The sequence below is a fragment of the Chrysoperla carnea genome, chromosome 2 (assembly GCF_905475395.1).
Source record: "Chrysoperla carnea chromosome 2, inChrCarn1.1, whole genome shotgun sequence".
NCBI lineage: Eukaryota > Metazoa > Arthropoda > Insecta > Neuroptera > Chrysopidae > Chrysoperla > Chrysoperla carnea.
Window position 1 is genome coordinate 26886794 of NC_058338.1, and position 144179 is coordinate 27030972.

The 144179-nt window shown below is 28.4% G+C and overlaps 7 protein-coding genes and 1 long non-coding RNA gene across 11 annotated transcripts in view; 3 read left to right on the plus strand and 5 right to left on the minus strand.

The window, feature by feature from the left end:
* The window catches only part of LOC123292466 (zinc finger protein DPF3-like), a 15194-nt gene extending 3471 nt beyond the window's left edge, over positions 1-11723 (minus strand). Inside the window, exons 1-7 of the mRNA XM_044873144.1 lie at positions 11466-11723; positions 9986-10189; positions 9745-9907; positions 9350-9472; positions 9053-9173; positions 4630-4950; positions 1576-2031 (exon numbers count right to left, since the gene is read on the minus strand). Coding sequence (XP_044729079.1) covers positions 1576-2031; positions 4630-4950; positions 9053-9173; positions 9350-9472; positions 9745-9907; positions 9986-10189; positions 11466-11542 — 1465 coding nt within the window. The 5' untranslated portion in view covers positions 11543-11723. The remainder of the gene's footprint in view (positions 1-1575; positions 2032-4629; positions 4951-9052; positions 9174-9349; positions 9473-9744; positions 9908-9985; positions 10190-11465) is intronic.
* Positions 11724-19292: 7569 nt separating this feature from the next.
* LOC123292028 (serine-rich adhesin for platelets) lies at positions 19293-28298 on the minus strand. Its single transcript, XM_044872529.1, has 3 exons — positions 25532-28298; positions 22356-22566; positions 19293-19550 (listed from the first exon to the last, which is right to left on the minus strand). Exons 1-3 carry the CDS (start codon positions 28290-28292, stop codon positions 19337-19339), a joined length of 3186 nt encoding a protein of 1061 aa, XP_044728464.1. The 5' UTR covers positions 28293-28298; the 3' UTR covers positions 19293-19336.
* Positions 28299-29753: 1455 nt separating this feature from the next.
* On the plus strand, positions 29754-33534 carry LOC123291813 (26S proteasome regulatory subunit 10B). Its single transcript, XM_044872233.1, has 6 exons — positions 29754-29904; positions 30043-30162; positions 31514-31749; positions 31900-32049; positions 32116-32340; positions 33144-33534. Exons 1-6 carry the CDS (start codon positions 29811-29813, stop codon positions 33495-33497), a joined length of 1179 nt encoding a protein of 392 aa, XP_044728168.1. The 5' UTR covers positions 29754-29810; the 3' UTR covers positions 33498-33534.
* Positions 33535-35089: 1555 nt separating this feature from the next.
* LOC123292451 (EH domain-binding protein 1) lies at positions 35090-50263 on the plus strand. 2 transcript variants are annotated; one of them, XM_044873116.1, is made up of 16 exons: positions 35090-35120; positions 35537-35696; positions 36523-36733; positions 39219-39400; positions 39892-40575; positions 41111-41229; positions 41291-41493; positions 41718-41949; positions 42867-43195; positions 44622-44747; positions 46081-46261; positions 46574-46716; positions 46968-47206; positions 47867-48055; positions 48514-48637; positions 49449-50262. In XM_044873116.1, the coding sequence occupies exons 2-15, from the start codon at positions 35593-35595 to the stop codon at positions 48590-48592; spliced, it is 3021 nt and encodes a 1006-aa protein (XP_044729051.1). In that variant the 5' UTR covers positions 35090-35120; positions 35537-35592; the 3' UTR covers positions 48593-48637; positions 49449-50262. The 2 variants fall into 2 exon arrangements, with proteins under 2 accessions (XP_044729051.1, XP_044729052.1); XM_044873117.1 differs by lacking the exon at positions 44622-44747 and having other exon boundaries at positions 49449-50263.
* Positions 50264-56278: 6015 nt separating this feature from the next.
* On the minus strand, positions 56279-57948 carry LOC123293827. The gene is made up of 2 exons (XM_044874763.1): positions 57860-57948; positions 56279-56710 (listed from the first exon to the last, which is right to left on the minus strand). The coding sequence occupies exons 1-2, from the start codon at positions 57930-57932 to the stop codon at positions 56409-56411; spliced, it is 375 nt and encodes a 124-aa protein (XP_044730698.1). The 5' UTR covers positions 57933-57948; the 3' UTR covers positions 56279-56408.
* Positions 57949-62524: 4576 nt separating this feature from the next.
* LOC123291677 (RWD domain-containing protein 2A) lies at positions 62525-84528 on the minus strand. Of its 3 annotated transcripts, none has more exons than XM_044872046.1 (2): positions 84493-84528; positions 62525-63942 (listed from the first exon to the last, which is right to left on the minus strand). In XM_044872046.1, exon 2 carries the CDS (start codon positions 63937-63939, stop codon positions 62989-62991), a length of 951 nt encoding a protein of 316 aa, XP_044727981.1. In that variant the 5' UTR covers positions 63940-63942; positions 84493-84528; the 3' UTR covers positions 62525-62988. The 3 variants fall into 3 exon arrangements, with proteins under 3 accessions (XP_044727981.1, XP_044727980.1, XP_044727979.1); XM_044872045.1 differs by lacking the exon at positions 84493-84528 and adding an exon at positions 78617-78768; XM_044872044.1 differs by lacking the exon at positions 84493-84528 and adding an exon at positions 76807-76836.
* Positions 81576-82091, plus strand: LOC123293603. The gene is made up of 3 exons (XR_006535025.1): positions 81576-81629; positions 81736-81899; positions 81988-82091. It is a non-coding gene; the product is annotated as an uncharacterized LOC123293603 (long non-coding RNA).
* A 1473-nt stretch (positions 84529-86001) lies between the features above and the next one.
* On the minus strand, positions 86002-88098 carry LOC123292219 (60S ribosomal protein L31). The gene is made up of 3 exons (XM_044872787.1): positions 87968-88098; positions 87501-87734; positions 86002-86187 (listed from the first exon to the last, which is right to left on the minus strand). The coding sequence occupies exons 2-3, from the start codon at positions 87722-87724 to the stop codon at positions 86037-86039; spliced, it is 375 nt and encodes a 124-aa protein (XP_044728722.1). The 5' UTR covers positions 87725-87734; positions 87968-88098; the 3' UTR covers positions 86002-86036.
* Positions 88099-144179: the final 56081 nt, after the last annotated feature.

Below are 144179 nucleotides of genomic sequence, written 5' to 3' on the forward strand. Positions count from 1 at the left end.
CTGGAGATAAGGCAATTTGTTGGCAGTGTAATTTTTAATTGCATTATAATTTCTTCTTATTTTTTTTTAAATTTGTACTAAATTCAATTTTTGCGTTGTTAATGATTTCTATAAAATTCATGCTTTATGGTCAAAATGTACATTAATAAATATTTATTTGGCCCCAATATATTAATTATATATTTTTTAACTTATTTTAATAATTAAGGTTAATATGTTAATAATTTTTGTGAGTTCTTATTTCATAGTTATGATATTTTTCTGCATCAACGTTAGAGAGAGTATTCATAAATTTTCGTAAATATATTTTCGAAAAACTAAATAACTCGATTGCTAATTTTAAAGAAATTCAGAATTAAACAATGTTTTAAAAAATTCAACAATTAACTTCAGGCGCTTATACACAGTTTGAATCGAACAACTTCTTTGTACACGGCGGAGCGAATTTAAAGGACGATTCATTAATTACGTAAGCACGATTTTGGCGATTTATGCCCTTTCTTTTCTCGCAGTTTTTCCATACTTGAAGCAATGCATCGTTAACATACATCACAGACAATTCTAAAGAGTAATTTCGCTAAATTAATTTCACTTAAAAAACTCCCATTACAGTATATTCGTTTGTAGCCTGAAAATAAGAGTTCAAACTCTGCGAGAGATTCAGTGTTCGATTCCTACGCGAAATCGTATATGTTCGATACTCTACTTTTTAAAAAAGAGTATTTATTTAATTAAAACTTTCGTAATTTTGATTTAGTTATTATATTATTTACAATTATCTCTCCCTTCTATGAATTTTTATCGCAAATAAATATGATTTACAAATTAATACTTTGAATTTTTATCAAAAATTATGATTATTATGGAAATATATTCCAAGAACTCGAAAAACAAAATTACTTCCATACTTTGTATAAATCGAGTAATAAACTTTAATTCTTACAAATTTTGAGTAAAAACTATTCAATAATTTTTTCTTATTGATTTCAAATAAAATTCCCTACATAAAAATTTGAAAAATGATTATTAACTTAAACTACAGTCTAACTGATTGAGCATTTTGACTAACTTCTTGTCGTTATTTAACGACGATCACTGACTAGCATTAATTCAAACATAATATGACTTTCCCACACTTATTTAACATAGTTTTAATTTTTTATTTATTCACTCCATCAGTCTCTTAATTTTCAAATTTGGATTTGGTTTTTTGTATTTAAGACTGTAGTATTACAATTTTGATTACCATAATAGATCTAGAGCCAGTGTACATTTTTACCAACTCTTTTTTATCAGTCAGAAATTTGAGGAGCTGTAGTCACAATCATATCAACTGTACTACTATTTTCTCGTTTGATAACAAGGAGTAGCCCTGAGAGCGCTTGAGTTGCCGACTCTTATATAACTACTGCAGATAAATAGACAAGAAACTTTCCCCCTAATGACGAGGGAGATGTTAAATGCCTTGTTAATAAAATGACTTAAAATGCAAACTGACCCCAGATATATTTATTCAAAAATTAAAAAAAACAAAATACGCAAATCATTTGAAATTATTATTAGTACTTTTATTACCTGATCGTCCACAATCTGAACAAGAAACCAATTCTTCTGAAGTACCGGTCTTTTTATTCTCTTTAGCGTCACCCAAACAGAAATCGCAATATGGACTTGGTGCTGCTTTTTCTTTGCCAGATGTTGCTGGATCATTAATTATACTACCAGCACTTGTTTGTGCCGAATTACTGTTTGATCCACTATCTGGCGTTTTAATTCGTTCACTAGGCAATCCTGGATTCGAGTTTGATCCAACACTATGGTTGGAATTCGAATCAGATGTGTTCGGTGGTCCAATTTTACGTTCTGGTACTAAAACAGGCATTGGTGGATCATCAGGATTGTTGGATGATGTTGATGCTGTTATTGGTGGATTAGGTGGTAAGGAAGGTGGAGCTTGATTTCCAGATAAAATATGCATTGATGGATTATTAGGTTGACGTCCACGTCCTCGGCCAGTGGTTTGTGGTGTTCCTGAAAATGCTTGTGTTATTAATTTGCCTTTTTTACAAGAATTTCATCAATTTTTATGTTAAAAAAGATGAAGCTCTAAGGTATGGAAAAGTGTTTAAGCATTAAAACTTTATATTTTAATATTTTATGTAGAAAAGATTGTATAAAATTTTTCTTGTGATTAAGCTCATTTAAATCAAAATTACCTTCCCGTAAAACTATTTGAGAAATATTTTTTTATTAAAGAAAAAAACTTAGGAGAAAGTAATTTTTGAAAATAAATTTTGAATAAGCTAAAAACTGAGTGAATTGAAAAATTAAATACCGAAACAAAAAATACATTCATGCTTGAAACTTTCATCAACTAATTATAAAATCGTATCAAAATCAAAAAGCGTTAAAAAAATATAGGTGCCCGAGGCTACATTTTAGTAGCTTGAGAGGATCAGATATTTAGTGCACTCGTTAGATTAAAAGTTAGTATAAAACAATTGCAGATAACAACTAAAAGAATAATTTTAGTATTCTGCATATGTTTATCTATAACATTTTTATTTTCTAAAATTACAAATCAAACAAATCAAAATACGATCTAGTTGTTAAAAAGCGATCTTAAATAAATTAAATAAAAAAATCAAAATACACGACAAAATAACCGATTGAAATCGTGACAACGGGCAATAATTATCAATCAGAATTTTAATCTGAGATGTCATATTTGAGTTTAGAAAATTTGCCAATTATGTGTCATGCGTTTGTTGAAAACTTTACAAAATCAACTTATTACGTTACAAAATTTAAAAGCAGAAAATTATTAATAAAAAAAAAAAAAAAAAAAAAAATTATGATGAAGTACAGCTGTGTTTGATTTTAAATAGTTGATTAAATTTCGAGCACCAATATATTCAAATTAAATACGGGTTGCTAATGCAGATCAAGATAATCAAAAATACATTTTTTTTCGAAATATCTTCTTTGATCTGGATTAGCGCAATATTATTTTAGAGAATCGTAAATTAGTAGCTGAAATTTATTATAGTATCAATATCTAGCTGGAAAATGAATATTTAACTACCATTGGAGCCACACATATAAAATCCACACATATATGAATTTTTTCCGGATCGCAAATTTAATCCGACCGTCATTTGTATTAGAAAGTAGAAACGAAACTGGAAATGGGATACAAACTAGCCCCTTTAGCTTGAAAAAGATTTCCATTTTATCATCTCTAAAAAAATTTATTTATAAAAATTCCATCGTGAATTTTGTTTTTAAGATGAAACGAAACTGTTAAACAAAGTTTTTTATAGATAATATTTAAGACATTTTTACGTGTTTGATAAATTCGCTGTGAATTCAATGTAAGAGATGAAAATTCGTACACCATTGGGTATTTTAAATGAAATTTATTTTTCGAATTTCTTAACAAAACATGAAAAAAAAAACGTGAGCGAGATGACAAAAAGTGAAATTAAAATTAAAATCGGCGAAGAAATACGGATGATATAAGCATTTTAAAATAGGATAATAGAGAGATCCAAGCAGAACAATGACGCCAGTGTCTCTATCAGCCATATGCTATAATATAGCTACATATGGTATACCATAGCTACTCCATGTTAAATTCTGTTTTGCTAGAATGAGATAAAAACAAAACTTTGATGGCTTTTATCTTGGTTGTTTTTATAGTTATTTGAAAAAAAAAAATTTTCTCGGCTGTTTGTTACATGAATAAGTTTTTAATAAAGCAAGAAAAAAATCGTGCAAATACCCAAAGTTTTGTACACTTGATCATTGATATAAGAAAATGACGATCAGATTAAATTTTGGCATCCAAATTGCTATTTCTCGAAATAATCATTTGTGAGAAGTATCAAATTATGTTAAAACTGTTGGTTGAACAAGTCCTACCAATTTGAAATGTGTGCCGTTTAAGTAGTAATTAACAAAAGCTAGATACCAATCTATAATGATTATAAAAATAGTATTTTGTGCAAGCGATTCTATTAAATAAAAAATTATATTTATCTTTAAAAAAAGGTAGATTTCACAGATTGACAGCGTATGTATCTCAAAAAGAAAAACCTGTTAAGTAAGTTACTATAAGAGATATTTTATATAGTGCTCTGCCATTTGGATTTATTCTTTTCCACAAATAAGTAATTTAGTACAAGTCTCTACGACCTAGTTTGAAAGACAGAGTTTAAATATTTGTTAAAATGATAAAATCAAAATTTTATTGTTTCTTAATACCTATTGAGTTATCAAAGATAAATTATTAAACGTAACTTTTTTTATTTGAAATAAAATTTCAAATTTATCCCGATACCTAGTCATCGTCAATCTGACTTGAATTTCATACTGATGATGACTACATTGTAATTGAAATACTTTTAAATAATACAAAAAGATGATTCAGTCTTTGGGGTGGATTAAATTTTAATTCATATTTATATTTAAACATATTAAAATCTCTCTATCTTTGGAACTTTAGAATACTACATAATTTTTTCGTAAAAAATTCAATTTCCAACAAGTTTCATTTATAACCTTTCTTTTTTTAAAGATAATATAAATTTTTTGAATTATGAAACTACAATAATAAAATAAAAATACCAGACGTTGGATGATTTAGAAAAGTAACATAGCTGTCTTGATAAACAGAATTGCTTGAAGTTGAGGAGGTAGAACTAGCATCAGGCCCCTGTAGAGATTGTCCTGGCCCACCCATTGATGCGGCCGTGGCAGATGTTGATGGGAGAACAGATGGGAGTAAAGGAGCATTGCCTGGGGGTTGTGGAGATGGTACTTGATTTGGTGTATGTACCCGTAAACTGGGTGAATCACGGGAATTTTCATCAGAATTTGGTGGATCACGATGGGAATGAGTGTAATGATAAGTGAGACCTGGGCGTGTTTTATAGCGAGCACTGCACACTGGAAATGTAGTATGCAAATGTTACAAAATAATTCCTTTTTTTAACAAATTTTAATTTGTTAAAATATTATTTCTCCTAAGTGTAAATAAGCTCTAATAAAATTTTAATGATTTAAGGTAATTTAACTAAATTGAAATTAACCGAATAAATTTTGATTAAAACTACCTTGAAATTTTAATGGAATAATTTTGCTTAAATTTTACGAGCTTAATTACCTTAAATGATTATAGTTTATATTCTATTGAAATTGTTAATAATTTAATTTTATACAATAGTAGAACATTGATCATAATCGAATGGTCTATAAAGCATATTAAAATTAACAAAAAATAGTTTTCAGCCTCTTAAAAATATGATATAGGACTCATTTGATTCTTGATGCATAGATGGATAATGTAAATTTAAAATATCGCAATGTTTTAAAATATTTTCATAAGAAGTATCTACGAAACCAAACGATTTTAGATACTTTTGTTTAACAATTGCATCTCCTTCCAAATGCATAAATACTGAATTTATGTAAATGTTTAAGTCCGTTCGGAGCAACTTGAACGCGAGTTGTTCTATGAATATATATTAACTGTAATTAAGAGTTATGAAAAAAATGTGTTTCTTTTATTTTTTTGATTTATGAAACTTTTCTTTTTTCAAATCAACAAATTAACATGGTGCGTCTTTGCGTCTTCCTATTTTGTATCTAAAAAGTCTTCCATCAAATTTTTAAAAAAACTTAACTATTTTCCCTTAAAACTGATTATTTTTGAGATGCTTATCAGTTTAAAAATTTTAATAAGAAAATATAAAGTAGAATTAACATAATTTCTACTTAATTAAAGTAAAATAAAGCTCCAATAGATCAATTATTTAACTAAACGAGCACGTTGGTTTTTTACTACAGTAAATCTAGCTAAAAATGTGTTTCTGTCTCCTTTATAAGATTTATGTAATCAAAGCAGAAAAAAGTGAGAATAATTTATCTAGATTTGTCGTATATTAATTGATCAAGCTTTGTAAAATTACTACTACTCGTTAGTTTAATATTAAGTTGAAAATTTTTGAAGTGTAAATCATACCAATTTCAAAACTTGACTACTAATTAATTTTTGCATGTTTACAAAAATCATGCATGTTGATCTTTTTAATTATTCACAAAAACCAAAATAATATTATACAAGCTTAAATAAGCTGGCATTATAAAAGCAACAATTACTTTTTCAAATAAAAAATTATCTTTCTACTAGAGCATGTTATTTGCAACTGCGCTTGTACTATAAAAAATCCGTAGATTAAATATTGAATTGAGTCTTTTTTGCAATAAAATTTTTACAATCAATTTATATTTCTAATATTCTATCTACGAATCTTGACATAACCTTGAATCGAAGTATTGATGGATGCTATACTATAGTTTAATAATCCGAGCGGTTTGCAAGCGAAGGTTGAAAATGTGCTTAGTCAAAGATTATTTTGAATTCATTAAGTTCATATATTCGCCGTGTGTCAATATATGTGAATAAATCAAATTTTTAGTGTAATTTATTTAAATTTACCCATTTCAATTCGTTAAATCCTTTGACTTAAATGCAAAAAATTAAAAGCTACAATTTTTACTACAGAAACCGAATGAGGACAACTAGTTCTATAAATGTGCACAAATAATAAATAAACAAATAATAAATTTATAATGAATATGGATTAGATAAAGCAATTTTTAAAGAAAATATTTATTTTGTACACCTCAATTATAAAACTAAATTTTAGAATCAATCAACAGGGTGAACCAACTTATAACAGCAAGACTTGAAGATTGCCAAAACACTACAAAAATCTGCATTAAGTTATTGTATTTGCAATATTCTGAAAGACGCTTTCTCGGCTATAAATATATTACAAAATTGTTATTATTTTAACGATATCTACCATTTGATGAAATCCTGCTGTTATAACTTGGACCACCCCTTGATTCTAAGCTATAATTACCATAATAAAGCATCTCAATACTTAACTACATCTACTATAATATTTTGAAAAGAAATTTTTATAATTAAATTTAAAGCCTGTAATTATTTTGTTTCTTTTCTGAACATGATGAGTATTAAAACTTTAAGAATGACTAATCACACTCTTCACTTTGGCTTTTACTTAATTTGCATACTTAAAAACCTAAAATATTTCTACAAAATGTGCAAAACGGAACAAAAAAAAAGTATACAGAAAAATAAATTAAGACAAAATAAAACTTTGTAATTACTCTTTATGTTCAAAAACATTATAAAATAAAAATATTTTTGTAACAATTTCGTGATTAATTATTGCCCATATAAAACTGATAATAGGGGAACCCAAGAGGAGATTTGTGCAGTAACTTTAGCGCGTCCTAGATATGAGGGGAAGCGCGTAAAACAGATGGTCAGATTAGAAAAAAAAATGCGATATGTGAATTAACTCGAGCGCGTCAGATTTAGATATGGTGGGTTAAATACATGCACATTTAAATAATGTACATTTCAATAATCTGATGATTTTGGCGTGACGCAAGGAAATAGGAATTTTTTAGCATGTAATGAACCCACCATATCTTTATCTGACGCGCTCGAGTTAATTGCCCTACGCGCGTCCCCTTATATTTAGGGCTAATATTTGGCGGAGGTACTAAGGAAGATCCAAGGAACCCCTCATATGTTAATCCGGCGCGGTCGAGTTACTACTCAAATCCCTTCTTGGGTTCCCCTATTATGAGAAATAAATATTTTACAAATTTATCAACTCTTCTGGTGTTACATAAGATATGTGCCTCTTTTATTTGTTACATTTGCTTTACAACTAACTAATAGTGAATAACTAAAATAAAATTTCGCAATGAATTTGAAGGCAAAAGCGTGCATTTTTCTTATGTTTTATAATCTCAAACGTTTCTTATTTTCCTTCGTATCTATGTTTTATGTGCTGAAATCCATTTTCGAAAGTGCTTGGCTGTAAAGTGCAAAAGATTGTTATAAAGAAACGGAAAAATTGATTTTTTTTTGTTATCAGATACACTTTAGAGCCAAGCACCTTCCGAAATTGGTTTCCGTCTACAAAAATACGTAAGAAAAATTTAGAGCAAGTAATGAACATCCATTGGCTTCGAAAAGTGACTTCGAGTTTACAACATACAGATGACCCATCAAAAATAACAGTTTATTTTTTATAAAAAGGTAGAAACAATTTTTTGAGCAAAACAGATTTTATGTTGAGAGATTGGCAGAATACAAACATACTTATATACCATTAAGATAAATATATAATATATATAACTATTAGTTTAAACAGCTCATTAACACAAATTGACGGTCATGGGAAACTTATGGGAAAACACTTTCAATAGATTCGAATATAGCACCGGTAAATTAAAATAGGTTGTAAGATATGTCCATTGGCTACCATGTCAGAAAAATCAATTACAAATCAGGGGTTCAAAATTCAAAAATAAGCAATAATCCACGTCTTCAAAAGCTCCTTATATCAGCTAAAATATTCCCATTAAGAGAAAAGTCGATCGAAGTTTTATTATTGCACAATAGTGTACGTGGAAATACATTTTCTTCAGTTTTATAGATAGCTCTAATTGGGAATAAAATTGGGGGATGAATCTTCTCTTCGGTTCAATATTTTATCATATATGAGCTCTCATAGACGACTGTAATTGACTTTATGTTATTAACCCTTGGTTTATCACCAAAAACAAATTTTATAATATTTCGAACGGTGAATCAAATGCCAAATTCACCCTAGGTGGGTTAGAATTTGTCGGAATTAAATTAAAATCCGAGCGTATATCTTATAAGAAACCTCATTAGAACTGTGCCACGTTCTCTAAAGGAAATAGAGTCGAACAAAAATTACAACCAACTGCCATTTTTGATAGAACATACTGTATAAGAATTAAAACCATATATTTTGAAATCTTGTAATGGAAAATGGACGAATAGACAATTCAACTGTAACTACGAATTTATAAACGTCACAATTGTTATATTACAAGAAATCGTTTCAAATTATTTAAAAATACGTTCACAAATTATTCCTGAAAGATGTAATAGTTATTAAATATAACTTACGATCACAAGCAAATGGTTTATCCGTATCTCCAGGAGTTGGATCGAAATTATAAAGACTACGTTTTCGTCCACGACCTCCACCTTTACCACGACGAGGTGTACTTGGCGAATCCAAACCTCTCTAAACAAATAAATGTATTGGTTAAGGAAGTATTACGTAAGGTTTCTTTGATATAATGGTTACCAGTTTTTAGATGGTTTGAGTTTTTTTTAAATTATTACTATGGGAAAAATTTTGTTTTAAAAGTTTCACTTAAACGTTTTTTTTTTTTAAATATAAATTAAAAAGAGATTTACCTTATAGCCACGCCCCCTTTTCCTTCGTTTTGTATAGCTCTCTTCGTAATCAAAATCAGAATCAGCATCAGGTTCATCATATCCATCCAATTCTAACATATCTGAGTCATCATAGTACCATTCCTGAAAGTAAAACAAACAAAAATTAACACTAAGCTGAAAAGTTTTTAAACTAAGATTTTGATCTGATTCAAAAACGAAACACAAAATGAATAATCAGGAATCCTAACAGAACAATTAATAATCACACTGAGAGTAGCCTTAGTAACTAATAGTCACTAAAACAGAGCCTAGCATTGTTATGAAAAAGAGAAGTCACATTCGGCACTATAACGGGTGTCATAACGAAAGCCTCAAGCCCCTTTTCATTATTAATTATTATAACGTATAATTACCTTTTCTTCCTTTAATTGGCTATCTTTGCTATCAGTATCTTGTAAGGCAGGATTTTCCATCTGAGAAATACTATGCAAATCTCCTTCACCATCTATAAAATCAGTGGCACGAGAAAGAATTCGTGAATTTATTATTAAATATTGTCGTCGTTTTTTCCTCCACCTAAAATCAAACAAAATTAATGAGAATAAATGATACGTTCAAATTAAAAAAAAAGAAAAAAAACAATAATTGATTTACCTTGCTCTAGGATATGTATAAATTTGACCTGGTGCTAAAGGAGGCATTCTTTGTCTACGTGACATCAACAAGGCTGAATGATTTTGTGCAACACCTGTTTGACTGTCCAACCAAGGGATTCTCATACGACGGTCGGCACATAATCGGTTATTATATGATGAGGTACTTTCAATTATTTCACGATATTCACTTGTATTTAGGAAACTGTAACACACAATTAATACAATAAATTAAGTTTTAAGCCATTCCCTAAGATAATTTTACAAATTATTGAAAATAACTGCTTTTTTACCCGACTGCGCGACGCAAAGGCATGATAATGTGTTATATATAGTGTGTCCTCGGACAGAGGTAACTATACTTGTAGATTTCCTTATTTTGCATTTTAAGAAAAAAATCATTCTTCATAAGAAGTTTTGCTTATTATGAAAAGTATGTAGGTATATTTAAAACTTCTTAATAATGTACAGGGTAGCCAAAAATTTGGAATCACTATTTTTATTTTAGGTAAACTACCCTTCTTTTTTATAAGTTGACGAAATGTTAATAAGAAAAGTTACTTGCAATTAACAATTATGACTCTATACAAAATATCAAGAAGATCCGTGTACTTTAATTATAGCATCATTTTTTATTTGAACAAAAGTTCTAATTATAAAAAACGTAAGAAAGAAAATTATAATAAATCAATTAACATGTACTATCCGAGAGTGTATTTTTTTGTGGACTATTGATCATGTGGCAATAATAAAAATTAAATATAGCGACCACCAGACGCAATATTGTGAAAAAGAAAAATGAAAGTCGACAAACTATGTTAAGTATCATTGAATAGCTATTAAATAGACAAATCGATTGATGTAAGAATCATTAAAATCGGCTCACGCTCTTGATTTTTAGAGCGTCACAAAGGGCTAAACATACATACATAGGCTGAAAATAGATATCGGTGGGATTATTCACCCTAATCATCTACTTCAAATTATCTTAACGTGAGACTCACACTAAACATACGATAGTGTCCGAATAACCTCACCCTAAAATATAAAAGGTTAGAGTGCTATCTAAGTTTTAAATCTACTAATTAGAATTATTACCATAGTATACAAAGTGTCCTGAATTCATTATATAAAATAAATATAGGAATACATCAAATATAAATTATCATTATATTTAATCCTTTAATTTATCTACTTGAGCACTTGACAGTATGTATTAAAATGAAGTTGTGAAATCGATAGGTTATATCCTAGATTTACATAAGTTTTTGTTATGATATTTATGTACAAAACTGCCTAAAATACTCATTTATTTTGTTTTTGATGAATTTACCTTGTTTTTCATCGAACAAATGTGAATTGGCATTTATTTGACAAGCATAAAAGCAATCCATGAAATATATAGAATATGTAAAAATATAAACTCTTTCGTAGAAAAAATAATAAGATTAACTTTTATAAGTCATTGTAATTTCAAATACCTTTCTATTTTTTCCAAATTTGATGCAGATGAAGATTGTATTACTGGTTCAACAACAGGCTCTTGCACAGACGCCATTTTACAACAGTCAAAAAACTTTTCGCGTTTCGCCCATAGAAAAATATTGACTTAAATAAAAGTATGTACTCTATAACGGATTTTCCACAACATTGACCATAAAAACTAATAAAAAATTGTTAAGTTATTACACTTACACATTTATAAGACATACTTTTTATAAGGCCATTCTGTTAACTCAAAATTAATTATAGTCGGTAAACAAACCAACAAACAATAAATTTAAGGTTATGTAAAATTATGCGTTAAAATGGATTACCTCTTTTGTTAAAACAATGTTAAAATAAATTCCGAACATATTCCGAATATCATTAAATGTCTATTGATCATAGATAAAATATGGATGATAGAGGTAAAGATGACAGACTCATAGAATAATATATAACCATAGAATTAGGTAATCTAACGAAGAATTAGGTAATGTTAGTACTACAGTAAAAAATTTGGGATTAAGCTTTGTCTACCCTCTAGATCAAAATTTATATAGTGCATTAGTGCATAATGGTGCTTTAGCCCAGAGGGTGGTAAGCACCTCTCTTGGCTGACTCCTGCGCACGGGCCTGTGAAGTACTATAAAAAAGTCATTTGCACGAATATTAAGGGAGCTACAACGAAAAGAAAGTTTTTCGTACCATTTTTTTAATGTTTTGTCCAGCACAAAAACTAATTAATTTACCACGGGAACTAAAATTAATGCTTGACACTTTCCAATTTACTTTATTTAGGTACTGACAGCATGCTCAAAACAGTTTCGGATATATACAGTTTTCGGTTCTAACAATTCTAACGGTTCTAACAGTTTCGGATATATAGTCTTCGAAATATTGTAATTAAAATGCAAAAAAATTTTTGGAAAAAAAAAAACAAAAAAGTGTCTTTATCGTTAATAACTCGAAAAATAATTAAGCTACAAAATGCTGTCAGTACCGTGGTAAATTCACCAGTTTTTGTACTGAATAGAACATAAGCAAGTGAAAACAAACAATTGACTGAGTTAATTGTTGAAATACCATGCATAAACAGTGTTGATTACTCTATCACATTACACATACATACATTTCACACATACATAACTAATATAACTGTTATTCCCATACTATACAATTTATGCTTAATTTGCGCCCCCACGGGTAAACAGTGATGTTTACGAAAAAATGTACCAAACAAAAGTTGTTTTGTTTTTTATAAGGAACATGCTTTACATTTAAACTTTTGTTCTATCTCTAATGGTTTACAAGGTTGCTCATTTACGAACTCGACCTCACTTTTTACGTCCTGAGTACGCTATAAAAATTTCAGCTTGATATCTCTTTTCGTTTTCGACAACCGGAAATGGACTAATTAGGTGATTCTATGAACACCTATGCCAAAATTTTTTTCATAGCATCAATATTTCTAAGCGTTACAAACTTGGGACGAAACTTAATATACTATGTATATTTCATATATACATGATATAAAAAGGTACGAAAAACTTTCTTTTCATTATAACTCCGTTAATTTTCGTGCAAATGACTGGGTACTAATAAACAATAAAACCAATTTCAAAATGTAACTTACTGACCGAGTACTAAAGGATAAGGAAGTACTAAAGAATAATAAACAACAAATATTAAATTTTTAAACAATATGTAATGACTAAATATTATAAATATATTCGTACATAATGCCAAACTGATATTCTGACATTGCCAATTTATTATTATTAATTACATACATGAAAATAAAATAATACAAAGAAAAAAAATGAGAGAATATATGACAAATATAAAATTTAAATATTATTGATACTGATAAATATATAATTAATTAAATAATTAATTACACTTATAAAACTATACAATGAACATTGTTTTTATTTTATTAAAAAAATAGCGTTGTAAAAAAAATCACAAAATATTGAAAAAATAAAAGGTAAAAAAATAGTGCGAAGAATACTAATAATTTACAATCTAAAAAACTAATACATAAATAAATATTATTATGACTGTGTGCAATTATTTATTTAATTTTTTATAATAAATAAAAATTTGCGCAATTCAATTTGTTAAAAATGCACATTTTTTAAGCTAAGTTTTTGAAATATTTTCATCCCGGAAAATTTTCATTGTGTGGTAACATAATTCTTTTATTTTGGAAATATTAATAATGTGTTAGTTTTTTGCTTTCATACTTCTAAAGAATATTAGAACTGGGATTATTATTAACACACTATGTATATTATATGCCGAACATGTTATTATTATTAAATGTAACAAATATTTCTTGGTTGTTTCACAAAGTTTATTCTTTATCTTAAAATTTATTAGAGGGTGGTTAGAAATTCATGCATTACCTGAAGTTCGGGTGGCTATAAGACTATATTCAATTGGTTTGAAAGGTACGTAAATGTGACTTGACATGCGCCAGATAGTAAAATTGTAAATAATTATTTATTTATTCAAAATTAAATCCAACCAATACTATTTTAAATCTCTACTCCAGCCAACTCCATTTATTAATAAGAGTGTAGAATCTTTCTTCATAGTCAATTAGAACTACGGAAATTAACAGTGTGAATTTGAAGACGGTTGAATTTCGGATATTTCTATTCTTATTGAAATAAGGTAAGGATGAAGCACGTCTTGCATCAGGCTAAATGATTTGAAAACGTTTTTTTAAATTATTATAATAATACTTTTCGAGGTGTTAACAACGAACAAAACTCTCTGGCAATTATAATTTATAAAGCTAAAAGAACATAAAAAATTGTCTTAAAATGATTTTATCATCAACAATTTTACTTAATTTCGAAAAGAAAATAAATATCCAAAATCCAGCCGTCTATCACCCTTTTTTGTAAACTTTGTGTACAAAACCTTGCAGTATAAATTATTTATATTTAAAATTGGCATAGGTCTAGTTTCAACTGAAATAAAGTTATTATACAAATTGATTATTGTTTTAAAATTAATATAATTTTAAAATTGACTTTAATCAACCGAAAGATTTGTTTATTATTTTGGCACCAGCATTCGTTTGAATAGTCAAGACAATAATGACAAAAAAACCGGTGACTTCATATAAAATAAATATTCCCAAAAAAGTTGTAATACTATTGATGTAAATGAGGTTTATTTTAGTATAATATTAAATATATAGGAACGTATTTAGTCAATTCATAGAGGAATATAATATTTATTTTCCATTAATATAACTAGATAACGTTACGATTTAATGTTTATCGAATATTAAGAATGCATTAATACTTTTTAGATTATTAAATTCACTCCTTATTTAACAGCTGAATTCATTTTAAGTTATTAATTCATTTTTAGAGTCTGTAACCTCGCGAGCAGTTAGTGAAGTTGGAGAAAATAAATTTTAATGCATTTTACCATTTAATTTTAGAATAATTTATCATATCAGTGTGTGACCAAAAGGTTTACACTCTTGTGAAGGACTTGTTTTCGTTAATAGTAAGAAATTATAAACTTTTTTTTAGAAAAATTTCAATTTCAATAGTTTTTTAACACAAGTCTCTAAGATCTATACGGAAAATCACTAATAACGGCAAGCAGTCAAAAGCAGGCATAAATTTCATTCATACATGTCAACAGTATTGTTGTAAGGTACTATGGTTTATTAAAATCCATCTATTTATTCGCCTGCCGAAATACAGTTAAAGCATGTTCGTGTAATTATATTAATAGTTATCGGTTGTCACAAAGCAAAATAATTTTTCCAATAGTTCGAGAGAAGTAGAGATGAAAGGGTTGATATGATCTGCAATCAAATTATGTAGTTCGCATACAAAATGTTTATCCGAAAAGAAACTCACAGTATATTAAAATGGTACAAGTTACGGAATCAATTCCCTTTAAGCTCATTCATTATGTTTCTTATTTAGTTGTTTTAGCACTGGGAGCTAAAATTATTTAGCTGTAATACATAAAAAAAAAGTTCAGTATCAACTAGACTTGTTTACAAAATGATTTAAAAATATTTCCAAACCTTTTTGTTTTTTACCATTAAAAAATAGTTATATATTGTTTAAATTAATAGGATCTATTGTAGTTTTGTGCAATTTTTACAAATTATTTACCTATTTCGAATAATATAAGGTGGCGCATATAATTTTCACAGCATTTTTAAATTGAAATAACTTTCTACTTTTAGGAATTTTAATATTTTGAATTCAGATTCTTAAAGCGTAAGTCAGAGATTTTTGATGCTGAATTGGTTTACTTCTGATAATACCCGATTACAGGTTGAATTTTTCGAAGAATTGGTTAGTCACCAAAAAATTTCCTAAGTTTACTTTTTAATAATCTCAAAAATAACATTGAATAGTTCAAAAACAATATTCGTGTTATAATTCCTAAATTAAAATCAAAAATTATTCGCAATGTTATGGATAATGCAATGCGCTGAGTCGCTATTGACTTCATTTGAAAGATCTAATCAAAATACAAACGACATCAATTAGTTTGCAGTCGGGTATAGCCTGAAGTGAGCCAGTTCGTCTCAAAAAATTTTCCAGGCCAAACGCTTTAAGAATCCAAAGTCAAAATATTGAAATTTATAAATTTTAGAGCATTATTCTAATTTAAAAGTGGTATGTGAATATGCGCCACCCTGTACATAAACAGCAACAAAAATGTAATTAATTTATCACTGTCTAATCGTTAATTTTTTTTCTTATATTTGTATTATTAAAGCATTTTTTTTCAATTTTACGCTACAGAATCAAATATGTATATATTTTTTCAATTTGATCAAATTACTTATTAATTTTAATGATAGGTATTTTTTGAAATAAAAATATATTTATTAAAGAATTTTTATGACTTTCTTAGGTCGAAAATCTTTTTTCCATTTTATAATTTAAATTATAAAAAGATTTTAAACAAAGAAACAAGATTATATTTATTGAGAGTATTTTGGGCGGTTTTATATTGTACGATAATTTTTTTTTATATTCGTTAACTTAATTTTTATGATCATAAATATATTCTTAATTCAAAATTACTTTTGACATTGAAAATATTTTTAGAGAGCAGCACCTTTTATAAAATTTTGAATTTAATAATAAAACTTAATAACAAATTATAATAACAATCATTGGAAAACTTCATTTAATTACAAAAATATGTACGGACCTTATTTGTTGCGTGAAAATATTTATAACTTCTATATCTTTTCATTATGTTATTAAAATGAGTTTTCATACCAAGATTTAATCATTTATGTAATAATATTGCCTTTATTTTAAAATAAAAGATATTATTTTATAAAAATATTGGCAATATGATATACAAGTTATAAATATTTACGCGCGCGATGCAATATTCGGTGGACGCAACAAATAAAAACATACAAACAAAAACTGAAAAAAGTGAAGCACTTTAAAACCCTTATTTTATTCTCAACTGTCATCTCAACGTCAAGCTCGAATCAAATCTGGTCTAACCCTATCACAGGTAGAGAGCAGCTTTTTTTAATTTTACAGTACGGAATCGACTTTCAATTGTAAAAAACCTCGCTGCATATAAGCCCCTAGATCAACAACAGACTCATAGAACACCGTTGTACTCGTTTAGAATTGAAGCACCTTATCAGGACTGAAACGTATTGAGTAATATACTATTTTCAGATAAGCTTGTAAGTACGATCTAATGAGGGCGTCACATACTAAGATGATATCAATTCAGAGATGATTTAATTATACTGCAAGTTTCAGACAAAAAAAGATCTTCACATCTTTTTTGAGCTTTCTCTCAATGCTCATTGATAAATGAAGGAAATTGAGAGAAGTTTTTCTTTTTAGTTTTATTTTCTTTATAGTCCAAATCATTTCAAACATTTTTATTTAACTATAAAAAGTAGTTGAAGTTGTAGTAATTAATTAGGAAATAAATATATTATGAAATTTTTCAAAGAACACCACTTCACTTTCTTGTAGAAGAGCAAAGAGCACAATTTCCGTGTAATGACAAATATCTCATTGTCTTTTTTTATGAGCCAACTACCTATTTATCATTTCACGGAAAAGTTTGTTAAAAGAAAATGCCTTTCTCCCATTCAGTAGAAAGACAATTTATATAAATCTACATTAAGTTCGTGAAGATTAATTACAAATAGGTCCGACATAAATTATGTTGGAAATTTTATATATACGATTAAAAAATTAACAAAAAGAAAAAATATATCGCATATCAAAAGCATCGAAAGACATTATTTAATAATATTGTTTATAGATATTATTATTGTTAACAATTGTTTATCGGTACATTAAAATATTATAAAATTTGGCGCTTAAGAATTATTAATATTTAATATTTAAAAAGAAAATTTTTTTAAATAATTTTTTTCAATTATTTATAATTACTAGTTTAATTATGTATAAACAAATAACATAAAAAATTTTAATATATCCATTTCAAATACAAATAAAATTTAAAAACGAAAATTATCTTCTAAAAAATATACAATTCCTAAAATAAAATTTATCACTTTCCTCGATATAATTTCGGGTATTTTACAAATAGCCTTAAGGCATTTAATCAAGCCCAAAATTTGTAAAATGAAAATGCTTTGTTCAAAAACTTTTAAGACAAGATAAAATATTTATAAAATCTGTAGTTCATTACAAATATTTTATAGTAACAGAAAGAATAAAATATTGTAATCTCAGAAAATTACTTTATCTAGTATATCAATTTTTTGTTCACAATTTCTGTTTCATTGAAGCCGAAGTACCTATAACACAGTGTGTTATCATGAAAAATCAACCGTATTTTTTAAATTATCCTATTTTAGAAAAATAATGGGTTCATATTTCGAAACCAAAGATTTAATATTATATCTAGAAAATCTAGCACCAAAATTAAAATTTTTAATTAAACATTTCGTTGTCTAAAAAAATTGCACAGTTAAGAAGCGGATTATATTTTATAAAACATAAAATACAATTAATTGATATGTATATCTAAATACTTTTAGTACTTATATAGAAATTATATAATTTCATTTCATTTGTTTAAACAAAATATACTTTGTAAATGTTTGTCACCACGACTGCCAACATTTATTAAAATGTTGTTTGAAAATAATTAGCATGGGCCATTATACAAATTGTTTTTTAAATCATTTCTCATAGTACTTTAATGAGTGTGAGAGAGTACATATACATTAATTAATGCATATAGGAAAGATATTATTATATGTTTGCTTGTATGTGTTTGTAGCTATGACTGATTAAGGCATTTGTTCTCTACTACTACTGTTCAGAGACCAAATATATTAGTTAATAATAGCTAAGAACAAATACAAGCATACAGATAATAGTATCTTTCTTATACACATTGCTTAATGTATATGCATTCTCTGTCACTCATTGGTGTACTGTGGGAAATGATTTAAAAAATAATTTGCACACAGGAAAACTTAGAATGTCTTAACAGACTCAAATATTTACTTTCAACAGTAAATTAATTAATAATGATAAAATCCTTCCTTGGAAGGATATAAATCCTTCTTACTTGTAATGGAAGAAAATTTTTTCTTAATTCAGCTTCAAAAAAAGACTAACTTAAATAAACTTCATAAACAGTCCGAAATAAAAATTTTAAAAAATAAAATATAAAATAAAACGATGTTTAAAATTTATTATTGCAACCACATTTAAAATTTTCTAATCAAATAGCATTTATTTAAAAAAAAAAATTTTTTATATTTGAAATGGATAAATATTTTTACTCATTTTTTTGTATGATTTTTTTTTTAAATCGTTTTATATAATTTACTTACAAATTAATATCGAGTATTTTTCGCGCACCATGCTTGTTTAACATGTGATTGGCTACCTATTACTTTATCTGGACTTCTTGTATTTGGCGTTGGTGCTGGAGGTGTAATACCTTCACCATCATCAGCCGATAATGTTAAATCTTCATCACTTGATATATAATTATCAAGACCTCCTGTTCCATGAAAACTTTGTGATCGATGCACTGAGCTAGAATGACTAAAATTAAAAAATAAACTTTAGCAAAATACTTTTTATTATTTAATAATTTAATTTTATTATTAATAAAATGAATATTTTATGAAAAAACGTTTGAATAACTCTTAAATAATGTAAGAAATTTTAAGAATTGTTGAGTGAGGATAATAAATTAATAATAATTAAGAATTTATAGTCTAAGAGCCGAAATAGGATCGACCTTCACTCATCTGTTTACCGAATGAAAATTATTTTTTATGAAATGTAAAATATTTATAAAATATCCCTGTAATAGGTTGCCTAAAAAAATGTTGTCAAGAATACTTTTAGTGAAAATACCAAGAGTAAAATTTTTTGAAATTTTTCACTTTTTCCATATCTTTTGACTTTGGATCTACTCGAAAGAAAAAACCATAAGGAATATGAAGCCGCTGAGTTGTCTGCCTCTTTTCGTTCATAATTTACGTTTACAGATGAGTGAAGATCGATCCTAATTCGATTACTATAAATAAAACCATCTATTCATTGGGTGCAGAACAGAGTTAATTATAAATAATAATCGGGAAACATTTTAGGTTCGGTTCGGCACGCAACGAATACTTCTTACATAATCGTAACACTAAAACAAATGAAAACCAACACTTGATTTTGAATTCTTTAGCTCTAGAGACTCGCTTGAAGTCTCTGAAACACAATATTGTAAATTGAAAACAGCGATTGCATCATGACTTGAAAAAAATCAACGATTTCTTTTGACAAATGAAATTATTTCTCTATAAAATCCTTTTTTATTATTTATAACCTGTTTAGGTTATGTTCCGATACATTTACAATATTTTTGTCTATAGATTTAAAAAAATGAAAAATTGTCAAGGTATGGTCAATGTTACCTAGAATGACTGTACCAATATTTACAATCAATATTAGAATGTTTTTAATTATTTGTAAAAATAATAATTACGATGCACAATTACGTCGCCTTTTTTTATCAAAGATCTATTATATCTATATTCACTACTACAACTATTTCTACTTCTACCTTGGACAGGGTTGAAAAGCATTTTAATATTGGTTAAATTGGCTAAAATAGATGTAGCAGTAAATGTAGTCATAGTGTTTTTTGATATTAAGATTCTTTGTTTATTACATTATCCACTCCAATGCTACTGCGAATCGCGATAGCTATTAAGATTTGTTTGGCAGAAAATTGCTCGCACGAAATTTATAAACTTTGATGTACATTCTAATATTACTTCATTTCATTGTTATTATTTTAAAATGTTTTATAAGAACTTATCAACACAACAAAACCAGCATTAAAAAAAGCTGAAACATAACATTAAATCATATTCGGTTCTCATACCATGAAATATTTGAATACTTTTTTTTATATAATTGAAAAAACCGAACATGATCTTTAAACGATAAATCATTTAACCTTTAAGGATATAAATTAATTTACTTTTATCTATTTAACAATATGAAAAGGTACCCAAATACTTTATCAGACCCTTAAAGGTTAACGACGTCTAATAGATCGATATCTAGCCCGAAAACAGGTTAGTAGTGATTACCACTCAGGTGCCACACATTTTGTTAGATTCTGTAAAATTACCATTCTATCAACAATCAGGCGGTTAGAATTTTTACACAAGGAAACATTTCAGCACCTTAACAGAGTCAATTAACCTTTTTCGAGCTATTTATCGGTCCATAAAAGAAATTATGATTGATCGTTTACGGGGCTATAGATAAAGGCTCGGAAAGCAAACGTTTATGTACAAAACAGTGTGGCAATCAAACATAAATAAAAAATTTTAAAGTGTACTACAAAAATTTTTTGTATAGGTATGAAGCGATTGTTTTTAAAATGAACGAATTTTACAACGCAGATTTTGGAGACATTTAACACATACCTAGAAATACTATCGTATTGAAGCCGAATTGTTATTATCACAGTACCTAAGTGTAAAAGTTTATGTAAAAAGAAATTAAACTTAAAAAATTTGTAATAAATTTAGAAAATATGTATTTGTGAGTTAATTTTTTTTTTAATTTCTGCTAAATAATGATCTATTAGCTTCAATTTTGCACGAAGATTTTACAAGATATCTGGGTCGATGAAATTTTGGCAAAAACGCATTGCCGGACAGGACGACAAAAATTCACTTGAAGCACTCGATATTTGCAATGAAGACTGCGTTTCTGGCAGTTTTGCCTGCGACGAATGAACGCATCTTTTCAACTTTGCGTCGTCGCAAAACCTGCCTTAAATTGACAATGTCTGAATATCGGCTAAACGATTTAGCCTCGTTCAATATATACCGACACAGAGTTTCGGGTTTTTATTGACTTTATGACCTAACATAATGGACAAAAATTGAAACTTGAATAATTCCCGCGCACGGGCTTGATTTTAAGGATTGCTTTCATCAGTCTAGCTTTATATAAGATGGCAATATGGATTTGTTTTTATTTAGATTTTTGCATTTAGCTATTTTATGTGTACAACAGCAAGGGAAAAATTTTTGGTCCACTTCCAAGACTTGAGTACAATGAAATATATTTATTATCAAATTTTCGGTTTTACAGGACGCTTTCTAGATATTTCATATTAAAATTACTATTTTCTAAATCATTTTAAATTTTCTTTCAAGAACAAAACTAATAGATCATTAAAAGCTCTTCTTTCTGTGTAAACAATTGTAGATTTGTAGCCAATATGTGCCGCATAATAGAAAGAAAACGAAACAAATACATCACTAATATTTAATAGCATTTTAGCTACACAAAAAAAAATAAAGTAATTTTAAATACATTATTTACCTTGGTGAGCTATCACACTCTTGGCTAGTTTGTGTATAGGATTGTGTCATTATATTATTCGAATTATTTTGGTTCAATTTTTTGTTTAATTCAGCTTTACGTTTTCCTTCAGCGGCCGCTTTCATTGGATCATAACTTTTTCTCCGCTTCCAATTTTGAAATTCTACTTCACGACTTGTTAGTGTTGAATTGCTACGATTACCTTTTTTATCTGAAAAAAAAAAAATTAATTTTGTTTCAGTTAGTAAAATAGTAAGTAGTTGAAATTGTTTATACCTTATTTTCAACTTTGATGATGAATTTTGTTATAACTTCATAAATGAAGACGAAAAATAATAATAAAATTATTCGATATCTTGGTTTTCAAAATATTGAAAGCTAAATATTTAAACAAAATTTTCAATTTTCGATAGTTTGAAAATTACTCCAGATATCGAAAAATTTTATTTTTACTTTTCGTCTTATATTGTCAAGTTATAACATAATACACCATCGAAATTGAAAAAATATATTTTTTAAATTCGTGTCTCCACTACCGTGCTCATACATTAATTAGTCGGGCACAACGAGTTTTTTTTTTAAATTATTTATAATGTTTTTAACTTAAATTTGAATAGCTTTTTAAAATTTCTACGGACTAGTTTTGGAAGAATCTATGAAAGCATATCATCCATCTACCGTTTTCCCATAAGACCAGTGTTAAATATACACCTACTTTTGAAGTCATTTATTTATTTAAACAAACTAAGTACTTATTACGAATTCGATGTCCGATTACACGGATTGTATGATTCGTAAACAGCGAACAAAAATACCTCTTAGAGCATAAACTGGTCGATAAATACTAAGTTTATTGCCATAAAATGGAAATTTTTGGCAAAAAATGGCACGATTATCGGAAGACGTGGCAGAAACAGTAAAGAAAAATTTTTTTTTTAATCCATAAATTAAATTCAGTGAATAAGTACATAAAAAAACTTGATACGGACATCCATCTGCTACGGAAATTGAATAGAGCATAAACTGGTATATTAAGAAAATATTTTAAAATACAAAAATGTAAAAAATCTAAGATCACGTCGATATTTTTATCGAACGAATAATATGTTAATTAAGTTATTTATAAACGTTTAATCCTTAAAAAACAATGTCAATGATACACTTGAATATAGGGCGGCAGGCAGCTCATTAATTTGAATAATTTTACTATCTACATCTACACATCGTATCTACCGAAATAAAAAAATATGTTGACAGTGAGATAATATATTCAATAAACTATGTGACTAATGTTATGATGCCCTAGTTAAATAATATATCAAATTCCTTATAAGATGAACAAGATGCAGGTAACAGGTGTTTCACTTTTGCATACTATTAAGTTACATTATACATAAAGGTGGCTCAAAAGTCATTACACTATTTTATAATATCGGGTGCTTCAAGCACCTGTCCACCCTCTTTAAAACTCAAAAATATGTCGTTGAATACGTAACCTGAAATCTCTTATTAGTAAATTAGCCACGATGAAGTGACTTTAAAGTAAAAGGCCAGCTCATTTAAGGACGCACGGCAGTTCTGTGCTACCTTTGAGATTTATGGCAACAAGTCGACGAGTTGAACAGAAAAAACTATAGTAAAGTATTCTAAAACACAATAGTATTATGTGTGTGAACTCTGAAGCTCCGTAGGTACAGTATTAGACAAAAATTATAGCTCATTTCACTGCAAGCTCATCTCCTCTTACCGCTCATATAATCCAAAATATTTTGACATTATTGTAGCAAGACAACTACCTTAAATTTTTATTAAATTTTATGAAAATTATTATTATTCAATATTTGTCAGATTGATAAGTAATACTGAATGTCTCATTGTCAGAAAATAATGTCACCTGCACACAAATAACTTAAGTACATAAATGTAATACCAATTAATTTAAATAATTTACGAATGATGTATGATTCTAAATTTTTTTTTAATTAAGTAATAAAATAAGTTGAAATAACCAACTTATTATTTTATTACAAAACCGCAAAATTATTACAAAATTTTTGTAGCAGATGAAAATGTCTTATATTACGAAAAATAATCAGATAGATAGTTTAAATTTTCAGGATTTTGTAATTACTTAAGTATACAATTTTTTTAAAGCATGTTCTAAATTAAACCATTAAAAAAAACGTAATGTACAGAATGTCCGGAAAATACGAAAAGCAAAGTTGTATTTTTTTAAATGAAACACCTCTTACATTATTTTTTACTTTCAGGTTCTACGGTCAAAATAAAAGTGAAAATGTAGTGCAATTTTAAACGTATAAATTCTCAAAGCTGATATCCGTTTTTCAAACTAAATTTCACTTGAAGTATACTAATCGATTCGGTTTTTTGTGGCAATAGTGAATAATTGAATTACGTATACAGGTTGTCCCAAAATTATGGCTAAAGAATTACAAGTTTTAAACGGTCATGCCAATTACGTGTAAATTTTTACAAAAAATGGGGCATGAATTACAATTTGCTTTTTGCTTATCTCGTTTACAGACTTTTCTCTTAAATTTAAATCAATTATATAAAATAAAAAATCCAGATTTCCACGGATATATCCATTTCGAGTATACCTGAATTTATTTCGACTAGTTTACGCTGTACGTACAATTCGACTCTAAGTAACAATTCTTATAGGTATGGCAAATTTAAGTGTTTTTTTTACAAAGTGTTATTATACCATTTTGAAATACCGTGTATATAATTTTATAAGGAAATACAATATTCAGTCACAAAAGCCAAGTTTTTATACGTGTATATTACTTAATAAAAAAAATACTTTTACTTTAAAATAAAATAATTTCTTTAATATATATCAATAAATTTCTTTTAAAAGAATTATTCAAATATTTTCTTTGTTCTATCCGTTCGAATTTGTAGAAATATTTCACAAAGTTTTATTACTTTTCGAGAAGCTAAGAATTTCGGCCTAATTTCGGCCTTGTATATGGATTGTCATTGAGTGATGAAAATATAAATCTTTTAGTTTTATTTTCGTTTAATAGGAAATGTTCAAAGACCTGAAGATAAGGATTTCTTTTTCTAGTATTCCTGCCTACAAACTTGGAATCTTGGAGCGAAGAGGACGACTAACAACTAGTTAATTATGAATTAAAAAATAGTCTTACTGCTAGTTTTTGGTGTAGTAACGGTTTGTTTAGGTTTTACAGCACGCATACTAAATCTTCCTGAGTCCGTTCTAGCAATTGCAGTATTTTTCGGAGGAACACTTAACGACGATGATTTAACAACACCACTAGATGAAACCGTTGACGATGACGATGAACTTCGATTATTTGGAACACTTTTCGATAATACATTATTCACTGACGATGCATTCGATATCGTTGTTGTTGCAACTGGTTTTGTATTTTTTGTGATATTCGATAAATATCGACTTTTCACTTCAGGTTTCCGTGAATCAATCGATGCACTACGTACCGTACCAGTTTTTTTCTGTAACTCAGGTGTTGTAATTGCCATAGATGATGGTGTATTTGATACAAATTTTCGTCGCATCTCTGGTGTATTCGGGCATTTCGATGTATTGACTGGTTCTAAATCTAAACGTGCTCGACGTAAACTAAATGCGCGATTATGTCGTGTATTTGTGATATTATTGACTTCTTTATTTCGAATAAATATGTTATTACCAAAATCATCGTCGCTACTTGATTCTGATGTAACTAAAATTTGATTCTTATTCTCGTGACGTGTTGTTTTCTGTTGATTTAACGATTCATTACTTGACACATAACGATTTTCTGGTGAATTTGCACTATGTCGTCGATTATGATATGGATTTAAATGTTTTTTAATACTAGCCGTAGACGATGATCGATGCACTTTTGAATTATCATTTAAATTTGGTGACATACGTAATAAATTTGTTTCTTTTGGTACCCGTGGAGATGATATCGGTGAATTAATATAACCAAATTCTGTACTTGTTTGTAAATGTTTCACCGAAAAACTACTCGAACGTTTTATTGGACTATTATTGGGTGAATTATATAGTTTGTGTGTTGGACTTCGTGTTGCTATGTTCGGTGTTTGATCAATATTTGTTGTAAATAATTTCGCTTGAAAATTTTCTAACTTATTATTCGTATTTTTTGAATCATACGAGTTATGTCGTATATGTTTCGTTTGATTTTTTAATATATTTTGTGCAATTTTATTCCGTTGTTGATCATATTTTGTATCAGAAGTTAAACGTGCTTGTAAATTCGAGATTACATTTTGGGTATGTTTTAAATAACAATCAGTTTCTACACTACTATCAGATAAATCCGCACTAGCTCGACTACGTGGTCGTGATAAACTATGAATCGGTGAAGGTATTTTCGTGGGACTTATCGGTGGTTTTTTAACGGTTTGATCGATTTGCTTAATATTATCGAAATAAACATCCGATCGTGTTAAGCTATTTCGTCGAGATGGTGATTTTTTCTCGGGTGATAATTCAACAGTTTGTGATTGAGTACGATTTTTTTCTTGATTAAATACCCCACAGGTTGTTATTGATGTAAAACGACCTGTATCAATTTCCTGTTCTAATCCACAACCATTTTTCGCTTTTGAACTAGCAAATAATATTTTATTAGTATTCTTATTTTTACGTATTGAATCGATATTATTTAAAATAACATTCTTTTTGACTAGATTTAACGAATTATTGCCATCAATTGAGATTTCTGTTGTAGTTTTTCGTAGATTAATATTTTTCACACCTTCTCCAACTGAATTTGTTGTTGTTTCACTTTCAAAATTATTTGATACATATTGTAGAGTACTTTCCACAAAATGTTGTGTCCTTTGGGCAGCCGACAATTCTGGTATATTTGTTATTTCACGATCAATACTCATCCGTGCTTTTTGTTCTTCTGTATAATTATCCGCATCTAAAGTGTAAGTACCAGCCTCACTAACGGAATCAGAATCTTCGAACTCTTGAATTTCATAACTATCATCGATATTGTTTGTAGTACTTTCTTCTGTCGTACTTTCACTAGTTGTTGTTATACTAATACTGTTTGTTAGATTATTTACAATTGTATTTTCAGCTATTTTATGATTTGTATTTGTATTTTCAGCTACTTTATGATTTTTTATGTTATTTATTGGACTTGGAGCTATATGATTATTATTATTAATCGGATGAAATGGTATAAACATACTTTGTGATGATTCTTTTTGTATAACTTGTGGACTATGTACGACGGATTGTATTGTATTCGTATTAAATTCTGGCATTGATTTCACCATACACGGTGTAGGATCTGACGGTGTTAAAATATCAAATTCTGGACTAGATATGTCTTTTAAATCCATTTCTGGACTCACAATATTATTTATATCAAAATTTGATTCACCTAAACGTTGAGTCGTTGTATTTTGTAATGGTAATGTTAAATCATTCTTCGTTTGACCATGCACAGCATTCATCACATTCGATTTTAATCCTAACATTTTTAATTGTCGTATAAATGATGCATCACTTTTTTCCTCTTGATCAGATGAAAAATATCCTTCGGAATGATAATCTGTTTTACGGGGGAATACACTTGATGGTGGCTTTTGTACAGGGTTGGTCGTTTTTTGTACGGGTGATTGAATTTTTGATAATGATTGTCCCCGACGATGACGATTTTGATATTTTTCAAACATGTTTTTAAAACGATTTGTATCGACGGATTTTCGTTCACCAAAGTCGATTACAAACGCTAATGGCTTTGGAGATTCGGGTACGATTGATGATGGGTTTGAGTTGCTACTTTCTTCACTGGTTGAAGGTTCTGATTGAGATTGTACCTTTGAGTCATCACCTTCTTGTGTTGATGACGATATTGCACCTGGCTCATTGTTAATGTTAATTAATTCAGCCATACCTGATGAATTTTTTTTTTTATAAATTAATTTTATTTACATAAAAAAACGTAAAAAATGAATATTGCAATACACTTATTTTTAATTGTCGTTCTTTTAAAAGAACAGACAAATTTTGTAATTTATTAGTTATTATTTACATTTTCACTTTAAACACTTATTGTTTAATTATTATTTAGTAATCTTCACTTTGTGAATGACATTCTCTTCACTAGATTAGTAATAATAATATATGTCATTAATATTTCTACATGGTCACACGACCGATTAGGAATTCCACCGTTCCGTTATATGGAAGTGTTTAGAATTAATATTCATTTTGCATTTTATGTGTCGTGTTCACAAAAGCGACATTTTCAGTTATAATTCCACTGAACTGTATTTTCAATTTTACATTATTTCAAATTCCAAAATAAATCTGTCGAATTGAGATAAAGAACTCATCTTTTTCGCCAAATTTTAAAAACTCGATAAATTTGCAGGTTAAAACCCATTGTTCAGTTGTATACTTATTTTTACATCAAGTTATGTGTGAAAAATGATTTAGCTCTTTTCGTTTGATTGCAATTTGATACACGTACTGCAGTTCCGTCAGACTGTAAACTTGATTGTAAAAAAACTACTACAACCAGCGCTAAACTTAACACTAATTAACGAAAATTAACTCATTGCATTATGTTTAGTTGGCCTGGGTCGACAAGTTAGTACGGGTTGGGGTGGTTTTTGGAAATCGAATTCACAATTTTATTAGTTAGTTTTACAATCTGGCGGAAATTACAATATTACGGTGACATATACAAATCAGGTCAATACTTGTATATGGAAGTGAAAGTATTACACAGTAAGTGAGTCACATCATAAGAGACGCGGGTTCAATTCCCGATCACTGTTCAATTCAACATAAAATGGAATATATGGGATAAAAATCAATTTAGTTTTACAACGATTTCACCATATTTTTGTTTCTTTTGTCATAATATGTCATATATTGCTATCGGATTTACACAGCTCCCTTAATTTAGCTCTATCTCACTGGGAAGTACCATAATTTTCTACAAATATACGATTCTACCGAACAGGATAAAAGAGGAGAAAGTGAATTAATCAAAAGATTTAAAAAAATTAAAATTAGACAGCCATATTTTATTTGTGTCTCTTTATCGACCTAATCTTTGAAAGGCGAGTAAACTTAAGTAAATATTATTTTATTTTTTATGGCTGTTATGAACAAACCAGCACTATGTACGCGCATCTTAAACGTCATAAACCTACTTGTTTATTTTAAAATGAAAATTAATATTATTAAAATAATTATTTAAAATTTTTACAATTTAACAAAAGATAATTTGCTATAAATTTTTTTTTTTTAAATTTCATTCTTTCAGTTATTCTACTTTATTATTTCACGAATTATACCTCCTTCGTAATACATCATCACCGGGATTGATACAATAATGAAAAGTATTTTTGAAGTGACTGTTTAAAATTGAAGAATCAAGAAACAAATAGTTGTAAATCATGGCGACAATTGATTCTGAACGTGAAAAATGTCTTCAAGATTACAGAAAAAAATTGTTAGAACACAAAGAAGTGGAATCAAGATTAAAAGAAAGTAAGTTTCATTTTCCAAAGATAAATTTAGATATTAAATATCACATACGGCTTGTTCCAATCTTCACAAATCCATAACCCATGTCATCAAAATACTATTAATTATGCTATTTCAAAAAAAAAAATGTTTTGTTTTCAGTGCGAGAGCAATTAAAAGATTTGACTAAACAATATGATAAATCAGAAAATGATTTGAAAGCTTTACAAAGTGTTGGTCAAATTGTTGGTGAAGTTTTGAAACAATTAACTGAAGAAAAATGTAAGTAAATTAACCTTTTAATTGGAATACAATTAAGGAATCAAATTTTAGCATAAATAGTTTTTTAAAGGCAAGCTTTTATTAATACTAGAAACTATCATTCAAATTAAGATGACTATATCTGTGGGCTATACATTAGGCATTTTGTTAAAATATACCTTTCAGTTTAGCTAAACTTATTAAAAAAATTAATTGTCTAAATTCGATTGCTTTGACAATTATCTTCAGTAGCATTAAACACTTGTGAGTGTTTAAAATTTAGCTTAATATTTGTATTATGCTTCATGAAGGGAATATATTTTTAACAAAATAGACTGAAAACATAATTTCCAATAAACTAATAAGTAGAAAATACAGGGCGTTCTGTTATTGACTGCAGATCATCATCCTGCAGAATAAGCTCATAATGACGAAGGAAAAAGTTATTTTCCACTTTTGGATCTGAAGCCTACTTTGCGAGATAATTAACAAAATAAATTAATATATCTTTATCGAATCACAGTTCAATAAAATTTTGAATGAAACCAATAAAACAGTACTTAAATAGAGAATGTGTTTTATCATAGTGGAAGGCGTCTCTAAATGCAAAAATTTTACACAAAAACTATTTGGCTACTTATGTTATTATAAAAACCAACCCATTAAAACCTACACTGCTTTTATTTGTAAATTAAGTGTTGTACGCAGCCAATCGTGCGATATTACATACCGTAAGCATTAATTTAGCAAAACGGACCAGTTATGCTTAGATACATATACTTCGAGACAAACCAAAGTATGTATGTTGTGTGTTGACGTTGTAAAGTGAGACAATGTTTAAAAATAATAACAACAAAATGTTTATTTTAGTATTCACTACCCAATGCAATCAATTTACAATAAATTATTGTTTTATGATAGTCCCCTCTATATTCTAAATTGACACCTACTAATTTAATTAATTTGATAGGTCTGTGAATTCATAAATCTTCTATTTTCCCATAGTCACATCTACCGCATCAGTCCTCAAATGGAAATTTGGTATAGAGCTTCTCCATTTGTCTTGACAAGCTTAATTTAGTGGTACAATTTTCTGCTATCAATAACAGAACACCCTGTATATTTTTCTACTTATTACTCGACACGAAGTTATTTGGAAGTGCGACAACATTGAGCAAGGGCAATGTTGAAAGGCCTACACTACTTTAGATTTTTATTTGCCTCGTCATTTTTAAATTGCAGATTATTTGGTTTTTTCCTACTTTAACAGGAAGATAATCGGATCTCCGGCGTAAAAATTTCGTATAAAAAATTGACCGATTGTCCCCTGAAATATTCTTGAGAAAATGTTAAATTAAAATTTTATTTATAGTTATCGTAAAAGCTACAAATGGTCCACGTTATGTGGTAGGATGCAGACGTCAACTTGATAAAAATAAGTTAAAAGCTGGTACTCGTGTAGCCTTAGATATGACCACCTTAACGATTATGCGATATCTACCTCGTGAAGTTGATCCACTTGTATACAACATGAGTCATGAAGATCCTGGTGAAGTCACATATTCTGCTATTGGTGGTTTAAGCGAACAAATTCGTGAATTACGTGAGGTAATACACAAAAACTTAAAAAATTGATTTTGTTTACGCATAGTATTCCACTAGATTATATATACAATGTCCGCCAACTTCTTGTGAAACACAAAACTGACTATCAAAAAAAACTCAATTTTCAAATAAATAATTTTTTTTATATTTTAGGTCATTGAACTGCCTTTATTAAATCCTGAATTATTCATGCGAGTAGGAATTACACCACCCAAAGGTTGCCTGCTATATGGACCACCTGGAACTGGAAAAACTTTATTAGCCAGAGCTGTAGCTTCACAATTAGATGCTAATTTCTTAAAGGTAAAATAGCTGTATACAAAAAATCCGTTATTTTAATTTTATTTAATTCTCTATAAATTTGTTTAGGTGGTTTCAAGCGCTATTGTAGATAAATATATTGGTGAAAGTGCACGACTTATTCGTGAAATGTTCAACTATGCAAAAGATCATCAACCATGTATCATATTTATGGATGAAATTGATGCTATTGGTGGCCGTAGATTTTCAGAAGGTACATCAGCTGATCGTGAAATTCAACGTACTTTAATGGAATTGTTAAATCAAATGGATGGGTTCGATTCATTAGGACAGGTAATGAACGATGTTTATTTTTATACAGTAGAGAGCCTTCTTAAATTAAGTCGATATGTAATATATATTTTTGTTCTTTTACAATTAGCCCGGCTTCGTACGAGTAAAAACAAAATTTTAATTAAGATCTATTAAACAAAAATTTTTGCGTAGTTTAGAAGGAGTTAGGGAGTTAGCGGGTAAACGAATAGACGCGAAGTTCGATTTCACAATATTCCTTTTTTGAAAGCAATCAGTTATTTGGAGGAAGTAGTGATCCTTCCATGAGAGCTAACACAATATAATTTAATTTTTGAAAGACTTTTGATATGGCTAAATAGAGAGTCTATGATTGTCTATAGTTCTTAATATTAATTTATACTACCAGCAATATAAATATAAAATATTGGCTTTATCTTTGTATCTTTTCGCAGTGAAAATTTGGGCATGTCAAAGCAGTGCAGAAAGTTTGTCTGCTTTTTTCTAGATTGCTATATTAATATATGAAACTTGAATCATAGGTTTATAGACAAGAGGGAGCAAAAAGTAGGCAAATTTAAGTACATCTTGTACTAATTTCACAAGTAGTTCTCTTCCATGCTGCTATTGATACTCTTTTAATTCGTGTTTATCTTGCCATTGCCCGAGAATCCTGAATCAAAAGGTCGTGTTCTCTTGTATTCACTTCAATCATTATTTGAATTGGGAGCGTTCCAAGCTCCTTGATTTCATTGAAGTTCATTGATACTTGAATGCAACACTTTTTCGCAACACAGTTGTAAATTTTTATAATATTATACTAATTAATGTTTTATTTTTTAAAGGTGAAAATGATAATGGCCACAAACCGGCCTGACACATTAGATCCAGCATTATTACGTCCAGGTCGTTTAGATCGTAAAATTGAAATTCCTTTACCAAATGAACAAGCACGTTTAGAAATATTGAAAATTCATGCAGGACCTATTGCTAAACACGGAGAAATCGATTATGAGGCTGTTGTTAAGCTATCAGATACATTTAATGGTGCTGATTTACGAAATGTGTGTACAGAAGCGGGTCTATTTGCAATTCGTTCTGAACGTGAATACGTCATACAAGAAGATTTTATGAAAGCTGTAAGAAAAGTTGCTGATAACAAGAAACTTGAGAGTAAACTTGATTATAAGCCCGTATAAAAACCGCCATGTGGTTATACTAAATATTATATTTATAATCAATTATATGTAATTTTTAAAAACAAATATTAATAAATTTTTCTTATTTGTATATGTTTTTCAATTTTATTTTCAAAATTCCCACCATGAAGTGATTTAACGATATTATTAAGACATTTAATTTACAGACAGCTGAATATCAGCCTTTTCTGAGTCGCTTCTTTTTGACTGTTATCAAGTGGTCATAGTTTCCGACAAATTCCCTACTGGGGTTTTCATACCGATATCTTAAATATACCGTTTTCGTGCTAATTTGAAAACGCGATATTTTCGAAAATGTCGTAGAAAGTTCAGTACACTCGCCAAAAAGAAGCCACTTACGAAATTTCAAGTATGTATTAATCATTTAACAAAAAGGGAATTCTCTGAAAAGGGAGCTGTCCCGCGGACTATTATATAAAATAAAAAACAGAATTTTGAGTTTTAAAAGACTAATTTCGCCCAAGAGCGATATTACTGTCACAATAGTTATAAATGAAGATAATTTTGTTGTTTTTTGAGTACATGAATATTAATAAATTGCTTACGCTATTATTGTTCTTTACTCTTTGTGTCTTACACTGTGAAAAATGTATCAGGCTAATTCAACTATTATGATTAATAAAATACTTTTGGAATTTAGAAAATTTGTTATAACTGACGAAAAATTCTTTTATAATACAACGTCTACTTTCCAGGGAAATGAATTTCATTATTTAAATTTAAAAAGTGTAGCTTAATCGCTTCATCATCAAAAATTTATCTCTCTTGACATCTAGATTCTAAAGCCGTGATTCTGCAGCTTATGGGAAATTTATTATACAATTTTATAAAAATTTATAAAACAATTATTCGAACGATCTTTAACATAATATAGACAAAAATTCATCATGAAGTTCAAATAAGTGAATATCTTTATTATTATTCGTGTCTAGTTTTCATTTCGCGTTAAAAAAATTATTGAATTGTTATTAGTGTTATCGAGACAAGATACGGTCTGAGTGTGAATTCGAATAACATTCTAGAAAAGCCTGATATTTATGTCATTCGGGGAATAGCATTTAAAACTAAAATAATCCAAATACACCCACCCAAAAGAAGTATTACTAGACAACAATAGAATATTATTATTCTACGTTGCTAATAATCTATTTATGGATATTATATAATGGTCATGATTTCATAAATACTCATTATTGCATTTGATCATTTGTATATCATTTTTTTTATTTATCAAATAACATTTACTTAGTACCCAAATAAATATCGGATATATAATACAAAATTAAGATATAATTATATTATAAAATTTAAAAACAAATTAAATAAAATGCAGTAATTTTTATAGAATTTTTCCCTTTGATTAGGTATCTGTCAAAAAAAACCCAATGGCATTGAACACTAAAACGCATGTGTAAAAAATCTGACATGACAATTGAGAACAAATTCTTGTATTGAAAGAATAATGAAATCATTATTTTAGACGTTTTGACCATTTGTAGAATTAATTTAATTTAAATAATTAAAATTGTTAATTTGAACAGTGTGTATGTGTTTTAATTATAATCATAATAAACAATAATTAACATTTTTAATTTGAGTCAGGTATGTTTCAATATTAAATTTTATGTTTAATAATAAAAAGTGCTTAGAGTGGATTGTACTTTGAAATTTTCCTTAAAAGTAGAAAAAATTATGATTAATTTTTTTCTTCAATTATACAATTGATTCTTCATTTGAATCATTTTGAAATCATGCTAAATAAATTTTTATTATTGCAACTAATTTATGTTAGTAATTATTTAATTACGTTTAATTTATTTTTAAATTAGTATATACATATATATTTGTATTAATAAACTAACACTTTTTGGGGTAAAGTGTTAATCGTATTAAGTTTGGAAAATTTATGCAAATCACTTGAAAATGTCAAGTACATTTGACCTGTCAAAGAGTGGTTTGCTGTTTCTTTTTATTTTGATTATTTCTTTGTTTTGTTTAGATAATTTTTTTTATTGTAGAATGCATAAATAAAAAACTTCAGACACATAAAAAAGAAATTTATCGATAAATAGAAATGGGTTCGGTTTGGAAACGACTTCAGCGTGTGAATAAAAGGGCTGCCAAATTTCAGTTTACTGCATCATATCATCAATTAGATTTGGAAACTACTCCTAAATGGTAAATAGCTTAATTTTTTTCAATTCTTTCATTTCATTTAAGTATAAATCTACTTTGATCCTACGATTCATAAATTATCTTAATCCAAAGTACCATAGTATCATAGCATATTAACTGGAAAAAGCTGACAACCAAATTTTTTGATTATAAATTGGTTGATTTAGACCAAATTGGTTGATTATAATTTCTGTAATTCCACGATCTGGTAATTCTCTCAAATGAAAACATTCAAGAAAATAACTAAAGTAAGGTCAAAGATAACGCCCGTTCAGGCGTAATGACTACCAGATACAGGCATAAGTAACAGATAAATGTATTAAATAACATGCCTAATGCATAGTTATACATGGAAATTTGTTTGAAAAAAACCAGAACAACCTTTTATGCTTGCTATTCATTTGAAAAAAAGGAAAGACTGTCCCATGCCCTAAAAATTGATTGGCAATCGTTTTTATTTATTGGCAAACGCACATACAGAGAGACAGACACACATAGCAGGAAAACTTATAACACCCCTCTTTTTACTCATAAAAAATTAAAATTCTTTTTTCATAGATTCATCTTTGAGATATTATTTTTTGTCGATACTAATACTTTATCTAGCGATAGAAAAAAGAACTATAGTTTGCAACTCCCATAGATACATAATATTTAACATAGAAAAAAGTACAGCACATTAAAATGCATTATAAGGTATCTTTTGCCTTTTAATTAAATGAAAAAATCAGCTAAACTTGATGATATTAGGTTGATTTAAAATAAATTCTAGTGATTGTGCTGTTCTAGACATGTATTTTACAGTACCATAACGGAATTTTTATTACAGGCAACCAACAAAATTAAGCGTAGTAATGAGTCGAAGGTCACGTCGTATTGCCAGTGAACCAATGTTATGGGAACCAGGTAGTTTACAAAAACCACTTGCAGGTTCCGTTGAATGGGCTGTGCCAGACAATCATACAGTATGCGTTACACTCTTTAAGGATCCACGAACAAATGAACTGGAAGATAAAGATTGGACAATAAGTATAGAGGATGTAAGTTTAACTAATTTATAGTTTTTATTTTAAGTTTATTTTTAAAATGATGAAGCATTCAAATTCGATAAGATAAATTTTTTTGAAATATTGGATAATAAGTTTACAAGATGTAAATACAAGTAGTTGAATTATTTTCAAATTAATGGAGTTCAAATTCGATCAGTCCATTTTTTTAGAGAGATCAAATCATCTCTAAAAGTACAATTCCATCAAGACTTAATTTTTTTTTTAAATTCAAACATTTTTGTCGTGTCATTTTCGAAAAAAATAAAGCTTATTTATCTCTCGACAACTCCGTATATGGTAAAATGTTTGTAATAATTATATTTTCTTACTTAAAAATAGTGCTCGACCGAAACAGGAATTTCTACCGACACCGAATCTTCGGTATCTGTCTCAGTTTCGGTCGAAACCCAAACTTTTTGAGACATGTTAAAGTTGTTGTCTACTGAAATTTGACCCTTTTTTTTACACTTATACAGACAGTTAAACGTGTTAACTGAAATAAAAAACAATAATTGAAGTATGTGAAAAAATAATAATTATTTTTTGTTTATATTTTCGGTCGTGCACTACACAAAAACCGATTAGATTACGAATATTTTCCACTTAGCGAAGCCTACGTGTAAAAAATTGGTTGTGTATCAAATTAAACTTATTTTATTTTGATTAATAAAGTCTTATAGTTTAATAAATAAAGATAAAGTCTTTGTAGTTTTCCCAACAGATTTAAATTATTTGAAATCATGATTGAAATTTTCATTGTTTTAATCAATTTTTCTTATTTCTGTAAGCTGTAAGTAAAAAAAATTGATTGTATATTAACGTTTACTTATTCTTTTCTTATTCAAAAGCATTTAATATATAATAAATGAATATTTTCCCAATGAAGTTTTAAAAATTTGCTCGCCAGAGTTATTTTCTATTTTTATAAAATTCCAATGAATCATTAATTTTAACCAAACCAACAAAATTCATTTATCTGCATCCTGTATGTTTGCGTATCATATATTCAATAGAAAATTTATCAAACAAGTAACCTTGTATGCAAAGAGGATTTTTCAAGTAGAACAGTCTTGATCAGAATTTATTTAATAATTCTGTAAGGCAATGCCCTGGAAAGGGATGAAAACTGCTTTTTAAAAATTTCTCGCTAATATATAGCACTTTTTTCAAGCGTCATTCGTCTTTTAAGACCCTCATTTTGGTATTTACTATACAAGAAATTTTCCCTTTGAAAGAATCGAGAAGAACGCAAACAAATTTTTATTTTGGAGTTTGATGAAACTCAGTGGGTGGGGTAATTTTGATCCATAAGTATAAAAATTAGGTTAATTTAATGATTGGATGCAGAGTTTCTGAGATATCGCAATATTTGGATCGATTTTAGTCCGTATCTCAAAAACTATTCGGCCAGTCAAAAAATATACCCGATTTTTGTACTTTTTGGGTCAAAATTAACTTATATACTGAGTTTTATCGAAATTGGAGATAAAAAAAATTTTCGAATTTTTGCGATTTTTTGCAATTTTTTTAAGGGGTACCCCTATGAAAAAATCGACAAAAACGCAAAAAAAAATTTTGTTTTGGAATTTGATGAAACTCGGTGGATGGGGTAATTTTGATCCAAAAAGAATAAAAATTAGGTTCATTTAATGATTGGATGCAGAGTTTCTGAGATATCGCAATATTTGAATCGATTTTAGTCCGTATCTCAAAAACTATTCGGCCAGTCAAGAAATACACCCGATTTTTGTACTTTTTGGGTCAAAATTACCTTATATACTGAGTTTTATCGAAATTGGAGGAAAAAAAAATTTTTCGAATTTTTGCAATTTTTTGCAATTTTTCGACTTTTAAATAATTTGCACTTGTTCGGTAACTAAATAGAAGTATAATGTACCAATAAAGTTCATCACGTCATATGAGCTACTTGAAACGAGATACAGTGCAACCTCGATATAACAAATCTGAAGGGAACCAGTAAATATTCGTTATATCAAGTAATTCATTAAACTGAGGTTCGTAATATTGAGGTTAAGTTGGTCTAAAATTCGTTATAAAGAGGAAAAAAGTGTCGGAACCTCTCGCGACATGAATTACATACTATGGAGCATACTAACTGTCATATATTGGTGGGACTTTATACGTTATATAAAGGTTTTGAATTGACGAATTTCGTTATTTAGAGGTATTTAAATTTTTTATTATAGTTGAAAATTCGTTATAAAGAGACTGTTCGCAAAAAATATTCGAAATGTAGAGGTATATTTTATATTGACTCTTATGGACAATTCAAGGGGATTGCGAAAAATTTGTTAAATCGAGGAATTCGTTATATTGAGGTTCGTTATATTAAGGTTGCACTGTATTTGTTCCTCAATTAAGCGGTACTAAAAAGTATCGTCAGCTATAATCATATAAGGAATTAAGTATTAACATTTAATTTCTGTGCAATTAATATGAATATTTTCTTATGCAGGTGGCAACCAATGGGAAACGAAGACAATTAGCTGTAAGTTTGATAAATATGCGAAAATATGCAAGTATTGGTTCATCACAACACGAAGTACATCTGAATTTTAAAACAACAACCAAGAAAATTGTATCGGCATCATTAGATTTAACATTATCATGTGTATTTTTGCGAGAGGGTAAAGCTACGTAAGTAATATTGTATTTATTTTTATGTATTGATACTGCATTTTCAGAAAATACAGAATATTTCGAAAACCGTAAAATTTAAGTGAGGTAAACCTTAATGATACTCACTATAATTTGAATCGTAGCGGTGTTCTATTTAAAAAAAATTCAACTTTAATTTTTACCGTCTTTTTTGGACATCATGTACATTACGAAAATAATTTTATTATTTAGCGGTTTGGCATTAACTTGCGTGTCGAATAACGTGAATAACTCGTATGGTATATTTTTTAACTTCGCTCATATTTATTATAAGTACACTCAATTGCATTACAAATTAGCCAATTGGACACAATCTAACTGATTGTGATTTACTAGTTCATATTCATTAAATTCGATCGTGTCATGTCATTTTTATAAGATTGGTGCCATATAATATCCTGCATGAATCAACCTACTGTTTGTTATAAACTAATGTTATATTATAGTTTTTGTATGTCCTAATGTTCTAGTGACGAGGATATGCAATCTGTGGCATCATTAATGTCTGTAAATAATAATACAGATATTGCACCACTAGATGATTTCGAAGATGATGATCTATCAACAAGTGATAGTAATTCACAATCAATGAAACAAATGCACGATTTAACTGAACAAATGAATTTAATGACAAACAGTTTATCAGGTTCAGCGTTTGCAAGTACACCAATAAGTATAACAAGTATACCATCATCATTTCAACAAAATGATGATATTGATATAACACCTACTGATAATGAGAATCATCATAGTGCCATATTATCATCATCATCACCAGACAATACGACTACACCGGAATCACAACAGTCTCAACCACAAATACAAAATCAAACGGACGCCGAGAAAATTTCTACATCAACGCCAATTAAAACTACTGATATTATAACAAATGATAAACGTGATACAATTAATCGTAATATACGATTAAATTTAGAGCCATTAGATTTTAATAAAATACAACAACAGAGTCATGTGAATAATAAAATGTTTAAAAGTAATATACAAAAGGAGACAACACCTGGACAAGATTTATTGGAATGGTGTAAGGATGTTACAAAAGATTATAATGGAGTGAAATTGACCAATTTAACGACTAGTTGGCGTAATGGTTTGGCGTTTTGTGCAATTATACATCATTTTCGTCCAGATTTGTTGTAAGTTATTATTCGGTTTTGATATTTGTGAAATCTCTACAAGATAAACAGCTGACTGCCATCTTCTATGTTACTTATTACTTTGAAATTATGAAATTTATTATTTTACTAGCTGTTGCCCATCTGCTTCGTTGGATATCTTAAAATAACGGAATTCCATACAATTTGAATACCTTATTTTACTTCCTTAAACAACGAATTTTCATAAAAAAGTAATACAGTAAACTTTTATCTCAGTAACCAGGAGCACATATATAAATTTTTACATTTCTAACTTCAAAATTGACCAAGTTTCATATAAACTTTCAACCCTCATTTTAATCCATTGTGGGATGAATTTCCAGAAATCCCGTTTTAATACACACTTCATTTAAGTTGATTGATCAGTGAGTCAGTCAATTTCTTATTTTATACATATTGATAGAAAAGCTCTTTCATTCGGCTTTGTGATAGTCAGCTTAGAACGCGATCGTTCTTAAATTCGTGGATGATTTTAAATCAGTAAATTTAATTGAAATTATTAAATAAATTTCAGAGACTACGATACATTAGTAGCACATGATGTTAAAGGTAATTGCAAAAAAGCCTTTGATGCTGGAGAAGGTCTTGGAATTCCACGTGTTATTGAACCAGCTGATATGGATCTTTTAGCAGGTAATTATGAAAAAAAATTACTAATTATACAGAAAAATTAAACATAAATATAATTATTTAGTGCCAGATAAATTAGCTGTAATGACATATTTGTATCAACTACGTGCACATTTTACTGGACATGAACTAGAAGTTCATCAAATAGGTAAAACGACAGATGAATCGAGTTACATGATTGGTAGATTTAACACAGATACTGATACCGATGTTAGTGTACAATTATTTGGTCAAGAAATTGTTGACTTACGAAATAATAAAAAGAAGGTAATTTTTTTATTTTTAAAATGTGAGCTGCTAAATTTGGTCTATTAACTTTATACATTGGGTCTAAAGAGACGGTTCTAGTCTCATATAGAAGCAAATTTAGTCTTCTTCCAAACATCTTGAGATAGCACTTCAAAAACGTCAGGGGGATAACTATAACGTATGGTTGTCCTCGAGAGTTTTGTCATCCAATAAATTAATTCATTGCCAATGTAAATTTTTAGATAACAAATAATACTCAAGAAAACGATCAGTTATCGAATAGTTTAGATACAGCTGATAATAATTCATCAAAAATACATAATTTAACATCAAAATTCCGTTTACCATTAACGAATATAACCAGTACAACGGCACCAGTGGTATCAACAAATGAAAATGAAAATACTCAACCAAAGTCGCCAACAGTGAAAGATGTTAAGGATATAATTGTACAAAGTTCAAAGAATATACTAGGTAAGTGTAATTTTTAGTGAATATTTTTTAAAGGAATATAATTTAAAAATGTGCTAAAAATCGTGGTTAATGCCGTGGTATTGACTTTACTTGATTTCTCGACTCATACAAATAAAGCTGAATCTGGAAATCCAATTTATTTTCTTTAATTTTATTGAGTAGTGATCGTATATCAATAAAAAATGAGTGTAAGGGTTTTTTTTTTTATTAAAAGTACAATGCATTCCATTATTAAAATGATGATTTTGAACGACGGTCTTCTGATATTAAATAATATGTGAAGTTAACTTTACGTTCTCTGATTAATAATGGAAAATTTTCATTGTATTGAACTTAACTTATGAAACCACCCTTTTCAAACTTGTCTTGTTGTTCCATTTTCTTGAAACGAAAGCATCTACTTGTGCCATCTTAATACTCATTAATGCCATTAAGTTGGAAAATTAATAGGTCAATAATCATGAATTGATAACGCAATTCAATTATATTATTCTAATCGATATTATTTTTGATGAAATGTGAGCCAATAGTTCCATTAACTCATAAAGCACGTACTCTATTTCAATGATTTTGTGAATTCAAAGGTTAGAAAATTGAATTGTTAACTTCTTCTGCATTGCACTTTTTTCCAGTGGCGCCTGTGGCTCGAATTGAAGTTTCGTTTAGCGTAAGTTAAAATAAAAAACTGACAGTTTTTGCGGAACAGTTTATGTTCCAAGCAGAAATTCAAATAGTCCGCGGGGCAACATCCTTTTGTTAAATGATTAATACTTGAAACTAAATGAGTGGCTTCTTTTTAGCAAGTCTACCAAACTTTCTCTCTATGACTTTTCGAAAGTTCTGCGTTTTCAAATGAGCATGAAAACGTCTTATTTAAGCTATTACGTATAATTATAATTTTAATATTTTTTATTCAGGGAAAGTATTATCACCAACCAAAGATAAATTATTACAAAAACGTGATTCAATTCCAAAAGTTGATAATAAAAATCGTCCAATTTTAATGACACGACGTCAATTAACTGATCCATTTGGTTCGGACGAAGAAGAAGATGAATGTTTAGAAATACAAAGTTATGGTGATCAAAAAATTATAACAACTACCACAACCACCACCAAAGTTCCTAATTATAATAATGAAAATAATAAAGTGATAACAAGTGATGTGGATAATCGAACTGCTCCGATAAATAATATTACAGAAAATAATAGTAGTAGTTCACCAGTGTCCAATTTGCCAAAGAATGTAAGTAAAATTTATTTCGGTAAATTTTATTATGATTTTATTTTTGAAGTTTATTTGATTTAAAAAATTTGTCTTGAATCCAAAAATATACTTTTTTATATTGTACAAATTACCTTTTTTTGTTTAGTATTAATTTTCCAATTTCATTGATTTAATTTTTCGATAGTGTTTTGAAGAAAAATAATTATGATTTTTAATTCGAAATAATCATTATCAAAAAGGTAATTTCTATAATATCGAAAGTGTATTCGTTGAAATTAATTAACGTTTGAAAAACAGTTTTAATTATGGCAATAATAAGAGTAAATTTTATGTATATTCTTTTATTTGATTACCAATTAGTTTTTATAGAATTGCATCGAAATTATACAACTTTTAAGATTATAAATTTTAAGAAAAATGTGATGATTTAAAAAATTAAATATTTAAATTATTAATTGCTATTGTTCACAAATACTTTTATTAGAATTTAGATTTTCAATAGTAATTTTAAACGTTTTTATAATTTATTTGCGAGTGCTCGCGACTAGACGGAAGTTGTAACACCATAAATTTAATAATTTCATCTTTTAAAGGCATCAACCCATAAAGCTGGAAAACAGTTTAGAAGTGCATTACATCACTTAGAGACAGTTGATTAATTTGCGATAACAAACTAATTTAAAAAAATTTTTAATTTCTACAAAAGTTTTGTGTTAATGAAAATGTTAGGTTTTTAGACTACGCAGGTTTCTAATCTGCTTATCGCTGTTTTCAAACATTACGAGTCCAATTGAGATGAAAGTTAAACTTACCAGCTTAATATTACTATCTAGTGATTCTAATTTCAAGGTGACCCGATCAAATATTCGAAGATTTTTACCCAACTGGACTTCACAATTTCCAAATCCATGAAAAATATTATTAAACAATATTTTCTGATATTTTAACTATAAAAAAATATTTCGTTTCAAATATTTAGCTATTAATATTAAGTAACGCAATTGGTTCTAAATGTATAGGTGGCGCAATTATAATTGAATTATTGTTGTTCTTTATTTCATGTTACCAATCGTGATATAAAGGTTTGGGGTTGTTTATTTCTCACCAAATCATCTCCAGATATGGGAAAAAAAACTTACAGAATTCTTAAATTAAATTTTTTCTCATTTTTTTCGTAGTCGAATATTATGACCATGACTTTGAAATACAAATGACATAAAAACGTTTAAAATAAACTAATTAGTGAATATTTTGAAAACAATGTAAAGACATTTCATCTTTCATTAAAATGCTTCAATTTTATAATATTGTTTTTATTATACAAAATTATTGTTTTTGCGTTTTGTTTTTATTTAGTCAATTTGCTTATTTTGCCGATCATTGCTTTTCTTTGTTGATTTGTTTTATTTTAACATTTGAGTGTGGTTGATTTGTTTATAATTAGCACATATTAACTCGACATGATGAACTACGGGAAAGAGCCCGTCAATTATTGGAACAAGCAAGACGGGAAGCTGCTGCAAGGGGAAATAACGGCATTATACAGTCAAACATTTCTCCTGATGCAAAGGTGATTTCATCATATATGTTTTTAACTTTTTTTTGTCAATAATTCAGTTTTTTATAATTAATAATTTTTTAAAAGACAAATTTCAAATAGACTCGAATATAAAGAATGGAATGTCGTTTGGTATAATTTGTCATAAAAATTCCTTATTCTCAATAAATTTTAAAATAAATTTACTTTATTTAGAATTAGCAGACCTACAATTTTCCATAACTTAACCAATTAGACTTGTCAGAATAATTGAATTTAAATATTTTGGGAGCTCACTAAGTTGATTTATTTTGTTAATAAACCATTTATTTTTATTTGTTTATAACTTGGTGTTTACAAATTATTTATAAGCTTAATGAAATGTTTTAAGCTTTTAACTGATTTTTAAGTTACAATATTAATATATTTGATGAAAAATAGAAAATTTTACAAAAAAAATAACTAAGACAGAAATTTCTAAAATAAACAAAACACATTTTTGCAAGCTTTTTATCAAGTTTACTGCAGTCTTTTGATCCTTTTTAAATTGTCCCCACTAAAAAAGTTCTGAACTCAAGTAATTTATACGGAATAGGAGGTTAATTTCCCGTCCTACAATTTGCTAAGCTCCTCCTACATGTTATTTATGGGTTTTTAATCCTGGTTATGGACTAGCCATTACAATTCCTTTTAGGAGAGTTGGTTTTTTTTTGAATATAACCTTTCGGAAACTGCTATCAAGACCATACACGATTGAAGGTCAATTTCGTGATTTTTCTTCTAACCCCTAATGTATCTATAGAAGTAAGGTTTTGGTTATGGAAATAAGGATAAAGTATGCTATTTTTGAGGATTTTTTTAGCTAACGTCTTTAAAGTTGTATTTTTTACACCAATCTAATTGTAATAAATTTTCCTACGCGTTTTTTTTTTTTTTAATAATACTAAAATTTAGTTCAAACGAAATAAGTTTTACTATAGAATTTCTTTTCCTTATTTTATTATTTATTTTACAATTATATTAAGAATTTGAGGCTGATTAATATTCCGTTTTAGGGCAAAATGCAGAATCCCATGTATGGTATATTATTATTATTATTTTGCTTTAAGAATAAATGCTTTTGCCTATCATAAAATCATGCCTTTTATTTTTATAAATTTTCATTAATTTTTTTAAATTTCATATAAATAGATTATTATTAATTAAAAGTAAGTTTGGTCTGAAATTAAAAAGTTCTAAAATTCATTAAACATATATTTTATATGATTTAAAATCAAACTTGCTCTTGAAATAGAAATATTTATAAGTATTATTGACAAATTATTGTAATAGATAAAAAAATGAAAAAATTATAATCATTCTTTAGACTGAAGAAGAGAGACAGCAACAACTTCGAGAACGAGCTCGAAAATTAATTGCTGAAGCACGTATGAGTAATGGTGGCGTTACAACAGTCATTGGACCTGATGAACTAACAAAAATTAATATTGAACGATCGTCGAGAGCATCGTTAAGTCCTAAACGTAGCACGCCATCACCGACAATAGGTAATACATAAAAAGTTAGGCAAAAAATTGTTAATCAAACATATACAGTATTACTCATAGACTGTCGTCTATGAGTAATACGATCTACAAAGTAATTAGAACCACAAAGTGTACTTTAATGTTTACCTTTATTTTGATGTATTAAACAAAAAATTCTTGAAAGTAACCTTGATTTGAGTCAAGGATTTTTATTTTTAGTGAACGAATTAAGTTTGGTACAACATCATTTCTCTTCCACTTGTCCACAGATTTTATCCTGCCTTGAAGTATGAATTTGGATAAACATATATAAAATAATTTTCTGTTTTATAGAAACAAATGGTAATATATTTACCAAAAGTATACCATCACCAGGTGAAAATGAAATTAAGAAGAATTCACCACTCCATTCGTTTACATCTTTAATGGAAAAAATTAGTCCGGAAAAATCTCCTGACGGAATCAGTTCAAAAGGAGTAAGTAATAGTTCTTTAAATACAGAATAGCTGAAAGTTTTTCATATAGGCATTTATTAGTATAATTATATGTTATATAATTTTTCTACAAAAAGAGTAAAAAAACGACTTTATATTTGCTGCACTTAACTAAACAAATGAGGCATAAAAGATTTAAAGGAGATGGGCGTGGGGGTGATTGGTGGTTTATACCATGCGAATGATTTTCTGTTAACAAAATCGAATTTTCATAGAGATTTTAATTTTTCTAGAGTGTGCGAAGAGATGTTACTAACTACATTCAAAATGAATTAGAAGCTTTAGAACGTGAACAGTCAGCAATTGATGAACAAGCGGCTGTTTTAGAGAAACAATTACGTGCTGTGATGGAAAATCCTGGTTCTGATAGTATAGAACAACATGAATCGGAAGATTCTCTAATGGCTAAATGGTTTACATTAGTCAATAAGAAAAATGCATTACTTAGAAGACAAATGCAGTTAAATATATTGTAAGTATTTTTTGATAATTTTCTATAAAAATCTTGCTAAAAAACTTGAAAAATTAAATCAGAGTGTCCACTTTATGAAAATCAGTTTTTTCTAATTTTAAAATATCCAAAATACATACTTTTCCTAAAATATTAAAATTAATAGCTCTATTTTCTGTAGAATTTATCGTGATAAAAAATTTTCTCAACTTTTCATAGCATAAGGAATCTCTTACAATCTTTTCTTCGCATAATTTTCGTGCCACGATCTCTTGTTTCCAAAAGGTTCATTAAATGTAATTTTATCAAAAATCAACCACAAAACAATTTTCTGTAGAAAACCTGAAGCTGCGTCGATAATAGAGAAATATTCTCGATGGTGGAGTATTCAAATATAACTTGAATATAAAAGATGATTGGAATCTAAGATTGTATTTTCTCATAAACAGTGGACCTTCTGAATATAGCATTTTCGAAAAGAATAATATTAGATCTATTTAAGGATATAAATATAAAATTATTGTTTATTATTTTTTAAAAGCAGCACAAGTTTCGAAAATGCAAATATATTTATGAAATTGATAATATCCTATTCCTTTTACAGTCCAAGTTCCTCATCCTTTGTGTACTATATTTTTGTAATGAAATTAGGTTGACAAAAATATTGTTTACATTATACAGAGAAAAAGAAGATGATCTAGAAAGTCGATTTAAATTATTAAATCGTGAGCTACGTTCAATATTGGCAATCGAAGATTGGCGTAAGACTGATGAACAACGAACACGGGAAACTTTATTATTAGAAGAATTGGTCCAAATAGTTAATAAACGTGATGAATTGGTGCACCACCTGGATTCACAAGAAAAGGCGTAAGTATAAAAATAACAAACTATTCCTTGAAATTAAAAGTATTCTATTAAAATGGAATGGCTTCAGTTTTAGATTGGGTTCTCTATTACTCCTAGTCCATATATAAAAATAATTATCATATAATTCTACATAAAAAGTTTGTTTGGGATTCTTGGGGTTTGGGGTTCTTTAGGATTCCGTTGTCAAATGGCATCATAATTTTATTATGTTATATAAAAAGTGGTAAACATCTTCTTTGTACAAAGCGATTACTTCACTATCAAATGTAAAAAAAAATCGAGCATTCGCGTTAGGTATTCCCTAACTGCGACACCGTGCTTTAATTAAATTGGAGGGACGCTACTTTTATATTGAAAGCTACTTTTTCCCACTTCGTATCCCATAAGAGGAAATTTTCTGGAATCATTTGTCCTATTTTTGCCAATTTAAATTTAATTTTAAAATTAATAATTTTCAGTTTAGAAGATGATAACTTAATTGAACATGATTTATCAAAAGTTGAAATTCAACGTAAAAATAATTGTTCGATCCAATAAAAAAGAAAAGGAGGGTAATTCTCAACAATTCAAAAAAGTATTAAGGTAAAGAAAATTCTAAAATTTAACTAATAATTTTATAGTATGATTTATAAGCCTGCTCAATTTAACTGTCGTATTCCTGTCTACCTTGACATAAAGTGTTTATTAACCTCGTGCGTTTTATGAAAACCTAGTGTTTAATAGGTTATTGTTTAATCGCAACAAAAGCTCAATTAAGTTGTGATATTCACATTGATTTAATTAAATTTAACCTGATAATTTCAACACAACATGAGTCTGTATTTGTCAGTGGTTTTCGATACAGTCAAGCTTCTTAAACAACCTAAAATAATCTGAAAGATTAAGGTGTTTTAAATATTGGTTTATTTGTTGCTTAGGCTAGCATCACATAGTCAATATTATTCAGCCAATATGGATATTGAACAATATATTGATCGTCTGACGAGTATAATGAAATAATATTATCGATAGAAAAAATATTGAAGACAAAACGATCAATTTTACCTCACACGGTCAATATTATTGAGTTAATATCGACATTGATCAGCATATTTATCATCTGAGGAGTTGAACTGAAACTATAATATGTCTTTATTCAAATGACGATTATAATTGATCAATGATATTGACTGTGTGAAATTAGTCTAATTAGTACTCTTTCAGCAACTAAACTTAACATAACTAAAAAAAAATTTAGATAGCTTTGAGGCTATTCACTTTTTCTTGTCTTCGGCAAAGCTTATTATCGCAATAAGTTTTATTTCGCGAGGTAAGCTTCGCGATAAAATTTCCAGTAGGGAAAAGATTATTAGCTAAGATTAGTTTTACAGCTAAATTTATTATTTTATTCTAGGTTATTTGTATTAAAGACGTCAACAGTGGTAACAGAAGTGTAATTATGGTCGTCAAATATGTACTGACAAACAAATAAAGAATGTTTTTATTTATTTTTGATGTTCATTAGACAATTAAAGCATAGTAATATTTTAAAAAAACAATTCATTTTTAAATCTTTACAAGTACCTTGAATGGTATTCTACGATATATCAAACTAATTATAGAACTATATGTAATACCATCATCATTTTTACTACATTTTCACAATACCCTTAAATGATTCAAGGGTCTATCCATAAAAATTGTTGTTGTTTTCATTCGATAAATATATTTGATCTCTTAAGTTTAAGTTCAACGATGTCTTTAAATTGAAAGTCACTTTAATTCTTTTGCAAATTATATCAAATTAACAAAGAATTTTAAAGAAAATGGAAAAAAATTTGACACTTTATCTTTGCTGAAGACGACAACCAAACACAAAAGACAACCATGCATAAGGCATCTTCTTCAGACATTTAGCATCTCATATATCTACAATTTATTTTTTCATAAACTCGATATGCGGAGTGCCAAATGTCTGGAGAAAGGGAATTAATTATATAATAAAAATAAACAATTTATTGAAAAGTTAATAAGCACATTTTTATAGGTAGACCTGTGGCATTTTGGTAAACATTGATCGCAAATCATTTCACCATGGAATATGTATCTCTATGGAATATGTATTTATAAATAAATACTTAATAACCATAAACATTGTTTATCCCTTCTTAGAGAATAAAAACATTATTATTCAAATGGTCCAATAGATAAGAATCATTAAACATAATTGAATAAATTCTCGGAACATCTAATTGTTCACTAATTTATCGATAGTTTATAAAAATATGGATTAACTTTTTTTTAATGATAAATGTGATCGATAAAATAATCTTTTTAAGATTTTAATTTATTCAAAAGAATCAAAATTTTAATTTATGTTTTATTTATGAAGAATCAAATGAAGTGTGTTTTATTCTTACAATTAGTTCTAGAATTTGATAAAACTGCACGCCTGGCTTCTTTTTATTTATTTTCTATTTTCCAGTAAAAAATGATTTACTGGAACTTCGTCTGAATTTTTTTTTTAATTGCATCAAACTATGATTTTTTAAATAACTATTAAAACAAAGGAGGGTTAATTTTCAGAGCTTTGGATGCCAAACTACCTTAAATGATATTGGTTTTATACTAAATTAATTTCTATATTTCATCCGCCAGTTATTCAAATCCAATACATAATTTAACGTTTTTCTTCGCTCTAGATGATACTGTACGGTAATCACAGACTTGTATTAAATATAAATTGAAAATATATTATAAGAAATAGCATGTTTTTCGCTGACATATTTAACGTTGACTATTTAAAATGTACATGAACAACAAGGGGGGGGGTTATAAACCACTTTTCAGTTAAAGGACAGGCATTGGTAATATGTATTTAATGTAAGTCTATGGCGATAATATGTCTTTTTACCAAGTCTGCCCAGCTGTAACGTGTGATTCTAGAATTATATATGGAACAAATTTAAGACTTTGAATACGATCAATGCAATTTTATTGAATAACGCATTAGCTAAGTTAATAAAAGCTAAATGAAAGTTATATTTTTACTTATTATTTAAATCTAAACTAAATAATTATTGTGCCTGTCTATGTTGTTATATGTTAGATAAATAATCAAAATATGGATTCTGTTTGGAAAGAAAAAAATTCATATTTTAAAATCAGCTAAATCAAAATGTATAATTTTAATTTGCTTACTTGATATTATCTTATCAAGAATTTGTGGTATCAAATTGCATGGTTTAGAATCCGTTTTGGTTCTCATTTCATACATAAAATTTATTTGTCATCCACCCGATATATTTTGATTTAATGAATGTTTCAACTTAGGTATATTTTAACTTTTTAACACTACAAAAATATGTTCAAACGGATTCTAATTAAATCATTGTTTTGTGTATAATTCTTGCCTATGTGTATAATTCTTGGACACTATTGAATTAGAATCGTTAATTTTTTTAGTCATTGAATAAACATATGAAATCACGTTATCACGTACTATGTAATCATATATATGTTAGAGTGTTTTAAAAAATATTTTCATCATTATATTTCGAAAGCGGAATGGAATATCACTCAACTTCATCAAGAGAGAAGCTCAGGCAGTCTTCTTTTGTTATTTCTCTTCTTTGCACCTATAGTGCCTGTTCTCATATTACTTAAGTACGCAATTGCTGCTAAAATGGATCTAAATCCAAATATTTACGATTTAATTGAGTGATTTCTGGGATAATCATATTTTTATTCTAGATATTCTAATGCGTGTCTTAACTAATTACTAAACTGAACAATATGCAGAATTCAATCGGAATACTTACTAAAATTTGATTTCTTAACTAATTACTAAACTGTACAATATGCAGAATTCAATCGGAATACTTACTTCTGATTAAGGGTGCTCTAACGGTGCTTGAATAGAATTACATTTAAAATAAAATGTAATTGGCTTTTAGGTTTGGCTTAAAAATTATAAAACGTATTTTTATAAGTCTCCAGAGTTACTTAACAAATATCTAAAATGTTTCAAAAGCGCACAATATTTCGTGCACCACGATAGCTGACGATGTGGAGGATTTGATATTTTCCAGCATAATATTATTTATCTTTCAACCTACAATTTCTGAAAAAAACAATTTATATCAAATGATTCGGTATATGTCGGTTATTTGTATTTATATTAATTCCTTCCAGTCAAGTAGCTATTTGATTGCGCCATATTGAGCTCAGCGCACATGAATTCTATTCTTTTGAGACTGTAGTTGCATATTGCAAAGTGTTTTTACTTTAAAGCCGGTATGAAACTTCTAATAATTTCATAGGTATTCGCAAATAAACGATTTGAAACTGCCATCATCATATTTCGACTGACTAATTTGATTTTAACCAAGTGCGTTGAGTTGTAATGATAAATAGTATATTCTGCCTGTACCAGTTTCTCATATCTCTCTAATGCAGTTTAAAACATCCATAAAGTAATAGGGATTTCTTATTAAAGATTATAATTCTAAAATGTCCACAGCCAAATTTAATTTGTTTTTAGTAATTAAAAAGCTTAAGTTTATTTTGTCGTTAGGCCTAGTAGGCATTAAGAATGTAAATAAACAAAGATCAATCGGTTGTATTTATGTTATTTTCCTAATATAAATTTAATTAGGAAATCGACTCGAAAATTTATTAAATTATTTAGATTCAAAAATCGTTAGACTGATACAATTAAAATCGATTATATTCTGATAATAAACATATACAATTATATTGAAATATTTCGTAAATTTAATGATTTTGAAAATTAATGATTTTTCTTGAATTAATTATTAATTTAAAAAATAATTTTTTAAATTACTTACGATTGATTTTTTAAGAGAATGTTACAGAAGTATTTCAATTTAATAATATTTATCACAATACTAAAATTTTTAACAAAACCGTTATATATGTTAACACAATAAGTGTCATGCAAATTTAAATTTAATTTTTGTACATTTCACATTAAAATTTCGTTAAATTTCTAAACGAACCCGTCCAAAATTAAAATAAAACTTAATATTTTAAAATTTAATGAAAATATTAAAACACGCTTTGCATATGATCACTGTATTCATGCATTTGATTCGCCATTATCAGGGCTGAAATTATTAGAAACGGTTTGCTTTGAGTAATCCGTAACCTGCTCTTTAAATACACACGTTCCTGTTTGTACGAACGTTATTCGAATAGTTTACGTCCTTTAGCATCTTCCTGTTCAGTAAAGCTTACAATCTCGCTTAGTGTTTGAGTTGTCAGTCCAAATATTTCTAATGTAATTTTATCGAAAAATCTACTTCTTTTGTGACAATGAGTACAACTAAAAATAAAATAATCTGCATGACACTTACAAATAAGAGTCCCAGATAACTATAGACAAAAGAATACTAGAAATTCTACATCGAATTTCAAATTTTTTAAATTCAATGTACATATTCCATGGACGAGATTTAGCTACGATAATTGTCTATCGTATGTAATTTAAAAAATTTTTCGATTTAATATTAAGTGGTGGGAAATAAAATTTACTATAATCACGAAATTAATCAAGAAATTCTCAAAAATTACAAATAATAATTAATGAAGCTTTATCTCGTTCCTTAATTTCACATGGGATACAAATACTGCAAAAGAACTTTTAGGGTGGAAATTCAATGCAGAATTGCTGATGTATTTTGGTGAAGTTATCTACACACTCTGTATAAGCAAACTTATAGGTAGTTTATGAAAGTTATGTGAGTAAATTGTAACAATTATTATATAAAAAAGGCTATCATTGTCTTATTATCCTTAACAAAAATTTAGTGCCATTATTATTTTTAAACGCAATACATGTATCTAACTATAATATATTTATCTATATATTTTTTAAAATGCTAATTATTATTAATTATCATTAATAGTGTTTTTAATTCATAATGTATTTTAACTGCATTCTTTGTATATAAATTATAATTATTATTATTTAAAAAATATCATCATCGTCTCATCGTAATAATGCAAACAAATTGTTATTTAATTCTTTTTCTAATAAACTATTAAAATTTAAATATTTGCTCAAAGGCTTTATTTACTGGATTGTGTCATCTGTGTTATAGTAAAGTGAAATTATTGGTTCTACAACGTGAGAAAGGCAAAACGTGATAGCGGTTTCCTGGATCTTCCAATTTATATTGTGAAAAGAACATTGATAAACATATTTTTATCACGGACGTATAGTCTAGTAATTAAGACCTTTGTTTGTTATTTAATTGATTTAGTCAACCAGTGGAAATCTCATTTATTGAAGATTTGAAAACTTGGGAAATTTTAATTTGGTGCAACTTTTTAATTTAAAAAAATAGCATTAAATTTGACGTCAATATAATTTACAAATTATTTCAAAATCGACATATCCAGCACAAATTTTAAAAGCAAAATAATCCTGTTTTTGAATCTACCTTTGTAAATATTTTAATCAGAATCTAAGACAAATAATTTTTTCTGTCGACTGATTTGATCACGGCTTTGGGATCATTTAACAGTAAACTCAAATTCCTAGTCTATAAGCGACAGAAGGAAACTTAAATATATATAATATTAGCAAGTCGTTCGTCGTAAAAAAACAAAAAATTTCTTTCTTGATAAAAAACCAAAAATTCTTTACTTGATAAATGAAGAAATGCAACATCATGAATACAATCTTGTTAAATAAGAGATTCTGAGGTTCGACTCTGGAAATATTATTTTTATCGATCGTTTCGTGACTTTTAAGGTATATTCAAATAAAAACTCTTCATACTGTAATCAAAAATCTATATTTTTATTTATAAATTACATCATAATTTTGTATAATAAGTAGTTGTTAATTGGCTAATTTAGAAAATGAGAATCTTTAGAATAATGAATATAATTGGAAAAATTTGATTAGAATATATTTTTCCTAAGATTGTTTATATTAAATATTATATATATAATAAGAGATTATTCATAAAATACGGCACGCAAACAACGAAAAAGGGATTGCTCCGGGGAACGTGGCCTTCAAAGAAACATTACGTTCGAAGTTCATTTCCAATAATTTAAATTCACGTTAGTTTATTTGTAAATTTTTTAATATTATTAAGAGATGGGGGCTCTAGAAATTGTAAAGTTGTACAAGCAGGGAGTTACAGAAAATATGAAGCAGTGTGAAGAGGGAAGGAAGGGTTCAAAAAGACGAAATTTTTGCTTGACGTATTTTATGGATAACCCCTATGGAAGTATTGTTAAATATTCGAACTTATTTTAAATAAATGTGACAATTGTCCAATTTGTTTCAAATAGAGGTAAATTAACGGCAGTCATTACACACTGCTAGAGTATATTTTATTATTTGTACTCTTTGGAGTGGTAAACGTGACAAAATTATAATGCCATTTTATATTGAATTATTTTCTAGATCCCAAATCAGTTTGATTTTATGATTATTTTGTTTTTAATGGAGTTCTTACATGAGAGATCTACCTAAAGGAATTGAATAAAATTTTGGCACAATGATGCTAATAGGATTTTTGTAATTCAGTTACAGTTTTGACGTGCGTGAAAGGCTGCCGTTTTATAACCCACAGCTACTGAGCCACCTGACTTTCATGGTGTTTCATAACAACATCATAAGAAGTATACTATATAATATCAGCCATAGTGAAATGACTGACTAACATCTATCGGTGACTCCCGGACTATAACAATTCATAATGGCTTCAATCCCTTTTCAGTTTAATGCGCTCTATCAAACTGTAACCCATTGAGGAAGTTGTACACTTAATTAATGTGTGCAATAAATAGTCATTGGAGAGCTGTAAACCACTCATTATCAAAATTAAAGACCGATAAACTGTTGTTATTTAATAATAGCCTTTAATATTTCTTTAAAAAAATGAAAAAAATAATTATAAAATCAACTCCGTTTCAGTAAAATTGCTGGATCTACAACGTTAAAAAGGCAAAGCGGTGAATCTTAATTTCAAGCGAAACGGACAAAAACGAACATTACAGTAATTAAAGTCGATTTTTATTTTTATTAAATTAATTTTTATAACCAACAGAAAATTTATTAATTTGAAATTTCAAGATTCTGTAAAAGTTATAAAATAAAATTTAAGCCTGTCAGAGAAAAAAAATTTTTTGAAGCTAAATGTTTTTAAAATTATTATTTGACTATCATTTTGAAAATGTTTTAGTTTTTTAATCCAGGGTCATTAATATAAAAGGTAAGACATTATTTCAATTTCAACTATCTACAACTTATGGAATCATGTTTCCAATTCAGCAGTGTGAAATAAACGAGGTAGTAATTTTTGTCACATTTACCTTTAGAATAAACTACTTACAGTTCATCGTGTCTAGGCGTAAACTTTTTAACAATTGCTGTATATAAATTATAAAATGCATAAGAACTAACTGTTATTATAATACATAAAACAAACATAAATATAACACTTAAAAATTTATCATCAATTACACTACCATTACGTGAAGACTGCGAGTCACCATTCAATATATGAGCGGCTGAATTGTTGCGTTCGTTCATCAATTGTTTCATTGAATTTAAACGACGTCGTAAGTCTTCAACCGATTCCGAGGAACAATCTTCTTCGTAGGGAAGTTGTGTTGCTGATGTGTATGAAACTAGAATCAAGTATTTCTTTTTAAACAATTTATTGACAGAGAGCATAGTAGCTGGAGGGTACAGGTAAGTCGATCGCAGCTCTGCTATCTTATAAAATTTGCAATAAATCATGCGTTTTATTTAAAATATGAGTAATTTTCTACAACTAATTAAACTTGTATAGGAATTTGAAAATAAGAGACGAAATTGTATAAATAATATTTTTAAAATGTAAATTAATAACAATTACTTATTTAAATTTGTAAATAGAAAATAGCATTAAATTTTCAATGAAAATATATATTCAATCCATGGACTTATATGTCTACCCAGACAATTATATTAATAAAGTGGTGCGTTTTTACTATGGTAACGACTCTCTGAAATAAAAATCATGCATGGGGAAAAAAACAACTAAAGTGTTTATATTCTACCAATGTTTTGAGTTTTCCACTAACCCTTCAATTCTCATGTCCAATCTAATGCAATTTTTCATTTACAAATCCAATTAATAGTCGCTTGCTGAACTCGTAAAAAATGAAAAATGTAAAACGTTCCCCCTTCCCGTTTTAGAAGAGGTTGACACTGGCATTAGATCAAACAAAAAGTTAGATTTTTTTCTTTTTTCCTTAAACGTAAAATAACCAGACATGTATGGGCTACAACATCATAAACTTTTAGAATCACTTAATTAGTCCATTTCCGCTTGTTCGGCCGTCTGTTCGCCGACACGATTAGGTACTCAAAAACGAGAAGAGAAATCAAGCTGAAATTTTTATAGCATGCTCAGGGCGTAAGAAGTGAGTTTGAGTTCGTTAATGAGCAACATTTGTTTATTTTCAACTCAACTGAATATAAAAATCTTTAAAAAAATGTTTGAATTTCAAACAATGAACGAGCATCTAAAAAATTCTTAAGTGCTTCTTTGTTTGCAGAATTTTTTTGTTTCTAATTAGGTCACTATTTATGCTCGATTACCCTAAATATATGTAGCATATTTATCTCTGATTGATTTTTCTATAATTAAAGATTAATTCGACTCAAACACCCTATACATTTTAACAACATGCAAAAAATCAAGGTATAAATATTTACTACAGCAAAGAAAGGTAAAAGCTTGGTAAAAAGTCTACCTACAATTGAAATATAAACATATTCACAAAAATTACCATCTTCGAATTTATTTTTTTGCTGATGCCTATTATCACTATAATGTCTTAAATTATTTTCATCGTGCGACATATTTTATACGCTTAAATATTATTTATTATTGCTTTTATGAATATTTATTTTATAAAAAAAAATGTAAAAACAGTTTCACTTATCGTCTATCAGCTGTTACTTGGACGCTGTTGTGTATGAGATGCTATCATAAATTATCGATTTTACTATACATGCATGCTTAAGTTTTGTTTACAATTAGATATTATTAAAAAATTCGTTCAAATTTGTATTAGTTTTTACAAAATTTTAACAGGATATTTTTGAACAAATTTTTTAATTATATATCTCTTAAAAAATGTATCATTTTTCATCTAGTATCACGTCTATGTCTATAAAATTTATAGAGAATTATTACAATTCCAAAACAAATAAGTTTTTTTTTTTAAATATATTTGGGGTCAAATAAAGTAAAATAAAAAGCCATTGGACGATAATTATATTTCCTAAAGAGATACCACTTTTAGTTAAAGAGTTTTTTACTAAAACTCGAATCAAATTAGCTATTTTTAAAAAAAATTATCTATCTATTATGTATTATAACAATGCAACAAAATACATTTTTTATTCTTTGATTAGATATGTTATTTTTACATCATATTTGTACTAATATTGCCTATATCAAATTATAAAAAATATTTATATATTATGTATTATTATAGACAAATATTATATGAAATTTGTTTATAATAATTTATTTATAAAATTTATTGAAAATAAATTTCATATTTCAATTTAAAGGTAAAAAAAATACATTAAAAAACTTGCATTATATGCAACTAGGTTTGGAATATTATAAGACTGAAATGAAATACTCATGGTTTTCTGGTTTAATTATTATTATTCAATATATTATACCTACCTTTATCTTTTGTCCTTTACATCGATTTCAGGAATATCAAACAGAACCTATATTTTTAACAAAATATTACTAAAATTATTCATTTATAGCTAGATTTATTGAAAAAAAGGTAAGTAACAGGTATGTACATTACATTATTGAATAATATAATATGTCAAAGGTGGAGTAGTGGCTAACGCAATCGCCTCCGATTACAGAGTACATCGGTTCGTATCTAGCATTGCCCCGATTAAGTTTAATTAAATTATTATGCCGAGATAGAGTCGTTTTTTTAGATTATTACTATGAGAACCAAAAGCGACAAATAAATAAGAGAGGCGGGAATTTTTTATATTATTTTAATTCCCACCCTCTCTCTCTCTCTCTGACAGAAGAGTGATTTATGACATTAGTAGGAAAGTGGGACTAACATGATTAATTTTTTGTTTGTGAAATAACATGTTCTCCTATTACAAAATCTTATAAAATTTCATTTTTTAGCATGTACAACAAAAAAGCTAGCAAAATAAGCATTTTTTTAATTTTTTGTAATAGGAGAATATGAGTGAGATAAACTATATGACATGTTCTCCTATTAAAAAGTTTCAAATTTTAGCAAAATCAAGCCATTTTGTACATATTTTTAATATTTTGTAACAGGAGAATATGATTTTCAAGAGTGAGATATATTTATGATTATTTAAATTCCCACCCCCTGACATAATGTGATTTATGACATATGTATAATTGACATTATTTATGGCAAGAGGGCGGGTTATATAGATAATTTAAAATACAAAAAGAGTGGAAAATTTTTAATATCAGAAAAAATTCATTTAATTTAAAAGTAAAAATTTTAGCCGCACCAGGATACGATCCAGTGTACCTTGGTTTCACAGGCAAGTGCTAAATCCACACAACCACCTATAACTTGGGTAAATAACATAATTAATTTAATATGTTTGCTAAATAATTAATTAATTGATAATTTTGTTCTGAAAAAAAAAATAGGATAGAAAATTTAAAATATATAACGTTTTTTATTTATTTATAACAAAAAAAGAGATTTTTATTTTCTTTATTATTGTTTTTATACAAAATAAGTAAAATTCTATCACTTTTAAATAATAATAATAATAATAAAGTGGGTCCCAAGATTCATGTCTGATTCGAGCTTCTGGCGTTTAAAAAAGATTTATAATTAATCAACTCAAAAAATTTTGCGGGGGCCAAATTACTTTAGCTGTAAAGAAATTAGTTTTAAAATAGTCGGGGTAAAAAAAATTTATTATTTTTTATGAATACAAATAATGCTTATTTACTCTTTGGTTATGTTATTAACATATCATATTTGTATCAATTTTGCCTATACCAAACACACACACGAATATAATATTAAACTTTATTGGTTTTAATACCTATTTTTAGGAAAATATTTTAGAAAATTCATTATTTTTCATTAAAATAGAAAACAACTATTATATTTCAATTTATTAATAGTGACATAACAAATTATTCAAAAATCGCGCGACAGTTGCATTTGAGTTTGGCATTTAAGCTTGAAATGAAATGGTCCAGCATAACATCATTTATCTCAACTTTTATAATTGTTTATATTAAGCGATTAATAAACCAGATTAATAATTGTGCAAAAGCTCATTTAAGATCTAGAGAACAGTGAACATTATTCAAATATTAAAAATTTATATGGATTATCAAGCTGGAACATCAAATTTACGTCACCGATTTGTTCAAGAAAATGTACCAAGAACGACATCAACAACTCCAAACACATGCACAATACAACAATCATCGAATCCAAATCCTACAGATCCATATAATGATTCAAAAGTTGATGAAGATAAGGATTATATTTTAAGTGGAGTCTTATTTGGGACATTAGCGGCAATTATTTTAGTTTGTGGATACGCAATATGGTCAATATATAGTACTTTAATTAAATATAAATTTTCTATTTAAAATTTTTTGTAATTTTTTTATAAAAGTTAATAAAATATAATATTTTTAATAATATTGTTTATATTTTCCTAGCGCTAATATATTGCTTCGATTTCCTTAGTAGTAAAGAAAAAAATGATGATCAAATAAAAATCTTAGATAAAATGGAGTATTTTTGTGAAATAGACGGTTCAACATCAGGTATTGTTTCTTGAACATCTTGTCTGTCGCAAAGGAAGTCTTATCGCATTCTCTAGTTCAAATAAAATTATAATCGGATCTCAATATTTCGACCCTCTTCTAATTTCCTTCGTTTAATCCTTATTGGTATTGTCTTGCTTGGTTCGAGATTAGACGACGTTACTTTTGGTTTCAGAAATCTTGAAAAACCTCTATTAGCTTATTTTTATTATCCAACCTTTGAGCTCAAACTTCGTGAATGTCAACCTGGGGGCTTCTGTGTGGAAAACCTGCATAAGGTTGCTAACAATAATGTTTGGAAGTTTGTGGAATTCTGAAATAGCATTTATTTTGATCTATCGAAATTTAGATAATTTGAATTTTTATATTTCTTCCTGATGTTCGAGCTATCTCTATTATTTCATGAATACTACCGATTCTGAATATTTAAAAAACCATTTTTCATCATTTTCCAGAGCTTAAGCTCATTTAAATATTTCTTCTTTTCTATAGTATTCTTATTAACAGTGAGTTCTTTGAAGAATTACTGGAAGTTAATTTAAATTAAAAATGTGCAGTTTTGCAAAACAAAATTACGCAATTATATAAAGAAACAAAACAATAACATTTATACAAAAAAACATACCTTTTTGTATGATTTTTAATTAGTACCATTTGAAAATATGTTGGACTTAAAACTTATTTTTTTATTGTTTTTATTTAAAAATAATTTATCTGTTGAGTATAATGGAAATGGAAAAAGCATATTTTCATTTTCAAATGTGTTTGCTCTTACAGCGAATTTTTTTACTGAAAATTTTAATGATACAAGTAAGTAGTTAATTTTTTATTTTTGCATACCTAAATTTTATCCACCATAGCGAATGAATAGATCAATTTATTACAAAGTGTTGAAGCTAAATTGTACTCAAGCTTTCGATATTTTCATAAGCCAAGTAGATTTTGCAAAAATCGAATATAAAAACAATCACCATCGAAAAAATGTTTTGAACAAAAAATAATGTTTTCGCTATCTCTTATCGGTTATTAACAATAACTGAATTTTAACAGACTCTGAAAGACTCAAAGTTAAATTCAAGGTCACATTTGATGTACCGTCCGAACAAAACAAAGTTTACTTATAAACCTATTTTCCTCAACTAAATTTTGAGAATCGAGAACTGATTCAATCTTAATTTAAAAATTGATTCAGATATAAAAATCTTTAGAAAAATGGTAGAGAATGGTACTACACGGTTTTTGCTAGTCAGCAGCGACTAAGACCACTTTTTCACGGCTTAGCCCACAAATGTTTCATTGGTGAAGAAATATTCAACTCCGTCGTTTGAATTGACATGAAATTTTGAATTATTTTAAAATATATATAGCGAAATATATTTTATTTTTTATTAGGTTTTTCTGGGCATAATAAAATGTTAAATAAAACGGAAAAACATTTAGTGGACGAATGGATAGATAATTATTTAAAACGAATCCAAAAATCAGTTCACGAAACTGCGCCTATTCCAAATCATATGATAAATAAGAGGGAAATTGCAATGAATATTCCAGGTAATTAATTTTTTACAAAACAGTTTTATTTATACAAAACTTTTCAAGGAAAATACAGGATTGCAACATATACTGACATCAGTATGAAGTAAAATATAAATAAGTGGTAACATCTTACTGAATAACTCTGTATTATGTATGTACAATTTATACAAATTTATTTTATAATTTTTAAATAATTATTGAGTTTATTCAAACTTAGAAAGCGCTTAGTAATCGCCGATTTGCACTGCCGTATATAAATCGTTTAGATTGCACGTTCCTAACATGATTGATGCATAAGAAAGCATACTGAAGAAAACTCTGCGACCATTCATAGAATGCTTTTCCGTCATATAATTACAAATTTTTTCCTCTATTACCAACTTCATTCATTGGCACAATTTGTATTATATTTTCGCCTCATCAATGGTTTTGTATAGTATTATCAATATAAAAATTTTATTTACAGTCCAACAGTATTAAATATTTTACAAAAGTAGAAAAGGAACAGAAAATATTTGTACAAAAAAAATTTAATTTCTATTAAGCACTTTTTCCATCTAGCCCAAAATATTCTTTAAACGCATATGCACAATCGTGTTCTTCCAAATATTTGTACAACTCTCCCATATCCATATGTTTGGATGTTAAATTTTGTGATTGAAATGCAATTTCCTTAAAACTATCAAATTTTCTAAGTTTATTAAAATCTTCACCTTCCTTAACAGGAATCTTTTCACACTTTCTACAAATAATTTTTTTCCATGCCATAGATTTAATTTTTAACCACCAATCGCTGGCATCTTGTGAGGTGCCTTCAATACATATTATTCCAGGTCGGCCAGGTAGTACGAAACCTGTTATCGAATAATCACCAGCTAACGCTAACATTTCACGTCGTTTTATTTTACTATAAATATGATGAGAATAAATCCAATAACGACAAAATTCATTTGTTGAGGTATTTTTAGTTGATTTTTCTGTCACTAGTGACGCTGTTTGTGTTATATAATTCGATGCATTTTCTTGTAACCAAAAGATGGCACTTCCAACACATATTTCACCACGATCTAATGAATCAATATAATATGCTAAATCTGTATTTAATTTTGATTGTTGATCACGTGTGAATTTATCGTTTCGAACATAAATATCAGGTTCACAAGCTGGATATTCATGTGGAAAATTTACATGGATTTGATATTTTAAATTATCAATTGATAAATTTATTTGAAAATCAATTTGTGGTGGTGTTTCTGAAGATTTACCTTCAGAGAAATCATACATATCAGCTAATATTCCATAATTATCAATACAAAATTCACCAGGATTTGAATACATTGATTGCAGCATTTCAATTTCACTTAATTGTAAACTAATCATTTCTTTTAATTCACCTTTATCGCATATTTGATTGATTTCATTTTCTAGTTCGGTGAAATCTAATATTGAATCAAAATTATCATCCTCTTCATTCCATTCATACGGATCCATAATCTGTAACAAAATAAATTTTATAATAAATAGGATGTCTGACATTGTGAAAGATGAAAATACATTTGTTTTGGGAATAATTTTGAAAAAAAAAACCCAACCAAATTCCAGCTTATTTGAAATAAAGGGAGTTGTTGGGAACATGCCAAAATTAGCGTGAAAGGGAATCATGAAACGTATTTATAACACACCTCATTATTCCCCATTCACCTTCGAATGCATAAGTCTACATTTTCGGCGGAAATATGATTAAAAAAAAGGATATTCAAAAAAAAAAAATAATCGAATATCGTTTATTTTAGGCGTTTATATTTTTAATAGAATGGAAGAAATTGGACAAATAAAAACTCATTTCCCATTGGATATATTAATGATTAAATTGAAACAAGGGTTTACGGTGTTGACATATATTGTTACGATTGAATCGGAATATTCGCTGGACGAAGCAGAAAAGTATTTGAATATATATCGATATGAAACTGTACGTTTTATTAATTAATTAATTAAAATTTCCTAATTCGCTAATCATCATGCCACTTACTAGAACTTAATATGATTTTGGATATTATATGCCAATACTTAAATCAATGACTGATGAAAAAACTTTATGATAATTGTTTAATGAAAATATTTTTTAGGATGACTTTACACTAATACATAAAGAAAATATTAAAGGCGCCATTAAATTAGAGACATTTGTGTATGCAGATGAAAGTTATTTAATTGTTGCAAGAAAGCAAACTTTGAAATCAAATTTATATGAAAATGGTTCAATCATTTATAAAATTAATCCCGATGGATCACTAATATTTTTCCAAACTATACTTTCACCATATGCAAATGATATAATCGTATGGTAAGATGATTCTTTTGTTTGCTCTTAACTCAAAAATTATAAAAATACACATTTTGTACACATTCTTATATTTACAATATAAAATCACAGTTTCCTCATCAATATTTTACTTAACACAGACTAATTTGAGGATCTATTTTCCAACTTAGCCAACGTTTAGTTAAGTTATTTTGATTCTTTTACATCTTTTTGAATATAATCTAGTGAACTGAAGTTTGTCTAAAATTCTAAATGATCGGATTAGTTTCAAGATGAGACAGACCTCTACCAGTAAAGATAGGTCCTATAGATGTTCTTTTTGAAAGATACTAGTCTTTTGAAGACAAAGATGATTCTTCGTGATATATTCTAGCTGCAGGATTCCTTACAGGTCATCAAAGGGTACATAGAACGCTATTTCTACCGACACGTATGATTCCGTATTTATATTCGAATCCCTACCTGTAGATAAGTCGCAAACCCTCAAATTGTGGAGATGGCAGTTCAATTGTCAATTTTCAACCTAAAGACACACTATCCTACTCAATTGACTGCTCTGCTTGACCTTGATCCCATCAAGAAGATCAGGATTATTGTATTCACTCTTCGATTTAAAAAAGGAATCAAAGATTTCAGCAAGTTTTACCCTTCAGAGCTAAAATGAATCGACTCATCGACCCAGCCAATTCTTGATCGGAATCTTAAAGACCTATAGGACTTGCGAAGATGTCCACTTGGAAAATACTTTATTCTAGGTCCTATATGTTCGATTGCCAATAATAAATAGTATGATCTGTGTATATAATATAATAAGATCAACACCGGAAATAATGCACAATTAAAGGTTAACAAAAAAGTTAAATAATTCTCATGATTTTTACTATCTAAATAGGTCTAGCATGAATGAAATATTTTTAATAATATTAGAAAATTACAAATTGGATCAAAATAATTTAGCAAATTATGAAATTGAATTGCCAATTTATCGTTGGGCTGGTAAACATTTCGATATATTACATACAATTGATGTAAATAACCCAAAACGCATTACGGCATTTACCATTGAAGGTTTTAATTATATAGCTGTTGCTAATTATCAAAATAATTATGGTAAGTTGTCTAGAAGAAAGAGAAATATAAAAATATTATCAAATTCAAGTAGAGTAGAATTAATTTTGAAAAAAAAATTATTTTTCTAGATGAAACCGATATATTTTCGGAAATATTTCGTTATGATGTACAGCAAGATAAATTTATATCACACCAGAAAATAATGACACACGCTGCAATCGATGTCAATTATTTCAATTTCCAATCAAACAATCAAATTGCGTCTTATTTAATATTCGGCAATTCGTATGAAATAGGTAAGTTTAAGTGAATAAAGAAAAGAAAAACAGTTTCCAAAATTAAAACGGTAGAATCGGTTAGAATTAATAGTAAATCTTTATACAGCCTTGGTGCTGCAACAAATTGGATCTCTTGTACCTTTTTTCCTTCAAAAGTGTCCTAGAAGTCCTACTATTGGTGGCGCTTTATCAATTTCATCTTTTTAAAAATGTATCCGCCAGATAAGAAAATGTCTTTTGCGAAATTTTCGCACTTTATTGTGTTGATGTGACTAGTTTACAAGCTAGCAAGTATCTTCAACCGGTTTCTGCCAGGCTACAAATGATCGATAACTTTTTCCATGAGAAGATACTTTTAAACGATTGGCATAACCTCTCGAATCACATTCTTCCATGATGTAACGACAATAAAACGGCTACCTCTTAATCGGGCATTTCGAGCACCGAGAAAAAATATTCCATTTTCGATTCCTATTCCGTTTTACTAAATTGATTTGGCTTAATGACAGTTGGTGGGTTGTATAAAAGTATAAGCTAATATAAAAATTGTAATTATTTATTTTAATTAGGATTCGATGGAACGAAAATTACGAATACAAACTCAGTTATATACAAATTTGTGGATGATTATTTTATACCATTTCAAAGTTTACTGCTAAATGATGTCACAAATTTATATTCAATGCAGGTAAAAAAAAACTAAAATTATTTGAATTTTTCGAAATAATTTACAATTTTTATCAATCTGACTTTTTAGGGAAGTAATAATGAATTTTTATTACTTACATTTTGTAAAACAGATTTAGCACGAATATTTCAATATGATGGTTGGCAATTTGTTGAACTGGAATTTAGAAATATCCCAGAAATTTTACAACGAGGAGTAACGTCTTTAAGATATTACAATATAGAAAATAATATAATTACATGTAAGTAATTTTAATCAAAATCAGCTAAAGTAAAATAGTAGGACCTGCTTTATTTTCTTTATATTCTGCATATTCTTGAACAACCCAGCTGAAAATTTTTTTAACGAAAGGATTTTGAAAAAAATAACCGGCTCAGTAGCTAGTAAGGGCATCTTTACTTGCTATGACTACTGGTTGGGAGGTGGCGGATTCGAATCCAGGCAGCGGCAGTGTGAACAAATATAGATAATGGGGCGGTAAATTGATCACATACTTGTCGCTTGGATAAGAACGAAGTAACCGACTCAACCCACATCATAAAATTAATTGAATAATCGGATGTAGTTTAACAAATAAATAACGATTAAATCTAATGATGTGGGTGGCCTCTGTTATAAATGTGGTCTAAGAAACGGAGGTTAAACCCAAATTATTATTATTAACTAGCGAATTTTAATTGTATTGAAAAAAATTTGCTACTTTGCAGTTGTAACAAATGAATTTGATGAAAGTAATTTAATAAATATATTAACACCAAAATTTGTTTATCAAAACATGGTACACAATTATTATGACGATATGGAAAACTGGAGTATGGAAATGACAACATTAATCAATGAACAGAACAGTTACATTGAAAATTTAATGGGTCAAATGAATGTTGATTTCGAAAATTTTGGATTTTTAAATATCCATGATGAAACTGATCATATACCATATTTTATGCGAATTAAAAATCAAATTGAAGAGGTAAATAAATTATTCGTAGCCAATAAGAGTTATAAAACCCGGTATACTTAATAATAATAACTAAAAATTGAATTAAATTTGATCCTTGATTAACCCTTGAACTTTCCTCAATTTTGGGATATACATTTTTTAGAGCATAGTTGGTAATGCTTCCATTTAACTCCAACTCTAAAATAATTCAATGATTTTAGGTAATTCATCCAACCGCACAACAATTAAATGATATCGACACTGAGTTGGATCAAATCAATATAATTCTGGATCAATTAGAAAACCAATTCGATAATTCAATCGAAGTAGATAATAATGATGATATCATACTTTCATCAGACGTTCATTTCGATGAAATCATATTAAATTGCCACGATGAAACATGCAATTTCGATAATATCAATATAAAAACATTAAATGACAATTTAAACATAGATGAATTTTTCCAAAACATTTATCCGATCGACAGCGATGGAAATTGTTTTATCGATATAATAGATCCAATTGAATTTGAAGATCTGTTAATTGATACAAAAATCGAACCAAAATCAATAAACAATCACAATATCGAAGATTTAATTTACACGGATCGAAATAATTTTATAAGCGAAAATTTTATACTCAATGGTGAAATCATTTTCGATAATGAATTCAATGTAAATGGATTTATTGATGACGTAAAAATCGATACGAATCATGTAATAATCAATAATTTAGAGCAAATATTTACCGGCGACCTACAAGTTGATGAAATTATGATAAAAAATTTAAATAGTCCAACAATAAATAAATTAAATTTTTCGAAAGAAAGTCAACAATATCAAAATACTACACTGTTACAACCAAAACAAATTTTTGCAGTACAAACAGAAAATTTAATAATTGGTGATTTGTTAAATGATATCGATTTGGATGTAATCGATAAATATGGATTACGTAAAATAAAAAATAATCAAATAATAACTGGTGATTTTCGTTTTAGCGAATTAAATGTTAACGAATTAATTACAGATAGTTTTATATCAAATAAAAAAATACCAGATGATTTAATACCAATTAATATTCAAGATGATAGCCAATATTTTATTGATCAAGATATTGATTTTATTGATGATTTAGATGTGAATGATTTACAAATATTAGAGCAAATTAATCAAGTTAAAGTGATTGATAATAAATTAGATATTTTGTTAAGGAATATCAGTGATAAACAATTTATTAGTGGACGTAAAATATTTCATAATGTGAATTTATCTGGTCCATTACAATTACAGGGACATATACGTAGTGGAGTTATGGAACAAATGAATCCTGTGTCCATGATTAATGACCAAGTCCTTGTGGAGGGTGATTTTGTAATAAGTGGAAATGTTACGATCGAGAATATTGTTGAGTGTTTGGATATGAAAGATGATTTGAATATTTATTCATTTGGACGTTTACATCAAAATGGGTTAGTTTTGGGTGAAGTTGTTCCTATTCCATTAACTTTTCAACAACAAATGCATGTAAGTAACCATTTAGTTTGCTAAAGATGAAATCACTTATGCTCATTGGTCAATCCTAGAAGTAGGCAGAGAAGGTGTTAGGGTTCCACCTAGTCGAAAAAAATAGAGTGTCAAAAAATGATTAAGGAAAAAGTTTATCAATATCGAATGTGAAAGGCTAAGTGTGATTCAGAAAGCAAGAAGAGTAATTTTAGCAGATACAAACTTTATTAAGCTCAGATAGTCAGGCGATTTTTACGGAAAGCCGTTCTTATAAAATATGGCTTTCGATCAAATTTTTCGAAATTAAATTTGTAAACTGTTAGTTCTTGAAGATTAGAACAAAAGTTTCAACGGTGATAAAGCACAAAGGTTCTTATTTTTCTTAAGTTACACGATATAAAATTAGACTCCATCTCCCGCTGGGGTTACAGATGGTGCACATTTTTTTTTCAAACTTTGTGAATTACTTTCCTGGTTCTCTCTAAAGACTGTTTTGCATTGGCATACTCCTCAAGATAATTTTTGGCAATCATTTAATTTCTCAGCCGACGTAACTTCATCTCCCTAAGTCTTAGAGAATCTTTAACAGTCCTTTAACGTTCCCTTCAAGTGTTGAAATATCTATGATTGTCTGGGATATGTTTTCTAATCTAAAGCCTAAGAAATAAATTTTAGAATTTCTCCCTAAACAATATGTTATTTTTATAGGTAAATGAATTAATTGTTCAGTCAATAAATCATGAAAATCCAAGTGATTGGTTAGTTATGGGAACAGATAAATCTCAAGTTATTTTAGGAGAAAAAATTATACCAAATAATTTAATGATATCAAGTGGTTCAATTGTTGAAAATATCAATGATATTAATTTGTCAAATTTAAATGAAAATATGTTGAAAACAGATGGCTTACAGATTATTGATGGTAAAATGGTGTTTGAAAATGTCATTGCAACAAGGTATGTAAGAAGTTACTTATACTTTTAGTCACTTTTTCCCATTCTTCAATTACAAAAGACTTTTGACTTCAACACAAGTCAGAGAGGCCGTCACGATTGACTGATCCACATTGGAGAGTCTTCTCATAGCAAGAGCTGACCACTCAGAAACAAAGTGAATATTCTTCTCTTATTCCTCATAGTTATTGAGGATGTAGTGGTAGGTTAAAATAATGCGAGAAGGAAGAAGGCTAAAATAATTGGGAAGGAACCACAAATACGTTCCCCCCTCAATTACATTGGCCTTCAACAGCTGTTAAAATTGCTCATGAGGGAACATATTACAGTTCATAAAGGATTACATTGTTGGGAAATGTTACTAAGGCCTGACAATACTCATAACCGATTTACATAGACAATCGTTAACCATTCATTTAGAAAAGCATGGCAACTTTGTATAGAACTCGTTAAATTTGTTTTTGGTAATCTTCAAGGCTTACCCACCGTGGAATAATAAAATCAGATCTCGGTGAGAAATTGCTTTTTAAAATGTAAACTAAAATGCGCTCATGCTTGAATCAGAGACACTTAATAATTCTATACGAGAACGATATTTCATTAACACGTTTTAAAAAATATATTTTCAGAATAAAGACGAACAGCACATTTTTTAAAGACATCAATTTAGATCAAATAAAAATGTTGGAAAATTTACAAATAAATGGATCAATCAGTGTAACCGATCATATTAACGCAAACCGATTAAGAATAAATAATCAAATAATTGACTCAAATTTAGAAAGTATCGATGGTGAAAATGCAATTATAATTGAGAGTTCAGACCAATTTACTGATGAGATGATAGAAATTGAAAACTTAAATCAAGTTGAAACAATCAATAATTATAGTATATCAGAAATATTACCAATATTTCAAATATGGGAAAAAGAAATTCATTTGAATGAAAGTATGGAATTTGAGAATATGAATGTGGATCAATTGTATTTTACTGATTCATTCGATCAAATTGATAATGTAGATTTTGGAGAATGGTTTTTACAAGATTTTGATCAATATATTGATACAAAACAAATATTAAAGAATGTAACTGTTAATGGAAATTTGAATTTAGCTAATGGGATTGTGAATAATGTTAATATTATTCAATTCTTTGAAAATTTAATATTTCTGGATGAAGATGAATTTTTGGATAATGTTGTTTTTGGTAAATCTTATATATATAGGAGACTTTCTATATAGATATAGATAGATAGTCACTCATCACGATATCTCTGGAACTATAAGACCTAGAGACTTGAAATTTGGCAGGAATATTCCTTTTGCCAAGTAGAGGTCAGCTAAGAACGGATTTTACGAAATTCTACCCACAAGGGGGGTTGCGGGGGTGTTCATGACTAAAAAATTCATATTTTTAAATTATGGCTTTTAATAGTTCAAAACTTGGTCAGAATGTTTTAAATTACATTTAGAAATTTTTTTTACCTTCGGTGGGTAGAAAGTTGTAGCGAGAAAGTGGGAAGGAAATATCGAATATTTACAAATATACCTAAGTGGGGTATCAAATAAAAGAGCATGACGTGTACATTACAAAACTGTTATCCAACGCAAGGAAATGTGGAGGGAGGGGTGCAAGTGGGGATGTTGCCCAGCAAAGCGGGTATATTTTACGCCACGCAAAGCGGGCGGGTAACAGCTAGTACTAATATAAAATTTTGTAGGTATTTAAGTTATTTTCATAAGTTTACAAAATGCATAAAAATTTTAGAAAGTGAATTAATTTCAAATAACGAAATAACAATTGATGGAAATGTAACTGGAATAAAGTTTTCTGAAAATGTACTAGTATCAAATATTGATAACGATGATGTTCATTATTTAAATGAGACACATTTCATATTTAATAATGATTTAATTATTGATGGAAATTTAATTGTTAATAATCGAATATCTGGTGTTAATTGGAATAATTTACATAAATTTAGGAGCAATGAGAATTTAGAAAGAGTTACGATCAATGGTAAGTATTTCTTTTATCGCGCCTTCATTCGGGGTTATTTACGAAACATATGATCTCCCATACGGACATGTCGTCCCCCATTGAGGCATTTCGCAACTTATGATCGCTGCCGCCTTTTTTTTTCCTAAAATCACCTCGTAAAGAGGAAGTTCAGCGGCAAGAGGACTTCGCACTTGATACATGAACACTCTCCACTAAATTTCCTTTATGAATTGAACCGAATTTGAAGATCATCGCCAATTTTTTAGTTTTTTTCGAGTACGAAACCCTAAATTCGCGCTTGAAATATGGCTAAGAACACTCTCCATTATATTACCTATCAAACGAAACAAAAAAATCAAAATCGGTTCATCCGTTTAGGCGCTACGATGCCACAGGCAGACGTAGCGGTTTAAGGGATTGATTTGAGAGAGTTACATTGCGCAAAGACGTCTGTCAGTTATTATGAGATTTTTTAGCATCTTGAGAAGTGTAAGTGCCCACAACAGTTCTTTAAACACATTAATAATCCTTGAACTCCTAAGTAGGTCGTAGCAGCCACGAATATTCAACATCGAATACGGTCCATGGTTCTTTTAATTTGAATTCAACTGTTTCCCCCTACGTCCATTGACTTGAGCCATATTCATTTGTTTACTCGTGGGCGATGTTCTATTACATAGAAGAAATATTTTTCAGGTAATATAAAATTAAACGCAGAACCGAATATCGAAAATTTAAATTCACGTAATGTAAATGAAATGTATGATAATATTTGGTATCAAAGTAATGATGAGAACGATGTCATTGATTTATACGGCATATTCGATTTTAATGAAATTATATGTGAAAACGATATCGAACTGAGTGGAAATTTAAATGGTTACAATTTACAATGGTTACAAGAAAATTATTTCAGTTTAACAAATACAGAACAACAATCAAATGGCACGTTACACTTTGAAGATGGAGTTATATTTCAACAAAATTTATATGGCAATCAATCAATAATCAATGGTTTTATATGTGAAGATATTCGATTGGATGAATTTGCAGAAAATGTATTGCAATATGATGTTGATCAAGTCATTTTTAATGAAATGAATTTTGATAATCTTATTATTACAGGTTTGTTGTTGTTTTTTAAATATTTTAGAGTAACATTTACCCGCGTTCAATATTATTTTTAGAAAATTTTAATGTAGCCGGTAAAGTGAATGATTTAAATTTAAACGAAGATGTTTTGAGACATGATATTCCAGAAAATTTGATAACAGGTCCTAAAATTGTTAAAGATATTATTACATATAATATTAACAGTCCAGAAGAATTGGTTATTCAAAATTTGGATATTAATAATTGGATGAACGAATCAATTTTATTAACACACCCCAATCAATTTTATGGTTCCGTTGAATTCAAATTTGCAAAATTTTTGCAAAATATTAAGTACGTAAAATTTGAAATGTAAACAGAAAGATTGTCCTATGCTTTTTCGCATATAAGTGTCGAAGTTTGCGAAGTTGGCCTCACTTTTTTCGAGAAAACGATTTTTCTTATTTCTATGCTTCAAACAACAAATGTTTTATTTTATTATTGGATATTCAAACAATCTGAAACAATTTAAAAAAATTGTTTTCTCGAAAAATGTGAAGCCTACTTTACACACCTGAATATACGTATTCGAATCTTGTTTCGTTAATTTTTTATTTGAATACATTTAAGTTTTACTCTTGATTGCAGCTTAAATGGACTCGTCAATGGTGAATTTCTATTTGACGATGATCATGTACTTTTAAAAAATACACCACAAATTATAACTGGCCAGAAAAAATTTGTAACTAACGAAACGATTGACAATTTATACAATGTACACTTTAAAAATTTGCAAATGAAGAAAAGCTTAAATGGATACAATGTAACTCATTTACTTCAAAATCAAGTAAGAGATTTAATCCTTAAATTAATTTAAGCAACGGACTCGAGGTTAGCCACAAGTAACGCACAGCGGAATTCCTCGCAAAAGTCTATCCATACAAAAAAATTCTTACGAAATGCTCGTTTGAATGCAAAAAATTTTTCTAAAACCTATCCAAAACCCAAAATTGGAGCAAAATTTAATAGTTTTAGTTTATTTTTACATTCTATACCAGTTGACCTATTCATATTTCGAAAAAATTTTTGTATTTTAAAATGGGAACTACTTTTTAATTGAAAGAGGTTCTTTTACCTCTTACTTGTTACGAAAACAAATTTAACTTTAGTTGATCTTAAAGAACTAGATCAAAAAAGGTGCCTATGAGATATCCTCCTTTGATAAGACAACTTTTGTTTGAAACATTTTCTGTATCTTACTTATCTTAAAAGAAATATCTACTTAAATAGTGGCAAAATCTGAATAGGTTATTCGTTCTAAAAATTATTTTGGGCGAAGGCATGAGGATCAAAATTTGTTTTATTTTTTAAGGCATTCAACAATGAGAATAATATATTCACCGGATCCCATCAAATAAATAATTTAATTACAGCACAAAATATAAATATCGATAACGATATTTTTGGTATTAATAAAACTGATATATTTAATATAATTAATCTACCACAAATGAATTATTTAGAACAACAATATTCAAATTTATCAGAAAATTCAAAAAAATTCATTACAAATTTAGAAGGTAATTCATTTCGATAAAAAATGTAAATTAATTTGCTAATGAGTTTCTAATTTTTTTAACTGCAGGTCAAGCATTTTATTTAGATGGATATGAAGTAGTGGATACAAATGATTATAATATTTTATCGTTTGAGATTGAAAATCAAAATTATTTCTTACAAATACTAAATGAAAATCACCAAATGAAAATTGATATGTATTTTCCAATTAGTCACGCGATACTTGGTAAATTTTCTAAAATTTTAATTATTACTGACCGTGGGACAGAAAGGGGGCTTGGTTAAATGATTAATACATACTTGAAACTTTGTGAGTGGCTTCCTTTTTGGCGAGTCTACCAAATTTCTCTCTAACAGTTTTTTTCGAAATTGCTGCGTTTTCAAATGAGCATGATAACATCATATTTAAGCTAGCGATCTGAAAAAACACATCAGGGAATTTGTCGGACGCTATGACCACTTGCTGAATTGTTTAATAATAATTATAATGTTATCAAGTGGTCATAGTGTCCGACAAATTCCATGCCGCGTTATCATGCTCATTTGAAAACGTAGCACTTTCGAAAAAAGTCGTAGAGAGAACTTTGGTAGACTCGCCAAAAGGAAGCCACTCACGAAGTTTCAAGTATGTAATAACCATTTAACAAAGCACCCTTTTCATCCAAAGGTCTACTTTTTTTACTTATTTTTTTTGTACTAGCTGCCTACATTTTGATCAATAGAACCGGAAAACTTCTTTTCTGCATTCGCCTGTTTGATTTATTTCTTCCTACAGAAACCGTTTGAAAGTAATTTCCAGAAAAATCAATATTTGTTATCATTAAACAAAAATTTTTTTCAGGAACTTTGAATTTCACTTCAGATAGCGTTTCATTAATTCGTTTATTGAATTTTAACAATTTAAAATATTTATGTATTGAAACTGAAGTAAATGATTTATCAGGTAATTTAATAATCTTTGAAAAGTCATTAAAATTTTCTTATTTTTAGAAATATACCTAATTTTATGATTTCAGACAATTTTTCATCTCATTTTGCTAAATTTTACCAATTAAACAAAAATGGTATTTCTTTAAATTATGGAATTCCGACAAATGGAACAAAAGATATTGTATCATTTTCTGTACCCGATACTTCACAAAGCTGTTTACTTTTACTATCAGAAAAAAATGATTTTTCGCAAATTTATTGTCAAGATGATAATACAGAACAACCTCAAGCAATGATTCAAATTCCAAGCAATTCACCTAAAGATGTAAGTGTTTTTTAATTATCGATTTGTATAGATGTGTGTGCGTGTGTGTGTGTATGGGGATGTTAGTAAAGTGATTCCAAACGAAAATACCAAAGTTAAAAAGAACAAATGACATGAAAAAATGGACTTACAACTTTGATTTAATAATTTTTTTAAATAATTGTTACCAAACTCTACCTTTTAGTTATTTGGATATTTAAAGAGTGGGGGTATAATCACCCTCTCAAAAAATTCTTGGAATTAATAGCCAGAAGTTTTTTGGGTTCCTGAATCCAAATTTAATATCAATTTTCAAGTGTTTGCGTATTTAAGGGGAAATACCGGGGGATGCTTCTATTTTAAGAAGAACGTCCTATTTTACCCTTGACAACTTTTGGCTAAAGCAATTTTCCGTAGCTACCGAGTTTTCATTCGATTAAATGCAATAATGACATATTTCGCAGACGAAAAAATTTGACGGAATTGTCTATGCATAACAACACTCGGGTATGAACTAGACGTTTGCCTGTTGAAATTTTCGTAGCAGACTTGCAACCTCAGTTAAAACTGCCCCATCGTTTACATTTGATCACAGACTTAAAGTTATTTAAACTTCCTAAATGCATAAAAAGCATTAGATTTAATTCAAAACAAAAAGCGTTATAAATAAATAAACAATTCTAACCTTGTAATGAAACATTGTTAAATAATTCAATCAACTTGTAACTTTTCAGGTTGAAACACTAATTATAAATAAAATATTGTATATATTTATAATAAACACTGATTTGAATCAACAATTAACTAATACAGTAAATGTTTGGCGTTTAAGTGGCGTTGATGATAACCAAAATGCGCAATTAATTCAAATTATTCATAATGTAGCGCAACCAAATTCTTTAACAGCAATCAACTATATTAATAACAATAATAACAAGGAATTACAATTATTGGCGATTGCATCAGGACATTTACAAGACACCATACATACAGGTTTAATTGATATCAAACGGTAAGTCTATTTTAATTCCCATATATCAGCAATTGTGGTTCTGTAGTTAAAAATCACTTTAAGTTCCTACTTTGTACCGTTAATCATATTTTTTGATAGACCAGAAAACCAAACAGCTTCCTACATTCTGAGACTTTTTGCTTACTTTAGTTTATTGGCAGTTATCTGTCTGTTGTTGCCTCCTGATCTTAAATCTTTAATTCTTTATTCCATTCTTGCTATGGCTAACTATCAGACTGTCTTATGAGACTGGGCAGGACAAAGTAGCCAGATTGTGTTACTTCTCCCAAATCAGGCTATTATTATATGCTTCAGCAGCTTTAAAAAAATGTTAGTGCTTCAAAAATTTGCGCACCGCTGTAATATATTATTATAAGTTGAAAATAAGAAGGTGCTTTGAATACTACATTAAGTTCTTTTTCATCGTCAACTTAATAGAAATCTTTCTGGCAACTCTGAGACTTGATATTAGAAATCTCCAGTTTATTAGAGGAAGTTTGACGGCTGGTTGAATTCAACAAAAATGAAATAGGTAATTCCATTTCGAAAATTTTTACTCAAAACATCTAATGTATTGTCTTTCATCGATCTGAATCACCTTTGATTTTCTGCTAAAAATCGATTAACGTTCGCTTATCAATTCATTATTAACGCACAAATACATTAATCTCACTTAGAATGAGATTTGGGGTGTGTTCCGAAATATACACCAGTATACTGACCAGTGCTACACATAACCTATAAAATATATTATGGCATTTTTAATTTTTTTAGTTTATATTAATTCATATCTCAAACGAAGTTTTTACTGTACTACTATTTATTTTGTTATATTGACCTAAAAATATTAGGGTGGAGTTTTTATTAATATTATAAAGATCAATTGCAGAAATTTTATACGTATATAATATTTTATATAACCAGTTTTTTTGAAATAGAATTTTTATTTTAATTAGACGGCAAAGGCAGTAGTAAATAAGTAATCTGACGCAATTAATATTGTAAATAACTCATAGTAAATGCATATATGTAACATATTATTTAAGGTGTTATTTAACCTTCGTAAAAATTTTTTTTATTTTGCATTAATATTTTTCACCCAATAAATGAATAAGTTATTAGGTGAATGGATTGTATTTTCTGACCATGAAAATTAAATCAAAATTCATTGAAATTGTATTGTATACGAGAACCAACAACCAATCAAATAGTTTTAACCGGAAGTTTTAACTACTTTCTTGCGATAATATGTTGGTTCGTCTTGACATCACCCCGCATTTAACTAAGTTGTAGACCCTTTGTCATCTATTTGGTCGAAAAACAATAACACATTTTCTGCCGAAATGTAACAAAAAGGTCTAAGGGATCACATTCAAAAATTCCTGACTCTCTGCAGGCTTCCACAACACAAATAATATGAGATAAAGTTACATCTCTTACATACATAATCTACAAGTCAGATCATCAAAGATAAAAAACTTACAGCGGTAGTAGTGAGAATTACGTTTCCAGCTGGTAATGCTTCGTGAAAAACTTTACATTTTTAACCAAACATCTGTTGCAACGGGCCTTGTTGAGGTACCGACAAGAGGAGCATTTAACACGTTTTCTTTCCTATGCCAGTAAGCCTGCCAGTCTTTTCTCCTAGAATGAGCGTTATTGGTCTAGATAAGAAGTCTTCATCAGAGGAAGAAACTCGAATCCTAAACTGCTTCATCAAAAGTCAGCACTTATCAGATAAGGCGCTGATACGATGAAATTTGAAAAAACTTGGTTACAAATTAGCCACTTCGACAGCTCGTCTAAAGAAAATAAAAGAAAAATTTAAACTGGTAAACCAATAAATGCTAGACATATATTATAATATGCACATATATTATAATTAATTTACTTTCAATACTTTATCAATGACTTCCTGCAAGACATTACGCAGGAGTATATGATGTGTGTAAGGACTTTCTATTCAATAAATTTTTTACGTAAAATAATTTTTAAAACGTTTACATTTCTAAATTTCTAGAGAGAAATTTCTTTGTACCGCTCTCACGTGCAAGCCGCATTTCATCCCTACTTAATTATAATAAGAAACAAAAATCCAAAAAAATCAATCAGATTTTTTTATTAGGGCCAATAATTTAAATTTATTATTTTCAGGTTTGATGAAACAACAAATCAATTCGAAACTATACAAAAGCTATATTTAAAATCACCAATTTATATACAATTCGCTACATTACCAACAAATGAATTGATATTATATGCATTAACGGAAAATCCAACGGAATCATTAATTGTATATTTATATCAAGGTTTATATAACTTTGTACCAAAAACAGTGGCACCAACCATCATTAATGGTCTAAATTTACAAGTCATCACAAATTTTGACTTAAATCATTATGTTGTTGTTAATTCAAATAATAGTTCCAAAATAATGAAGGCTGTAATTCAAGGACATTGAATGAAAAGTATATTATTATTTTTAAAAATTATTTATGAAAAAAGTATTAATAAATTCATAAAGACTGTTGTTTCAATTTTAATTTACTTTTTTAATCCATCCCTAACGATTAAAGTACCATTTATGATAGGCAATATAAAACGTAACGCTATCTAAGACTGAGATGAAGAGGTGGCGAATCCTGCATACTGAATTCGTAGTTTTTATAATAAATAAAAGGCTACAGCAAGAACATATAGATATATATATATATAAGGACGTTAAACTCGATTGGAGAGGGTAGCAGAGAAAAGGGGGCCAATCTGGGCGAGTTCTAGTCTTCGGTCGTTGCGTACTTTGTACTGCAAATCTTTATTGTCTTTTGTTTTCAATCACTTATTCTGATGCGCAGTAAAAAGTACGCAACGACCGATGACGGCGCAGTAAATTCAGCCACGGGCTTCTATAGCAGGTTTCACGTATTTATATCTATCGTTCTTGGGCTACCGATTTTTAAAACCTAAGATTGAATTATTGGAAATGAATAAAAACCATGCGATTAGTATGGTACTCATTCAGGACTTAAAACCTTCGGATGAGCAACTTTTTTTGGACTCTTTTACCAATAACCTACCAATATATCTACCAACTACAACACAATAAGAAAATTGTGTCAGCTTCATTCCAAAGAGCATAGGATAGAGGAGAAGCAGCCCATATGAGCTAATGTAAAATCGTAGTATACGAGTTTCAGCGCCTCTACCGAGTCAGGCTTTCAAACTTAATAGTTAATAGTCACCCCCGCAAAGTAGTTAAACTTAATAGCCATACCCACCACAATATAGTTAGCGTGGAATATTAATAAAATTTATTAAAATATATATCAAAAAATTGCTCTCTAAATGCTCCATCAGATTCCAAAATTGCTCCAGTTATTAAATTATCAATTAATTAAATATTTGCAATTAAAAATACAAAATTTTATTTTCCAATATCTCAGTAAATTGATAGTTTTTCCTAACGTTTTTGCTATCAATAAATTGCTCCCGTTTATTTCTTTCGGGATATAATAATAACGATTTATAAATATCTATTATTTTTGCATAATTAATTAAAATTAATAATTGCAATTCAAACAGGTATGTGATGACGTCATTCACAAGGGGAATGTCATAAACTGGGGGGAGCGGGAAGAGAAAGAAAAACAAAAAAGAAATAATAATAGAAAGTAAATAATTAGATGTATCAGTGAAAAATATCAAAAAATTGCTCCGTAAATACTCTTTCAGATTCCAAACTTGCTCCAGTCATATAATTAATATGTAATTAAATATTTTCAATTAAAAATACAAAATTTTACATACTCAAAGGGGATGGGGGGGAAGCATGAAAATATATAACAATACATTGTAGTTATTATCTATGGTAATGGTATTTGTTTTATTTAATTAAATATTAAAAGAAAATAAACAATCCTATGTATCAGCGGAAAGTATCAAAAAATTGCTCCGTAAATACTCTTTCAGATTCCAAAGTTGCTCCAGTTATATAATTAATATGTAATTAAATATTTTTAATTAAAAATACAAAATTTTACATACACAAGGGGAATGGGGGGAAACATGAACATATATTACGATAGATTGTAGTTATTATCTATGGTTATGATATTTGTTTTATTTAATTAAATATTAAAAGAAAATAAACAATCATATGTATCAGCGGAAAGTATCAAAAAATTGCTCCGTAAATACTCTTTCAGATTCCAAAGTTGCTCCAGTTATATAATTAATATGTAATTAAATATTTTCAATTAAAAATACAAAATTTTACATACACAAGGGGAATGCGGGGAAACATGAAAATATATAACGATGAATTGTAGTTATTATCTATGGCTGTGATATTTGTTTATTTTATTTTTTATTTTTTTTTTTGAGGTTAATTATATCATTTTTATTCGCCGTTGTATTTTAATTAAAACATTTTTAATTTAAATAATGTTTCAATAAGTTACTTGAAGAATAATTATTTATTGTAAAGATGGTTGTAAAAGGTGAGTCGACAAACCTTTATTTGTTTACATAAATTATCGACGTCTTAGGTTATTTGTTTATAAACTTTTATTTTATTTATATATAATAATATTGTTGAATTTTCAGTTTTCAGATACAAATATTGGCAAGCAGTTGGACTAAAATTATATTTCTAAAAAGAGATCAATCATCGAGATGATATTAAATCCGGACAATTCCTATAACACGCCGATGTACCTATTAACCCGAATGTTGAATGAAAACCTATGGAAATATCTGACCAAGGCATTGTAATTACTAATTTCTCATGTTTTCTATCATTAGTATGTTTTATTGCGTAGAATTAGTTTTAATTTTTATTATTATTACTTTTTTCAGTTATGAAAATACTGATTCGTCAAAACACTTACGGAATAGCTGACAGAGCACTTTTTATGCATTTTCAATGTTTTATCAAATAAATTAAAGGTGGAAATAATATTATATAAATCTCTTGAAAATAAATTATTTTTATTTTAGAAGTAAATTATTTATGTACATATTAAGTGAAAACAAATAAACATATTATTAATAAAATAAACAAACATATTGCACATATTAATTACATTTTATATTTTTTTACATTTTGCTCCGCTCAAAATAATAATAATGCTTTTGCGAGAACTTATTCAAAGTCTCGGAAGTGCCAAAGTTGAAATAATTAACGCTATATATACATAAAAAACGATTTTTGGCCAATATTTCAACAACCAACTGGATGAAAAAAAGGTTCCAACAAAAATTGTCGAAAATTTTTTTTCCTAAGAAAAATGTAGAATAAAAAATTGTGATATCTCAAGTCATTTTAATATTTAATTAAATAAAACAAATACCATAACCATAGATCATAGCTACAATCTATTGTTATATATTTTCATGTTTCCCCCCATTCCCCTTGTGTATGTAAAATTTTGTATTTTTAATTGAAAATATATAATTACATATTAATTATATAACTGGAGCAACTTTGGAATCTGAAAGAGTATTTACGGAGCAATTTTTTGATACTTTCCGCTGATACATATGATTGTTTATTTTCTTTTAATATTTAATTAAATAAAACAAATATCATAACCATAGATAATAACTACAATCTATCGTAATATATGTTCATGTTTCCCCCCATTCCCCTTGTGTATGTAAAATTTTGTATTTTTAATTAAAAATATTTAATTACATATTAATTATATAACTGGAGCAACTTTGGAATCTGAAAGAGTATTTACGGAGCAATTTTTTGATACTTTCCGCTGATACATAGGATTGTTTATTTTCTTTTAATATTTAATTAAATAAAACAAATACCATTACCATAGATAATAACTACAATGTATTGTTATATATTTTCATGCTTCCCCCCCATCCCCTTTGAGTATGTAAAATTTTGTATTTTTAATTGAAAATATTTAATTACATATTAATTATATGACTGGAGCAAGTTTGGAATCTGAAAGAGTATTTACGGAGCAATTTTTTGATATTTTTCACTGATACATCTAATTATTTACTTTCTATTATTATTTCTTTTTTGTTTTTCTTTCCCTTCCTGCTCCCCCCAGTTTATGACATTCCCCTTGTGAATGACGTCATCACATACCTGTTTGAATTGCAATTATTAATTTTAATTAATTATGCAAAAATAATAGATATTTATAAATCGTTATTGTTATATCCCGAAAGAAATAAACGGGAGCAATTTATTGATAGCAAAAACGTTAGGAAAAACTATCAATTTACTGAGATATTGGAAAATAAAATTTTGTATTTTTAATTGCAAATATTTAATTATTTGATAATTTAATAATTGGAGCAATTTTGGAATATGATGGAGCATTTAGAGAGCAATTTTTTGATATATGATTTAATAAATTTTATTAATATTCCACGCTAACTATATTGTGGTGCCATACCCGCAAAGGCCGACAAACTTAATAGTTGATCGCCTCAGACTCCAGATGTCACTTATAATTATACTTCTGCTTCTTGTCTATCCTATAGTCTTTGCTTCATTCGTTAAGCGACGTATAACCTGACGTTAGATGCTATTAACCAATCACAAGACAGTATTTATTACGTCGCGCTAAACATATGTTCTGATTGGTTAAAGCCATCCAACGCTAGCGTTTCACATGTTTGACATCGCAATGGATCTAATTGCCCTAACAAATGAGAATTTTTTAGGGCTCATCATCTCTCTACGATACGATCTTAATAACTCTATCCTGAGGCAACCATGAACCAATGATAAAAAAAGCATGGAAAGAGTCCCATAGAAAATGCCTTTGCTAATTTATCCAGCAGATGGGACAAAAATTAGGCAACTATATTTAAGCTACTGGCTATTGTTATTATTATTATTTATATCTAAAGACAAGAATTCAAATTTTTTTGGATGTTTATATATTAAAATTCATATCGGTTTTTGAAAAAAGACTATGTACGTAATTATCGCAAAATACGTAAACTAATTATGATTAATTATGTTTCATAACTTTGAAGTAAATTATTTTGAGGTTATCTTCCATTTTCGAATATTTAACTTCGAAAGGAAGATATTTATTTAAAAAAACCTTAGTTATTAGCGCTGATGGCAAAGTACCAATTGCTGTTTACACGTGTTAATACTTAATAACAAGAAAACAACTGTTTATTAAATTAATATAAATAGACTATTTTCAAACATAAAATATAAGAGTAGATTCAAAAAAGTTTAACCAAGTTATTAAAGGAAATTTCCATACATTTTTACGAAAATTAGTTATCACATTGTTATAGTTTAAAGTTTTTAAATAATTTAAAAACTTTACAAAATGTTAGGTAGATTACTATATTATCAATACTTACAGTATATGTACAATATTTTAACAAATTAACACAAAAACTTAGTTAAAATTTAATAAATTATAAAGATTATGTACTTTTCTTCAACTAATTACCAAAGTTTAATAAAATGTTATGAATTAAATACGATTTTATTAGTTTGTTATTGTATTTTTGTACATGACTTTTTTTTGTGAATGACATTTTTAATGAACTTATTTAACTTAAAAAACTTTATAAAGATGACAGCAGTTGCGTGACCTTTAAATAATTTTTCTTGAAAATTATTTAAAAATTTGTCTCTAAATTACAAAATATTAATTATCACAATGACTTTTAATTTTTAATAAGTATTGGCGATATGAGAAGAAAATATTTGTACAAAAGGACTAATAATAAATAGTGAATACGAAAACGTTTTTAGCCCTTTTGTAGGTTCGCAAATTTTTGAGACTTAAGAGATCTAATAATTAACATACGATTACTCTTATCAAATTATTTATGTATTGTACATAAATATTAAAAATGAAACTAATACTATTAGGAACCTAATAGTGTATGGTTATCCTAGTAAAAGTAAGCAAATGTCCTATTTTCTCGATTTTTTCAAATCCCTTAAAAAAATGGCAAAAAATCGACACAAATTTTTCTCTCTATTTTTGATATATTTCAGTATATAAGGTAGTTTCGACACAAAAAGGTATATAAGGTAATTTGAACCCAAAAAGTACAAAAATCGAGTGCATTTGTTGACTGGTCGAATAGTTTTTGAGATACGGACTAAAACCGATCCAAATATTGCGATGTCTCAGAAACTCTGCTTCCAATCATTAAATTAACCTGATTTTTATACTTTTTGGATCAAAAATACCCTATAGACCGAGTTTCATCAAACTCCAAAAAAACAATTTTTTTTTGCGTTTTTCTCGATTTTTTCAAAGGAGTACGTACGCCTTAAAAAATTTCAAAAAATTGAAAAATTTTTTTTATCTTCAATTTCGATAAAACTCAGTATATAAGGTAATTTGAACCTAAACAGTACAAAATTCGGGTGCATTTATTGACTGGTCGAATTAATTTTTTTTTAAATAAACAGAAATTTTTAGAAAATTGACCTATTAGGGCTTTTTTCTATCAATTTGACAAAATTTGCAGCAATCAAAGCCCAGCATAATTCGCAAACTTTTGAAAAGATTTAAGGATCACATATGTGACAAATATAAAATTTTATAATTCAAACTCTTTCAGTTCCGTAGATTTATTAGCAGGGGACTCAAGTCAAATATGCGTATATACTTACTAGTCCTGTATATGCGGCGTTTCGTATGATGTATCTAATTTTAAGATAGTTCTAAACCTCGTAAAACTCTATGTAGATTACTAAGATTCATTAGTCAGCTGCCTGAATTCATTTATATCATTGGTTGATTCTAAAGCACTAGGTCTCGCTTTTCTTCATGTTAGAACTGTGAAGTTATTTTTAGGGATTCCAGGAAATTTTTGCACTTATCAAAATATTTAACAAAATTTTTTATATTATTTTTTATTAATAATTAAAAATACAATTTTTATTCTTGACTCGCGTCAACATTCTCAGTTTGTAAACTTTTGAATGTGGCCACTGGTACATAAGTTACTAAAGTGTATAGTTTATGAATGGAATCTTCGTCGTCGTTACGTCTGCGTGATAATCGTACTCGTACACGGAATGGAACATTTCTGTAAAAACAAAAACATTTTAAATTCTCAAATCATTTAATTCTATAAGTTTAGTCAATAATTAAATATTTTTTATAAAAAATTCTTTTTAAAGTACATTCGTTTTCTGCACTGACTAGTAAAAAAATGTTGAAGACACCTTTCTATACAGAAGAAGCAAGAGTAAAAATTAAATTTAAAGACAATCGGTAGCAGATTTATTATCGGCTGTCTATTTCGTTAAAATAAGAGTAAATTATGAATTGACAACAGGGTTGTTGACTCAATAAAAATAATATTTTATAAATGTGTGTCGTATTCGTTTTATTGAGGGAAAACAATAGAGAAAGAAATCACAATATATTTCGAAGGAGGATAAGAGAACAGTTTTTCCAGATTTCGTTATCTGTGGTGTTATTACCAGGGCTGCCAGATTGTACAATCGGATACAAAAAGTGTATATGGTTATTTTATGTATGGCAGTTTATGTATCCAGTTTGTATAGCAGATTGCCTCGTATAATTGGATACAAAAATAAAAATTCAAACGTGAAGTAAATTTTGTAACAGTTAAAATACCGATTATTAGAGATAACGAGAGACCATTTCTTAATCGTTGATGGCGTGATGCCCTTGTCGTTCTATCGAAATTGGCGCTCTCTGAGTTATATTCGTTAGCATTACAAGTAAACGTAACAGAGACTTTTTAACTCAGCGCCACTTGCTACTGGACTTACTACAGCACCACTTACAGACTATTTTTAACAAATTCGTCGCTTTGTATAATGAGATTTGTTTCTGTATAATTTCAGTGACCGAGCGGTATCAAATAAGTTGGCTCTACTGGCAACCCTGGTTATTACACAATTGCGAACACAGCGACTAAAATTGATTACTTCCGTTTTTAATATAAAATTCTTAAACTTAAGACAATATAGCAACTCTGTACAATGCAAAAACTAGATATTTCGTACTAAAAAACAAGTTTCATTGTAAAATTTACTGATTGAATTGTCTTTAAAATATAAAGAAATATATTATTTAGACAGCATTAATCACAATCATTCTATTTTATTTATAAAACCCCAACGTAATAACGTAATCAATTATCAACATTCTAAATCAACAAAAATCGGCGTTGATAACCCCTTAATTATTATTTCAATCATTTATAAAAATTTAAAACAATTTTGTACAGAATTGCGACAACTTATTTAATAATTTATAAACTACTGGAAATAACGTAGGTAAATGAAAACGTTGACAAACTAACCGGTTTATAACAATTTTCACTTTCCTAGCTATCTAATTTAACTATTTTCAAAAATGACTTACCTGATTCCCTTAGTCCATAATTGTTTATTTAAACGTGTGTCTATTCTGACATCAGGTGTTCCCATTTGTTTTTCTGCGAACTTTCTGATTTCTTTGATGGCTCTAGGGGCACGCTTTTTGAATCCAACACCATGTAAACGTTTGTGTAAGTTTACAGTATATTCTCGTGTAACAACTTCGTTGATGGCTGATTTGCCTTTTTTCTCACCTTTAGGTTTACCCATTTTGTAAATCCTAGAAAACAATTAACACGATATTAATACACCAATATGGAGGTTAGGTATTCCATGTGTCAGCTAGATATAAATCGTAAATGAAGACAATTTACTAAGACAAAAAACAATAAAATATCAATTAAATTAGACAAATGATTTTATTATTAATTAATTGGAATAGTTTTTATTACGTTTTATTGAATTTTATTATGGATGTTTAAGGATTTATTTTACAAAAACTTGATTCCTCACCTTACTTCTTTTCCGATATTTTATTAAAAGAAACAAACTGTATTTGATTCGACTCCACCTAGCATCTGCTTACTGAAGTTCATGAAACTTTGTAGCATTACTCTACTGATAATACCTACTTAGTGTCAACCATAGATGGCATTATATATCCCAAAATCATTTAGAAATTAAGTAATTTTTTTATTTTATATGATTGAGATTAAGCCCCGAAAAATCGCTCGCCCATAATTCCTCGACCAAGAGGAAAGTTTTTACGAAAGATGCCCTTTTCGCAAAAATGCGATATTTTGAAAAACTTTCAAAATTCTTTACTAAAAACAAAAAAAAATTCAAAATTCATATCAAAGTAACAAGTGAAAACAAACAATTGACTGAGTTAATTGTTGAAATACCATGTATAGTCAGTGTTGATTTCTTTATCACATTACATATACCAACATGTGACACATACATAACTGATAATCAAGTATAGTACATATTATAAAATTTCCGCCCTAATTGTCGCCCTCACGGGTAAACAGTGATGTTTACGAAAAAATGTTTCAAACTAAAGTTGTTTAATTTTTGATAAGGAACATTTTTTACATTTAAACTTTTGTTCTATCTCTAACGGTTTACAAGATGGGTCCTACGGACCCAAGTCCCAATTGACCTATGATGCTCTGTAAAAATTTTAGCTTGATATCTTTTTTCGTTTTTGAGTTATCGTGCCCACAGACGGGCGGACGGACAACCGGGAATGGACTAATTAGGTGATTCTATGAACACTTATACCAAAATTTTATGCGTAGCATCAATATTTTTAAGCGTTACAAACTTGGGACTAAACTTAGTATACCTTGCATATTACATATATGCATGGTATAAAAACTTGGAACTAAACTTAGTATACCTTGCATATTACATATATGCATGGTATACAAGTTATAAGCAAATGTATCTACGCATCCAAATCGGATTTACCATACGTCAATCGATAGATTTTTTGAAATCTAGAATAGGTTTTTGATAGGTTTTTTTGAAATCTTTCCCATTTAATTTTTTTGCATTGGACGTAAACTTTTAATCGCAAGAAAATCGTTTTTTTGATTTTTATGAATTTGTTCGATTAACAACTTAGTCATTGATTAGCCGTAAACAAAAACGCTATGTTTCTTGGCATATTTTCTTCCATTACAACGTATTTTTTTGTTTTCTAATAGCAATTTTGGTATCCGTTTCGCAGATTAATGGGATTATTATAAGTTGCTGATGTTTTCAGTGTAGTAATATAAATTAATTATTTGTATGAATCATCTAGCATTCATTCTAGTTAGTATATTTTAAGTAACAATAACATCTGTTTTTTTTCGACTTCATTGATTCAAACAAACTCCCTCATATTTATTAACAGTTTGTTTATTTTAATTCGCTTGCATTTTATGTAACTAACACTAACATATCGCGTCGCGACACATCTGTTGATAAGAATTTGTTATGTTATATCAAAATTGATCAAATAAAAGTTTGAATGAAATATTTTATAATATCTCTTGGTATATTTTATTTAAATTATAAAAATATAAACATTAAAATCAAGCACGCCATTTCCATTTGAAAATTGGATTTGAGTGGAATTAGATATAGGTACCTAAAAATTCGAACATACATGTAGAAAATTTTAGTTTGAGGAAAACATCGAAAAAAATGTTTGGCAAACGTTTACATTAATGATCGGGTTGTTCATTGATTTATATTTTACGAGTATCGTATGTCAAACAAACGCTGAGCAAATCGCAAACGGTGTTGAGTCATTCTGAAAAAAAGTTCCCATGGTCACAAGTCATGAAGACAGGATTTCAAGTTATCAGTCATGAAGACAGGATTTCAAGTTCATTTATATAAAAAAATTATTGTAATTTAATAAAATTTAATTGTTAAAAATCATGTACGTATATATGTAGCTGAAAATATTGATCTTAACAATTCATATTATTGATCCACTGAACATTGCTTCTTTGAATTTCGTAACATATTCTTCAAAAGAAACAAGAATTAAAAAACAGCACAGTTACATTAAAAAACACACGTATGCATGTTGTTATACACATCTGTATATGTATTTGCCTATAGACACATCGGCAATTAGGCATTATACAAATAAGTACATTTTCAAACTTTAATTTAGCTATAACTTGAAATCCTATCATTTTCATGACTTGTGACCATGGGAACTTTTCTTTAGAATTGTTAAACTATCATTTGCCAAAATTTGAAACAGTTTGACCGAAATGCAGATTACATCTAATTTGTGCGAGGTCCTTTAGTCTCTAAAATAATATTTCATTAAGTTTTTCTTTTTACTCCGGTCAATAGGGCCTCGATAGTTCAAAGCCCTGCTAATCCGAACGTCGCTACAGGATACCTTAAAAGGTCTTTCCATCCCTCTACCACATATGGCTTAGGTTAAAATAAGTTGATTGAGCTAATCATGTCCTAGTAAAAGTTTCTCCGTTTTGGTGTTATATGCTCTTGAAGTTGCGATTTTGAAATAGTTTTTCTTCCATAACTTTAGAACGGATAGCGCCGATTCTGATACAATTTGGTGTGGTGACACTGTTTTCATACAAAACAAATCATATCAACCTTATGAGTAATACCAGTTCATGGGCGTAAAATGTGGGGTTTTGATGGCTAAAACCCCCCAGATTTGTACGTCCATGGAGTTAAAGGATTTTAACCTGTCTTATGGATATGCTGTAATATCTTGAATTTACGCGGTAGGTGAAATCGCTGTGTAAGGACATTTTTATAAGCAGGAGAAGATGTAAAACTAGCCTAATTCAGAATTTGTGGAAGACGGGCAGGTTGGCGTTTTTTGAGGAATTTTAATACATGCTAATGCTCTTGGTATATAAACATTGTCATTAAAGTTACTTATAAACAAAATATTTATAAAATTGCTGTGGTTACAAAATCCGCCCCTGAAATAATAATGATTGCGTTATTATAAGTTTTGATGAAAGACATAGACACATACCACGTTGTTTTCAGTTGATTACTTTGCTGGCGGGAAAGATATTTTTATGTGTGTGTGTGTGTGTGTATGTGCGTGCGTATCCGTGTGTAAGTTTTATATTTGTGTGCATCGGCAATGCTGCAAAGAGTGGCAAGCACAACGCACAAGCAACAATAAGCAGCGTGGCGGACATCACCACTACAAATAATAACAACGAACGCAACACACAAACAAATTGAACGGATTCTATACGCAATGCATGTCCTCTACAAGTCCTCTAACAGCATTAGGTCAATGAATTTAGACGTTGTTGGCCTTGACTAGTAAAAAATATTAGATAGGGTTCCGTTTATATCACATATATACGCATACACACATACATAAACATAACCTAAACAACTATTATAGCTTAGCTAAACTGAATAATGCCAACCAGTGCCTTGTTCCTCATTCGTTCGTTGTATCTTCATTGAGTGCATATAATATGTACACGCAGACATACATGCATATAAAAATCATTAGAAGAATATTATTTTTTGTTTTTCTTTATTTTATTTTTTATTTTTTGGTTGTTTATTTGGGGATCCGTACCTTGATGTGAATAATTTCCTTATTTTGTGGCATCTAATCCATTCATATTTGTGACCCTACGCCCCCCTCGGGATCATAGGACATAGATATAGATATAATCCATTCAGTTGCAGCTCTCTCTAACTGAAATTCTTTGGTGCCAAATTAGTTCAATATTTCCACTGAATGCAGAAATAACGATTGCATATTGGCAGTCTGTATTGTTGAATGCTTCTAGAAAATTAGCCATTAAACACTAAATAACCACCTGACTCTGGTGTATAAGCGAATGGAGCAGAGAACTCGTTGGCACAGGAAGTTACACCACAATGATCGCTGAAAATGTGATTTCCACAGCGAGATGTCCTGTGTTAGCATGAATCAGGGTATATCCATGATAAATCCACTTTGATTTTTGTGATTTCAAGGAAGGAGTGAATGCAACCATAGGTCACTTTTCTGTGCTCAGTTGAAACTAATCAGGATACTGGCAAGAAGAATAGTCAGTTGAATTACCAACTTTATATCTTTATAATTGTAGAGTGTTTGGATATACAAAATTTGGGGTCTTGAGTTGCCTAAGTTGAATTACCATGTTTATAATTAGAGAATCTTAGAATAATCCTTTTGTAGGGTATGTAGGGAACTATTGTTTGAATCTACGGAAACCTATGTGGAGATATGTGAAAAGTGTTTTGAATCAAAATTTGGGGTCCTGAGTTGACTATGGGTTTCTGAGTTGATCCTAGCCATGACAAAATCTTGTAATTTAATTTGCTTATATCAGCATCTTTCATCCAGAGTCATCTCTGCCTCCAGGTGAGGTCTGATCTCTGCCTGACTGCAGATGAATTATAAAAACATGTATTTTGAAACTAAAAATATCAGAAAGAAAAACTATTTAAAAGATTTATAGAAGCATAGTGGCATAGAAGCATCTCGAAAATTCGTTATTTCTTCTTTGTCAACTTTGTGGATTGTCGTTCTTTATTGATGTTTAAAATTAAAAATTATAAAATTATAGGAATATGAAGCCCTTAACGTAGTAGACATGATTCGAACTTAACCATTTACATTTTTTTTGTCGTTACAATGGTACTTCTTTGGTCATCTTTTATTCAAATTCTGAGAATTAAACAGGTGTTAAATTATTATATTTATCTATTTTCTTTAGTCTCATCATAATTAACGATATTATATACACAAATATTAGAAGATTTCGAATAAAAAAAATATAAATATACCCTTAATATACCTTGAGTTAATAATTTTATAATATCTTGATTTGAAATGTATTACGTTTCAAATATTTTTGGAATATTTTAGTTTTAGTAGTGCTCATAGAGGCATACACTTTTTTATTCCATTAAAGTAGAGCTTATCCTAAAAACTTACTAATTTCGTATAAGTATTGTGTGATTTCCTATACTATCTAAGCTAAAACACTGCTTTAAAAATGGTCAAAATAATAAAGAAGTATATTTATATTATTCTTATTTAGAATAAACCCTTGTTTAAAAAAAATGAATTAATGGGGTTGATTTTAAACACTCAAAGCATAAAATTGTTTTAAAATTTAATAAATCGATATTTTGTCTTATAAATGTGCTCTAGTAGTTTTTTCGGGTCGTTGATTACGAATCCGCAAATGAGGCAAATACGTATGGTTTAATCCCCCACTCAACCAAAGCACGCCAAAAAGTAGCTGTTGTTCTAAAATTTAATAAATCGATTTTTTGGAAAATTTTTATCATTTATATTACCCCAAATTACATTATCATTGGTGTTTTACTGTATTTTAATATCAATGATAGTAATATTTCTATACAACATAAACGATTAAATTTCCAGACATGAGGGTGAATTAGAAGGTATTTTTATTGTATTATCCTGAGGGAATGAATCAATGAATAAATAGTATATCTATCTGTCTGGCTGGTAGCATATTGTGTTGGTAAGTGTGTCGATTGAGTGTATTTATTGGTGTGAATGTTTCAATAGCTATTTCAAAAATAAGTAGGTTTGCCCAAAAAATTGCAAAATTAACTATAAATAAAAATTAAATTGGGTATTTTATTGATTATATACAAAATAATTCACAGATTACAAATGTTATTTAGGTACAGTGTGCTATGTTTTTGACGTAATAAATGTTAAAATACAAAAGCCAATGATGTGTTATGTAAAACGACCTTTTACGAAAATTGTTTCTTCGGGTATTTTTGCTTTTCTTTTGAAAAGTTTTTAAAAACTGTATGTAACTTTCAAATTATTATGAAAATTATTTCAACAACTCATACATGTATTAAGCTGCGCCTAGCCACGGGACAAGCATCAAATTTATGAAATCACGTGTATGGTATTAGGTAGTAATAGATCCTATTTTTTTTATATAGCCCTTATCTAATAATTTTAAAAAAATTACAAAAATATGTCTATAGCAAAGTTAAAAAACTTAATTCGAAATATTCATTATAGAAATGAATAGCATTTTACCATTGCAAAAACACACAATGAAGTGTTCTCTAAGTTCAGGCCACCCTAATTTCATGATGAGAAAAGAGGTGTAATCAACAAGTTGTTGTTCTCATTTTTATTATACGGGTGATGTTAATAAATGGACCATAATATCGATGAATTTAAGTGAAGTATTCACTTGAATGGATTAAATATCTGTAATAGTATATTTATTTGATATTGTATTATTATATAGAATAAATTATATTAATTTATTGATTAATCCTTCATTAATTTTTCAAATCAAATTTGAATGTAAAAATCAAATTAAATAAATCTTCAATTATTATAACATTCAAAATAGTTAGAGCATTTTTCTAGACATTTTGGTTTATTATAAAAATTCTCGAAATCATAATAAAAGTAACAGACTCTGTAGATGTAAAATCAGCAGAAAATAAACGATATACTACTGTACCCAAAAAATATGGTGGCATTGTATTTATTTTGAAAATTCTATATTTATTCTTCCAAATCAATTTCATCCCCTTCAAAGAAATCCCTTCCCGATGCAATGCACTTATGCCAACGGATTTTCCAATGTTCGAAACACTGGTCACTTTCCGGGTTTGCCTTCAGTTCCGTCGTCGCTGCGGCTTGAATCTCCTGTATCGTATCAAAACAGTGTCCCCGGAGCGGTCTTTTGAGCTTGTTGAACAGCCAGAAGTCGCACGGCGTCATATCAGGTAAATACGGTGGTTGCGGAACGATATGAGTTGAGTTTTTGACGAAATGATCACGAATATTTTGATAAATATTTTAACATTAGAAATGGCCAAGTCAATTATCTGCCTTGTTCGTTCAATTTGAAGTTTCTGCATTTTTGATGAGGGCTGCATTTCATGAGAGATATACGTCAAAAAATTTGTCTAATATTGAACGCGAAAAGACTTTTAAATAGGGTCGAAATTATGCGAAGTTAGAAAATCGACAATTTCTCGTAAATCGTCTTAATTTGAATAAAAATATTAAGTGAATATGGTGTGAATTTTCAATTTTAATGATTAGGGTAAAGAAACAGAAAAATATTTGTTTTTTGGGAATTATTTATTTTCAATGATAGTTAAATGTTTAATTGTATATTTTGTAGACAGGCCTCTGATTATGTAAACGTTTCACTCTGCTGTATGAAGTATAATTTTGTTAATATTATATTTTTTAAGGTAAAATAATTGTTTAATAGCAACATTAAAAATATTATAATAGTTATATTTAAAAAGTATCCATTATTATACTATAGTCAAAACTCGTTGAAAAATCTACGTTTAGTGTACTCTATGTAGAAGTCTATAATATTGATAATACACCGTAACATTATAAGGTGTATCTTGTAATGATCCGGCTTTCTCTCAGAATTTGAGGACTATACGGTTTAAAAAAGTAGCAGGAAAAAAGACATCGCAGAAATTATATGTAATCTGCATTTCGGTCAAACTTTTTCATATTTTGGGGAATGATAGTATAAGTCATTTCTTCTTTGAATTTCATAACATATTCTTAAAAAAAAAAAAAAAAAGAATTAAACAACACCCTTACATTAAAAAACACACGTATGCATGTAGTTATACATATCTGTATATGTATTTGCCTATACACACACATTGGCATATAATATACAGATAAGTACATTTTCCAACTTTATATTAGCTATAACTTGAAACCCAGTCATTTTCATGACTTGTGACCATGGGAACTTTTCTTTAGAATCACTTAAACTATCATTTGCTAACATTTTGAAAAATTTTGACCGAAATACTGTTTGAATTAAAATGATTTCCAGCTTACTAGGAATTAATTTTTCAAAACTTTATGGATTTTATTTGATTAGCCTACTATAAAAAATTGTTTTAAACAATATTATGCTGCGACTTTTAAATAGTAGTGGTTCAAAATTGTAAAAAAAAGCTTAGGTGGAAAAAGGCACAACGGATATGGAGCGAGTTAACGTTTTTAGGTTTAGGTGTACTTTGGACAGACAATAATTTATCCGCTAACTAATAGGTATGTATTTAGATATCCAATTTTAAATGTTTGAGGATAGGTTATGTACGTGTAATAGAAGGTACCTATAATACATATACAGAATACAGTATACAGGTATTACGGTTTGTAAACACAGGAGGAATAATATTCGGCGATGCGATTCAAAATAATTCTGCTGAATTATTATTACTGTCTGTCTGTATAAACTTGTAGTTTTTATTATCTATGTCTATGCATTTCTAAGTATTTCAACCATGACGGTTTGAGATGATTTTGTTTTTAATAAATATTTACTATTAAGTTAGTTACCTCTATGTACGACGCATATAATAAAATATGCAGTTTAAAAAAACCATGTTAATTTTACAACAGTTCTTAATTTTTGATGTATACTATAAGGGAGTACACAGAGCCTAAATAGCCGAGCGGTCTAAGGCGTTTGCCTTCGCCTGTTAGTTAATTTAGACTTAGGTTGCGGGTTCGAATCCAGGCAGCGGCAGTATGAACAATTTATAATTAATAGGAGTGCAGAATTGATCACATTTTTTTTAAAAAAGCGCTGTCGTAGCGCCTAAACGGATGAACCGACTTTAATTTTTTTGGTTTAATTTGTAAGGTAATTTAACGGAAAGCCTTCTTAGCTATGTTTCAAGTGCGAGCTTAGGGTTACATATCCGAAAAAACTAAAAAATTGGCGATGATCTTCAAAAATCAATTCAGTTTGGAACAATGGTAAAATAATTAGGTAATTCAAAACAATAATTCAAAAGAACAAAGTCAAATCAAATATTTCAATTTTAATTAAAATATTTCCAAAAATGGGTCCCAAAAAATGATAGCTCTCTAAGTATCCTTTTTATTTCATCTGATGTTCTTGACCATAACTTTGATATTGATTTAAGATGGAGGGTTATAAGTTTAAAGTGTTTATCTGTGCGTCTATCTGTTTGTCAGTGGCATCGTAGCCCCTAAACGGTCGAACTGACTTAATTAAGAACATTTTATAGCTAAGTTTCCAAAAATCGGTTTACAAGAATTAAATCGCATTTGTCAAGATTGGAAAACAGAATTTGGGTGCAATATTCGAAAACAAAATGTTGCTTTGTAAACTGCTGTGCCTGAGATTCATTCTTTTAGACGTATACCCTCTGCCATTAAAAGCACACCATTTAAAACATTCTAAGTGTAATCATAATAAGCAATATTGTAGTTATTGCGATTTTAATGACATAGAGGTCGTGTGGCGCTCATATAAGATTTATTTTACTTATTTGTGATAATGTTTTTATTGTCTAGTTTATGTAGCCTTGGTTTTGGGACAATGACTTTTACACCAATTTTATTGTTTTGTTAAAAATGTATCAAAATAATTCCCAGTAGCTTAAACTGTTTAAATAGAACAAACACACTGACCATTAAAAGTTAGGTACACAATTTTTGAAGGGTCTTGTAAATTATAATATACTATGTACTATTATTTATAGCAGATTTAAGTCGAAAAGACTAGAAAAAATAAAAAGTGTAATAGTGTATTAAGCAACAAGTGTAGAAATTGTCAATTCCTTACGAAAGCAAAGCGCAGATGCTTATGTTACAAATACGAGTCTAGATCTCTTTTTATACTTGATTTTTCATGAACGGAAAATATTGCTAAAGGGAAATATTACTACTAAAGATAGCAGGGTAAAACCTGAAAAACGATACCTACAAAATTTCATTAATGATCACAACTTCAAATTGTTGGGTTCGTTATTAGGCGAAGGACTTGCAGAGACTGGCAGATCAAAAGGAGTCAATTTTCTTATTCCATACGAATAATATCTTTAACAGCAGACACTAAGCGGAATTGCTATAACACTAAGCTTTAAAAAAATTGGGAACCCCATATCATTGATACGGCTGATACGGAAGTAGCAACGCCCCCAACTTTCGATATTTTGAAAACCAAAGCAGATATGGAAAACTTTTATTCTTATTTTTCGTCTTCATTCATAAACTTATACCCTAAATCTAAAATTGTCTTGGTGCTCGAACTACCTTAATAAAGTTCAAAATAAAGTTTATAAGGTTCAAAATGGTATTATGATATTGTTTTTATACCATGCATATATGTAATATGCAAGGTATACTAAGTTTAGTCCCAAGTTTGTAACGCTTAAAAATATTGATGCTATGAACAAAATTTTGGTATAGGTGTTTATAAAATCACCTAATTAGTCCATTTCCGGTTGTCCGTCCGTCTGTGGACACGATAACTCAAAAACGAAAAAAGATATCAAGTTGAAATTTTTACAGCGTACTCAGGACGTAAAAAGTGAGGTCGAGTTCGTAAATGAGCAACATAAGTCAATTGGGTCTTGACCTATGGGTCCGTACGACCCATATTGTAAACCGTTAGAGATAGAACAAAAGTTGAAATGTAAAAAATGTTCCTTATTAAAAAATAAGCAACTTTTGTTTGAAACATTTTTTTGTAAACATCACTGTTTACCCGTGACGGTGCAAATTAGGCGTAAATTGTATAGTATGTATTATATAAATTGTAAATGTATGTGTAACGTGATAGAGTAATCAAAACTATTTATGCATTGTATTTCAACAGGTAACTCAGTCAATTCTTTGTTTTCACTTGTTTTTAAATGGGATTTAGAAAAAAATAGACCGGAAAACATTTCTGTAATAGTGTCCCATTTTTAAACGCAAGGGCTTAAAACTTCAAAAATTTAACCAACTCTTCTATAGTCGACAAACTCTCCGGGTCTATTTTTTCCGATTAACTTTAAGTGAATAAGCATGTACAGGTGAAAAAAGTGTATATGCAAATGCTTTGGTCGTATCGATATGTCATTATATGTGATTACGTAGGGATTCAGTCGGAACCTTTCCACATCATCGATATTTAAACGATATCGCTATAATCGGTTTTGACTGTAATTATCAAATATTCTAAAACAATACGTCATCATATTCAAATAAGCTAGGTAAGTCAAATATGTTTTTATACCATGCATATATGCAATATGCAAGGTATACTAAGTTTAGTCCCAAGTTTGTAACGCTTAAAAATATTGATGCCACGCACAAAATTTTGCTATTCGTTGTGTGCGTAGTCATGGTAGGGATAATAAAATCGATGCCAGCGCTTTAAGTGAAAAATTTTGGAGATAAAGTGGGCTGTTATGACTAATTTGCAATTATTTACATGTTAATGATATAGAAACTGTCAAATTAAAATGATTGAAAAACACTAATTAATTAAACTTAATGCATTAAAAATTGTGAAAATAAGAAATCAAATTGTACAAATATTATTTTTCAAATGTTAATTATCGTAATTATTTATTTAAATTTGTGAAACAAGAATATTAAATTTTAAATGTAAGTTTTCAATGCAATCCACACAATTATATATGCATCCATTAATTCTATAATTAAAGTAGTGTATCGTTGTCATGGAAACGAAATTCACGCTCGGAGCGAATAGGTGTTCATAGAATCACCTAATTAGTCCATTTCCGGTTGTCCGTTCGTCCGTTCGTCCGTCCGTCTGTGGACACGATAACTCAAAAACGAAAAAAGATATCGAGCTGAAATTTTTACAGCGTACTCAGGACGTAAAAAGTGAGGTTCGTAAATGAGCATCATAGGTCAATTGGGTATTGGGTCCGTAGGATCCATCTTGTAAACCGTTAGAGATAGAACAAAAGTTTAAATGTAAAAAATGTTCCTTATCAAAAAATAAACAACTTTTGATCGAAACATTTTTTCGTGAACATCACTGTTTACACGTGAGGGCGCCAATTAGACGGAAATTTTATAGTATGTGCCATACTTGAATATCAGTTATGTATGTGTAAGAAATCAGCAATGACTATGCATGGTATTTCAACAATTAATTCAGTCAATTGTTTGTTTTCACTTGTTTAGTAAATAAGAAGGGGAGGGTTTTTATGCTGTTCAGTTGTATTTGTGTTGTTGATATACTTTTGTCAACTATTTTACATAAACATACAGATTTTATGTAACGTGATCATTTTGTGTTTCGCGTTCCGTTTCTATGTATTATGTATGTATGTATATGTATATATGTATATTACATGTAAATATACGTATTATTAAGGTCGATAACCTTGGGTTTAAAAAAAATACTTAGATATAATATGTTATGTGTTTAGTATTTATTAAATCAACAAATTTTGGTTTATTATTTTATTTATTCATTTAACAATAAAAAATTTTACTATAATTATTTTAAATTCTAGACTGAAGGCACATCCAAATTTTGATAAAATTTTTTTAAACCAAGTATATAATTCTACTAAACTTGGGTCATACTTTTCAAACTTGTGATCAAAATTAACCTAACTGTAATAGGTTTCAAGTATGTGGAGGGCTGGTCCCGGAATTAAGGATATAAGTGATAGCTAGCGAAAAACTGAAATCACAGTTGAAAAGAATGACCCAAAATTAGTGGGTTTCAAAAAAAATTCCAATAAGATCGGATCAAATTTGACTGTGTTATCAAAAAAATCGAAATTGTTAACTTTGTGACGTCATTAGAATCCAAAAAAATTTGATTTTGCTCTATCACAACCAAATTTTATCCAATTTTGTTAAACCAAGTATGTAATCCTACTAAATTTGGGTCATACTTTTCAAATTTGTGATCAAAATTAATCTAGCTCTAATAGGTTTCAAGAATGTGGAGTGCTGGTCCCGGAATTAAGCATATTAGTGATAGCTACCAAAAAACTGACATCACAGCTGAAAAGAATTTGATAAGTTTTTTCAGGGATAATATAGTTTTTAATATTTAATAACCGATATTTAAAAAGGTTTTGTTATTTTATTGGAATAAGTAAATTTTCAAACCTAGTCAAAAAAAGTATTTTTTTTAAACCTAATCCAAAATTACATTTTGGGTTAAACGAATTCAGAACTTTTGCTATTTCTGGCTCTTTTTTTCTTTTATTCTTCATCAAGTAGCTATACAATCAGGAAGATATTTATTGAAAGATCTGAATTAAATCAGCCTTTCGATTAAAAAAGTTGAACTTACGTATTGAATCCATGTGGGACAGATAGTAATAGAATGTCTGTTTTATTTCGATATAGAGTTTATTTATCTGATAACAAAAAAAAAGAATGTTCTCTTTATAAAAATGTTCTGTAAATATTGTTAAAAAGAATGTTGTTAATAATCTTTCTTTCAAGGAAGTTCATTTTATACCAAGTTTTGCTATGTGCGTTCTTAGGAAAATAGTATGTAAATTGAAATTGTTTTAAATCCTATAAAAGTTTAAATAATTATTAACCGGTAAAAGCTCCAAGTATAGGTATCGATATTCTCCTGAGAAATATCGGTTTATATTTTTCATTTATTTCCATGTCACTAATCTTTTTAAACATCAAATTTAACGAAATTAATTCGATACCACATTTGGTGAAGATAAATCAATCAAATTTATCACCATTTTTTCAAAAGTTGATACTAACGAAGCCGTTGCTCAGATAAAAACTCCAATTTTCCAAAAAAGTTTTTTGATTGTGAAATTTGAATCAACAAATTAGTTTAAAAAGTATTTTATTGGTTTTGGATATATCATTCATTGATTCAAACCATTTTTTTGATTCAAAGTGTTATATATACGTGTACTTTTATGCAAACGCATAATATATTGATTGAATAATGTGTTAAACATGTTTAAAATGTATGACAGAGTGTTAATGATGCACACCTTCGTAAACATACATACAAATAATTAATGTGAAGAATTTGTTAAAAAGATTTACTTCTAATACAGATTGCTCTTGAATAGGCTTCAAGAATGTGGAGTCCTACTCCCGGAATGAAGCAAATTACTGATAGCTACCGAAAAATTGATACTACAGCTGAAAAAAATGACCCAAGATTAGTGGGTTTCAAAAAAAGATCCGATAAAATTTGCCTGTGTTATCAAAAAAATCGAATTTTTTAACTTGATGACGTCATCAGAATCCAAAAAATTTAATTTTGCTCTATCAAATCCAAATTTTATCCAATTTTGATGAACCAAGTATATAAATCTACTAAATTTGGGTCATACTTTTCAAATTTGTGATCAAAATTAACCTAGCTATAATAGGTTTCAAGATCGTGGAATGCTGGTCCCGGAATTAAGCACATTAGCGATAGCTAGCGAAAAACTGACATCACAGCTGAAAAGAATGACCCAAAATTAGTGGGTTTCAAAAAAAATTCCAATAAGATCGGAAAAAATTTGCCAGTGTTATCAAAAAAATTTAATTTTTTAACTTGATGACGTCATCAGAATCCAAAAAATTTAATTTTGCTCTATCAGATCCAAATTTTATCCAATTTTGATAAACCAAGTATGTAATCCTACTAAATTTGGGTCATACTTTTCAAATTTGTGATCAAAATTAACCTAGCTATAATAGGTTTCAAGATCGTGGAGTGCTGGTCCCGGAATTAAGCACAATAGCGATAGCTAGCGAAAAACTGACATCACAGCTGAAAAGAATGACCCAAAATTAGTGGGTTTCAAAAAAAATTCCAATAAGATCGGAAAAAATTTGCCAGTGTTATCAAAAAAATGGAATTTTTTAACTTGATGACGTCATCAGAATCCAAAAAATTTAATTTTGCTCTATCAGATCCAAATTTTATCCAATTTTGATGAACCAAGCATGTAATCCTACTAAATTTGGGTTATACTTTTCAAATTTGTGATCAAAATTAATCTAGCTATAATAGATTTCAAGAATGTGGAGTGCTGGCATCAGAATTAAACACATTAGCGATAGCTAGCGAAAAACTGACATCACAGCTGAAAAGAATGACCCAAAATTAGTGGGTTTCAAAAAAAATTCCAATAAGATCGGAAAAAATTTGCCAGTGTTATCAAAAAAATGGAATTTTTTAACTTGATGACGTCATCAGAATCCAAAAAATGTAATTTTGCTCTATCAGATCCAAATTTTATCCAATTTTGATGAACCAAGTATGTAATCCTACTAAATTTGGGTCATACTTTTCAAATTTGTGATCAAAATTAACCTATCTATAATAGGTTTCAAGATCGTGGAGTGCTGGTCCCGGAATTAAGCACAATAGCGATAGCTAGCGAAAAACTGACATCACAGCTGAAAAGAATGACCCAAAATTAGTGGGTTTCAAAAAAAATTCCAATAAGATCGGAAAAAATTTGCCAGTGTTATCAAAAAAATGGAATTTTTTAACTTGATGACGTCATCAGAATCCAAAAAATTTAATTTTGCTCTATCAGATCCAAATTTTATCCAATTTTGATAAACCAAGTATGTAATCCTACTAAATTTGGGTCATACTTTTCAAATTTGTGATCAAAATTAACCTAGCTATAATAGGATTCAAGAATGTGGAGTGCTGGTACCAGAATTAAGCACATTAGCGATAGCTAGCGAAAAACTGACATCACAGCTGAAAAGAATGACCCAAAATTAGTGGGTTTCAAAAAAAATTCCAATAAGATCGGAAAAAATTTGCCAGTGTTATCAAAAAAATGGAATTTTTTTACTTGATGACGTCATCAGAATCCAAAAAAGTTAATTTTGCTCTATCAGATCCAAATTTTATCCAATTTTGATGAACCAAGTATGAAATCCTACTAAATTTGGGTCTTACTTTTCAAATTTGTGATCAAAATTAACCTAGCTATAATAGGATTCAAGAATGTGGAGTGCTGGTACCAGAATTAAGCACATTAGCGATAGCTAGCGAAAAACTGACATCACAGCTGAAAAGAATGACCCAAAATTAGTGGGTTTCAAAAAAAATTCCAATGAGATCGGAAAAAAATTGCCAGTGTTATCATAAAAATGGAATTTTTTAACTTGATGAGGTCATCAGAATCCAAAAAATTTAATTTTGCTCTATCAGATCCAAATTTTATCCAATTTTGATGAACCAAGCATGTAATCCTACTTAATTTGGGTCATACTTTTCAAATTTGTGATCAAAATTAACCTAGGTCTAATAGGTTTCAAGAATTTGGAGTCCTGGTCTTGGAATAAAGCACATTAGTGATATCTAGCGAAAAATTGAGAGTTTGCCTGAAGTTTACCACATTAACTCATCATCAACAGTTAAAGCAAGGTAACGGATTGAACTGGGTTGAATATGATTTTTTAGAATTATATTTATTTTCAAGGAAATGTTTCAAAAAAGGTCTTTTCGATCTCTCAAATTCTAATTCTTAATTTTGAAAAATCGAAGATATTTTGATTGCACGCCATTACTGAATATGAAGGTGACGTGATCCATTCGTACCATTTACTTTTGTGTTATTCTTTAAAAGTTGCATTGATATATTCCAGAAGTGATGTATAAATAAATATATGGAGAATTATTTGCGTACTATTTTAAAAGTCTAACAACACAAAATCTATTTTTGTAAAGTAAAATAATAACGTAATACTGTGAATGTTATGTATTAAGAGGATGATAGTAAAACACAGGCCTTCTGTTCAAATAATAATTATAATAATAATAACAAAAAAAAAGAAATATACAAAACACTTTTAGTTCATTCACCCTCAGCTTAGATGGGAAACATAAAATATGGAGGAAGTCACATAAGAAGCTGACTTGCATGTTGTAAATAGAAGGATTCTTAAGGAAAACGTACAAGTGAATCCAAATAGTGTTTCGAAAAGGTTAAAGCAAAAGCAAATTTTCTGATTATTGGGCAATGCGTCTTTAAATTATTTGCATTAATTGAGTAAACAAATAAAAAGTACGCAATGTAGAAAATTTACAAAGCCAACGGCTTCAAATTAGAAAATTCATTTTGAAACATTTATATATTTGGGGTAATGCGAAGATAATTCATCACATAAGTACTTTGATTGCTATTACTTAGTAAAATTTGACTGCTGTTATTCATGATTTTAAAATGAATAACAAGTTACTAGTGCAGTTGTCAAATTGGTATTCGAAAACCCGCGGGATAGAATAAACAACTTTTTATTGAAAAAGAATCAACAGAAAAAACTAACCAAACCGGTGTTTTGGGCACAATTTTTTTTTCAAATAAGTTTATAGGTATCTATTTTTGTGTCCATTTGACAGAAAGAAGTAATGGATATAGTGTGTTGCACCTTTAATTTTTTTGTTATGATATATAAAAATGTAAGGTGATTTTTGAATACGATTTAATTAAATTTTTTTGTCGTAATTATCTGATTATAATAATATTATGGACGTTTTTACTTTCTGTCCTAATGTATTAACTATATTAAATTGTCGATCAACTGTTTTATTTTTATATCGAATCAACTAATGAGTTTTTAAATTTTACACAATTATTTCAAAATTATTTGTAGAGGTAGGTTTTAAAATATTATTATACATTTTTAATTTGAAATAAAAGCAAAACGGTATGAGATATCAATATGATTTATTTTTAAGTGTAAATATGTAAATTATTTTCTCTTCGTGGTAACAGTAAAGCAATGGTAACAAAAAATATAGTCCATTAATATTTGCATACCACAAACCACAACAAATTTAATTTTTGTGCACGTAAACATGATTAATGAATAATATTCCTAACTCTAATATGCGGCAATTTTCTTTTCGATCACAGAAATCACAGAAGTGAAGAGTTCTGCAGTCAATTATAGAACACCTTGTATACAGAGCATAATAATCCACGATAAATCAGTATTTTGATCATTATTGCTCCATTATGTGTAGTGCTCATACCCACAAAAAGGGCTACCAAGTCCAAAGAGTCTGATAATGGTAACGTCACCGACAGATCCAACAATAGCAAACAACTTTTTTAATAAAATATCCAGAAGTTACTTCTACAGAGAACAAATAATTATTACTTCTTTGCTAATTTCAACGCTAACTCTGACAATATTCATAGCAGACGGTATCAATTACGAGCCTTCTCAGTGCTATTTCGCAATAATTCCTTTCCCAATTCAGACCCGGTAGACAAGTCACGTGCCTTTTATTATATCCTGGATAATTCTATGCACGGCATTAAAATTTTTCTAAATATTATATTGTAGCTATAGTAGACTCATGCTCATCAAGTCGACTTGGTCTATTACTTCAGACCACCGTTTTTGGAGCAAAAATTTGTTAATTTCAAAACTTCAATTGCTTATAACTAGAGAACGGATAAAGATACAAGGAAAATCAATAGTTTTACCAAAAAACCACCTTTTCTTCAAAATTTTTCAAAAAACTCTTCATCAGGAACCCATCTCCCATGGTCGCAAAGTGTGTACCTCAAAAAAGTTGGTCTCCAAATAGGGGTATTGCCCTATTTTCAAGGCAATGGGTCAAAAGATGAACAAAGTAAATATAACATTCAATTTTCAAAATCTTAATGGAGTGAAGGGTAGCTTATCCTAATTTTCATTAATGATATCCGATTGGTTTTCGTGGAATAATACAATAAATTAGTTTTCTTGGAATTGGCCATCCTCAATATAAAAAAAAAAACACAACAACTTTCGTATTTTTTACAAAAATATTAGTTATTAGTACTAACAAATTTATTTTTAGTAATTTATTGTAAATATTACAGATGTGTCCTACTCACTAACAAAAAAAGAAATTTTTGCTTGCAGAAAAGGGTTAATAAAATTTTTATAGCTCCCTGTCATATAATTATAAAAAAAAATTTTACATTATTGCAAAGGGTTAAAGAAAATAAAATTTATTTTTAAGGAACAAAAATTTCAATGCAATAAAAATAAAAACTTTTTTATGATCACAAAATTGTCTGAATATGAGAAACCTCAAGTGTAGTTAAGGTTATTATAGTTATTTTATGATATTTTATTAAGGTCCTTTTTTGTGACCACAATTTGCCATACCTATTTTAAATAGATACGTGTAATAAACTTTTTTTTTTTAAATAAAAATAAAATACGGAAGACTGCAATTCAATATATTTGCCGACAAAGTTCTTTTTCGAAATTAAAGGGTTGCAGATTTTTTTGTATGGTCAAATTATCTGTTAAAATTTTAATTTAAAAAAACATATTTTTAGATATAAGTATCTATAAATGAAATTAGCCGTCGTAGATAAAAAGAAAACCCTCAGATGTCAGACCAATAATGTCCTGGTTAAGTAAATTATTGTATTCAGTGATAAATTATAGTAAAATTTATATTGTACATTTTATAGCTATTTTATAGATAGGTAGGCGCTATCTACACAGGCAGCAAGAGCTAACATTAATCTTTAATGCCATATATTGTTCTTCTTGGAAGGATTTATTGCTTAAAATTTCATAGTTAAAAACAACATTGAATTTTAGTCTCTCTCTAACCAGTTATTTTTATTTTTGGTGGGAGCGCAAGTAAATCCATGTGCGAGAAACAAAATCGAGAAATTGTTAAGAACTGTAACTGTTTGAATAGGTAATGGATACGCACGAGCTGGTAGAAATGAAAGAACAAAATTATTAGTATGAATGTGGCATAAATTTTCCTTGAATAAGGTCCTGCGTAAAAATATACAAACACATAAACACGGCGGGCCTTTTGTATGGACTGGATCAGCAGATAATTCTTAATTATCGAATAAAATCATTTGTGATATCTAAAAAAATAAATTAAATATCGATCTTTTTCGTAAGATACAGCAATAAAACCAAACTTAATATCCGGCATCGAAACCAATAATTCGACTATTATATATGGCAGTAAAATTGGTCGTCCATAAACATAACATTAAAATTTAAAAACACGTTTGCAAATAAAAACAATTTACAACCAAACCCTTTTATTTTTTATTTATAAAAAAAAAATCCCGTTAATATTTTGATTGTTCTGCTAAAAGTGTTTTACGAAAAAAAAAAAAAAAACTCAACGCATTAATTAAAATATATACCTGTTCCTTTTGTTATTGAAAAAATCTTAAAAAAATCATTATTATATCAGATTTTAAAAGCATGATTTTGTGATGTGTTATTTATATGATGTCAAAATTAAAAAGAAATAATTTATCAGCAAATGATTTTACAAAAGATATATCTTCCATCAATGCTAAGCATTTTTGTGTAATTATATATAATCAATAAGATCAATCAATTGGTTAAAGTTTTTTAACTTATAATGAAAATTAAATTTATTTAGAATTTATATTTAAAGTAGCTGTGCCCTTAAATTTTTGCGAATACATTGCATGGTTCTTAAATTAGATGCTACCACGTAAATGAGACATATTTTGCCTTAAAAGATGCAACCAGGACCGTGCGCAGGAGTTATTCAAGGGAGGGGTCCAAACTTTTACTCGCCATGTTAGGTCATAGAGTCAATATCAACAAGAAATTCTTTTTTCTAGTATAAGAGAACATTTAACTAGGCTAAAATGTAGTATTCAGTCACTATTGAAGTAATTCTGTGAGGTAAAGAAAAAAAATTTCACCGATCAAAGGTATGTTTTGACAGGCAAAACTGCCTTGCAGTTGTCACAGGCAAAACTGCCAGAACGCGAAGCATTTAATATACATTTGGAAACGCATCTTTATTGCAAATATCGAGTGCTTCGAGTGTCACGGGAATGTCGAATCGAAAATTGAATATTCTAGTTCAAAAACTCGAGCTAGAGTTTTCATCAAAATATTTCATTTTATTGAGAAAGAGACAAGCTAAATTTGATAAAATATTGTGATGATTCAAAATTCGATCTATAATCTTCAACTGAATCAGTCTGTATATTCGAGCGTTGAGTCTATTATGATACAAACCTTAGCTTACGCACTTCTATGTCGTATTCATTGCAGATATTGCTCATGATATTTCAATCAAAATTTGTTTCGCAGCATCAGCTAGCTCAACATCCTTGTCAAGATCAGAAAACCCGGCTGTTTGAAGTACTTGATTCAAAGACAAAGTCAAATAATGTACCGAGTTCAAAAAATGCATGGATATCTGATTCGTCAGTGGAAATACGTCTCATAAATGGGTGCATTAACAGAACTATTTTGTTAATTTCAAAATTTATGTGAGTAGATTCTAAATGGGAGGGGTTTTGACCCCTAAAACCCCCTCCCTTGTTCACGGGCCTGGATGTAACCATTTAAATAGAAGAGATACATTGTTCAAAAAGAGATTATCTCTTAAACGGGTGAGATAAGTATTTTAAGAACGTAATATAAGAGTTATTTAATATAAATTAACTTATGAGGAACTAACATCTTTTTGGACAATGTGTCTTCTTTTGAAAATACTTTAAAGATACATTAATTTTAATGAGCAAAAAGGCTTATTGTATATTCCACGCGATTCATTTTTTATAAATCGAAAAGATTACTTATAATTTCATGTTATTTCAGTGCTTTACTTAGATAACTATTTAATGAATGCTATAAGTTAATTAAAAATTTAAATCATACAAAACTTGAAAAGTTTAATATTTTGTATGAATATAAAATTTTGGTATATTAATAATAATAGTTTTATTTTACAAGGGTATACTTGCGTTTATATGTGCGTATAAGTAAAATGGGGTGGTATTTTTTTGGTAGTTTTGATCACATGCATATATTTATAATAGAAGGGATGAAAAAGTAAAATTTTCGTCCACGCAATATTCTGTTGCATAGCGACGTATTGAAAAACACACGCGGATATAACATATACACAATAAGTATTAAAGGTATATAGTAAACGCATGATAGTCAATTACTTTGTGTCCGAAACTAAACCACCCCTAAAATTTGTTATTATAGTTTTTATAATATGTGCGTAAAAATAAGGGATGAAATTTTTGATAATGGTAATAGTTTGTGTGGTGGGAGAGTTTTTATAGATTGATATAATAATAAATTCATTGTACTATATTTTCTTAATGAAAAACTAACTTATGCTCCGAAGTTCATTTTTTTTATCTTTTTTTTTTTCATTTTGAGGCACTCTACTTCGCGGCTATTCATTATACTTCATTGTATGAATTGTCAAATGTACAGGGTGGGTCATCTTAATCTATACACCTAAATCTCTCGTTTTATAGTTAACTAGGGAATTGCAAGGCTGTATGAGTCCTAAGGGAATATAATGCCGCTTTTCCACTAAACGGACAGTTGAATTTTTGTTGAAAAACAAAAAACTGTTATGGCCATTATATTGTCAGTCCTTAAAGAGTTTGAAAAAAGTTGCAGCCTTGTTTTTTTTCGACACGAGTTTCTGTTTTGTTTTTGTTTGCTCGCTTAGTGGAAAACCGGCTGAAATACCAAGTTTTGAAATTGTAGTCTTAGTTAGGAAAAATATCGTCAGAATAAAAATACCTATTTTTAAAAGTCTTGACTAAAAATTCGCACAAACAAGACAAGTATTTAATTCTTCCATTGATAAAAAATCACTAAAAATACAAATATCACATGTTACAATGAATACTTGACTAATTTTTACATTAGTTTTACTATTACAGTTCAGTGTATTAAATTACATAAAAATATACATAACGCACCTGTCACGAAATTTAATGTTACGTTTCATTTACGTTACCTTTGAGTTGCGTTCTACTTTTGCAACCAACGTAATTTAGTGAAAATATTATAAAACTATCTCTTTCTATACAAAAACAAACGCAAACAATATGGTCAGTAGTGGTGAATTTTATTTTGGGGGGATGATATATCGTATACAGGGTGGACCAGCCTAATCTATTATGGCTAAAAGCACGTTTTGTAGTTCAATAAAAAAATAACTTAAACAAAAGTTGCAAAGTTTGATGGGAAACACCATGTTCTGATATCAGATCAGTCCTAGTTCTCTATGTTGCTCAAATCAATTTAGATCCTAAAAAGTAAGAGATAGAATAACACTCTAATCGAAAGAAAACACGCTGCTACAGAAAAATGCTTTAGCCAAAAGTTGTCAAAGGCAATAGAGGAAATTATCCTGTATTCATGATTTGGATCTGAAATTAACAGTCTCAAGGTCATTCGACGTTGTTCTTTAAATGATCTTGAAAATTTACCTGGGCTTAAAAGTTATTAACGTAGGCGAATGACCTTTGTTTCCTTGATAACTTTTTTCTAAAAAAATGTTTGTTTTTTACGAGGGCCAACTTTCTAATTTAAAGTGTTATTCTCTTACCTCTTAGAATCTAAATTGACTATTAAAGCAACCCGGAGAACTAGATCCAATTTGACGTCAGAATATCCCGACTAGTAAGACTTATTGGAACCTTATTGGGTTTCTCTTTAGCGACAACACTTAGGGATTTTGACGCAAGGGCCCTAATTAGAAATTCCACTTGAGCCCCCATGAGGAAATCTCAAAAAGGTCCCATTAAGGTATCTCAACTTCGCCCTCAATTGGACAATCCTAGAAATTTTTATGTATGTTATCCCCTATCCCCTATCAAAGTCTGCAATTTTTATAAAGTTACTTTTTGATCAGCTAACTGTAAACGAGCTATTAATTATAATAGATTAAAAGGGTTCACTCTGTATATTTACGTATTTCATAAAACAGTAAAATTTATTATGTAATATTGTAAAAATGTTCTTATTATACAATAATATTATTCAATCCTTAGTACTACCCATGTTTAATTCTAGAAAATCTAACTTAAATGATTAATCCATTTCATTCATGTGTTTTTAATTTGCATGGATTATTTTAATATTTTAAACATAAAAATTATTCATATTTGATAATAATGTGAATCGTATCCATTCACAATAAAGAAAATAATTTTAAAATGGTTGACAAAAAAGTCGTGTATCCCAATTAGAAAATGCAAAGTTTGACAATAGAATCATTTACATTTTGCTATATGTCATACGGCTTTACTTCCTCGATTCTTTCTGTTGCCATAACAGAAAAATAATATCATTAAGAAGATTTGGCTGAGGTTTGAGCAAGGATTGACACCAAGACTTACTTTATTAGCCGCGCCCAAAATTTTCGGGGAAAAAATGGAAAACGAAGGCTTAGTTTATTACATTTGATTAACTTTTGGACAACGGCTGACATGATTTATTAGATTTGGTCGAGGTTTAAGCAAAAACTGGCAGACTCAGGTTTGGTACATTAAAGTGAGTTGATGTTTGAGCAAGAAGTGTCCAAAGGTCAGTGCCCAATGCCTTCCCAACTTCATTTCGATCGCCTTGCTTTGCCTAGGAATGGCAAGCAAGTTTTTCCTAGGTAAAACTACTTGCAGTGATCTTCTTCCACTTTGGTGACATATGAGGTTTAAAGAGGGCTTGAGTTTTTATAATGTCACTTTAGTAGGAGAGAGGTATTCGGTACTGATGTGAAATTTATTGTGATATTTTGGTATGTATAAGTATAAATTCTAATGACCTCGAATCAATCGATTGTAATAACAAATTCTATTTCCCTATAAATAATTCTACCTAAAAAATTAGTAGATAAAATTATTTATATATTATAGATAATGAGTTTTTCCAGAAGCTATATTTTTACATCAAAATGTATTATTTATTAATTTAATTTTATTGATTTCTACATTTTTTTATTGTAATTTGCGTAAATGACTTGGACATATACGAATATTAATGAATATAGAAGACAACCTGCGTAACTTCTCGTTTCTAGAATAATTAGGCATATAAATTTACTGTACGTAAACCGCCCACTTCGTTGAACTATTCAAACTAAAATATCAATAAAAAATATCACCACACTATTAGATTCCCTCTTGTTCCTATGGCCCTCTTTGAATACAAGCTTTTTCTCGTGGCAACGTCCTATTTTACTTCCATCCCTTGGAAATAAGACAGGGGGCCTACGGCTACAGAACTTGGTTGGTGGTTTTGCGGTGAAAAATTTTAAAGTTTTCGAAGTTTAGTATATTTACCATTTTTCTTGTATAAGAGAAAAATGTTAATTTTAAGGATTGGGAAAAACCCTCATACGGTCATGAATAGCTTGAATAGAAGTAAAAGGGGTAGTTTTAGGGGTGTTTTTTCTGTTTCTGTTTTGGGGAGTTAGTCTACAGTACAGAGGTGGGTATGGTTTCGTGAATAATACTCTTACGAAAGTTCGTGAGTGACTTCATTTCAATGTAACCTACAACGCTTATATTTAAAAAACTTAGGAAAATGGGACGTTTTCAATGTGGAAAACGGAAAACATGTCAAAGAAACGACCCATTGAAAAATATGAAGAACCGTTTGCTTTTTTTCTTGAATGGAAGATAAATGAATATTATTCAAAATTTCCAATCAATTTTACACTTTTTACATTTTTTTTGTGGATTTCTTAAGATATTATTTTAACTTGTTAACTTTCTACAATGTTTATTCGATATACCTAATCAAAAATATCCACAAACACTTTTTTAGCAAATTAGAGCACGTTTCTCAATTCAAAATATACCTATTTACAGTTAAATGATCAATGTCAAAATTAGATACACAACCAAAAAAACTTAATCCAAATAAATGGTTGAAAATATAATATTTTTATTATAAATATAATAATATAATCTGTCCCTACGGGCTTTTGTACACAAAAATGTTATGCAAGTCAGTAGGTTAAAATTCACACACACGCGAATCTTATAAAAACATTGGTTATAGGTTTTAAGTTCAGATTTTTTTTTTATATATATATATGTAGAAAAGAAACGAAACACACACTTAGGGATCAAAATAATATCATAACGGTACTCTCCAAGGAATTAATAAATATTAATTTTTTTTTCTTAAAATATATGCAGTCAGTGTGCACATATTGAGATTAGGTCAGTTTTATCTTCATGAACTTTTTGCTTACTTACCTACAAAAAATATGACATTGGCCTAAAAACTAACACTGGTTTCAAGAGACTTTTTCCTTGGCGATAAACGATTTCGTTTTTTTATCGCCGTTAATTTCATCGTCGTTAAGTCGTTCATTGGAGTGTGCCTTAGTTCTATCGATTTGTGAATTTGGATATGACTCTATTGACATTTGGTGCTGATATTAAGCAGGGAAGACAAATACTTAAAAAACAGAAATACACAAAATTTCTGAAAACACCACAAGATAATTAATTATATAAATATTGATCATGAAAATCAATACCTATTGATGGCTGTATCCAGATCACTTACAAATAAAAAATTGTTGTGTGCGCAGGTCTAGAATTTGATCTTGATCTTCAGGTTAAATTGCTTGTTATAAAAAGACTACTATTCGAGACATTTTTTCCGGAATTAAATAGTTATTTCGGGTAGAATTTCGGTCAAAATAATTCAGAGAGGAAGAAACTATCTTAATGTTTAATAAAGATCGCCGCTGTAGGTTGTGAGATATGAAACCAATATTGCTCACAAAGTTGGAATCGTATAATTAACCAGTTAACTAGCTTTCGTTGAATAATCTAGAGAAAATTCTTCATTTTATTTTGTTAAATACTCCAATTCAAGAGGACTGGAAAGAGAAAAGTGTAATTTATGTTTTTATTATTTTACCAATAATCTAAATCAGGCATGGGCGAGTTATTTTAAGTCGAAGTCACCATTGTTATAACTTTATTATGTACCATAAACTTTATTGTGTGCCTCTTTATCCAAGTCCGCATTGCTCATAGAGGTGGAAGCGAGACGGGTACACGACTCTTCTACCTATCTCAGTTTCTCTTATAGTAATGAGATAGGTAGAAAAAAAAATGTTATCTCTCATCTTCTCGTATTTTTGGTTGTCACTGTCTTACTTGTATTTTAGATACAGAAGTATGAGAGACTTCTATAAGCCACGTTTGCCATTTCCTGATCTAAGTAAAAAATGGTACAAGTTAAAACAGTTTTAAAGGTTTTGAAACAGATTTAAATGATCAAACATGTGAAATCTGACTGTGATTCATAGCTTAGTAAAAAAGGTCTGTTTAATCGTATTGCTTTTTTTCTGATTTACAACATAAATTTAGCATATTTTTTCAAAATAACTTTTAATAAGGATACAATTTGATACATAATATATTATATAAACGATTTTTATTTTTTGACCTTTCTGAATATTTTAAGTTTTAACTACGATAAATTACATTGTAAGATATTAATATGTTAAATTTAACTCGAATACTAGAATAATATATACATGAAGATTTTATAAAGCTTTACAAAGATTTTATGATTTCAAATATTTCAAATAGCTGTAATTGATTATAAGCTCATTTAGAGTTCTTAGTGCTTTAAAGACAAGCTTTGAGAAACAAATCTGAAACAAAAAAAGCACTGATTGTATTGGTTCAAAAACGTTTACAGAAAATTTATAATTTAATTAATCTAGTAAATAGAGAAGGAATAATTTGGAATTCACAAAAACGACATTTTTTGGCAAAATTTTTAGCTTCACACAAGTATGAAGTTGACCTCTTACTTAAAATATATCATATCTAATATTACTTAAGTAACGCTAATATTAATTTGGGGAATTTCGACCAGAAAGCTTAGATTCGAAACATATTAGATTTGCCATGCGTTTAAAATCAACTACTAAGACCTTTTCTAAAGTGAGAAATAACAAATTAATAATCACACTGAATATAAAAATGAACCTGCCATTTTTGGGTTTGTTAGTTTTTAATAAAAAAAAAACTAAGTTGATTTTTCTAATCATACCACACTATTAGGATTAAACACAAAAAACTATGAAAAGAATCCAAAAAAGATTATATAATTTTTGACAAAAGAAACAAGAAACACATTAATCATAGCCTTAAATGTCTTCCCTTTTCTTAAAAGAACATTTTTTCTTTTTCTTAAATTCACAAATAAAAAAATATTGAATTTTATCTTTTGATATCAAAGTCTGATCAAATTTATTAGCGATTTTGTTGAATACACTTTACAGTTATGTAAAAAAAAAATATAATAGGCAATTTATACATTTGTACAAAAAAGCTGTGGGAATATGTCATTTCTGAAATTTAATGTACCTGTAAGTGAAGACACTAAGGACCGAGGCTCAAACGTTCAAGAATGTAGGGTTCTATAGAGTTTTGGTTAATGAAGATTATAAGGTAGTACCATCGGCAGTAGTAGCCTGGTAACCGGACGTAGACACACGCTATTAAATTAATACGAGTCAAAGTATTAAGTACATATTTAGATATAAAAGTTTGGCTTGAAGTACAATACTTTAGATTTCATCTTAAAACGCAATATATCCAAAACTCAATTTAAGATATTCTATTTAATTTAACAACACGTAATTTATTTATTTTTGCTTTCAAAATACAGAAATGGAGGATAAATGAAGGAATTCAATAAATAGAAAACTTCGAATTCACAGTAAAACTTAGATAAATAATCTACAAAATGATTTGTATCTTTTGCTGACAAATTTATTGGAATAGGAGAAGAAAATTGGTCCAATGCCCGAATTAAAGAATTATGTATTTCATATACATTGTAAAAATCGTGTTTGATGATGAAATAATGTAGCAAAGAGTGCAAGAAGATTTTAGGCAAATACATAAATCCAAAAAATGGTTTTAATCAACTTAGAAACTTTTGAAAAACAAAAATACTTCAAAAAAAAATCTAGATTAATGCAAAGCCAGTAAAAAAATGTATATCTAAAAACACAGCAAAAATAGAGATAGTATCAAATGAAAGGAATTGGTTTTCGATGATTTTGCCCCATCCAAAAAGGGACAAAAAAATGATTAAGAAACAAGCAGGCTTTGGATTATTGATTATAAAACTCAGGGAAATCGCAAAGTGTGTTCAAAAATACCAGAAGAATGTCATTTAATAAAAAACTGAAAGAAAAAGGAGAGATGCAGAAGTCTTCTCCGAAGATAGGAGAAAGTGGAGGAAATATGTTCCTCACGGGTAGAAAATGTTTTTTTTAAAGGTAGAAAATAATTTTCTTAAATTCAAAAATCATTTTATCTTACAAAAGGGTGAGGTCCTAAATTTCAATTATTGTAAATATTTTATAGACAGTAATTGGTAAAAGTAAAGTCATAAAGGCACCCCACGCTTTTTTACGACAAAATGATTTTTTTTAAATTTAGGGAAATTATATTATATTATTTATTTCCTGTCTTTTAGTTTTTTAGACTATTATTTATTTATAAAAAATTCAGTATAAAAATGGTGGAAGCGCATGTAAATGTATATATTTAGATATGGAAATCGTTAATCATGTAAATCTTGATCAGGAAAATCAAATAAATTTATTATTTAATTATAGTATTGTCATCGGTCCTTGATAATAATGCCGAATTTCGAGTTAATTCGACGTTTTAAAGGCGATCAAAATCATGTTCAAAATTTCCGTTACATGCGTATAAAACTAATAAAAGCGTGTTAAAAATATAATAATTCTGTTGATATTTGCACTTAGACCAGGTTGGTCCATTACGAATACATGTATAAAGCTAAATATTCCTACTTTTTTATATTCCGCATATGTAATACCCGGCTTAAAAAAGCTGGATTTCTTAACTAAACTTAATCTAATGAAAAGAATTAGGTAAATAAACTAATTACATGTCTAATAAATTAATTTTGAAATGGGAGATATGCATAGACATTTAAATCATAATTATAAACATATTTCAGGTCTTTTCAATGTCAATGCATCATTTTTTTGTGTGTGTGCATTATATTATCCGCGCGTAGTTGAATTAACACAACCAACCATACTCACTCGTCTGAGAAAGAATTTTTGTGTATTACCGACACAACACGACCTAAACCCTTACACGCATAATAGTAGTAAAAAAAAAAGATTTTTATTTATAAAAGTCTGGACTGATGGGTACAAAAAATGAAAAAAAATAACAAAAACAAAAACTTGCACAACCACTGCATCATCCTTTCAATACTACTCCTTTTTTTTTGTTAAAAAAAATAGTGTGAAATCAGTGACGAATCTCTAATTTATAAAAATTGTTTACCTATTATATTGTGGGGTTATTTCTTTTATATTGTTCTTCTATTGTCTAAAAGCTGATAGAATTTATTAATAAGCCACAAATATTTTTTTTTTCCATAAAACTTAATTACACTTTATTTACTTTGACTGGAATAGTTTGACCAATTTGATACAAATGCTTCGGGTGTGTAACTTCTAACGAAAATTTTTCTACGCTGGATTAAGAGATTAGCCTTATGGTATAAAATATTGTTAGTTCCGAAGTTTACACTCTGTATATATACTTTTCTGCGAGTATTTTTAATACTCTACTAATAAACCTTGTTAGGAGAAAAAATTCAGTTATAGTTGCTCCTAAAATCACCAATTAATTCATTGCTCATTGAAAACTATTTGTGCTATCTTTGGTTTTTTGGTAGGACTACTGGCGCAAAAGCTTGAGGTCAGGGTCTCGAATTATCGGTTCATTTCCTCATAGCTACGCAATTTTATAGCAATTTGAAAGTGTTGTTATGCGACCTTTTTGGAACAGTTATTTCTTGAAAAACATTTATTTGAAATTTGATGTTTTCAGTTTTTCCAGTGATTTCCGAAATTCGAATTCGAGACAATATGTTCGTCTTATTATGTCAATACATATTTGTCAAGGGTTACGTGAGAAGCGAGCCAGGTATTTATGGCGTTTTTCAAAAATTGTCTATTAAATTTTCATTTGATAACAAATATTTAAATACGATAAATAAAAAATGGTAATCCGATTCATATTTCATTTTGTATTTAAAATTTCGCCACTGGCTAATGCACCTGTACCCTGAACGAGATGCATTTTGACTCTTTTTTTATGTTTATACATAAAATATTCGTTCAATATACTACCCCGTGTTAATACACATTCATGTATACATACATAAACATATTAAATATAAAATAAACCCTTAAAAATCGTCTGGGATTTTAGAAATTGAAAAAAAAAATTTGTTAAGTTGTTATAAACTGTACCATAAAGGTTCTGTAAATCAGAAAATAATTCGCGAAAAATGATAATGTGGAGAAAAAATTGCTTTGAAACTCAATAAACGAATTTAAGCCTGTAATTAATTATCAGTAAACGCTATTTGTCAATTTTTTTCGAAATTCAATGTTTTATTCGACTTGAAACTTGGTGACATTTACAAAAATATACCACAAGAAAATTATGTTTTATCGAGAACAATTTCCGTTTTTAATATTCTGGAGTACAAACGACTGAAATTGTAGAAAATATAATAAAATTAGTACTATATTCTTCGTATCATGGTAAAACTAGAAAATCTGTAATGCAACCATAATAATTTCAAAAGAAGGTAAATATTTATCTATAAAATTATTTTTTATCAACCAATATCAGACCGTCGATGAAAGACATGTTCGAAATCTGAAAAAGATACTTTCGGTAGTAAAAGATTATTTGCACTTTTAAGCAAAATATCTTCGACGACAATACTGGCAGCTTTTCTTTAAAAAATAATTAGTTGATTTTATACTTTTCAACCAAAACTGACACCATGATAAATCTCAAATAAATTTGAGAACAACTTTTTTATGAAATTTTATTTGGATTATAATTTTTTAGCATAATTATTTATTGAAACCGGCTTAATCGGTATGACTTAGTTTCGGTATCGGTACTTAGTTTTGTTTGATATAAATTGAATGAATTTTTACTAATCAAACATCAATTATAATCGAAGAGACCATGATTTAAATAAATATCGTATGCATGATTAAAAGTAAACAACAAAAACAAAAAGTAAAAATAATTAATAAGTGGATAAACAAAGTAAAAAAAAAAAATATTCAATGAGTTGAAAATATTGCATTCGTGTCTAGAACTCGAATAGCCTAATTGGTAAGGCGCTTGATATGAATCCAGGAAGTCCGGGTTTGAGTGCTGGTACGAGTGTATTTTTTTCAATTCTCTTTAATTAATTTTTACTAAGTATTACGATATGATATCATCAATTTACATCTATGCAATTAATGGAATTGTTTTGTGAAGTCATAACTTATCAAACACAGCTAAAATAGTTTTTAACATCAAAAACTTGGGATTTTAAAATATTAGGCATAAGCAAGAATAAAAAATTGATCAAATAATTTCTATCATAGACAATATCATTGCCTGCAATGGGAAATATTTTACTTTTCAAATTCTTAAAGAATGCTTTTCTAAAAACTTAATATACAACTTCCAAAAAGCAGACTTTCAAGGTCCTTGTCTCAGGACATTTAAACCATAATAAACGACAACAAGGAACTAATATACTAAACATATACGCTGTCTTTTTTTATAAAAACATTCTCAAGGTTTTTTTTTTGGACATATAGTGACTTGCGGGAATATTTTGGCCTTTTTTTTAATGTCTGCACTATGCGTAGGTAAATTGATATACTGAACTTTACTCACACACATACAGATTTACACACAGGAGAAGGGTTTAATTGTCTGTAGTGAGTTGGGGTTGTTCTCTGTATATCTGATGTGAAGAGATAATGATTTCTCTAGACTTATTGGTTTGTAATTTACTTTTGGATATAGTAGAAAAAGGATAAATGAAAAAAAAAAAATTGTTTAAATTGGTATCAATTTCATTTTCTTATAAAATTGTATTTTGTTATTTTTATAGGGGTTGGGTATTAAATTTTGTTGAAAATTTTTGAAATAATAGGCGTATTATTTTTTATTTTTTTCAAATATCCTTGTAGGCCGCAAAATGGCTACCATATTAGATTATTCCATTTTCTTGATTCGTAAGGAAATTCTAGAAGCAGAGAATGACAGGTTTAAAAATGACGAAATATGAATATAATTTTGTAAGGAAACACGGTAATTTTCATGGTTTTGGAAGCTCTTGTAACCAATCGAAAGTGAAAAATGTGGAAATGAGCGTGCAATCCCAACTATTCTCTCAATAATACGCCTCGAGTATTAGCTCGAGTAAAACTGTACAGTTTCTTGATCACAGTTTGCAACAAATAAAGTGGATATTAATGAAAACATCAAATTGTTGTTGTTGGTTACTTTTTACGTCATGAGCATGCTAAAAGAATTTCAGCTTGATATGTCTTTTCATTTTTGAGTAATCACTTTTACCAAAATTTTCTACGTATTATCAATATTTTCAAGGTTTGCAAACTTGGTACTAAAATTATTATACCTTGAAATATATTTCCTTGGTATAATAAATTTTATATTTTGTAGAAGCGTTAAATAAAGTGAAACCATATAAAATCATTATGTTGGTAATTTTGAGTTGTTCTCTGTAAAAGATTAGTGATTTGATAGTTTGTCAATATTAAAGCGAAGGGTTCAATCACAGAATATACATAAATTTATATGGTTTCGTCATTATAATATAATTTCCTCATTTTGTAGACGAAAAATATGTAATATACCACATAAAAATACAGTTTTTGGTAAATAGGTGGTTATAAATAAATGTCTTTCCGTTTAATCTATCGAACACTTGTGAAAACTAAGCGATCAATGAAGGAAAAATTTCAATTTTTTCAATCGACGATACAAGTTGCTGAAGTCTAAGTTAGTTTCAAATTGCATTACTTTAATGCCGATTATTTATCCAAGATGGTCATAATTAGCACTGCAAAACGAATAAATTAGATATTCTTATAAATTTATTTTCTTGGGAACAATCTTGCGAAATAATTTTTCATATATCTTACGTTGAAATTTATTGCATTTTACATTTTATCCATGCTCTGAATATCGCAGGACATACTTTATGTTTTCCGATTATCAAATGTAAAAGTAGACTTGATACCATAACAAAATTTGGAAATTAAACTAAAATTGATTTAAAAAAATGAAGAAATTATAAGCATTCAAAGATTGTTGCCCTCTATGACGATCTATGGTGATACCATTCACTGACGTCACTTTTAAAGTATCTTTTTCTTTCTTTAATTAGAACTTTTAAACGTTAATATTTTGCATATTTCTGTAAGAGGTTGCCCTTATATTTGAATTCTCAAATTTGGAGAGAAATGAGAACAAGTTGATTGAAATCTTGAAATTCATTTTCTGAGGGTGATTGGTTGTTAGGGTAACCCAACTAACTTATGCGAGATGGTAAACAGGGATCTCATTGATCTTGCATAATATCTTAAAGAAATATGAATTATCAATCGTTACACTTCTAAAGATTTTCAAAAGCCATCCTCACTTTTGTATTCGTGCTGTAAGAATTCGCCAACTAAAGTGATAATAAAGAATTTAGTCGTAATGTTAATATGGCTGATGCGTGCTCAAATAAAATTAATTTTTTCTTCCTTAATAGATATTGGGTCGCCCTATTAGTTCAGTTGGTTAAGGCGTAACCAATTCCGTCCGCGGTATGCTTAGAGTAGCGGGTTCGATTCTCGCCGTCGCAACAAAATTAATTTAATTAATAGTGGTGATGGGCTGGTGTAGTGCATGGTATATGCATGAAGGAGGTGTACTCAGCCTCTGAAATTGAAGAGCTGATAAATGAAATTATCTGCGGAAAGGTGGGCAAACACATATATGGTATTTCAATGGGCTCTATACCCTAAGTGTGTCCTACGTGGGCAGCCAATATAATCTAACCTAACCTAATGAATTTCGAGCAGCTTTTTATACAATCAATTTTAAATTACATTGAGTTATTTTATAATTTTATACTTTTTTGTCCGATTTAAATGCGTTGTAAATTAACAATTATTTTCCCATTTAAATTTTAATAAAGTAAACAACGTGGTAACGATAATGTGAAGAAGGATTGAAACGCACCTCCCTGGCCTCGCTTTTTTTAAACTGTGCCAAATGTCTTTTCGGAAGTATGTTCAACTTTTGTTTAAATAAAATATAGGTAAAATATATATCTATCCACATAAAGTAAGTACCTAATCTATAAACAAAACAATAACAATGCAATTGATGATGAGCAAATGAGAGGTTCATCCCGGAAACGTAAATATTACTTAAAAAAACAACATATACAAAATAGGGGAGTTATATTTTTTTAAATATAGGGTAAATTAAATATACACATATGAATATATTGCATTGTATTTAATATATAGCAACAGGTGCTTATTTATATAATACCATACAGAATGTTTTAAAAAATGTACCAGGGATAGTTTAAACTGTTTATTATTGACCCGGGGTGGAAGATAGTGCCTGCATTTGGACAATACAGTGACATGGAGTAATAATTTTTTGTATTATTAACCTTAACGAGGTAGAGTTTCTTTAAATTTTGAAAATTTGTGGCAATAGTATAAAGCACAATCTTGAAACTATTTTTATAGTAAGTTTTTTTTTAAATTTGATAGATCATTTTATGAACGTTATAAGGTTTAAATTAAATATTTTTTAATTTGTAAAACCTGAAATTTGTAAATAGTTTAAGCAAATATTGTATTCAGGGCCGTATTTAGAATTCGGAGGCCCTTAAACACCCTTAAGTTGACCATACTTAAGATAAGTTAGTCAGTAACAGTCAGTTGTAGTTGTTACATAATTCGTTCATAAGCAGGCATACACGATAGTCAGCCTTTTACAACTACATTATATACAGCCTTTTCTAACAACTACAGTAAAAAACCTTTCTTACTTCCTCTCGAATTAGGGATCAATTAAAAATCATACCAAAAGTTTTTCTATTTTATCCGAATTTGTGGGGGCCTAAGGGCTCTGGCTGGCCCCATTCTAAATTCGGCCGCAAAATTTGTTCTATGTGAGAAACAACATTATTTTATAAAGTTTTATAAAGTCCAAAGAATTAACTGAGGAATTACTCGCTAACCAACGCCAAATTCTGTGTTTTGGTTGTTGTTTGATTTAGTAATTTAATAGAATGTAAAAACTTCATTATATTTGGCCATTATTTGTCTATTTCTGGTACTATAAAAACCTACTATCGTTTTGTTAGACGGTATTTATAAAAAAATTTTAGAAGGGAAATATTATTGACCGTTATTTCACTTCAGAAAAACGTTTTAAATTGTATACAAGTTTTATTTTCATGTTATATTTCATTTTTAATAATAATAGTACATTTATAGTTGAATCACTCTGTATATGTATAAAGTTAAATATGAGTATAAAACAACCCTTCCTATAATATAATATCCTGGTTCACATTATTGACTTGCGTATAATCTTATATTTGGAAACCAATGCAATATATTATAACAAGCAAATGAATGATTTATATTAATGAAATGTAATTGCTTTTATCAGGGTTTATAGTTTATTAATACTCATTAATATAAATGCATTAGTTTATTTTAAATAATATTTTATTTTAGATTTGTATAATTGATAAAAATATTATTTAATAAACACACAACAGATTATTAAATAAGATAATTTTAAGATTACTAAAGGCCGATATACTAACAATTTTGCTCTACGAAATAAAACTAAAATAAAGCTTCAGGAAAAATTCTGGGTCACAAAAAATATTCATGACATGATCTTTTCTAATAATTTTGGGATGGTTTTTGCTTTTTGGTAGTCATAAACTTTTAATAATTATCTGCGCTTCCACCATATTATGAGTTTGCATATTTTTAAAGTAATATTAATATAGAAATGTAGTGATTTACATAAATGAATACTAGTACTTAGGCTTTTGTTTTCAAAACCAACGTCTCAAATATTTCTAACTGCGCTTTAATCTAAAAATATAGAACGTCTCATTATTCAGAACTTGGCAAACAAAAAGCTTGAGAAAGCGTATGTTTTTGTCGCTCTCAATATACTAAAATATTTATAAAAAAAAAAGACACATGGAATAAGTATTTTGGTTATAATTCTAAAATGACAAAAATACTGATATTTTTTTGAATATATTTATTTTTTGAATTTTTTTCTAATCTAGCAAATTAACAAAAGTCGTTAATTATTCAAAAATTATCACTACTAATGTCGGAGAGACTTTATGGTAAAATTAATTAGTATCGAAAAACAAATTAATGAAGCTTATCTTTTTCTACTGATTATCATAAAACGTACCCAATTTTTATTTAATTTAATCGCTTGCAATGAACCTGATTTGACATTTTTAAGCATTTAAAAAAAAAATCCCTTAAAAGAAGGGTTTAGTATGTCTCAAGAAAAAAATACTTTAGTGTTAAAGAAATACTAAGTTTGTTCTTTTTAAAATATTCTTTAATTACGCGAATGACAAAACAATATAATATGCAAGAAAATGATTGTAAATATTGTGGAAGCAGAGGAAAACTTAATTGTTTATTTATTTGGGACAAATATTTAACTATTAAAAGTTAAAATTAGATTGATGTTTTATTAAAAAAGTATTATTATTAAAAAACGTATACCTAGGCTTTTATTGATTGGAATGTATGTATTTAAGCAAGACTGTACACACAGCAATAAACACGTGTTATTGTGATGCTATTCTTTTTGTTGAATCATATTAGATGTATATACAAACAAACAATATCATTTTTGAGAGATTGGTAGAGAGTAGTTTGGAAATCGCAGGCTGGTAAAGAAATTTTCGATAACTGGATGTTTCCGAGTGCCCCGACTATCGATATTCGTCTGTATCGATATGCAACTGTTCTTATTATGCGAATGTTTTAAGTTCATGTTTATCTTTTTTAAGGATAATAAGTTATATTTATTAAGTTATTATTAGAATAAATATGTTAGATTCTAAAAGAATAGAGAATACATTGAAAAATGGTGGAAGCGTAAGGAAATGAAGTTTTATTAAACCCCCGAACTAATAAAGGGGTATTATAAGTTTGACCTCTATGTGTGTGTGACTGTCTGTCTGTATTTCGTTTGAAAGATAATTTAATGGAGTGTGTTCTTAACTATGATTCAAGTGCGAGCTTAGGATTCCGTATACCCGAAAAAACAAAAAAAAATGGCGAAGACCAATTCAAAATCGGTTCAGTTTGGAAAAGGCTTTAAGGAAAAAGGTAATTAAAGCGAGAGTGTCCTTAGATGTGTCTCAAGTGCAAGTTTAGGGTTCCGTACCCAAAAAATGAATCGGAATTTTTTTATATTTTGTAAATTTCACTTGTTGTCAAATTAAATACTCTTTACTTTTTGAATTATAGCAATAAACAAATCGCAATTAAGTAGATTAACTTAGAAAACTGTAATTTAGGAAAATCGAAGGGATACATAGGTAACTGGAACTTCCACAATTCGTTCTCTGTATTCTCTATTATGTTTTTTGTAGAACATACTTAACCAAATAGTTTAATGCTATTTTTTTGATTTTTGATCCCTCGATTTAATATGTGAAAAAAAAATTACTGTTTGGTTGGACGATAGAAGAAGTTTTTTTTTTCAGTATTATGGAAGGGTGTTATGGCGGTATATAGTAGAATATATTTTTTTATAATAAGCGAACAATGTATCCACTGCACAACCAACACAACAGAATAAAGAAATGCATAACATAGATGTTTATAATATGATGTGAGATGGGGCCGTGGCCTTGGCCACACTCAAATATTTCCAGACAGGGAAGCGGCATGCGGGTGTAAGAGGTTATATAATAATAATATAACAATTTCATGGCAACCATAATATTACGATGCCCTTATACAACAACTACGTGGTTGTTTAGTAATAATGAACAAACAAAAAAAGTTACGTTGTCCGCACAAAAATCAAATCTAATTCTATTCTTCTTCCAAAAAAAAAAAAAAATATTTGGTATCTTTTTTTAATATTTTGATTGAAAAATGCATACATTTTTGGTTTGTTCATGCTCTATCTTTGTTTAATATTCTAAATAATGACTTTGGTTGTAAATTGTATACGTTTATGGTTCGGGGTTTTTTTTGGTGTGTAGATATTATACTTGATTATTATTATTATAAATTCAGTATATTTTTTACATTTATGAATAATTTAAAAAAAATTATTTACATTTTTTAAGTAATTTATTTTTGTTAGCCTGATATTCGTATAAAATTTTAGTTTCCGTATATCCGAAAAAATATTTTTAACATACCATTTTAATTTGAAGAATTTCTCAATTTGTTTATTTGTTGGAAGTTCCGTATAGTTCCAAAACGAAACTATACAATCACATGTTTGTCGAAAATTGAAGATATCTAAAGCACCTTGACCGCTAGGACTCCTGGGATCGCCCTCATATTGTATTATATTAAATTATTTGAATATGTATCTATTTCTGGCAGCTAACATTTGATAGCTTCTTTAATAGCTCTTAAAAATTAAAAATACCTTAAAATTTCACCTTCGATCTTTACGTTGGCGAATGTACTTGTTGTTACATTTGTCAATAATCTAAAGGGTATTGAAATTCGCCCTGTAATAACGTCAAATTTAAGTTATCGATCTGAAAAACGTTGCAGAGAATTCGTCGGGCACTATGAAATACTTCACCGATGAACTTGTCCCACCTCGAACATGCCTTACTTATATATTTTTGATTTTTAATACATACATAGTTCACTTATGCTGAATTGTTTAAGAATTATTGAGTTAATTGTTGAAATACCATGTATACTCAGTGTTGATTACTCTGTCACATTACACATACATACATGTCACACACACACATAACTGATATATATATACCCATATAATACTACAATTTGGGCATAATATGCGCTCTCACGGGTAAAAAGTGATGTTTACAAAAAAATGTTTCAAACAAATTTGTTTATTTTTTTTATAAAGAACATTTCTTACATTTAAAATTTTGTTCTTTCTCTAACGGTTTACAAGATGGGTCCTACGAACTCAAGACCCAATTGACCTATGCTGCTCATTTACGAACTCGATCTCACTTTTTACGTCCTCAGCACGCTTTAAATTTCAGCTTGATATCTCTTTTCGTTTTTGAGATGATCGTGATGATAGACGGACAGATGACAGACAGACAGACAACCGGAAATGAACACCTATACCAATATTTTGTTCATAGCATCAATATTTTTAAACGTTACAAACTTGGGACTAAACTTAATATACCTTGGTATATTTCATATACATGGTATAATGATGTTATTTTGGTATACTCGCTAGACGAAAGTTTGGTAGACTTCCCAAAAGGAAATCACTCACGATGTTTCAAGTATGTATTGATAATTTGACAAAAAGGGTTCTTTCCCGAAAACTAAGTACTGCACAACTTTATTTTTTTTAAAATTTACCTTAATATGTAAATGCCTTTTAAAATTCAATCAAAATAGAAGCTATAGAAATCGTCACATTAATATTCAATAATTAAAAATAGTATTTAAAAAATAATACACAGGTACGTGTTTTGTCCTTGTATTATTAATAATAAAGTTTGAATGCACCTGACGAGTGACGAACGACTATGATAATTATTTTAACGAATAAAAAACATGTACATGTTTATAATCCCTATTATGACACTCCATAATATTATTTAATACCCATTGTAAAACATTACCTTTATAAGTTTATAATACAGCCACGGTGTTGTCTATTTTTTAGTGATTCTTTGTCTTTTTTCTAAATTTTTTCTTTACAGTTACATTAGATTGTACCTACTTATGTTATTTTAAAATTTTACTTTACAAAATCTTTTAACACTTTTACTTTTTTTATTCTAAAAATATTTTTTAAACTGTGTTTTCATATAATCGTAAATGATTTGTGTTGAAATTCGAAAAAACATTGTATTTGAAGCTGACTTTCGATATTTAGCTAAATGAAAAACTTACTTTTCCCAATATCTAGAAATTTTAATAATTCCTGGTTTTATAAATAGTTCAGTCCTTCAGAAATCATAAATAAAGTATGATGTGGGTAGAGTTTCCCAACTTGAAAGTTTTGGGCCAAAGTTTAAAGTTATAAATAGCTTTTTTTTGGCCGTCTGTATGTTTATATATTTCTTTGAAGCTTACCTACATATGACCTTATTTGTGGAATATTTGTACGTCTGATTCTTGGATCATTAATTTCTGTTTAAAAGTCCTGATATTTCTATTATAAATTCAGTATAATTAATTTCAAAATATATTTTACTTGCTAGATATCCACCCGCTACGCTGGGTTTAAAAGTAAGATTGGTAAAGACCACCGTGTTATAGTCTTCACCTACTTTGCTCTCATTTAACCCCTTTCCATAACACTCCAATTATTAAATTTCTTCTATTTACAATTTAATGCCAGTTAATTACTTGCTTTTTTACGCACAATAATATTAGATGCTCTCTATTATTGAAAAAAATGTGTGAAAATGTAGTGTGGAATTTTAGTCTATGGAATTAATGTGTTTGGAACGTTTAAGTAGTACGGATTTTGGTGACGCACATTAGGACCAATATTGCATTCCATTTTGAGGTAAAAAGTTTAGATTCTTATAGATGTCTTTCAAGTATGGAGATTAGATGAGATCTTGCATGTAGGTGTGAAAGGCGGTTACATCTTAAAACTAATGCTTTAACTAAGAATTATTTGTAGCAAACGTGGCTCTTCAGATTGCGAATATCTAGCATAAAATTAACGAAGATCATAAATTTATTCAAAGTGTAAAATTCAAAAGTTCAATCTTTTTTTCGAGTAGAGCTCGAGAAACGCCTATTTCATCGAAAATAAATGTAGTCAGCATTAATAAATTTATCATTATTTGTAAAAGCAATTGTACTTCAGAGCTATAGCTCATTGAATATAATATATGCATTTTGTTTGGTGAAAAGATAATTTGCAGAAGTGTATTAAAACCGAATCAACGGCAAGTTCGATCCCTTTAACATCCATACTAATTGGTATCCTTTTTGGACATCAATAGAATAAAATATCATACACTTAAATATTAATTACAAAACAAATAAAAAGAAGTAATAAAAAAAACAAATACCGCCCATCGCATAGCTACAGATACATTTTAGATATTTTTATTTTGTATTTATTTCACACATGGTTTATTTTTGATGGTTGCCAAACTAATTCTAAACCCACAAAACTTTATGATTTATTTCTAATAATTACTAAACCATATTATTATGTAGAAATATTTACAACTATTTTTATAAAGATTACACACTGAAAAGTTAAATTATTTAAGCTTCTGGATTTTGAAAAATAAATTATTAAGTATCTACCTTTATTTGTATATAAATACTATCCTTATTACATTCAATTAAAAGAGGTTTAATCCTACAGGTAACGAAAATTGTTAAAATTGTTTTTTTTTTTTTTTGTTTTGACACTTTTTTGTAGAATGTTTTTAAATGCTGCTCACGAATTTTTCTTAGAAAATGTTAATTACATCATATTTTTATTATACAATGAAATTTATATTTGTTTCAAATTTTTTGCATATGATATTTTTAAAAGCTTTTGCTATATTAGCACATTATACCGCATAATATATGAGAGCAAGTTTCAATAGATTAAGCACATTACGTATTTTCAATTTTTTAAATCACATGTTATATTCAGGTTCAAATCTAAATTGTCATAATTAAGTTTTTCAAGCGTATATGAAGCCAAAATATAAAATCTTCTAAGTTGAAATAACGTTGGGAATGGGTTCCTACTGGGTCAATCAGGAACAAATAGGTACTCATCCGTCTTTTTTAAACGAAAAATGTTGGCGTGTAAGTGCACATCTTACGCAGACATTAAGCTTCACTTAGGTCTAGCACTAAATGATTTTTTAAGTAAGTAGGGGGCCATCCTTAAATTACGTCACAACGATTGTACGATTTTTAACGCCCCCTGTCCCTTATCACATTTTTGAAAAACACGAAAAAGACTCGACACGACAATATATCGATATGGCCTTTATAAGTGGTATTGTCGAAAAACATTTTTTGGCGTATTATAATTCGCGATCACCTTCGTAAAAATGATTTTCTTGAAAATATTTTTACTGTATATCAACATACACATCTTTATGGTAATTCAATTCAACATTATAATTTTCTTTTTTACATGAATTATATAATTCCTGAAAAAAATAAAAATTTAAATATATATTGCATGACCATCACATCGAACTACCATAGATTCCTACCGTTAAAGTTGATTGAACATATCAAGATAAGCGTATATAGAGGTATAAAGAAAGAAAAAACAAATTAACAATAATATATGTCTAAAAAATATGTTCGTTTTCGGGTGAAAATACCCTTGAATATAAAAAATTCACGAATATATAGCTACATCCCTATATATTATAAATGTGAAAGTAAGGATGTTTGTTTGTTACGCTTTCACGCAAAAACTAATGAATGAATTTGAATGAAACTGAACAATAATGTAGTTCATACAACAGACTAACACATGAGCTATAATTTAAAATATATATTTAAAAAAAATTAAATTTAATTTGACATTTTACTACTCCATTTATGGTTATCATTTTGAACCATAAAATACAGATTTTTGTAAAAATTTAAAATAGTAAATGTCAAACCATTCTTGGCCATCTTTTCTGATATACTCAATGAATTATGACTATTTTACATTTAAAAAAATTGAAAACCGTATATATTTTATTTGTGTAAGACAATCCCTTCGAGTGTTATGGAAGCGAGATAAGTGAGATCAAGAGAGACTATAATGCGGTGGTTTTTATTTTTAAGCCCAGTGAAGCGGGCGAGTATCTAGCTAGTTAATAATATACCAAACAATACCATGTCGATTTTGCATTTACTATTATGTGTTTCCTTGTTTATTTCTAAGAATTTATTTATATTTTGTCTTTAAATGAAATTTTAATTATTTTTATATACGGCGGTGGCTATATTTTATTGTACCATATAGGGTAAAGTATAGTAACCCGGGTTCAATGTACATTGATTCATTCTCTAGTTTCTCGACAGACATAGCTATCTATGAGATAGCAAAAACTATAGTTTATTTACTATAGAAAAAAGTTCATTTACTAGAACTTTATCATTTATCAGTGATTCAAAGCAAAGAATTGATTTTACTGTTTATTCATTCATTAGTTGACTAAGGTTCTGGAATCATGTAAGGCTCATTGTACTTCAAAATGGCAAAAATTCTCAAAATTATATTTTTTCTAAAAAATTGCCATGAGTAAAATGATAACTCATTCACTATTTTATAAACTTGTCATATTTTATACCCTACCTCCTTGCTAGGTAATTTTTCCTTTTTAAAGACAAATTTTTCGGTGAGATAGGTCCAATCATTAAATTAACCTGATTTTTATACTTTTTGGATCAAAATTACCCCATCCACCGAGTTTCATCAAATTCCAAAACAAAATTTTTTTAGCGTTTTATCCGATTGTTTGCCCCTTAAAAAAATTGCAAAAAATCGAAAAAAATTTTTAATCTCCAATTTCGATAAAACTCAGTATATAAGGTAATTTTGACCCAAAAAGTTCAAAAATCGGGTGCATTTATTGACTAGTTGAATAGTTTTTGAGATACGGACTAAAATCGATCAAAATATTGTAATATCTCAGAAACTCTGCATCCAATCATTAAATTAACCTGATTTTTATACTTTTTGGATCAAAATTACCCCATCCATCAAGTTTCATCAAATTCCAAAACAAAATTTTTTTTTGCGTTTTTCTCGATTTTTTCAAAGGGGTACCCCTTAAAAAAATTGCAAAAAAATCGACAAATTTTCTTTATCTCTAATTTCGATAAAACTCAGTATATATGGTAATTTTGACCCAAAAAGTTCAAAAATCGGGTGCATTTGTTGACTGGTCGAATAGTTTTTGAGATACGGGATAAAATCGATTCAAATATTGCGATATTTCTGAAACTCTGCATCCAATCATTAAATATACCTGATATTTGTAATTTTTGTATCAAAATTACCCCATCCACCAAGTTTCATAAACTTTATTGGCTAGTCCTTTATGAGATAGTATTAACAAAAAATTACAAACTCAAGCACGGGAATAACTCAGTCATCACACGCCAAGTTAATCTCAAATCCTCTGACTTAACGAGTACATACTTTTAAAGTAAATTATCAAAGTAAAATTGAATTCCGGAAACCCATAATTGGTTTTGGAGTCGAATTATCCAGTACCAAAATTTGCATATACAGGTATGAATATTTTAGATCGTCCAACTTAACAATACCACTTTGTACTGTTGGATTTAATGGCAAGTGTTATTCTTCTATAAGTATAAATACACATATAACAATATAATAATTAAAGCAGTAGGGTTTTATTGAATGCGTGTACTTTTCATTAAAAAAATGCTTGTGCAATTAATTGACTTTTTTTTGTAATGAAAGGGGACGTTCAAATATTTCTTTGAAAACCATTATTAAATATATCATAATAATGACTAATTACGAAAATTAATTCTTTATTAATTACTAAAAACACGAGGGTGGAATATATGGTGGAGTCAACCACTATTTTGCTTTACTCAAGCACTATTTTATTTAAAATGTTGGTAAACAAAGCTGTAAACTTGAAATGAGCCGTGATGGATAAAGTCTTTGGGGTCAGATAAGTAAGATTTCTATTTATAACAAATGTACTGTGTTCATTGATGAATTATATTAAAATTTATTTACTACAATTTTGCTTAGAATTGAAATCCGGAATAATTTTAAGAATGGTAGCCAGTAAATTTGAGACGTCGTTATAAAATTATCTTCCTTCGGATACCAATTTCGATTGGCTTACAGATCGGTGTTGGTACTTATATTTACTTATCTGTTCATACTTGATGAGGTAACTTCATCAATCTCTTAGTCAATCGAAATTAATATCAGAAGAAAGATAATAGAGATAAATACGAAATAAATGGTATAGGCTTGCCTGAAAAAAACCGTTCATGGAAAAAATTGATTAAAATTAATTAAATTAATAATAGCCATGAAGACTTTTCGATAGAAAAACTGATGATAGGCATGTTTAAAAATCAATAAAAATTCATAAAAAATATGTCTCATCTGGTTATCAGATGGGTGAAGATCGACCTTATGCCCGTCTCTTAGAGTCTTAGACCTAATAAAATTTTGTTGGGTACAATGGATAGATATGTTTATTACACTTATCTGCGCTCCCGCCAACATAAAGGTCTCGATAATAAACTAAAAAAATAATGTTATTTTTAAATGAATTAATGATCTAAGTTCATTCCTGTTTTATTTACTACTTTTGAATTAAAAAAAAAAATGAACATTTCAAAGCTATATTCAAAAATCTTGAAAATTTACCATCACATAACAAAATCTTAAAAAAAGACGACGTTTTAAATTAAAAACATTTTTTTCTGTATGTAAAAAAAAAATTGTTGACTAATGATTTTCGTATTTTAATTAAACAATAAATTTTAAGTTTCTAAGAAAAAAACATACGATTTTTTGTTGGTAGTAATTATCGGACATGACTCGATTCACTATATAAGCAAACAAGCTCATTAAACAGCAGTAGGCCTTTTACAAATAACACACAAAAGAAGAGAATTTGTTATTAGTTTTTTTTTTATGTATCCAGTATAAATATATTCAAGTCCTATCCAAGGCTTACTATTGATCCGCGTGTTGTTTCTCTAGTTAAAATAGAATTTAGAAGTCATCTTCGCGTCTAATCAAAGCAAACAAATCTCATCTAGATTAACAATTTAGTCAATTAATTACATGCATAGATTTAGTTATGTAACATTAGGTTACTTTAATACTGGTCAACAAAGGTGATTTTTTTTTGTCACATTGATGCGATAGAACAGTTCTTATAGTTTTTAAGGTGCTGAATTTGAATCCAACTTCCAAATTTTTCTAATACATAAGATTTTTGAAAAATGTCACCGTCTAATACATCACTCTCTAATACTATACTCATATAAAAATTGAAAGCCTTAAACTTTTTTGCCTCTTTCTTTAAAATTCTTTTTGAATCTTTCCGATATCCCTTTTGCTCTTCGAGAAACAAAAAATTAAACTACTGCACTGGGTTTGAAATTTGTCCTCATGCATTCAAAATTATGACGAGACATAATTCAATAAGAGACAACAAACGTAAGAAATTTTCTTGTACGAAAAAGTTTTACGTACTTGTTTTAGTGACAAGTTTGAGTCCGATACGAAATAATTCATAGTGAAACCCTCTCTGCGCGAATCGAATTCGTACTTGACCTTTTTTTTTTGGGTAACAGAAGGAACGTATATCTAATTAAATATGAATGCTGTATCAAAAAATTATCTTTGTACCACTTTTAAAAAGTGGAAGTTAATTTAAATTTTGAAATTGATTTTTAATATCTGTTACTAGTAAAGTTATTAGTTACCTATCACTATCGATAGTTATCTGAGACAATGGGAATAAGTGTATATTTGAATCAATATTACACAAGGAACTATAGTCAAGTGACTCCTGCATGTTTAAATATAAATATTGCGATAGATTCCAAAAACACTTTTCGAAAATCACTAAAATATTTTAAAATTATGTATTTATTTAAAAGAACTGCACTGAAATTCATGACTTCGAAACTAATATATTCGAAAAAAATACGTTTGTGACCTATAACTGAATAAATTGCAAACAGGTCTTCATAGAGTGTATTTTTTATTTGTTTTGATCCGTAGCATGAAAGAGAACCCTTTTAATAATGGTTTTTATTGAAAATTTTGTTGGACCGTAAATTAATCATGTTGAATTGGACTTCGTATCGGACTGTTTTGTCTTATCATTTTTATTATTATATGTGTGGTACAAAATAATGATTTAACTGCCGAAGTGCTTTCATACAGCGACTTTAAAGTTAAGAAACTTTGGAATAAGATCTATTTATACAAGAGCTTCTCCAGCCAGTATCCCACGAGGGGAATGATGTCTGCCTAAGGTGAAAAATAAAACAAAATCCCGCACTTGTACTAAATTCGGACTTTCAGGCGGGATCCGATATATAATGGGTAATAAATGACTGACATTTGTTTCAATTTGTTCGTGTCTTTGGGTAAGCAGCTGCCCCTCTTTGACCATACTGAGCAACGTCCTGGAGCTTATATGCAAAATTTCATCATCCTAGGTCTAACAACTATTTTTAGTCTTCACACCATAGAACCCTTAACGGCTTGATATTTATAAATGAATTCATCGTATATAACCGATTGTAATTTATACGAATAAAATAAGAGTCCTGAATTTAAAAATTGTCCTGTTATAGAATATATATATGTATAATAAATAAGGATCGAGAATACTTAAATACATTTAATTTACATATGCATGTTTCATGTTAATAAAAAAACATTTCTATCAAATAAATTAAATAATGTACATGTAGTATGTTGTATTCGCGTATATTTTTTAAAATTATTTCCCAGGACCTTTTGAATTAGCAGTGTTAACATCATTTACATAACACGTTTATCATGATATAGGACCATCTGCATTTCTGTTATTATTTATCATGAAACTCTTTCGAATTTTTTATACAATTTTACTTAAGGTGTTTAATAAGAACTTGAATTTGCAAAGGGACTTTATACGGAGGATGTAAGTAGTATTTACTTACTTATTGAACGACATTTGATTTTACCGTTAATTTTAACGGCTGATATAACTGATTTTATTACACAAGCGAAATTTACAAAATTTAAAAAACCCCCGACAAATGCGATTTATTTTTTGTAAACCGATTTTTGGAAAGTTAGCTATAAAATGTCCAATGTTCCAATCAAGTGGGTTCGACTGTTTAGGTATGGGCTACGATATCACTGGGAAACACACGGACGCACAAATAAACACTTTAAACTTATAACACTCCTTCTTTTAATAAATATCACTAAGCCTTTTAATCAATATCAAAGTGATGGTCGAGGACATCAGATGAGATGAAAATGAGACTTAGAGAGCTTTCATTTTTTGGAACAAATTTTTGGAAATATTTTAATTAATATTGAAATATTTGAGTTGACTTTGTTCTTTTGAAGTATTGTTTTGAATTACCTAATTATTTTACCATTTCACTTTTCGAAATGAATTGAGCCATATTTATTTGACCATTCATTTCCTAAATAATTATTTATATGTTAAAATTAGTCGATTTTGAAGATCCTCGCCAATTTTTATATATTTCTATACATTTTTTATTATCTCTATTAATTCTAATGTTTATATTTTTTTATGGCATCACCGTGCCTCCTACATTCGACTGCTTCTTAATTCTGAAAGTGGGTATTTAATTGTCTACTACACATTTTGTTTAAGTTTTTAGCAAAAATATTAAACTTTCATTTAACTAAAAATTAAAATGTAAATTGCAAATTACAAAAAATTTAGAAAGTTTAAAATAAAATAAATACCATACCTTAATATTTAAAAAAATAAATAAAAACAAATAGTGCGAGCTCCATTCAACTTCTGTACACAGAGTAGGGCATATAAAGAGAGGTGGTAGGGCGTCTTAATCCACTTAAGTATCAAATAAAGTAGTAATATCGAAAGGTTGTTTTTCCTTCCCAAACATACTCTTTCAAAGAAATTCATCAAGAGCATTGTACAAACACTGTAATGAAATAAGTAACTTCTTAGCTCTGACTCGTATTTTGCCCAAGACTTTTTAATTTTCCATAATGTATTAGACTAGCCCCACAAGCAACCAGTTACCTCTGATATGTTTTAGTTTGAATTTTTTTATTTTTTTAATGTGACCAAAAATAAATTAAAATATTCTTTAAAGAAATATAAAAATTTTGATGCTAAGTAAGAAAATGATGCTAAGTTTTCGCAAATTTATAATTATTTTGGAATTCAGTGAAATTTGGAAAATAATTTTTATTGCCTTAATTATGGTGGCGTCAAGTGTATTTATATTATGTAGGTAAGTATGTACATGGAAGTTAAAATACTGAATAATAAAAAAGTTTATGAATTAACATAAAGTAACTTTTAAACTGAAATTAACATATTTTGGGCGGGCAATAATTAGCAGTACATAGTAAAATTTTTAAATCAAAACAATACTGTTTAAATTACACGGTATACATTTTTAAATTTCTTTGATGATCTAGAATTCTTAAATATATGACGCAGTCTTGGAAAAATGTCTTGAAGCTATTATGTTGATATTAAAATGCATACGAATTTTAAAAATAGTTTATATTTACCTACTTTAAAGTCGATTTTGAAGAAACGTATATAGAAAACCATTGAAATGCAAAATATCTAAGGGTATGGAAATGTATATATTTGCAAAACAAAATAGATATCAAAAATTAATATGACATTATCCTATTTATTTGAAAACGCAGGGCTGTCGAAAAAAGTCGTAGAGAAAAATTTTGGTAGACTCGCCAAAAGAAAGCCAATCACGAAATTTCAAGTATGTCTTAATCATTTAACAAAAAAGATGCTGTCCCACGGACTAATAATATTCTCCATAGCCTAGTAAATAAATCTATTAGTTCTTGATTTTTTCAATTTAAAGCAATGTTAAAATCTACCCGCGTACTGTTTTATAGCAGGAAAGTTTTCTTAATTTTTTTTTTCTTATAATTTCATTGTAAATGTAAATGCGCGTACTCTTCATTGTATTAATATATTCACCATTTGAATACAGTACAGTCGAATACATAAATTACATCCGCTTTAGTCGCGCCAACATTCTTAAATCTTATTACTTAAATTGCATGCACACTACATATTAAAAATTACATTTGTATGTAAAAATAACGAAAATTTATTTTTAGATTTTACAGAAATTCACGTTTCATATCGAACTTATTTCTAAAAAAAAAAATTAAAAATAATTTTTAAATTTATTTTTTTCCTTTGATGTTTGTATAATTTATGCCAACATTAATGTAACTTTTTTTAAAGTATAGGGTAACATTTAGTACCTAGGTCTAATGTACACAACCATGGCAGATTTTGATAATTATTGGACAGCATTTGTATTGACAAGAAGGTATTTTATTAAAATGTTGGTTTTAAAAGAAAGATTGATTTTTTGTGGTTTTGTTTTTTGGTTAAACTGACTATTTACAAGCTGATCATTGCGTTTCTGGTGTTACAGGTTTGGTCAGGATAAATTACGAAACTAATGAACCGTTTTTGATGAATTTTCGTAGCTAGATGTGATATATAAATACCAACTTAAAATGCCATTAGTTTACGCCTGTATGTAGCATAATTACATCAAAAAATAATCGAATAGACCATGATGTAAAATATCGTATGCATAATTATAAGTAAACAACAACAATAAGTAATAATAATAAATAAGTGGATAAACAAATTTAAAAAATTCATAGAGTTGAAAAAATTGCATTCGTGTCTAGAACTCGAATAGCGTAATTGGTAGGGCGCTTGACATGAATCCAAGAAGTCCGGGTTCGAATCCTGATTCGAGTGAATTTTTTTCAATTCTCTTTAATTAAAATGTCATATTTAACAAATCTTTTTCAAAATTTAAACTGATACAGTCAGCCAAAGCTAAATTCATATTATTTTTATCAATACATTCACAAATACTGTTGCTTGTCAACGGCATGGCCTATTGAGAATTAAACATTATCGTTCTATATCATTTTTCAAGCTGTTTGATTAAATTGGAATATATTCAGGCCGCTAGTTAAACGGCGTCGCTTAGTAATATTCCACTGTACATAAATTTAAGACAATTTTGATTCTAGGTACCACACATTCCCCTATACGAAAATTGTCATTTAATTGTTACACTTATTAATCAAATTTTAATTAACTTGGATGTCTTTTGGCTTTAAAGGTTAATAGAGTTTTTTTTATCTCCTGAAATTGAATTTCAAGCCTCTAGCCTGGAAAAACCGGACAAAGAAAATTTCTCGAGAAATTTTCAAAACCCAAACGATATTTAACGACGCCTTATTTCATTAATGGTACATCGGATTCAAAAACTACAACGGAACTTACTGCTTCGAATTCTATCCTCTGCAGCTGCTGTTTTAATAGGTTAATTTTTGGACACCCTATAGACATTGGCGGCATATTACCGAATGATTATTTTGGTCAGTCATCACACGTTTCTAAGTACAAGCTAATTTTGATTATTATTATTATTATTATTATTATAAGTATTGAAAATTATTATTGTTAAATTATTATCAATAAAAATATAATTAAATAAACAAAAAAGTTTTTTTTTTATAAAATCTATTATATGTAAATAATTATTAAAATAAATAATAAATTTCTATTGTTCATGATATTTATCAAAACATTTAAATTAATAATTTTTTGTTAAATTCATGTGTTTTATTAAATATTCTAGTGTTTACCTTTGTGATAATATTATCAACCTTCCATTGCATTGGTACAGGAAATGTTTAACAGAAATTATAATTATTATGGCAATTATTTTTCTGGATTTTATTTTAATTATTTTTTATTATTTCTAAGTGTTCCTGAGACCTTTTGGAACATTTATTATCACTAATTTCCGTCTCATCCAACATCCGTTTTTTGCCGCTGCTTACGAATCCGAAGTTCAAAGTTTAACAATTCTACTGTAAAATGTAGAATTCGTGGCATTTTTAGCCACAAACTCATCATAATTTTCTAATAAATGCAGTTTTTAGAGGTGGGAAATGTTCCGGAAGGTCTTATGAACACGTTGTAATATAATTTGAATTTTTGAAATCGTCGATGGTTTTGAACAGGTTTTCCAAACTTTCCGGCTTATTTAATCGACTATTGTGGTATTGTGTACAATTGTACATTTCTCTCCATTTTGCACAGCCCCGGGCTTAGCAATTTCTCGAACGGCAGTTGATTTTCGGATGACAGTCATTGATAATGTCATCCCAATCTACATACATCAGAAAATCTGACTCGATAGTTAACAAAGCGAGTGAGTTTAAATATTCTGCATCCAGTTTTGATCTCAAGTAGTTTTTCAGCCGTTACAGTACAGCAAATGATCGAATAAACTATGAATTCTAACGAATAAAACATGCTTTCTAAGTTTTCCACTAAAATTTGCCGCCCTTCAGTTCTTGCCGTGACATGCCTGCACCAAGCCTGGTTTTGCATATACATAGTTATTTATTATATTTGTATTAAATTTTTCACTCAACCCAGGAAGATTTGCTGGTGTAAATATTGAAAAATATATTTAAATACTTTCATCAAGCGTATGCCACTTGAAAGACTACTTTATAGCTTCGAGTGGTAAAATTAACAATAGTTTAGAAACGAGCTAAAATATGCCTCATCCTATACAAGATTTGTTACTTCAAATGATTGCAAATTGTGGAAATTTAGAATAGAATGATTTCTATAAGTTGGATTATTTTGAATCTTGTTGATTGATTAAATATCAATTGTAAGTCGAATATATGTACGTATTATACCTGAATAAAATATAAAAGTGTTTGCATTGTTAATCACAAATTTTTAAGTGATAGAAACACTGTAAAAACAAACTAATTAAACCTATAATTAGATCTATTTAAAAATTAATGACCTAAGACTACATACGTGTCTTTGAGAGAGTGTTTGTGTTCCAATGAGTAATTTTTGTATTTATAAAAAATACATCAACAATTAACTTGCTAAGAGGGTTGAGTTAGTTTTATAAATATTAAGGGTTGGGCAATTGATAATGATATATTTAGCTAAGTTTAACAAAATTTGAGACATTATTCTTGATACGATTGTCTGTGAGTTCAATATTGTCCAACCCTTGCTTGCATAATTTTTTTTCGCTTAACCCGTCTGACTGATAAAAAAAAAACATTATAAAAAATGAATAAAAAAATTTAAACATAAAAAATAACATAATATTCCCACGCCCGCATCTTCAATGAATCAAAATGATTCAGTCGTCTGTATTGAATCCAATTATGGATATAATAAATATATTCTATAAATTATTATAAATAATAATGTATAAAAAAATCACAATAAATTTAATATCAAAGAAGAAATTACATTTACAAAAATCTTTATTATAAAAAGATTTTGAACAAAGATAATACATAATCATCACTGCATAATTCAATCTTTTTGATCAAACAACAAAATTGTACAAAAAAAAAAAAAAAAAAAAAAAAAAAAAACATGAAAAAAAAGGATTGTATAATCCAAAAGACAAACTTGGTATAAGGTTGTTATACTTAAAATATTGTTATATCTGGTTGTTTATTTATGTAGTATTTTATTAAAAAGTGGCTAAAAAAACCTTCTACTTCGCTCATGGATTCTCTAAGAGTTTTCATGAAATTTCTTAAAAAGTTCACATAGTTTCAAAAATTTAAAAATTTAAAATTTGATACAAATGTTTGATGTCTGATTGCAATTGCTTGTAAAACGGCGTTATTAATTATTCTATCATTTATGTGATATTGCAAGCCAATATTTATAAATAATATTATTATTTAAAAATATAGGCAGTATTATTACATAAATGATACGAACATTGTATGAGAGCCCATATTAGTAATATTTTGAAAGGGAAGATACAAAAGTTTTAATTTAAATATTTCCATACGAAGCGCTACATTTGATTCTATTCGAAATCTAATCAATTTTACGAACAACTAATGAAGGTTAAATGATTTGGGTGACATGGGAGATACCGAGGCCAATTTAGGTTTATTGTTCCACCCGCTATAATGAATACATACATAAATTATCAATATACTTTTCAATTCCGGAAAACATTAAAATTGAACTGTTTTTCGAATGATTCTGGTACTAATTTAACAATTTTTTATTAGGATTTTATTTTAGAACAATATTTCTGAAATAATTCTCTTTCTCGGTTAAAAAACCAGAGTAGTTACTGAGTAATGAACGATTGAAATACGGAAAGAACGAAAGCATGAAAATTTGCTATAATATATATAAACCAAATATTGCAAGTAAAGAATATCGCTTAATAAACTGTAATTTGAAAACTGTTACTGTAGTCGTAATACTCTTTTTTTAGAACCACTTTGTATAAAAATATATTATTCCATATTACACATGTGAAATTTTAGTTTTTTTTTTTTCAAATTTCATAACATATCTTAATTTGATACAGGCTCATCCGTCTACGTTACCCTGACCCGATTTTTTTGCCTGAAATTTGAGTGCACATTATATTATCTTAAAAAAAAAAATTATTTGATATTAATAAAAAAGGGTTGATTTTTTTTATTCGAAAGGGTTGAAAAGGAATATTATTGCGTTACTAATCTAAATCAGCTCAAGGCTGCTATTATATATACCTACATAATGTTGTGATCATATGTTTTTATGCGGGTGGAATTTTTTAGGTTAAGATAGGTTAGAGTTGTTTCATTAAAAAAAGGTTACCCTGCTTTTGAAAGTAATTAAACATTTTTTGAAATTAATCACATATTGTGTGATGTTATTCATTACTAGATTATACCAAGTTTTAATGAATCTTAGTAAATGGATACTTATAAAAGCCATAGTGGATAGTGCTTTGAGGGCCAGATTAATTACTTTCTGATTCAGTAAATTATTGCATTTATTGTTCAATTTTAGTAAAATTTAATTTACAGAATTTTTTGACGAACGATGGCTGATATTGTTCGATGACAATCTGAACAAACTCGACCTTGCAATTAAAATTTAAATAAGTTCTAATTGAGCTAGGAATATTTGAAATTTTTCACACAGTTTTCGCTTTGTGACAGTAAAAAATTATTCCATTATCTTTCTACAGCTGAATTTGATGACTGAATGGAAAATAATTTAAAATTATAGCAGAAAATAACGTAAAAAAAGCTTTTCGACATTAAGAAACCATAGTATGATTTGGTAACAAGGTAAGGCATTATCGTTACCTCGAGCTACCAACTTTGTTACGTAGCTGATATCTTGAAGCCAGTTTCGATCGTGCAACTAAGTAAGTCTGCAAATGCTAGATAGATAATTTATTTTGTACAATCGTCTCGGTTTTATTACCAGTATACAGGGTGTCACAGGAATAATGGGCACCATTTTTGCATCGAGGCAGAAAATAGAATTCTAAGACGAAAAGTCCTCTTCCATTTTTTGATTCGACCCGACCTGTATATACCTCTTGAGTGTTTTAAAATTGTGCGGCACTAATTGAGGTGCGTGTTCTCTAGCTCAAAATAAGCAAAAACGTCCGTGTAAACAAACAAATTTCCAAAAATAATGATTTTAGTTTTTTGAAGTCAAATCAAGTGGAAATAAAAAAAGCGTGGTTTAAGGAGCTTTAAGTATTTTTACTTATTTGGCGGGTTAAAATCAGTCAATTATAAATAAACACTGCTTGAGCAAGTTATCAGTTTTTTTCGTACTTCATGTAAGTTAATATTGAGAGTGTTT

Coding starts and splice junctions, on each gene's coding strand:
- LOC123292028 (XM_044872529.1), bottom strand. CDS start 28,292: ATGGCTGAATTAATTAACATTAACAATGAGCCAGGTGCAATATCGTCA. Junction 22,567..25,531: donor TACTACACCAAAAACTAGCA/GTAAGACTATTT, acceptor TTTTTTTTTCAG/ATAAAAAAGGTAATCGTAGC. Junction 19,551..22,355: donor GAGTGTGATAGCTCACCAAG/GTAAATAATGTA, acceptor TTTTAATTTTAG/TCATTCTAGCTCAGTGCATC.
- LOC123291813 (XM_044872233.1), top strand. CDS start 29,811: ATGGCGACAATTGATTCTGAACGTGAAAAATGTCTTCAAGATTACAGA. Junction 29,905..30,042: donor GGAATCAAGATTAAAAGAAA/GTAAGTTTCATT, acceptor TTTTGTTTTCAG/TGCGAGAGCAATTAAAAGAT. Junction 31,750..31,899: donor AAATTCGTGAATTACGTGAG/GTAATACACAAA, acceptor TTTATATTTTAG/GTCATTGAACTGCCTTTATT.
- LOC123292451 (XM_044873116.1), top strand. CDS start 35,593: ATGGGTTCGGTTTGGAAACGACTTCAGCGTGTGAATAAAAGGGCTGCC. Junction 41,950..42,866: donor AAGTTCAAAGAATATACTAG/GTAAGTGTAATT, acceptor TTTTTTATTCAG/GGAAAGTATTATCACCAACC. Junction 46,717..46,967: donor ACGGAATCAGTTCAAAAGGA/GTAAGTAATAGT, acceptor TAATTTTTCTAG/AGTGTGCGAAGAGATGTTAC.
- LOC123293827 (XM_044874763.1), bottom strand. CDS start 57,932: ATGTCGCACGATGAAAATAATTTAAGACATTATAGTGATAATAGGCAT. Junction 56,711..57,859: donor AAAAAATAAATTCGAAGATG/GTAATTTTTGTG, acceptor ACTTGATTCTAG/TTTCATACACATCAGCAACA.
- LOC123292219 (XM_044872787.1), bottom strand. CDS start 87,724: ATGGGTAAACCTAAAGGTGAGAAAAAAGGCAAATCAGCCATCAACGAA. Junction 86,188..87,500: donor TTATGGACTAAGGGAATCAG/GTAAGTCATTTT, acceptor TTGTTTTTACAG/AAATGTTCCATTCCGTGTAC.